General features: G+C 33.0%; 1 protein-coding gene across 2 annotated transcripts; it reads left to right on the top strand.

Moving 5' to 3' along the window:
* The first annotated feature begins 51,986 nt into the window (after positions 1–51,986).
* Positions 51,987–138,336, top strand: LOC118204657 (calsequestrin-2-like). Of its 2 annotated transcripts, XM_085814258.1 has the most exons (12): positions 52,005–52,372; positions 104,264–104,354; positions 107,630–107,730; positions 112,585–112,690; positions 115,646–115,719; positions 116,361–116,447; positions 117,693–117,785; positions 122,216–122,389; positions 129,120–129,194; positions 132,354–132,486; positions 135,179–135,484; positions 138,158–138,333. In XM_085814258.1, the coding sequence occupies exons 1-12, from the start codon at positions 52,139–52,141 to the stop codon at positions 138,202–138,204; spliced, it is 1,521 nt and encodes a 506-aa protein (XP_085670384.1). In that variant the 5' UTR covers positions 52,005–52,138; the 3' UTR covers positions 138,205–138,333. The 2 variants fall into 2 exon arrangements, with proteins under 2 accessions (XP_085670388.1, XP_085670384.1); XM_085814262.1 differs by lacking the exon at positions 135,179–135,484 and having other exon boundaries at positions 51,987–52,372; positions 138,158–138,336.
* Positions 138,337–144,179: the final 5,843 nt, after the last annotated feature.

Raw genomic sequence — 144,179 nt, 5'->3', positions numbered from 1 at the left:
TATCAAGCAAAAACATCGTTAAATTGCATTCGATAGCGGTCAAAATGGATATTTTCGTTGAAATATGATACCTGAAATTTTTCGCGATCGCAATACTTCCTTTTCACTTCGCACTAGGAAGTAAAAAGTCTATAAAAACGCAAGCAAATGAAGTTCTCATTAGTTTTTATTATTTATTATTTTTATTTTTCCATAATATGTAATGAGTGTATGTGCATACATATTTCATCAACATGTTAATTTCTATTTAAAAATAGTAAACTTAAATAGATACAGTAGCTCCGCATTTTGTAGTTACAGATATTTTCTTAAATTTTTTTAGAAAATTTCTTAAAGCTGAACTTCTGAATTTTATTTTCTGTTATATTCAAATACTTTTTGCTTTTACTTTCTCATTTAAATTGATACTGTTAAATTTTTACTTATATGCTTACATGTTTCGTACATTTCCAAAAGTTTAACGTTTTCTAAAACAATTTTTGGGGAAATAAACGAATTCACAATAAGGTCTTTATGTATGTAAAAAGTTAAAATAACTGGATTAAATGACATCATAAACCTAGAAAATACAAAAATTTTATTGTTTGTTCTTTATGTTACTGCAACGCAAGCCAGGGAATTTTTTTATATTTTTTTACTTCAACATACATTATACAGTTAAAGCAAGTCTAATGTAGACACCACATGACTTCCTTGTGCTGCGTGTTAAATTATGCATATTTTTTGCTGAACTTCATTTAAACTTATTTCATTTGAAAGTGAGACATGATTCTCCAGTTCTTTAATAAAGTGGAGAAATGCACACACAGTTGCTAAAATATTGGTTTTTATTAACATCAAGTATTTAAACAATTGTTAATTCAACCTGAAATATCCGAATAGAGTAAAAGTTCCTTTATTACTCTTTAAATAAATAAAAGTCTTCTATCTATCTAATACTGTGTTTTTTAAATATAAGTAAAAATAAAAGTACAGTATAGTAAAATAATAATAAAAATTGAGTACTTTACACTGTAAGGTCAAAATTAACAGGTGTAACCAATATACAGGAGTTCACTAAATTAGTATTAGTAATTTAAGAAAATATATAACACGTGTAATATGCAATCGAAATTTTATATATGGTATATACAATTGGTATTGTCAATTGCAATAAAAAAGGAGGTGCACAATTATGTTATAGCAAATCCCTTTTGAATTTATTTTAAATCTATTTTGCAATCCGTTTTGGAAAAGAGTCTTTCATTCTGTCCGTACGTCAGGCCAAAAAAATGTCTTCCAAATGAATTATGGATTAGTTGAAATGGATATTTGCGTTGAAATATGTTACCCGAAATCTTCCGCAGTTACAATACTTTCTTTACTTCGTACAAGCAAGTAAAAATATAATACTCTTCAATCAAGAGGAAGAAATATTGCTAACAGTTGATAATCTGTTACTGATAAACCTCCTTTAGGACTCTTTAGGTATTGCAACAAAAACATATACTGCTGTTCTGTTTCCATTAATTGAATCTTATATGAAGTTATAAAGTCTTAAATGAAGTCGAAACTGAGCAACGAGTTTCGATAGCTGTGACAAATCTTATTTTTTAAAAATAAATCCTTGTAAGGAAAGTAATGTTAAATTCGACAAATAAAATTAAAGAAGAAAAAATTAAAGTTAAATTCGACTAAATAAAGAAACTTCTCATGCTTCTGATACATTCGTTACTAAAGTAACCAATGTATGTAACGCATGTTTATTTTGTAAGTATAAGCATAACAATAACAAATGTTCCAAAGTGAAAAATATGTCACTGACGTAAAAGACGACAACTGTGTAGAATAAAATATGCTGCTTTTTTGTCTGAAATCTAGACATAATACAAAGAGCTGCGAGGTTTTAGTGTAATGTATGTTGTATTCAAAGAGATATTTTATGCTTATGTGTCCAGAGCAACATAGAACAAGTAATAATGATAAGTAATAATAAGAAGGAAAAATAATATAGTTTGCAACAAGAAGTTACCGAACCAACGTATAGATAGAAGGCTGTAAAATATATTAATACATTACATTCAATTCCATGAAGTTTGAACGGAATATTGTTAAAAAGTGTAAATGGAATATTATTAGGGAGCAAAAACGAAAACCTGATACATTGCATTCATATCCTACGCTTGAAGTTTTTCAGGAACTCTTTGTAAAGTTTAGACAATAAAAAGGCAAGGTAAATTTTAAAAGTCATGTGTCAAACACACTGTTTCAGACAAAACGTTAATAGTTCATGCGCATGCGCTAATTGATACTGGCTCGAAGAAGTCATATATTTTAAAGTCTTCGACTTTGACTATGCATTACGAGTTAATTAAAGAAGAGATTATACTGCACTCTTCATTTAGAAAGATAATAATTAATGAGTCAACATATAAATTTCATGAGACTTTAGGTAGTTTTGATTGTAAGTATTCGCAAAGCATTTCATCTCTTGAAACATTTCATCGAAAGACGATTTCTGGTGACATCTTTCCAATTAAATATGTGCCCTCGATTCGAGACTTGTAAGATTTTTACAAGTGACATACAAAAGGAGCCAGATCTTATTGAAATACTAATTAGATCAGTATGACAGGAAAACTTTTTTATAGATGAAATAAAAGGAGGTTTAGTTGCCACGAAACCTAAGTTAGGATGGACATTAAATGGAAAGATTTCTGGTAATCAGAACAGAAGAAATGTAAATATGACTACCGTATTTACGCGAATCTAATGCGCATCGTTTTTGGCCAAATGTAGTATTCAAAATTGGGGTGCGCATTAGATTCGAGTGCAAAGTTCGCCGATGACCGTGAATTAACCCCGACAGGAAAAATTAAGCGTGCTGCACCGCACATTGTTGCACTGAGTTTCTGCTGCCTGGAAAAGCATCGAAGCACCAAAGATTGTGAAATCTTTCAAGAAATGTTGCATGACGATGATGATGATGAGGAAAGAAGAAATGAATCTGCGGCTGACGAAAAGAGCTGCGAGGATTCCAGTGATGAAAACAGTGAATAAAGTGAACGTTTACTATTAATCACTAATTGTAGAAACTGTTAGCTAGATAGAAATGTTACGATTTATTTCATGTTCATATATACGGTAGTGGTAATTAACAATGATTGTTTCACATAACAATTGCCCACTAATAGGTTAATTCTATGTTCTACTACTTTATGTATAAATCCATTGTTGTATAAAATATGGTATCTAAATTTAAATAAAATTATCATACCATTAATTGATAGTTTATATACAAATCCATTGTTGTATAAAATAAGATTCAATAAATTCCTCATATCATTGATGCGCATTACATTCGCCGACAAACAATTTTTTTATTATTTAAAATTTTAAAATGGGGATGCGCATTAGATTCGCATAAATACGGTATATTGTCACTATTTGCTACGGATATCACCATTTCAAATTCATGGGACTTATAAATCAAATTCCTGATATTACATGTACAATAATTTCAAATCAATAAAACAATGTCTAATTATTAAATTTATGTGCAAAAATCCTATCGAATCTACATGAAATAGAAAAATGGCACAAATAAAAACAAGCTCAGTCTTCTTTGTTCAAAGCCTCAAACAGAACTTATCAATGGAAAACTGCTTGAAGCCCTCAACCAAGTTTGCTCCCAGGGGCCTGCCCTTAATTTGATGTTTATTTGACTTTCCGGTTTAAACATTGAATAATTCGTTTGTACATTAGCCTTACCAGGCCACTTTGTATAGGATGTTACATTCATGTTTAAAATTTTCTCTTTAAGAGTACAAGTACTTCTTTATAGTTTAAAATTTATTGCCTTGATGTTAATTTATTACTTTGATATTTTAAGACACGCAAACACGCAAAAATGATATTCGATTTGGCAAATCTATTGAGACATCCTTAACTTTAGATGAAAAAGAAAATAGATTACAATGAATACCGTTTACAATCTCAATATATTTGTTCGACGAAATGTGTTTGCATGTTTTTGGTTAAATCAGCTTGGTTGAGGGCTTCAAACACTTTTCCTTTTTCCTGTTTGAGGCTTTGAACAAAGAAGATTGACTTTGTTTTTATTTGTGGCACTCAGCCACAACAATGTCCAGAATTCTGATGTGACCAGATTGCCAAGCTTCACTCATGTTCCCGTTTGGCAAAATATTACATACAGGGTGATTATAATTAAAGTTTAAGTTTCAAAACGCTATAAAAAAAGAACCACTGATGAAAATGATGTGAAATTTGAAAGGAATGTTATTGAAGAAGGCGGAAAGCGTATGGCAGAAGAAAAAATTTAGTTTCAAAAGTTAGCAACAGATGGCGCTGTAAGCGGCAGTATCCCGACGAGAAAAGAGAAATGATTCGTAAAACAACGGCTAAGATGGAAGTTACACATAAAAACGCATTGACAAATTAGAATTGTTTAATAATTTTATTTGCATGACTGTACATATCACATCGAAAGGGACGAATCGGTTTCAAGAGTTTTGCGGCGACATACCGCATAAGAACCATTCATCAAAGAAGTTCGGAACTGTAGCGAGACTGGTGCAAAACATGTTCAATATGGTGTCCACCGTTGTGTGCAACAAGTTGAAAGCGACAAACAGCATGTTCCACAACGGATCGCAGTGTCTCCGGGGTGTTGTTAAGAAAGTGTTGCGAAATGCGTGCCTTTAATTCCGCTAAATTTGAATTGGAGCATGGAACACAACATCCTTCAGATATCCCTACAGCCAGAAATCACACGGAGTAAGATCAGGCGATCGGGACGGCCAGGCTGTAGGGAAATGACGGCTGATAATTCGAGCATTTCCGAAATGGCGCCTCAGCAGCTGCTTCACGGGATGTGCAATGTGCGGAGGAGCGCCATCTTGCATAAAAATGATTTCATCCACACATCCACGCTGTTGCACCGTGTATTATCATATGTTATATACCACCGTGTATTATCATATGAAACTTGTTGTTTTTGTATATGTTAGAAATGTATATTTTTTATGATAGGCTATGCCATCTTGTATAAGATAAGATTAGATTAAAGTATCATTATTTCCAAACGATATTCGATTTGGTAAATGTTTTAAAAGTTTTGAACCCTTAGAAAATGTTATTATTTCAGTTTTAGGACTGTTAAGTTTGTATTTACGTCTCTATTTTTGTACTCTAATGATTTTTTGCTTTTTGCTAAGTCTACTCGATTTCTACCACCAATAATGACGATGAAATGCCGCCCAGCCTTAGTATAGATTAATGGACTCTGTTTACAAAATTGTAACTGTTCACAATCCGTCATTGGAAAAAAAATAGTGAGGATGAAGTAATCGGCAAATGAAGATTGATATCACTTCCAAAGTCCAACTTTAATACAGTATTAACCATATTGGACTTTTGAGGAATGTCTTTGTACTAATTAATAATAACTGTTCTAAATATTGGCACCATCGTTTTACACAGATGACTTTTCTCTCATGAAGATAATTCTTCAAAAAATTTTAAAGATGTGCTAGACAATTAAGTATGTTGTGGCTTGTAGACCCAGCCAGCAAAGATTTATTAAAGGCGAACAGCACATCTAGAGATACATACGTGTATGCCAATTTCGAATAGAATTGTTTTTGGTGATGAGTATTAGATTTTCCAATGTATTTACTGTTCCTTTTTTTGCGCTTAAATCCTAATGGGTACTGAAGTAATATTTCATTATTCAAAAGAAAGTATACGAGTCTTTACGCTAATAGTATACCTAAGCCCTTTCCCTAGATGAAAAGAAATGAAATAGGTCGGCATGCAAAACTAGCATATGATTTAACTTTTCTAATTTTGTGAAATAGCACTCAACTAGAGACTATCCATGATTATGGGGAATAACTAAATTTAAGGCAAATTTTTTCCGAGTACTATGTAGTGATATTTTACTAAAATATATTAGTAAAATATCACTACATTTAATTGCTCACTATTCCTTAGGTTGAAAAAAGAACAAATGATCCGTATAAATATGAATTTCGGATAGCAAGAAAGTGAATAATTGTAATTTTATAGAATATCGGCAATAAATAAAAAAAAATCTAAAATCTTCATCAATTATGTTTTCAATTATATAAATTTATATAGTTTATCTGAAAAAAAAATTAAACGATTGCAGTTTAACAGCCTTTTTAAATGCAAAAAAAAAAAAAAAAAAAAAAAAAAAATACGCTTTAACGCATATCAAGTGTGCATCTTAATTATAATATCAATATTAAATTTCCCGAGTGGGTTTATCAACACATGAAGAATATTTTCCCTAAAATTTAGAAACAGAGTAGAAATGTTGTCAAAGCTTAGTGGTGTGTACTTTTAATTCTGTTTACCCGCTTATTTAGGCTACGCAACTAAAACAAATCAAGCGTTCAATTCATTTTTAAAACTATCATATTCGTGCAGTGATGACTCTGATTCAGTCACCTTATATATATAAATCTCTGCTCATTGACAATCATTTGAATTATTTCAATATCTATGTCCACTGAAAATCATTTGAACTCCAAGGAACTAAGTCTGAAACTTGTACTTAATTATTGAAGATAGCATACACTTTTCATCCCGGTTGGAAACCTTACTCAGATAATTAAACTAAAATCTCAACCCTAGCAACTCGATTTGATTAAATCAATTGAAGTAAATCCTAATGAAGGTCACTCAATAAGAATTGTTCCCCCAGAGCAATTTGATTTAACTCACTATTTTAATTAAAAATACATATGAATGGATACAGTGCTCCACCCATCCCCCTTTTTTAAATAAAATAAATAATTATTCATCTTTATTTGTCCATTATAGGTGTTTAATTAATTTTTATATCTACACGATGTAACCTTTCGTGATGAAAGATAAAAGAGGATGAAATAATCATGGATTCCATTCTGTTAATTTCATTTCGAATGAGCTTGATACTGCTGCATTTAATCACTTTTCTTGCAAAAAATAATAATAATAATAATAATAATTTTCTCCTCTTTAAAACACTAACTCAAAATATGTCATCTTTTCCTTATTTCGAAGAATTTATTTTCAATTTTTAAATACTTTCGTTTATATTTATACGACTTTACCGTTATTACCTAGAATATGTATTAAACCCTTATGTAAACATTTACATAAGGGTTTAATTTATGCTTAAAAAGAATGTAAAAAACAAAAACTAATTTGCATTTTCTAGTCTATGCCTAACAAAAGAGTTTACGATTAAAAATTTCAACGTTCGAAGAGGTTAAATAATACTAAAAATCAAACAATGATTTCATTTTTCTTCTTAAATAAAAACAGAAACTGTTATTTGTAGATCATGAAACTAAATATTTGTTAAGGAACTTTTATTTTATTTAAAAATGAAAACTCAAATTTTAAATTTAAAAAAAATCGGTTTTAAAAGCTCCCACGTTTATTTCTGCGTTTTTGAAGGTAAAATAATAAGCCAGGTATTTTGTCTAACTGTGAACTGTATGAGGCGATAATGTCGTTTCTTAGTTTTATTTAAAAACACAATATTGTGTGCGATACACTACTTAGAATCGAAGTTTTGACAATTGACATCAATGCGACTTGGTGCAGCACACAAACTTAATCTTTTTTCCCGGCTAGTTGGCAGCGTATTCGAAGTGCAAGATCGCCATGTTTGGCGCAATTACAATTGAAAGTAGAAACACCAGGGAACAATCAAAATATTACAATTAGAACAAAATTTAAAAAAAAAGAAATATTCTCTTATTATACAAAAGAATATTCTATTATTATATAAAAGCAATAGAATAAATATGATTTTAATCTGCAAATGTTTAAGATTTCTTTAATTTGAATAACCAGTTATTTTATATGTTTTGAATCATTACTATCACTTCTCTCCTTCCGTTTTCCCGCCAGAATGCAACTTATTTTGCGTGTATTTAAAGAAAAATTTTCAGATTGTTAAGTTAGAGTGTGTTTTGCTTTTTGACAAACGGGCTGGCAGCCTGTTGGTTTATCTGATTTTCTCCATGAATAAAAGCCAGTTTAAAGACAAAGACATTCCTCACCTTAGAGAACCCTCGTCTGCTTTCCATGTTCAAAATATCAACCGATGTGATAAAAGATTTTATCAAAACAGCTTTGAAATTGTTGAATTCTTGATCAAGAGCAAATTCGGATGAAACAATCGTAAGAGCTTGAGAAATCAAACATGAAAAGAAGCCAGATAAAATTCATAGCAGGATTTAATGAGGTGTTGAAAGAAGATTGTGAAAAATTTTTGAAACATTGAAACATTAAAAATTTAGTCAATTGAATGTAACTAAAATACCGAGTTAGGAAACAAAACAATTTATCTTGCACTCACGATTTCGAATTCAAAAAGGAAATGAATATCAGGATCTACTGAATTCATAACCTACAAGGACTTCATTGTCCTGTTTATTTTTCTAAATGAAATATATCAAATTCAGATAACTGTGTTGACAGTGAGGTCAGTATCACTGAACATTGCTTGTTTCATATATAACCCACTCGCCAAAACATTTTACAGCAGAATACCACTGGAAATTACAAAAAGCTTATATCAAATTAATATTAAAGAACAAGCATCTGTCTCCAAATTAAAGTAATTATTGTTATAAAATAGATATCTGTGCAAGGTATAGAACTCTACGCTCCATCAAATGTATTCCACTAAATAGTATGAAATAACTGTATCCAAACCGAATCATGAAGATGTGCTTTTATTTATAGTAAAATCTTTTCTAAATATTAAATAGTTTTAATTGAAACGAATGTTGAAAGTAATGGCATATGTGTTTTAAACTGGAAGTATCCAAATGTCGTTCCATTGCATAAAATCTTCTATCAGTGTAACGTTTAGTATCTTTCATAACAAGCAACCATCATTAAAGATTTATAAAATTTCTCTGTGTTCAGCATGCTTGAAAGCTGGCTACATTTTCACAATTCAGTTACCTACCTAAAAAGACAATTCTTGGCCTCCAAGATTTCAAATAATATTCCTTCGTGCTTGCAGTGCTGCTGTTACGAATATCGCGTGATAAGTATATCTGTCTTCTTTATGCCTTTTATATAAAACCTTCCATAACCACTTTGACGTCAGATCGATTCTTGATTTTTATTTCACGGTACCGTGATAAGACGAGGAACGACGACAAAACTGAAGGATATTGGAGAACTGATCAATAAAATTGGAATTCAGAATAAAAAGATCTTCTTCGGTTTTGTTTATTTTATTTTCATTTTGAACTTCGCAGTGGCGCACAGAAGGAATTCAGGTGCTCTTTCAGCTATTAGGCAGAACTTAATTATGTTGTAAAGAGAAGTTTCACCGATAAAACTGATATGATTGTTCTTTTATGAGCTCCACTGGAACAGAAAACTATGTGCTATCATCATTTTCATAGCTGGTAGAAGTATCGATAGTAGCTTGATCTGTCGATATTATGCAGCACAAAAAAATAATTTATGGTTTTAAATTAAACAGCCGCCTTGTTGTTTTTCTTGAGTTTCACGTATCTAAGAGATCTGTAGGAAGGCGAAGCTAATTCTCTTTCTTATTCGACAAAGTGTATCATTAAATAGAAAAACGTACAGTGTTTACATATTAACAAACTCAAGATGTCTAACAAAATAACAGTGTTAAAGTAACAGAAGATAAAAAATTTTAGAGTAATTACGTAAATTGGATCTCTTCAACAAAACCCTTTAAACGAGTAAATAGCTTTATATTTTTCTCGGATATTTATAGCAAGCATTTTGAATAAAACTCATAACATGCAATTCTTCAGAATGTAGAATTCATTTATCAATATTTAAAACTAAATCGTAACAACAAAACAATAAAGTTAAAAAAACTATGGTAATATACAAATTTGAATTACATTATGTTAAACTGGATCATTTCAAAACAAGAACTAAGCGCTTATTATAATGATAACTAGCAGCTTCGCTGGCAGCCTTCGTCTGGCTTTTAAATGTACCGGAAAAATGGCTGAAGGGAACACCAAACGTTAAATTTAAAAACTGCGTAGAATTTTACTCTGCAGAACAACTTCATAAAAAACGCTATTACGTATAATAAAATTACAATGAAATAAGCAATATCCCTTAATACAAATATTAATTATCCTAATAAATAAATTAACCAAATTCCCTTTGCAAAATCTTAAGAACTCAAATGGTATAAAGAAGGTTAAGAACTTTGTTTCTTAAAAAAAATCACTCAAAACTTTTCAATATCTTAAAAACAGTGAAATGAGCAATAAATGACATAAAAGAATACAAAAAATAAAAAATTCTGAAACGCAAAGTTTAATTAATGGTATTTTATCTTACGAGGCGTATTCGGAAACTAAATACCGTTTTGAAAAAAAAAATAGTAAAACAATTTTTTCGAATCCAATTTTATTTTTACATGAAAATACATCTCTAAAACTATTTTTCAACATAGTTTCCGCCAATGATCAAACACTTGTCATAGCGGGTGACCAGTTTTTGTATACCATCGTCAAAGAAACTTCCCGCCAGTTTCGATAACCACGATTCCACAGCATTTTTCGTGTCATCGTCAGATCCAAAGCGCTTGCCACCAAGCTCGCGCTTCATGTGCAAGAACAAGTGATAGTCGGACGGCGCCAAGTCCGGGCTGTACGGCGGGTGATCGAACTGCTCCCAATGAAACTGTCGAATTAACGATTGAGTGACACCAGCAGTATGGGGCCGAGCATTGTCATGGAGCAACACAATTCCTTTACTGAGCATTCCTCTTCGTTTGTTTTGCATGGCACACCTTAGTTTTGTTAAAGTCTCACAATATCATGCCGCATTAATGGTTTCACCTCTGGGAAGAAATTCAGTAAGCAAAACGCCTTTCCTCTCCCAGAAGACAGTTCACATGATTTGTTGTGATGACATTGTCACTTTGAACTTTAGTTTTTTCGGAGAATGAGTGTGTCTCCACTCCATCGATTGTTGTTTCGATTCTGGTGTGAAATAACACACCCAAGTTTCATCACCTGTCACAATTTGGTTTAAAAAGTTTTCTCCCTCATCACTGTACCGCGTGAGAAATGTCAGGGCACTGCCAAGTCACTTTGTTTTGTGAGCATTTTTGGAACGTGAAATTTGTGGAAATGCCTCTGAAAGAGTTGTCATTGTGAAGCGTCTGTTCTCATGAATTGCTTCATCAACTTTCCTTACCAAATCATCGGTGACCACAGAAGGCCGTGGACATTTGTTCGACCTGCATTAAACATACTTACCCACTTTCTCACCATTCCATCACTTATCGCGTATTCACCGTAAACTTCTGTCACTTGACGAAAATTTCGGCCGGTTTAACATTCCTCGCATTCAAAAATTTAATCACGGCACAAATCTCACAGTCAGCGGGAGAACTAATTGTCTTGAATTTTGAATGTGCACAGCAAACTGAAAACACAACATAGAGCAACCAAAATGGCGACAATTGAAAGCCAGTGAATAAGAAAGACTAGTGCGCATGCGCGGGACGCCTACCACAGCGCTGCGACGGCGCTAGAATGAAACGGTACTTAGTTTCCGAATACGCTACATATATTTTCAAGATAAATAAATTACAATGAAGTAAGCTATATCCCTTAAAACAAATATTAATTATCCTAATAAAAAAATTAACCAAACTTTCCGTTGAAGGAAAAAAATCATGCAAACCCTTTCAATATCTTACAAACAGCGAAATAAGCAAAAAATAACATGAAAGCAACTCAAAAAACATAAAATTCCGCGCAGAATTTTACTCTGCAGAACAAATTTACCAAAAAAAATCAATAAAAATGCATTATTGATTTTTTTATCAATATATATATATATATATATATATATATATATATATATAAATCACAATGAAATATGCCAATCTCTTAAAAAGAGTAACATAAGAAAATACGATGAAAAATTGTAGCCAAATCCATATTTCTAAAAGAATGAAACTATTCAAAATGATGCGATTTCATCAAAAATCTATCAACAACAATAAGACAGGAAAATTGTTGCCAAAATCACATTTTTATAGATGCGAGATGTGAGAAGTGTACTCGGAAGCTTCATTTAAATTTTTTTTAAATACAAAATATTATCATTTTTCCAAAATTCTTTTTGTAAAAGCAGTCACAAGGACGAAATTTTAACGTGTCCAAAAATCAAAGAAAAATAAACTGTACATTTTAAAAAATAAACGTTTTTAGAAAAAATCCCGTTGAAAAGGTGTTAAGCTCCCTTTGCTAAATAAATTCGTATTTAATCGATTTATTGAAACACGAAATTTATTTGAAGTTCGTAAAATAGCTAAGTGCCTACGTTTAATGACGATGTGAAAATGGAGTGTGTAGAGTAAAATCTCGCTTTCCTATAGCCCATTATGACTCAAAATGACGCGATTTCGTCACAAAACATAAAATTTAAAAAATTCGAATTCGAATTTCGAAAAAATCGCTTCGAGGTGCACTGGCTCTTGTTTAGATGCACCTATGTACCAAATTTCGTAGCCGTGGGTCTATTAGCTTACGCACAGCGCGAACGAAAGACACACAGACTCTTTCTTTTATTATATGTAGAGATAGCGCAATAATAATTTTCAACAAAAAATATTACACATGTAAGTTTATTAAGCCACTGAAATGGTATTGCTATACAAAATATAGCGAAAGTTTGTCATTTTTTTAAACTCTTAAAAAATGCCCCCCCCCAACTAAAAGCTGTAATCTTGAGTATCCTAGTGTTTTATTTTGACTCTAAATGGTAGCACTACATTGTGAATATCAACATTTTGCAGCTGTTAAATTAATGTATTTCGTTTGAAAATTTCATGTTTGAAGATTTATAAATTGTATTAGAAAGAGGGAAAATCAAAATGTGGGAATATATGACGCTCCATTGCTTCATTTCTAGATCAATCCATCTTACATAGATTAAGTAAAGCTGATGACGTAGCTAATACGCAACCTGAACTCAAAATTTCGAAAACCTTTCTAACCTAAACCGGAAGCTTCTGTTGGTGAGCTTCCATATGTCATAACTGCGCCACTAGCTTCAGCTCTTCAACATTCAAGATGACACTTCGCTTCCTTTGCTTTGTTGTGCGACTAACTACAAAGTTATCTAAACTGTGATTTTCCACATAAAATTGTGGAGTGCGTACTACGTCCATGATCACGTATGGTCGAGAATATGTTTCGATAATTAGTTTGTGGCCAACAATAAAAATTATATTCGATTCGGCCAAATCTGTCTACAAGTTTCTCCTTCGACTTTCTAACCCCGCAGTCAAGCCTCTTCAAGTTATAACGCAGAGAACCACCGCCAATCCGTTGCAACATTCTCAATTACATATATACACTGGTGTGCAAAAATTAAGGACGAGACGGTTTTTTCAATATAACTTTGTACAAAAGCTTTCCAAATCAACACATTTAATACCGTAAGATCCCCAATACGTAAGGACATGAGTAATGTAAGCAACACTTACTAAAAGAGAAATCAGAGGGATAAAAAGAAGCTTTATTGGAAAAGTAGTATGGAGCGCAATGCGACTGAAGGCCGAAACATCCCTGTGATGGGTGTTTAGCAAGAAACATCCGGTCTTTAATAGGGAATATGATCTTCCCTGACTGCTAGGCAGGTTTCACAGCGTCTGCCCATGCTGAGAATGAGGGTGTCAATGAGTTGTTGAGGCATTGCTGCCCATTCGTCTTGCAGCGCCAATCGAAGCTTCGGAATCGTTACTGGTGGTAAGGTACGAGCTGCCAAGCGTCTGCCTAGAAAATCCCATACATACTCGATGGGATTGAGATCCGGAGATCATGCCGGCCAATCCATACGTTCAATATCCTCACTCTCTAAGAGCTGTTCGGCAGCTACTGTGCGATGACATGGTGCATTGACGTCCATGAAAAGGAACTGCGGACCCATAGCGCTCTAAAAAGACGCACATATGGAAGAAGAATCTCGTTACAATAACGGTCCCGTTGACTGAACCTGCGTCGAAGATGTGAAGGTCTGTACGACTACCAAACATGACGCCTCCCCAAACGAGAACACCGCCACCTCCATACCTGTCCCTTTCAATGATGTTCGAGGGATGATTGCGGCTTCCCCGCTCTCTCCAGATGAGTATGCGATGAGAATCTCTACTCAGACTGAATCTGCTCTCATCTGTAAAGAGTACTCGTCCCCATTCATTGTCTCTCCAATTCTGGTGTTCCCGGCACCACAGAGAACGCCTTCTCCGATGGGCAGGCGTTAGAGGTACACACCGTACAGGGCGTCGTGCAAACAGACCACCACCGTGTAGTCTTCTGGCCACGGTAAAACGCGATATCGGTCGTCCAGTCGCCTGTGTCGTGTGTCTAGCGATTTCTCCCACTGTCTGCCGCCTGTTTCTTCTGGCTTGTAAGGCAATATACCGGTCATCTGCGGATGTGGTTCCTCGTTGACGACCACTACTAAACTCCCGGATAGCTGTTCCTGTAGTTTGAAATTGTCTCCAAAGTCGTGAAACGATGCTGTGAGCAATTCCGAACTCTGCAGCCACACTTGTCACACTGCGGCTTTCCTCCAACTTCCCAATGATTCGACCTCGGGTAAAAGCATCCAGATGTCGTCTAACAGATTGATTATTCGCCATTTCTCGCTGAGGCAGCAACTAGGTGTGATTTTAATTGCTATACGGCGTGCAATTTCTTTGCCAGAAATACTGATCTTACACCGACAACATGCTTTATACTACTCTTTATACTTTCGACTTCATCCTTAATTTTTGCACACCAGTGTATATATATATTTATTCAATCGAGTCACATCAGAGTATTTAAATTTTGTATTAATCATTCCTTTTATTTTAGTTTAAAGGATTCTTTGATTAATTTTGCAATTCATCTAGATACAATGATTATAGCAATTTATTCAGAAACGTGATTCTGTTGATAAGTTTTTCGGCTGCTTTTTGACAAAGGCCAAAGAGTTATCAACTATTATTTAATTTTTGAACTTTGCATGAATTCTTTTTTTATTAATTTTTATCTATGCATTGATTTACTTTTGCTTCAGTTTTGTTTTCCATGTTTTGGATACATTGCTTTAATTTATACCTTCCTGTTAGAGAAGTCACCATTTTGTGTTTACATTTATTCTACTTATGTTGCCTTTTTCGTTCTTAGTAATTTATGTATATGGTTTCTAACTAAATACGAAGTCAACATTTTATTCCTGCTTCTAATTTTATATTGTTTAAATATAACTGAAAAAATATCTAAAATTGTACGTATTTTAAATATTATATGAAAATTTGGAGGCCTCTTTGAAAGCGAAAGCAGTTCTTCTGCAAGGTCTGTCTAATGGCAGTTCTCTCCCTAAAATCATTTGCGAGACTGGAAATTGTTATTTATTTGCACTCTAATAGAACACGTTTATACTACGATTACACTTATTATTCATTTACAGCTTTGTTATTATTTCAAGAGCTTTCTTAATCTTCTCTATTTCCTTCTCATGTGTCAATAAGTCATTAAAATCCATTTGAGAGATTTGAAAGCGATATCAGATCTTCCAAGCTTTCTAAAAATGGCGTACGTTCTCGAGACTGAGGTATTCTAAATATAAAATTCATTATCGTAAGCTAGCTTTTTTAATATTTTTTATTATTATTATTACTTGCTTAGTTTCAATTAGCAATGAAAATTTGCTGCGATTCGAATTAAGTTGAAAACAGTCACGAAACTGTAACGCATGTTCTTCCTGTCATAAGTATATCCTTAATCTAAATTATTCATTTCAAATGAATTAAAAGTCTTTTCTTTAGATACAGTTCTTTCCGCTTTTAAAAGAAACGTTTTTAACTTAGACACCATATCTGAGATGAGGGAAACAAATCAGAAAAAATCACTCATATTTCTAGCAAAAGTCTAATATTACTATTCTTGAAACTTCCATTAAAAAATATGACTACTACAGTTTTTTAAATATTTCCCTAGTTTATCTTTTCCACATACTTTTCATTTTATTTCTCTGATCTATTATTTTCATATTTTTGTTCATGTATCTGTTTCTGCTTAAGCTATACACAGAATAACAATTCCAAATTATGTAAGTAATAAAGCACAATTTACATATGTAGTGTAAATGCTTTCTATAACAATTGTATGACATCGAAATTAAACTTACTGCTAAAGATACAATAATTTAATGTAAAATAATTATTTTATTATATGGTACATATATCCAAGGTCCATAACGAAGCCCGTACGCATGCAGTTTATTATATAATGAATGGTTCTATATCCTACATGCTAAATCGGTGCCCTAGGAGGCTATATTCAGTCGAATAAAAGTAATTACACAACCATCAAGAGTGAAATTAAGGACTTAAACAAATCTAACTTTGCAATAAGGTGACACAATATAAACAATAAGGTGACAATGCAATAAGGTAAATTGAATAACTGGAGAAGAAAATTGTTTATTACTGTTCTACAGCGCTTTCTAATTAAAATGGAAATAGAAATTTTCTAAATAAAAAATAATTACCAGTTATGGATCATTGAATACTTGAACACATCGAATAATTGATTGCGGAATTTTATTACATCTATATAGGCATTGTTATAAGTAGTTTTTATCATTTTATAGTTACTTTTGTCACATATTATGAACAGCATTATGTCTCCCTGATTAAAATATTCTACTCTGTTGATGTGTTAATCCATGTGCTTCGTTTATTGCATCTCTATTTAGTCTTGAAATGATCAGGTTGTAGCCAGAGGAAAGAACTTTCAGGTAACTCTAATAGGCCTATTAAATCGAGAACATCATTCGGTGTAATGAAGCTCAGCACTTACAGTATAGAACAAGCAAAATCATTTCAAAGCTTCTGACCGCATGCTACTTATCAATAAATTGATTTGGTTCACATAATTATGACAAAGAATTCAAGGGCTATCTGACTGAGAGATGCCTTCGTGGAGGCCTTTCTGAGGAAACACTGGCTCGTACACACTTTAAGTATGGGGAGAATCACAAAAATGCCCATGAAACCAGCCTGTTTGCTAGGATTCGAATCCTGGCTTAAACTACCGGTGTTTAGCGACTTTACTGCTCAGTCGTTGGTCAGATTTCTTAGGCTGTCTTTGCCGCTTCAAGCAAAAAGACATGAATAGCTCTGTGAATTAATAATCTAACGATATGATAAATTTTGAACAAGTACAACATTCATTACATATGCTAGAAATACCAATAAATATCACAGAAATTCTTATACGACTATCTTTATATCAAAGCAATGCATTTTGGAAATGTTTTATGCTTTATTAACAGTAACATTATGATTAAGTCTACTTTCTTCTAACTTCCTTTATTATAAATATAAATTTAGTGAAGCCTCAAATATAAATTTCGCTCTAATTTTCCCACACTTCAATCATTTTTAGTTGGTCAGTAAATATTTCTAGCTGCAAACGTAATACATTTGATTTACATTTATAAGGTATTTTCTCCCTCCTTTCGGCATGCCTTCGTGGTGTAACGGTAGCACACTCGACGCCTATTCAAAGGTCCAGGTTCGAGTCCCGGCTAGGGTATTGTTTATTTTTCCCGTTTCCTGCTTCAGAAAAAAACCTAATGATTGTATAGCTTCAGTACAGTATCGTTTATTCTGTACTAACTGAGCTTCATTCAGTCTTTCCTTTGGATCCTCATATTAAATTATTTTGCTTGTGGAAAATATTTGACGGGACATGGAAGTGGAGAGAGTAGACTTAAAATCATTTAATTAATTTTGTAAATATCAGTTTCCTTCAGCACCTTGTAGAAGCAACAGGTTGTATCGACGCAGCAGACGGAAAATAAATACAGTGCTTTCACAAGGATTCGAACTCTGAACTGATAACGAGTCGAACGTGCTTCCGGTTACACTACGAAAGCACGTGGAGAGAAAAGGAAGAATACATTATAAACGGAAAACAAATCGTAAGTAAACCTCTAATATCAAAAGCAATGATAAAATCGTGCTTAAATTCTAAGAAAATAGTTCTTGATATCGCTCATTAAAAACAGTAATTAGTTGGATTTATAATACCAGCTCAGAACTTTCGGCATTTTGAACAGTTCCACGATATATGAAATTTAATCAAAGTACGTTTGTGGTACAGATGATAGCTCTCCCAGTAAAAATTAGTCTTTATTGTAGCTTCCAGAATAATAAGTTAGACAGCTGATTAAAAATCTAATAAACAAGGCAGTCACAAAATAAGGAAAACTTTACATTTAAAAGCCAATTTGTCCCTGCTGATTACAGAGGAAAATTCAAAACTAACGGTCTTTTAATCTGTTCCATTCTTTTAATCTTGGTGAGAATGTTCCAGCGTGGCTTTCTCATGAATTAAACCGTGAAAAAGATAATTTATGTCACATTGTCTAGAAGCATCATTTATTTAGAATAAGCAAAGCAATTAAACTGATATACGTCTATGAAAAGAGTAATGTATTTGGAAAGCTCTGTTACAAAACAAATTGAATTCTGAAGAAGAATTTCTCATTTTATCACTGAAATCAACATTACAAATTAAATTAAATTCATTATTTTTTTCCATAACAAAATCAGTATTTATCAGTGCTGATACTGAACATTTCAATATCCAAATTTAGGTTTTCGAATGTTCACTGGTCTGTATTTCAAACATTTACACACAATTGTCAAATTCCTGAGCAATATTTAAAGATAAAAATATCATATATAAAAGTCTTAATTCATTATTTGAAAATTATCACTTACATAAACTACAAAATGTGCATAAATGTGTGTGTTGTGTTAATATAAGAATGTTAAGATGGATGTATAAATATGCTTTAAGTGCATACTTCTATTGACCAGTGATTTTAAAACTTTGTCGGTATGACAATCTATACAACTGTAATTTTTTTAAATTGGTTTTCTACCGTCCTCAAAAAAGTAAATATTTAAAAAGATTCAAATGTACCAATGTTGTGCATTCGATATGAAAACTGAAAAGTAGACCTATATTTCATTATAATAACTTTATTGAACAATTTGAACACAAATGGCTATACTTATTAGCCTTTAATTTCTTAGACACTACTATACTGTATTAACTAAATGACTGGAATATGCTAATATTTTTTGCGTCAACTGTCGAAGTCTGGCTATGCAGGTTGAAAATTGTTTTTCTTTTTAATCAATTGGGACGAAGGGCATGCAGGTCTCTACGACTTTGACAGAAATTTCGTAATATTCTGCTTGAATTTTAATCAAAATTCGAAGAATCGAATTGCCGAGAGTGTCATGCAATAAAAACTCACACAAAAAATAACATCATTAACCCCTTAACTTTATGCGTTTTGAATATTAGTAGATAGTATAATTTCTCAGTAAAATGAGGGCACTTGAAATACTATCAAGCCGGAAGTCTTTCCGAGAGGTTGTGGTAGGGAAGACGAGGTAGAAGACTATCGGATCTGTCCTCCGGAAGGTTTTCTGTCAGAATTGAGAAGCATTACACACAACAATGACATACAATAGCCATATGTTAAATCCCCAGCTGACCGGTTGCCCCGCCTTTGATGCAAAAGTTAGTGGACAATAAAAATGCATGGATTTCCACAAATTGAAAACTGATTCTTCGTTGTTGTCGTTTAAGTTGCTTCATTAACGCTTAAGTCAGGATAAAGTACTCATAAAATCAAATCTAGTTTGCATTATTTTGGATAACAACAGAAATAAAAAAATGTTATTTAATTAATTATTTCAGATGTTCAACACTCAGTTTGCATAATATTAAAAAAAAATATTCTTACAGTTTTTGATTTAAGGTTTCGAAACCCCTCGAGCAGTCGAATGGAACGATAGGACTCTGAAGAATAACTATTTGAAGACCACTGCTACAGACCTCTGTTTAGTTAAACTAAACACACTTCGTTAAATTTGAGAAAAGGAAGTTCTTTTTAAATAAGAGGTCCCAAAGGAAAATTGCTATTTTTAATCCACTATCTCTCCATTACATAGGCTCCCACTGCTTTATTTGCATATGAGAACGACGGTAATTGGCTTGTGACATTTAATTCTTTTGGGTGTGAGAACGAAGCGAACGGCAATAGAATAATAATGTAAGAAAAAAGAATCTTGATGGAAATGAGAACATACTGGGTTAATTGCCGAGATTGAGAATGACAAATTTTTGTTCTGTTTTCCCAGAACATTAATACCACTTCTGTAAAACAATCTGCACTCAGAATATGAAAAATGTCTTTACGACTTTCATTTTTACATGCTTTGTGAGATTTGACATAATTACAATGTATGTAATCTTTCATATTGAATAACGGCAAGCGGATGTTATGTTAACTACTATACAAGATAAAACCTGCAGAATTGAATTTAGAATTAGCTTAATATTCTATACTATTCCCTTGATTTCTTTAAAGCAAGCAGGCCTTTAACTAGATTACAAGTACATTCGTGTTGAAGGAAAACCTTTTATTCTGATTTATGATATCCTAATAGTATTTTAAGCTCCACAAATGTTACGCGCTCTCTAAAATATTGTGTTGTTAAGCCTTCCAAGTTTCTTTTAAATATTGTTGTGTATTTCAAGCAATTACATAACAATAAAGTGATATCACTTTATTAAGAGCCCAAGCGTAGTATTAGTTACTATTTAACTCCTTTCAATTATTTAAATTCTGGGTCCAACAGCTTATTTTGGGAAATACTACGAATATGAATTATATTTCAATGATGTTTTTGGGAATGTTTAACTTGACAGCAGAGCAAATATGTACTGCCTTCGATTAGAAATTCCCTCGCGGAAGCATTCTTCATCTTCGGCAGATTAGCTCCGGCTATCTCTGCCTTAAATAATTAATTCAATAGAATGAAATTTTATAAGGTATTTCTCCCGCATTCTTAGCATGCCTTCGTGGTGTAATGGTCAGCACACTCGGCGCGCATTCGAGAGCTCCGAGATTCGAGTCTAGGCAAGGACATTCCTCATTTTTCATGTCTCCTACTTCGAAATAACCTAATGTCTCTACAAATTTAATTTTTAAAATTAAAAAACATAGTAAGTATATATAGGTTTCAAAATTAGGGAAAACAGCAGCCTTGTTTTCGACGTAAATTTTAATGTCAAACACAAGTTTGTTGTTCTGCTTAATTTCATATTTTATCCTGGCGTGTTTCTCTTCTCTCTTGATATAATAGACTTCTGTCTTGATATAATAGACATAGGCTATCTTTTCCCAGATATTTTATTTTTCCTCACATCTGTCTTGTTTTCTGAGGACTTAAATTTTTGGTATGTAAAAATGCTCAGTGTTTTAATTACCGCTGTTTCATAAAAATATTAAATAATTTAAAATAAATTAAAGAAAATTTGAATTTTCCTGATGAAAATTACATTCGAAGCCTACAGTAAACGGATAAAAACGTTATGTGCTCTTTACATTAATTACCCGAATTTTGCAGAACGTGTAAGTACACCTGTTACGAATCCTCAGTTGATACAACTAAATATGATGCAGAAAAAATCTTTCTATTCCAAGGATGTTTGACTGAACTTACAAAAAAATATAAAGATTACCATATCAACACCAAATATAATTTTAGTCAGCAACGTAGATGTACTCAAAACTCATCTATATATTTTTAAAACAAATTGAGTTCCAAAGATAAACTGTTTCCAAATACGATAATACAATAGTATGCAAAGTAAACATTTATAATTATTAAAATATTTGTGAGTTACTTTTAAACTAATTATTTACATTTTATGCCGTTAAAACGTATGGAAAATCCTACACTATACTATCGTTTCTGCCATTTCGTGGTTTTCATTATTAAAAATATCACTACTTATTTTTAATTATTTTTGTATACGTAATTTATTTATTAATTAACTGATTTTTGTAATTGTTTTTCGACAAAACTAAAGAGAGACAAGGACTGATGAAATCAAGTATGTGATTAACCATCTGATTTTTGTAGTAACATTTCAGTAAAATTGAAGACAGACGAAAACTATTGAAAGCAAGTATGTAATAAACAATAGATATGTATAGTACAGGGTTGGCCAAACTTCATGTCAGTAAGAGCCGCACGTTTGAATTCAGAAATGTTCGAGAGCTACATCTAGACTTTCTAAAAGCCACAAGTTCATATTTACATCCTTATAGAAGTAGTGAAGGGGTTTAAAATAGAAAGAAATCCCTGATAACTTTGTAGAAAGAGTTAATTACTTCTTTTTGGACACTGAATAGTTTTAGTTTACCATATTTCATACATATATTTTATATGTACGAGCCGCGCAAATTGCCTGCGAGAGCCATATCAGGCTCGCGAGCCGCACTTTGGTCACCCCGGTATAGTAAATTCTCCCCTGTTTGATAGTCACGTATTTGTAGTTAAGAGTTAATTTTTACTATTATTTGATCTTTCCTGTTAAATAAGCTACCTCAAAAATGAAACTGTGAATTAGCTGATGAATTAACCACCAAATATATCAATGTTTTAAAAGTAAAAAAGATTGAACGAAAGCTAAATTTACTACAAAAAACTACGGTAAACTGTAACTTTGTTTCTGTGGCAAACAAAATTATTCCCAACTTAAAAAGCTCGCATAAAAACTGATTAACACCAAAAACACATTTCAAGGAGAGAGTACTTTACAAAAGTTTATAAATTATTTTGTAAGAATAGGCAATAAATCTTAAGAAGTTTTCATAACTGAAAATTATTGGGCTGCATACGTGATCCAAACGTCTATAATGTATGGCTTGCACCAAAAAGAAATAAGACCCTGAATACGCCTATAAAATCGTAAATGCCAGTTAAAATATAATGAACTACAAAAATCGGATCACATGTAAAGTGTTTTCAAGAAGAAAATATACTCTTTATGGTATATGGTAATTCTAATACAAGTATTATACTATTAATGGACAAAATATGGTAACTCTAACATTGTACTGTAGAGTTATTAAGTTATTTTGAAGCAGGAGACGTGAAAAATGAGCAATGCCCTCTCCCAGACTCGAACCCAGGACTTCTCGAATGCTTCCAATTACATCACGAAGACATGACGAACAAAGGAAGAAAATACCTTATAGTACTATTAAAAGTATCAGATTACTCTGATAGTTGTTAAATGCTTCATTTATAAAATTCTTTTCAAATAACTTATTTGAGAAACTTTATTAAATAACTTTCTTCGAATATTAAGTTGAAGTCGCAATCACATAATAACTTCTGGTTTTTGGCCTGCTGCAATCCACTTAGTAAACCGTGAAAAACAAAATTCAACAAAAGCAATAATACTCACTCTGTAAATAATTTTCTTTATTTATTTGATGTCAAACGCGATCTCATTAAAAGGGAAAATCTCTTTGCTACTAAATGAATGAAATTAAATGGACATTCGTGAATGGTAAAATTAGCAATTCGATAAAAAATAAAAATACGTTAATAACAATCATTAAATAAATGTTCTAATTCGCCATTAAGAAAAAGGTTTATCCAGCACTACAATATTAAAATGAATTCCTCTGTTAAAACAAATAAACATGAATACTTATTCTGTCACCAATAAAATAAGTAACAAACGGATTGACTAATTAATTAAAAAACTAAAATAACAAAAATGTACCAAAACCAACTGCGTGGCAAAAAAAAAGTTACTTTAAGCTTAGTCAGTTTCCAAATTTATTTTAAAAAAAGAATTTTTAAAAACGCTATCAAATACCTGATAAATAAACTGATTCTGATAAATAAGTACTCGCTTAATCTCTCTTTTTATTTACAGGATATAAATTCTAAACTCATATATTGATTAAACTAGTCAATTATTCAAATTCCAAACTTAGGTCTTTGACGGAATTTTTACATTCCTTTGTTTTACACCATTTTCAATTCAACAGAAAATTTACCATAATAGTATAGTATTTTATCCAGGACCTAACTAACTTAGTAATGAATCTTAAGCCTGTAATTCCAAGATCGGTGAATATTAGTTAAAAGAAAAATAGGTCCGGTTTTTACCATCAGCTCGGACGCATACTGGATGCACATAATTACATTGTAGAGTTCCCCGCTTGTAAATGCTACGTTACAGTTGAGCGTGAAGAATCTTAAGAACTGATAAGCGAATAATCGCTTGAGTTCGTGTGACAAGAACCAACAAGATGGAAGGGTAAGTAACCCTTTATTCAAATAAGATTTAACAGAACTCCGTCTTGGAGTGTACAATGAAAGCCGACACTTGGGCTTGAACTTGAGAGGCTAAGAAGTAACTAAAACTAATCTAAACTAAAGAGATACAGCCAAAGCTATCAAAGATTTAATGAAGTTGGCCTCTTAAACACGAGATGACTGCAAAGCTATCAAGGGCCTGAGTACGGCCGAGCATAATAACAGCTTTGAGAGGGAGTAGCCAAAATGGCGAACGCGCGCTAATCAGAAACTCTGATTCTCTCTAACTCAGCAAGTAGAACTTCGTGTTTAAATACCGCTCCTCCTCATTATGTATTCAGACGTGGTTCTAAAACTACGGTCTGGCCGGAAGTAATAAGTTGAAGTTAAGAATTTGACAGGAAAGAAGTTTAACTCAAAATTTGACTGTTAATAAAATTAACATAATTCTTACAACATAACTTAAACTTCAGGAAATAGTATCGTTTTAAAAGTAAAAGTAATATTGAGGTTTCAAATTTTCTGTTAAAAAGCGTAAAAAAGACCATTAAACCGTAAAATACACTTCGATCAGTAGGTGACGTACTAAGCTGAGCCCTGCGTATAAAGTGCATTCTTGCCATAAAAATATAGAAGATTTACTATTGTTTTTTAGCCTTCTGATCTTCTAATCGGTCAAGTTCACAAATTCATCATTGTCGAGAACTGAAAAGCGTTTGTCTTTGATCAAGATCTTGAGCACGTCATAGCTGTAAGTCTGACTTTACTCAGCTCTGTCCAATTTCGATGAAGAACACCTTCCGGAGACGATGCTTAAGGTCTTCTATCCTTCTAACTCTTCCACTATACTCACTATTTTTTTTTATCTCGAAGGTACATTAAGTGTTCTGAAAAGTCACTGTGCGTTGCAAAAACTTATGCTTCTTTGGATATCGAACACATCAAAATGGCACTGCAAGTCGGCGTACCTATATATTATCAGGAAGACAGGACCGATCGGGAAGACGTATTGAAGAGTTTTAATACTATATGATAATTTTATTACAAATTCTGAGTTAATTTTCTATTATCTTTACCACTAAGAATATAAATCGTTTCATAAAAAATAAAATAATTAAACATCGTTTTAATAGATAAAATTTTTATTGAATGAATGCAAGGAATTTTTTATTTTGAGAAAAAGAAAAACACTCTGGAAAATCATTTTGTTCAATTTGAAATTTATTCGTTTTGGAATCATTTTGATTATAATACTACAGTCAGGAAATAGAAACGTTTAGAAACTTTAACTTGCACTTAAAACAAAAGCAAAAGTATTAAAACATCAATATATTTTTACAGACAAAGTTGTTAATATAGGATGAGACCTTCAAATTTTTAAGAAAACTATCAAACAAGGGAAAGTCGTGTACAATTAGAATTCTTTCAAACAACGGATTTAGAAATCCGTTTATGTAGATTTCATGAAAGCTAAATGTTACAGCATGAAGTTTTTATCCTGTAGACAAACTGTATGAAATCTAACTCCTGTGGATTCATTCAATCTTTTTACTTCTTTGTACAAAGTAAAGGAAGTATTGTAATCGCGAAAAATTTCAAGTATCGTATTTCAAGAGAAATACCCATTTTGACTGTTCCCTGATCCATTTGGATGATTTCTTTGCTTGACGTCTGTACATTTGGCCAGAATAAAAGGCTGTTTTTCTCAAAACGGACTGTACAATAGGTCGAAAATGGATTCAAAAGGGATTTTTTGGTGACGTCTGTACGTACGTATGTATGAATGCATCTCGCATAACACAAAAACGATTGACCATAGAATGTAATCCTTACTCTACCTTTATTTTCGCAATCGTCGGTCGTATTTTTAGTTACAAAAGTGTTTTAAATGACGAAAATATTCATGTTTTGGCAATATCAATTTTTTTAATTAATTTTCGGCAGGTAATGAAATCTAATTTTTAATGCGGTCTCCCAGTTCCTGTACTGCATGGGAAAATTTTATATTCGTTACGAAAAAGTAAAATTAGAATATATTTGGCTTCTGTACGAAAACAAAATTGACCAGGAAGTTTAATTTCAAAATCTGCAATTTTTTATGTCATTTTAAATATATCTTGTCAGGTAGGTTAATTAAGTTACAGTAATTTGAGGAAATAAATTTAAATGAAGTGCCGCAAAAAATGTATAAAATTCAATAGACCGTACAACAAGGATGTCAAACTTGCGGCCCGGCCATAATTCATCATAATTCGCATATGAAATTATTTCCACGTTTGGTAGCACTTATCGGTGCGAGCAGTTATTTTCAGTCATGAAAGGTAATAAGTCTCCTATTAGAAACCGTATTAATGATGCTCACCTTGGGTCAGCGTTGAAAGTTATCACTGCAAACAAAATTTCTCCCGAAATAGTTCAGATAATAGCAGAGAAGAGATGTCAAGTATCAGGACGTAAACATTAAATTTTTCTTGTTCTTTTCTATATAAATATATATATATATGTTTATTATTGTATTATTCGAAATAAATCTACGGTTCTATGAATATTGATTTTTTTTTTTTTTTTTTTTTTTTTTTTTTCCGGCCCGCCTAAAGTTAAACCTTGTTTGTTTGGCCCAAGTGTACCTATGAGTTTGACATCCCTGCCGTACAAGGATGCTGGCAGCAAATTTTTTATTTTATTCGAAAAGTCGAAAAGGTATTTAAGGTCTAATTTTTGATAGAATAATAAGTTCTAAATGGTTAAATAAGTTTAAAAAATAAGTTAAAGATATATGAAGGAATGTATGAAATGTACACCATATTTCACGATTAAAATTATAATTTAATTGTGCGCAGTCCTAAATATGTAAGGCTCACCAGCGGCCGAGCGGTAAAGTCGCTGAACACTGGTAGTCCGGTCCGAGGTTCGAATCCCGCGAACGGGCTGGCTGCATGGGTGTTTTCGTGGTTTTCCCCATGTGTAATGTGTATACGAGCCAGTTTCCCTTAGAAAGTCCTCCACGAAGGCATCCCTCCCCTTAAGGAGATAGCCCTAGTGTGCTTTGCCTTAATTAAATACACCACACCACACCTAAATATGTAAGCATTGTTAAATCCGCCGTTAAAAATAAATTGCTTAAGTCATAAAAATAATATAAGTGTACAGCTACTAATCTTTCATTTCCAACTGACTCTTATCAAAATATAAGAGTAATATAAACAAAAGTTATTCCTCAGAAGTAATTAGTTATCTCAACCGTAAAAATTAATCATTCATTAATTTTGTTTCACAAGTAAAAGAGTCAAATCGAAATACAAGAGTAATGTAAATAAAAACATTATTCTTTCTGTTTTGAACATTTTTAATTTTGGAAACTGATTTAATTTACGTAATCAGATGAAATTATTTCCGTTATTTTCGAGCAGTTAACTGCTTGAAAATACAGCTTATTTTTAGTACACTTTTCAGTTAATTATAATATGAATTACTCCCATTCCTGTCTTCCTTATCTGTCTTCGGGCTAACCATATGACTTTAGGATCAACCATGTCTTTGAATTAACCATTACTTCAGGATTAACAATGATCGTCCTCGTCATTTGTTCGGTTAATAAGAAGTTGATTTTTTAAAATCTAGTTCTATCTAAGAATACTTATTTACTAATTCGTTTATATGTTCTACTGATTTGTTTTTAAAATCTACACACTCGTTCCGTTAAAGCTTAATTAATAAATATTATTTACCTTGCAAAATATCTTAAAATAATTGTGTCCATCTCATGAATTTTTGTTTTTATTTTTTAAACACAAAAATTTTGGAACCACATACAAATTAATCAGAAAAAAAGAGGCTTTAAATTCAACTACTTTTCTCAGCATATTTAAGGTATTAGAATCTTATTGATATTTAAAATATTAAATGAAAATCCTTTGAAAAAATGTTTTTCGCAAAATTTCTTCTGACAGCTACTGCTTTTACAAGAAACTTGCTAGCTTTTACAAGAAACCAATAATACTTTGTAACGCAACACTATTTTCGTCTTGAGACTGAAAAGCGATATTGAGCACATATTATTCTCAAAAGCCATTATTATGATATATAATAGGGCTATTAATTTTCATTAACTGCAAAAATATTCATATATTTGTAATTAAACGGAGAAATTCATACTTTAAGCTTTGAAACGAGGAGCAATAAATTTGCTTAATCGGGTCTTCACTTCTCTTGATTTATTTGATATGGAAATTTAATTATAATTTAGTAAAGAGTAATTCTTAATATTATTCGTATTAATAAAGATAAATAGTACAATCCAGTAGGGAATTTTATGCGTTAACTGAGAAAATTATAGGAGGAAGGTTACGTAGGAAAGCAAAATAAATTTAAAATTATTAATAAAATAGCAAAAAGGCATTGAAAACTGGGATCTTTGTTCTTTAATTTTGCATAATTGTTGTCTTCTACTATGATTTTAAAATTTCTTTTTGTAATTAAGTAATATAATTTACATCAGTAAAATTTGAATGAATGAAAAAAAGAATGCAATTTTTTTAATGCATTGTTCGTTTATTGAAACTAATGTAAATCTAATTTAGTAAATGAACGAATTGAACGTATAACGAAAGTGGATTGAATGATGAAATGTTCATTAATTTCTCATAATTATTTAATTGCAATTTTGATGATCGAACCTCATTTAAGGTAGCTAATTCTTATGTAGGAACCGTTCGATACTGCTTTATTTCCATAAACAAAAAGTGAATTTTGTTTAATAATGGCAAGCCCCCCCAGATGAGCAGGCTGAGGCCAATGCAAAATTTATAAGTTCCATATACTCCTGAAAAGAAAATGGCTAAAAGCATTTTAATATTAATTAAAATCATCTCGTTCTTTCCAAGCAACGAACAGTTCGTAAATAAATTTTTGTTGCCAAACCAAGAAACCAAAGCTTTTGAAACTTCAGGTTAATACGTATGTGTATGACGTCATGATTTAAATTCACCTTATTTAATAAAATGTAATAAAAAAACTGAAAGCTTTCAGATTTTATATTACGCCCAAAGGGGCGTTTTTTCAACGTTTTGTGTGTTACCTTTATTTATTAAATAGCATGTTCTTCGCACTTAAAGCATAAAATTTAATTCAACAGAAATATGACAAAAAATTTAAAAGAGCATATATTTAGAATTTCCGATATACGGTATCGCGCCCTGCGGGTTTTTTTTTTTTTTTTTTTTGGGGTGTGTGTGTGTGTGTGTGTGTGTGTACAGTGTTTCTACTACTCGCTTCGAAATCGTTGAGTTTCTTAATCCGAAAACTCATAATTGCTTTACAAAATATGAAATAGATAATAAAACAAATTCCAGATTCCAAATTTGCATTTCCAGATGACCATATTCGAGTGGAGACGTACGTTATTGAAAATTTGCTGGCTCTAGGTACCTTTTTTTATCGCAATGCGAGAAACATACGTACATTTATGCAGATTCTTCATTATTTAACTTCTTTAAATATAACACAGGGTGATAATATTTGATGGCAACAATTTGAAAAATGAAACAGGCATTTAAAGTTTTCGACACCAAATACCGAAATGAAATTAATAGCTCTTTGGGCTAAGAATATATTTAATGTTTGGCAATGCTATTTTTATTTCAAATTTTGTAAAACTTACAAATTTTTCACTAACAAACTCTACAATTTGAAAGCGAGCAGTGGCAACAGCAATTTGAAAGCGAGCAGTCGAAAAAAAACATTTTTATTTCTAGTGCGCAAGATTGTTGCCACTCGGAAAAATGAGTGCGAAAATTAGGGTTTTTGAGAGATTTTTAATTAACATTCTTGCTGATTAAAATGGTACTAAGATGAGAATGGTCGAAATTGTTTCTGGTGAAATTTTTAATCCGGGGTTACCTCTCTCAGAACTCAAATCCCCACCTTTCCGGAGGAGATGATGTGACAAACGAACAGATTTTAATAGTACAGATAAGCGAAATATTTTATGCATAGTATTATGCTTTTCAGCAATAAATTCATAGAATGGAGCGGTTTACTAATACAATTACCTAAATATCCTTAAATATTCCATAATAATAATATTTCACAAAGTTTGCCAAGTAGTACAAATAATAGCAAATGCGTTTCCAAATGTTAGAAAAGTGAAGAATATAATTATCTACTGAGTGAGACACTAAATATGTATTATGAAATATTATACATCTTTTACAGTCAAATGAAATTCTGCAGTACATTTTGATAAATTAATCAAATATCTTAATACATTAAGTGTTGGAAAAAAGTAAATATTTCATAATAAATAGAGCATTATCTCTGAAAATTAGCAATAACACTGAAATCTATACCATTTTTATTAACCCTTGTTAATTATTTTTATTAAGTAGTTTTTGTTCCAAAATTGTAAAGCTTTTCATTTTTCCATTACTAGGATTACGATGAAAGTTTCTAGATCTGGCGACACGAAATGAAGTCGAAGCCTGCAACTTCTGGCAATACAAAAGTACTGAACTATGAATTTTCATTTAGTCGGGGAATAAGTCTGATGTTAGCATATTGTGATAGAAGAAAAACAGTGGTAACAGGAGACGATGATTTTATATGATTTTCTATGATTTTATATTACAAAAACTGTAGATGATTTGCATTTCAAACAAAGGTTCTATGTCACCCCAACTTCTTAATTGGTGTCATGGATTCCATCACTGAAGACAAAAACTGAGCAATGTGAACGTTTTTCTCTGACTTAAACAGCAGATGGCAATGAGAATAGAATGTGTGTTTGAAGGCCGTCATAAGTGAACATTCGTGCAACTACGTATGGGAAGCTTCTATGGACGTACACATTATTTTTCAATAAATTCCATAGATTTCCTTGAATATGCAGCTGCGCATAAACCTCAAATCAGCAGTCTGTGTGGTGCTTGTTGATTGGCAATATACAAAAATGATCCCTCGCCATATTTCTAGAACAATGTAGTACAGGGTGATTATAATTAAAGTTTAAGATTCAAAACGCTATAAAAAAAGAACCACTGATGAAAATGATGTGAAATTTGAAAGGAATGTTATTGAAGAAGGCGGAAAGCGTATGGCAGAAGAAAAAATTTAGTTTCAAAAGTTAGCAACAGATGGCGCTGTAAGCGGCAGTATCCCGACGAGAAAAGAGAAATGATTCGTAAAACAACGGCTAAGATGGAAGTTACACATAAAAACGCATTGACAAATTAGAATTGTTGAATAATTTTATTTGCATGACTGTACATATCACATCGAAAGGGACGAATCGGTTTCAAGAGTTTTGCGGCGACATACCGCATAAGAACCATTCATCAAAGAAGTTCGGAACTGTAGCGAGACTGGCGCAAAACATGTCCAATATGGTGTCCACCGTTGTGTGCAACAAATTGAAAGCGACAAACAGCATGTTCCACAACGGATCGCAGTGTCTCCGGGGTGTTGTTAAGAAAGTGTTGCGAAATGCGTGCCTTTAATTCCGCTAAATTTGCAATTGGAGCATGGAACACAACATCCTTCAGATATCCCTACAGCCAGAAATCACACGGAGTAAGATCAGGCGATCGGGACGGCCAGGCTGTAGGGAAATGACGGCTGATAATTCGAGCATTTCCGAAATGGCGCCTCAGCAGCTGCTTCACGGGATGTGCAATGTGCGGAGGAGCGCCATCTTGCATAAAAATGATTTCATCCACACATCCACGCTGTTGCAGAGCTGGAATCGCGTGGTTGCGCAAAAGAGACGGATACCTCTGACCAGTGACGGTTGCGATAACAGGACCGGAAGCACTCGTCTGCTCGAAAAAATATGGTTGTAGGATGAATGATTCCGTAAAGCCACAACATACCGTGACCTCTTCAGGATGAAGTGGTACGGGGTGCGTTGCCAGTGGATTTTCTGTTGCCCATATTCGACAATTCTGGGTATTCACGTATTCTGCCAGATGGAAATGGGCTTCATCTGTCCACAAAATTTTCCACGGCCATTCATTATCCACTTCCATGCGAGCCAGGAATTCTAACGCAAACGTCTCCCTAGCTGTCAGGTCAGACGGAAGAAACTCCTGCACATGGCCAATTTTGTACGGATAGCATTGCAGGATGTTTCGTACAATTTTCAGCACCGTGCTCGTAGGCCTGTCCAATGTTCGGGCAATTCCTCGTGCACTACACTGTTGCACACTACCGGCCGACCCTTCCTGTAATGCTGTGGCCACTTCTTCAACTACCGTCGAATGCACTCGCTTTCTCCCTCTTCCAGACTGCACATCAAACGAACCTGTCGTTTCGAATTTTTGCATCATTTTCTTTAGACCTATGACACTCATCGGACCAACGCCTTCTTTTATACCCTTCAGTGTCCTGAATTTTTGCAGAGCTACTCTTGCACAATCATCATTCTTGTAATACAGCTTTACCAGCAGAGCGCGGTCCTGCAGTGAAACACCCATGGCGAACGTCTGAGACGCGAAATGAGGAACAGCCTGGTACCTGGCGGCTTTATAACACTGAAATTTAACTAACATTTTAATTTACGTCTTCTTCCGCTTGCAGCGCCATCTGTTGCTAACTTTTGAAACTAATTTTTTTCTTCTGCCATACGCTTTCCGCTTTCTTCAATAACATTCCTTTCAAATTTGGCATCATTTTCATGAGTGGTTCTTTTTTTATAGCGTTTTGAAACTTAAACTTTAATTATAATCACCCTGTATATGGATAATATGTGCAAAAGTGGCCATATTCCAGTGCGAGGTTGTTTTACATGGTACAGGCGCAGCCCACAACTGTTAACCAGATAGTGTACTTCACATCATAAGCCAGTTTACTCTCCATCTAGTCTGGCAATACTATGGCGATAAGAGGCGTTGTTGATGATACAAGGCGAAGCAGAAACACATAATGGTTTTGAAAACATAATAGCACTTCAGGCCAAAGCGTAAATTATCTCCTTTTTCCAACAGATACATTCTTTTTTATGGGGGAGAGAATTAATACGTAAAGCTATCTCTTGAAAACAGCATTTCGTAAGTGTGCAGCATGCTGATTAATATAACTCTCCGCAAAGTGCTTTTTAGAATCTTCCAAATGGACTCACGAAATTAATCTTTTAGCTTATTGATACTGGCTAAGGTTGCTCATAAATTTTATGTTTCAAATAGCCCCACATAAAGTAATCATGTGTTGTGTGGTCGGGCTAGTGATCAGGCTATTTAACGATCCCAAAGCGAGAAATGACTTTTCCTAGAAATATTTTCTTCTGAAATCCCATGGGAAGACTTACGGTCTAGACTATTGAATCATCTTACTGGAACCATAGGTCACGACGGAGATCTCATCATGCAGATATGTTTGCAACATGTCTGTCTTAACATTCCGCATTTACTATTACATTACGACCCTTCTGTTCACACAAAGCGGACTGATAATGCGCTCAAGGAAACTGCGCACCATAGTGTCACTTTTGAACTATACAGAAGATGATGTGTCAATTGCCATGGATTGTTTGAAGCCCAAGAAGTATGTAGTCCGGCAACCGAAAATGAACGTCATTTAACATCAATAATCTAGTCAGAACATCATGTTCAACTTACAAACGCTTCAAGAACTCTTTTCAGTACTGAAGTCGCTTCGTCTTGTCCCGTTCTATAAGCTCATGGATAACTTGACTCTTTTAAGGATAACAGTGAATATCTTTGTACAGAATTTGGCGAATGCTGTTATTACCTAGGGGCGAAATTGCCGCCGAGCCGACTGCTGAAAACTATGCAGCAGCATGTCGCGCGTACGATTAGAGTTTCCCGGTGTATTTACTGAATGAGAACGTTCTGCGGATTTGTTGGCCTTCGCAGTTCCCTTTGGATACACCCGTTCGGGATACACCTAGTAACAGATTGTTGCGATTAGGAGCATCACCTCGATCAAACTTGTATCGAAAGTTGTTTGTGTAGTCGTGATAGACTCTATCATTAAACTCTTCTACTGTCTCAACACTGTGTTCCACAGACCAGCGTTCCATCTCAACTAAACTTCATTTAAATTCACAGTGAACGTAGTGCTGCATATTATTACAAAGACACTTAGTGGGTGTCTTGAAAGTAAAAGAATTAAAACTATCAGGTGTTTCCTGTCTCACCCTGTATGAAAATGTGCCTGTTATCCGAAAGCAACATTATTTGCTTTATGATGAGACATGCAATGTTTCAACTGCTTGTTCAGCGCCCTACCATCATTTTCACGAATTGCATTAGTTGGGAGAAAATTAAAATATAATGTGTCTGAAACATATAGCGAAGTAAATGTTGTTACTTCAAACTAAATGGAAGAGTATTTCTAACACTTCTTACACATTTTATCAAAAGTAAGCCTCGGAAATTCATTGCGTATATTGCCAAAATTCGGCCGGTACCATACTGGTATATCATGGTTGTAGCTAAGATTTAATTTCGGAAAAGGTGAAATCTGTTCATCTCCCTCCCTAAATACGGCCATGCAATGTGCCTTAATAAATTATACACAGAACTCTAATCATTTCCGGATAGCATTTTTTTTTTTTTTTTTTTTTTTTTTTCTCAAAAACAGAATGTAAATATAAGCTTGTGGTTAAGTGTATTAATTTTTTTTCGTTGACCAGGATAAAACAGTATAGTGTTGGGTTTCTTCAGCAGTATTAATTCAATTTCGATCATTCATGATTCAACAAATATATAGCCTAAAAATATTAACAGGAAAGTAATTACATATCCTTCAAACATATGCCTACTTTTCCCTGTTTAATTTATAATAAAAGTCTTAGCTTTTTTATTAGAAATACTTATTTAAAAAAAAGATAAAACAAATAATGCCAGCAATTTTTTATTTAATTTTAAATTTTAATAATTTAATTTTAATTCCATAATAATATTTTATGCGTTTCGTTTTATGCAGATTAATAATTTTGTTTTGTTTATTTTTAATTCGGTTTTAGGGCCTAGATATAAATAAACATTTATTTTGTAATTCTATTTAATTTTAAATATAAACTGTTGAATTAGAAAGTGATTTACTTGAATACTTTATGTTATTTATTTAAAACTGAAAATAACTGTATGTCCTTCAGTCATATAAAAAGTCATCGCTTTGTTGAAATTAGCACAACAGTATCGTTGTGAAACCTAATGAAGCTCAACAGGCTTACTCTAGCCCTTGGACAAATACGCAGATACAAAGCGAAGTGACTGCGCAACCGCTTTTCCATCGCCGACAGAGAAAGAAATCTTATTGCCGGTCGAAGAGTTTCTTTCTACGTTCGAAGCGTACATACTGTATTTCATCTCCAATGATGATAAGCTCCGGATTGCCATTAGTCTCTTTACCAACTACTGGTGCGTTACCTGAGCAATCCATGGTGAAGTCTTTGGTGCCCCTTTCACTTCTACCACCTACCTACGAAATGAAGATAATCTTAGCATTTTAAACCCCGCTTCGGTTCCCAAGGAACCGGCGTAACAAGCATGGCACTGTATTTTATTTCAGATGTCAAATATAAAAATACCTATCTTGCACACTCTTTGCTTTCAGAAGAGTTAAGCAGGCTCCAATGCCAGCTTCAAACTCTGTACATTTCTGAAAGATGCATGGTGGATGTACCTCAACTCACAAAACTTAAGGGTAAAACAAATAAATGAACGGTCAAAGTCTAAGGAAAATCATGAAAACTAATCCATACACTGAGGTGACAAAAGTCATGGCATAGCAATATGCAAATGTACAGATGATAATAGTATAGCGTACAAAATGTGTAAATGGGCGGCGCTTTGGTAGTGCTTTCATATGTATTCAAGTTAATCATGTGAAAACATTTCTGGCGTGATTATGGCCGCACGACGAAATTAACAGAGTTTGAAAGCTGAATAGTAGTTGGAGCTGAACGCATGGGACATCCCTTTTCAGAAATCGTAAAGAATTCAACATTCCAAGATCCACAGTGTCAAGAGTATGCCGAGAATATCTACTTTCAGGCATAACCTCCCATCATGGACCGATGGGACTGTAGTTAGTACAGTGGCCGACCGCCTGTACTTAATGACCGAGACCGGCGACCTGTGCGTAGAATTCTCGGTGTTAACAGACCAGCAACGCTGCGTGAAATAGCAGCAAACATCAATGTGGGATGTATGAAGGACGTGTCTGTAAGGACAGGGAGGCGAAATTTGATTTTAATGGGTTGTGGCAACAGAAGATCGAGTAAGTCTTTCTGCTTGCAGGGCGAAAAATTAAACTTTAGTGCGACAGAAATGAAAATAGAAAGACAGTAGTTTTGATTAACAGAAAAAAATAATGTCGTACCATACAATATGAAATTTTTAGAGGCAGGTAAAAATGTGAGTTAAAAATGAGAAAAAAATAAAGCCCGAACTATAGAAAAAATATCTATGGTCTAAGTAAGATAGAAGAGATAAAAGAGAAGCGTGAAGCTAACCATGAATGTATCTTAATGTGCAATAAACAATGTGTCAAAAAAATGGAGAAGTCCATGTGACCTATCGCGTTATACTGAAGACCCTAATGTGCTTTCGTAAATGTATAGTATGTTGAGTAAGATGTTGAAAATACTAACCTAGTCTAAATGAAAAGGGCTTAAAAAGGGGAGGATGCCTCGTTCCAGTAACTGAGCACTCCTGAATATTTATTTCTTATCAGAGAAAAAAAGAAGCTATAAAAACTCTTATCGAGAATGTGGCGCTTTGTAAACTCTTTAAGTGTAATTATCCGACAGACAGACAAAGTAGACAGATGTCTTATTTTGCACCCTCTAAATCTTTCTGCACCGATGTGAGAAAAATCAAGCTTAGGTGCAAAGGAAAGGTATAAAGAAAGGGGGCAATTTCTTATTTCAGAGGAGAGTAAAAAGGAACTTCTTACATTTTATATGAGTTTCGAAAGGCCAAGAAGAAAAGATGGGACGAAATAAAATAAAAATAAATTGCTCAAAAGGTTATACAGAGGGCAAAAAAGAGGTACTGTAGAAAGAAAAGTTAGATATAGAAAATCTCCTTCCTAAAATACGATTGTGTCCATGAGTGTAGTCAAAAGAGTCTGTTTGGTAAAGTTAAATAGATGTGATGATGGGGAGGGAGAGAGATTAGGGGTCCAGTTACATAAAAATTTAAGTCTAGTTTTATTAAGTCTAGTTATTAAGTCTAGTTTTAATTTAAATCTAGTCTATTTATGCGAACGAACTGCGGTCCCGGTTAATCCAAATGATTAAAATTTCTGTACTTTTTACCACTCATTAAACGTTATGTGAATGAGTTTTTGAGAGGGTTGGAAGATTTTATTTTTTGGGTGTGGTATTCTGTTTCTTTTGTGTGTCAAAAGTTATTTAAAAAAGCTATTTAAATGATCATTTTTTTTTCAATTTTAATAATGATCATTATTAAAACTATTTAAAATGATCCGTATTATCTTTTGGTAAAAGGAGAAGAAAACAGCTCTTTCAAGTAAAAATTCTTTTAAACATTAAATATTTGGAATTGTATTTTATAAATGTACGTACATTAGTTAGAGCAAATTTCATTTTAGAAATAATAAAGAACGGCATCATGAATACTGAAATCTATCCAAGCCTTATTTTATTATTCAAGATAATTCTGTTACACTGTATTTTATTTGTAATGTTCTATTTTATGCTAATACTTGTAAGTTTCAATAACCCGTTATTTCTGATCAAACGAAATTCTATCATTTAAACTTTTCATACGCTAGGACGATTATCATGCGTATTAGGGAAAAGAATATTTATGCTGATAAATTTTAGCGTAAAAAAGTGTGCAAGTTTTAGTTAAAAAAGTTTTAATAACAAAGCTATCTTTTTTTTAGCTAAAAATTTATTTATTCTGATTTACCTTCTACCGAAAAATTGAGCAGTTTATAAGCAAAATCTGAATTTCAATGAACAATACAAAAACGTCTTACGTTTTTTATTACAAAAACACTCTTTCAGTAACTGCACTGGAAAACTAAAAAGTAATGGTACGCATATGCCTCGTGCATTAAGATAAAAAGAGAAAAAATAAGGAAGAACAATTTTCATGGTAATGTTCTCTTTTTTGGGGGAGGGAGATAAAAGACTTCAGATTAACTTTGTCATCATTAGTGTGGAGGTGTTGTAACTTTTTATTGTTCTAAACAATAAATATTAATATATGCACTAGATGGCGCCACAGTACAAAGAGTTCTCTACTAAGATTTACCCAAATGAATTTGTTGCATCGTAAATGTTTATAATGTTGGTCATAAATTGAAGTTATACAGCTGGAGTGCTAGCACCGGCTGCAAATAATATGCCAAGTATCCTAATTTATAGCTGCCATTTATATGAGCGGTTTTTAGTCTCGTGGTGCACTTTTGCAATATTTAAATCTTCGTATCGATTACATCAAGTTCGTTTCATGCTGTCATAAATTTCTTCCATTGCTTAAACAGTAAGCGCAATGAAGCACTTAGAAGCAATTTCTTATTTATTAAAAGATTTCCGTTTCAGTTATATTTAACTCGGAATATCCCCTTCCCCATACACACACTAGCTGATAAACTTTTTCTTTGAGGATTTTCAACCCTTAAATTATAATCGTAAAATGTAAAGAAACCGATATGTAACTTTTAAAATAGTTTGTTGTTGTTATGTAATCATTCGCATTCCTATGATTAAGCTCGCATTCATTTAAATGAATATTTCTACAAGATTTGCGAGGTAGGCTAACTGAATTGTTTTTGGCTTTATGCACCATCAAAATTAAAGGATAATGGCTTGGCAATTGATTATTCGTAAAATAGTGATATTAAAACCAAACTTATTGAAATTGGAAAATGATTGAAATATTAAGTCACTTCTTGTGGAAAAAATTTTCCTTTAATATGGTGTATGGTCACATCTTGATTTCATGGGCATAAGAAGTGTTAATCAAGTCTTGTGAACCTGTATGCTACTCTTCTAAAAGTGCCCTTTTCAGCTCCTGGAGAGACGGGCGAGGAATTTGGCATCCCACGCATGCTCAACCGGGTGGAAAACCAACATCATTATTTTGCAATATTTCTATTTCCCGAACAGAAATCTATGACGTCACTGGTTTCGTGTGATACCACTGGCACATTCCCATCTCCAAAGCTGTGAGGTCGTTTCTTCCACTTCAGTTAGTAAAGTCAGTGAACGTCGATTGAGTCGCCGTCTGAAGAGATGTCATTGAACGTTGGGAAGAAAGACCCTAGCCTTATCTGTTTACTGACCTCAGGTGAAGCCCGAAAATCAAATTTGCAAACAACTGTTCTTCGAACTCGAACCCAGGTCGAACTACCAGCATTCAGCCATCTTAATCACGCGGTCACTGGTGGGGCCGCAACTCGTTTCCCAAATCAAGGAAAAACTGTACCATTCAATTGAATTCTTATATTCCTTTCTTCATAATAGCAAAATGGAGCTTTACTTCTCATATTGCCATCTAATGAATCATTTTGTTTTTTCATTAAAATGGAAATGGGAAAAAATTCTTTACGTTCAGTCAATAAATGCACTTAAATTGTATTAGAAAATATGGAAGAAATTTAAATGACCGACATTTGGGTTAGAAAACATGACAGAAAATTTCCGTAAGTAATACTTGTTTTCACCTGTCAGTTTTTGTCCGGACTTTTGGTTTTCTTTGTATGTTTCACGATTATTATATTCACAATTTATAAATGCCAAATGTAAGCATGTATTTAAAAATTTAACTAAAGGTAATTTCACGTAAATCTGTATAACATGATATGAAAAATTGGTTTTTAAGCTGCATAGAAATTTTGGTAAAAAATTCTGACAGTGAGGAATAACAGGAATATGCTTGCACGTATACTTACGTAGAAAATTTCTGCACTAGTAATAAATAAATAAAGCCTCAACAACAAGTATTGCTAAGCAAACTTTCAGGCACCACTTTCATAAAATATTTCGCACGCGCAACCAAACACAGCAGTTTAAAATCTCCGGACCAATCGAAAGGGTTACTATTACAAAAAATAGTTAAAATCTCAACTTATCACAACACATTTGGCAATATTCGCAATTTTCCCCAAGACTAGTTTCCCCAATATTATCAGCATTAGGGTTACCAAAAAAAACTTACTTCAAGCAGAGGAATTCCAGATTTCACGAAAATTTAATACCACTTGGCGATTTTTTTCAGACAGAAAGCAAAACCAATATTTCCACTCCAAGCATGTTTTGCAAGGTAATTTTGAGATATTTTCGAATGCAAAATGAAATTTAAAGGCGTGTAATATACTGAAGAGTCACTTAAATAGAGATAACTTATTAGTAACGAGTTTCTGCTCGTTTAGTTTTGATAATAACTGCCACATGAAGAGGCGTGGATTGAAGAAGTCTACGAAAGTGTTGCAGACATATAATTTTTTCATGAATCAGCTAACGACGTTGGTGGTATATGAGGCACATCCTTTTCCAGAGTATTTCTAATATATTCAACCAGTATTTAATGCCATCCTTCCGGTGGTTATTTCACCAGGGTCTGTTCAGTGGAACCAGGTGTTTGCTTCCAACCGCCAATGATTTATAAAGTTTTGTGGCAAATGCAAGAAGCTGTGTGAATTGGCGTGCAGTACAAAGTGATAATATCATGGGTCTTCGGTTTTTGAAATCCTTATGATGAAGAGATCGCTGCACAGTCCATACTGATTGCCCAATTGGATCCATTCTTCAGTTGAATAATCACCTAAGGTTTTGGTGTTGCTAGCTATTTATAATACGGCTGAATCTTCGAAGATCACGATTATTCAACGGTGTTCGTCTCTTATAGTTTCCTGATTCCTTTTTTTTTTCGGCTCTCCATACCGTCGCCAAATTCTTAAAACTGTGGAACAAGAAATACCCAATTTTGGAACTATTTCTGAAACAGATTGATCCGATCGAAGGACTTGTGGAGAACTCTTAGATAGAAAAAGAGTTCCAAATGATGGCCCTGCCAGCTTTCTCCTCTTGTCAGGTAGGGGTGAATTTGTGACTCGAGAAGTCAGTCCCTCTCTAGCAGCCATCAGTGAAGCACTGAAGTAACCTCGCTCATGTCGCGTAATGCTGGCTGACTGACTACTAGCATATTTTGCTGCCACTGTAGAATTCCAACTATGATTCTTCTTTCATTGCTTGAATGACTTACATGTGATACTTTTCTTTGTTATTTGTGCACATGTGCTAAGTTAATATATTTTTCTAATCTAATTATAGTAATAAATGTAAAACCAGCATCATCTTTGCATTAACGCTATCATCTTCATCTTTGCATTAACACTATTCCTGCATGTCTCTGTGAAATGGAACTTTAAGCTCAACTAAGATAAATCGTGAGAAACTTTAAATAGCTAATTTTGAGTCTTTCGATTAATTCTTTTGTTACTTTTAACAGTTGCTCAAAAAGGGGCTACATTTTCAGCTATATATACCAGGCCAGCTTCCTCTCTCATGTGTAGAAATAAGGCAGCATAAAACTGTCTATTCCTAATTCAGTGAAACATCTATGTATTTTAAGTAATCATTGCGTGGTAAATAAATAAATTGCAATAAAATAACTAATCTGATTTCGATGAAGACGTTTCATTTTAAAAACTTAATCTTAATCTCACCATTTACCAAGACTGGTTTACAAAACACTTCCATGTTTACTGGGCTGAACAAGAACACATATGCAAAAAAAGATGCATAAGCGTTTCTAAACTTTTACGTGTGCATAACGCATATTCAAACCGGCACCGCAGAGAACGCATTTTGAAATGAATACATCTAAAGTAAGTCAGTTCTGTATATCGTAATAAGGTATTTTTCCTTCTCCTTTCCACATACCTTCGGTCTGTAAGTTTAAGCATGCTCGATACCTATTCGGAGGCATTGCAGATTTTTTCAGTTTTCTTCGAAAAATTCTAAAAGGACTGTGCAAAGTCATATAGTCAGAGCAGAAAAATCACTTGTATATTAAATTTTTTAAATTGCTATAATCCGATATTTTCTAAATGGGCGTAAATAAAGATAAATAAGAGATAGTTTTTAATAGGTGTGTGATAAATTGTATATTTCAGCCGATACTTGCACGCTTGTTAGAAAGGATAAAATTCAGATGTAAGCTTCAGTGTTTTGAATATTTTTAATGCAGTAAGGAGTAATATTATTGGGAAAATATTGATTCAGTATTATATTTCCTACTAATCTAATTACGACAACGTCAGATTTACTTCTGTTTTCATTACAATCAAGATACTAAATGATATTCAAAGTGTTTTCCGTATTTTTTTTTTAATAATGACAATGGTTAGCAATAGAACTTTTTTTATCCTAGGCTTTGAGAATGATATCGAAATTTCTGTACATACGTACAGATTTGAAGGGATTCAAAGATTCTTCTTTGTACAAAGTCCGATAAGACAGTCTGCAATCTAGGTACAGCCCTCTCCCTCCTACGGGACTCCAGTACACAGTTCCTTGATTTTTCTAAGTAAGAAAATAAAACAAGACTATACGTAATAAGATATAAGATGATCTGAGGCTTCTTAAAATCAGGAGTCCTATTTAAGGAGAACAATGGGCCCTGCTTTTGGCGAGATTGCAAAGGAAAACAGGAAGCTATGATGAAATTTAAAGTCGTGGATTCCTATCCAGTTATAATCTCATAGTAACAACCTTTCAGTATTGATGCGAGAAGAACTTTTCTATGAATGTTAAATGTCAGTTAATATCAAATTTGGTTTAGATGGGTGACCAAGCTGCCTAAATTGCTGCTGAGATTTTCCAGTATGGTACGGGGAGATACTTAACTGAAATGCATTTAAATCTTGATATCATCACAGTCGTCAGATTCCTTGAAAACGAGAAGCACAAATAGTTATTTAAATTTGCTTAAATTTTAAATCTGTATATGAACCTCATATGTGATATCCGCTATGATCTCAAAAGTCTAAGACACTATTTTATACTTTCGTCTTTTAGATCTTAACTCACTAAAATCTCAACTTGATGAAGTTTTTTTACATACGTTCTTTGTACTTAAGAACATAAGAAGCTTAAAGTAAGAGCATAATAACTGTGAGTTTCTATTTTGGGGAATCTAAAAAGAATTACCCTACGCAACTGAAATGTAAGACTGCACCATATAGAAGGCGACTGAATTTTTGAAGATGTTTTACAAGTGAAAAAAATGGCTTGTGTACCGGAAGGTCTCATATACGTAAATTTTATTTGGTGAAGATTTCTGCAAGAAAGAATATTAAATTGTCTAAATCCTACATCTTGAGGCAAAACTAAAACTATGTTTTTCTTTAAAGTTTTTTAGATAGCGATAATATCTGTCAACATATTTTTTTAAGCCTTAGCTTTCGATATGAGATGGGTACTTGAGGTTTCATAAGCGCAATTTAAAAAGATAAATGTTGCCATATGTTTGGAATACTACACTATGTATGGTGGTATCGTAAAAAAGTAATTTATTAAATTTTAAAAACAGAGCATTGTTATCTTAAAATTTAGTTATTGTCATTTTTTGTCAAAGACTGTTAACTAATTAAAACGTATTTAAGATATCTAAATTTGTTTGCATACTTCTAAAACTTTCTAAAATTTTTCGGGACTGTTAATATTTATCATAATGTAGTAACTGGGAAGGAGGTTGGAGCTGGTATGATTTTATTGCGTTTCATTTAACTCAGAATAATCTAATTAAAGCTTGAGAATAATTTTGTTATGACGGGAATATTGTAAAAATATTGTATAGCATTGCAAAACATTGACATTTTAAACGTCGTTTGATGTTACTTTCATGGATCTATACGTTGTATTTATTCTAATTCCTTATTGAAAAAAAGTAATAAGGAACTTCAAAGTATTCTTTAAACGTAAACACCTTTTTGTTTGACTTTCCTTGCGTAATCAAATAAACCAACAAAATCAAGGTAAATATAGGGTGATGAAAAAATTCTGCCTCAAAATGCCCTTTGTTTGGGAATTGTGAAAGCGAGAGTAATGCCATCTGTCGTGAGTTAAGAGAAATACAATCCAATGCGTGGAGATTCGCGAAGCTAAATTCGCGTGGGGTTTGTAGCAGTGAACAAGTACCCAACTGTAGTGTCTCTCTGGGGAAATCAGCAGCGTTATTCATCTCAACTGGAGTTACTGTAAAGAAAAAAATAAATTGATCTCAAATAGGGTGTCGCAAGGAAGAAAAACTGGCGAGTGCTGGACAAATAAAAGTTTTTTTTTACTCCTCCCAACTGGAACTGTATCCCAAGAATGTTTTAGACAGATTTAGTTTCGTTGTTTGTGTTACCATTTGTTCAAAAGATAATTTATTTTGCTCAGTTGTACTTTCCTCTTTCCAAAAATACACATTGTTTTTGGAATTCTAACTGTACTGAGCAAATTAATTTTTTTGAAATTTAGGTTAACTATGCAAACGATTATCGCAATCGTAGGTATTGTAAATAACAGAATTTTTGTCTAAAACATTATGAAAATTCCAAGTGTTATATTCTTGAAGACTGATTGATTGTATTGTTTGATTATTAGACTATGATTATGATTTTACTGTAGCCAAAGTTTTCAGAAGGTTTTCTCTGTGGCATTCCTAAGTTGACAACCATAAAGAGATTACAACCATGCTGAAAAACTAATAATTAATTAAAGAATCAAATTTGAAGAGAAACACGCCAATGTAAAATTTTGAATTAGGCAAATAAGCAGCGTTATTTTGAGGTAGATTTTGAATAAAACTGTAGGTTTTGCGGCCAATCAGATACCGATTTCTCTTTTTCAAGAATAGTTTTTCTACTAATCGTGAGGAAGAGATACTTGTGGATGTCGTCTTCCGAAATCGATATGGTTTTATTTAAAACCTACGCCAAACTATTCCACGTTTTCCCTAACTTTAAATTAGTCAAAGAATGCTGAAAATTACTGTCACGTAAATATAAAATGTATTGAAACAATATTATAATATTAAAATCAACTATTCTATGTTCAAAATAAATAATATATCTCGATCTCATCAGCTACTTTAGAAATATGAAAAGATTCCTTCCCCTAATGTATATGCCCACTTGAAAATTCATGTGGATAAGACTGCTAAACATTGGTAGTTTGTTCCAGGCTTCATTTCTGACGAATGGGCTAGGATCTCTGCATGCGTCGTGTAAATATAAGCCAATTTCCTTCATAGAATCCTACATGAAGCTATCCTCCTCTTATGAAGACAGCCGTCGTCTGTAGGAATGGATAATTAAATTAAATGCGTTCACGTGTTATTCACATAAGTGGGGCAACTTTCTGGAGAACTTTCGAAAATAATTATGCTGATATTCATGATAAAAGCAGAATAAACTATGAAACTCAAACTATTCAAGGAAAGCTAAACATTCAGGTTGTAGTCGAGTATGCTTCCAGTTATACTAGGAAGGCATGTGGAAAGAAAAGAGAAAATACATTATTTTCTCTTTTCGAGAATGCGCTCGGATCTCTGCATGCGTCGTGTAAATATAAGGCAATTTCCTTCATATAATCCACCATGAAGCTATCCTCCTCTTATGAAGACAGCCCTCGACTGTAGGAATGGATAATTAAATTCCCCCTTTTAAAAACTCCCCCTTTTAAAAGGCGATAGAGATGGTGGCACGCAGTCGCCAAATCCTGGTGGTGACAAATTATCTTCCACCCCCTTTTAGTTCGGCCGCCACTTGTAGACTTGTAGAGTCCTTTTTTTTTTTTAATTCTAAAGACGTGAAAAATGTGCAGTGCTCTCGCCGGGATTCGAACTCTGGACCTCCCGAATACGCGTCGAGTATGCTTCCAATTACACCGCGAAGGCATACGGAAAGGAGAGAGTCTTTATAACATTTTAACTTCCGTTGAGGACTTCCTCTCTGCATTCACAATCCTGAGTTAATCCGTGAATTTAATACAAAATGTTTCAATGCTTTTAAGCATTTTAGATATTAGATATGTCATTAATTCTAATATTCATTATTTCTAGCTTTTGGTTTTAATGAAAGACGTTATGATTATTAGTACAAAGGGGTTTTATCCCTGAAGGACTATTGTTTTCGTTTCGCGATTTTGCGTTGAATCACTATAAATGTCAGTTTCACTTTTCAAATTATTGCCACCAAATGTTAGAGTCCTGCATTATATTTGAAGAAATTAAATAATGAAAAATCTGCATAAATGTATGCATATTTCTCGCATTGTGATAACACAACGGTACCTAGAGCCATCGAATTTTGAATGACGTAATCCTTCTACGAATATGGGCATGTGGAAGACCAAATTTGAAATTTGTTTTATTATCGATTTCATATTTTGTAAAACGTTAACTAATTTTTGATTAATAAACTCAAGGATTTCAAAGCGAGCAATGGCAACACTCTACGGGGGGGGGGAATACCTTTTTTATCTCCAGCGCACGGAACTGTGTATCGGAAATTCTAAAAATAGGATCATTTTAAAACTATTTTGCGACACTGCTATTGAACTGAATTTTATGGTTTAAGTGCAAAGAACATGGCATTTAATAAATAAAGGTAACACACAAAACATTAAAAACAAACACCCCTTTAGACGTAATTTAAAATCTGAAACCTTTCAGAATTGTTTTTTCTTTTAAAGCAACTTTGCAATCATTAACACTCTAATTTCTGTATAAAACTAGTTGAAAAGGTCGAAAAATACGAGAATTTACAGTCTGAATATAAAAAATATCAGTTTTTTAGAAATGCTGTAATACTAAGAAAAAGGAAAAATCGTGAAATAAATCATTTCAAAGGTAAATATAATTAAGCAATAAAATCTTTAAATATTGCATTACATAAGCGATTAGCCCACCAGCGGCCGAGCGGTAAAGTCGCTGAACACTGGTAGTTCGGTCCGAGGTTCAAATCCCGCGAACGGGCTGGCTGCATGGGCGTTTTCGTGGTTTTCCCCATGTGTAACGTGTATACGAGCCAGTTGCCCTTAGAAAGTCCTCCACGAAGGCATCCCTCCTCTTAGGCAGATAGCCCTCGAGGCTTTGCCATAATCACACGCACACATAAGCGATTAACGACTGTTATCTACCAGTCATGTTTCCTAACTTTCTTATAATAATGATTAAAATATTAGGAAAAATGTGAGATTTTCCGGAGACGCAGAGGTTAGAAGCGAGCATCAAAGCTCAAAGCAAAATTACTGAAGACTTTCAATTAAAAAACAAATAGGCAATGCCTACAAAACTCCAAAATGTTAATAAATAATATTTTAAAAAGAGAAAATGAATAAAGTAGAATAAAATGCAATTTCAAATCATCAGAATAGAGACTAACATCTACAAAAAATGTATATCATAAAAAAAATTTTAAAACATAAGTAAAAATACTAAAAAGTTTTAAAATGTAGAATCCATACTAGATTTTCTTACAGTGCAATCTAATTCCGTATACAAATTCCAAGTAATACCTGAAATAATTTGAAATTAAAAAATGAGAAATGTCTACCAATTTAAGAATTAATCCATAAAAATGCAAATTATCGAACTTAAAATCATGTATTTAAAACAAAGAGCTCGAAATCGGAAAGAAGAAGTGGAATAGAAATGTTTTTTTCTTTTTTTTTTTTTTTTTTTTTTTTTTTCTTTGAACTTATTTCAGCATAAGTTCATACCACGAGGAGCGTTTATACTTATCTAATTAGGAAAAATTTTAATTATTCAAGATGTTACTGTGCACTTTGTTTTACTGGATCGCATTCACGCGAGGATTGTAATAATCTATTTTGCTTCAGCTCAAAATTCTCCTAGAGAAAACAATAACACTAATTTTACGGTGTGTAAAAAGCATTTTTGGGGGCATATGAGCATATGACTACCTAGAAAATTAAATTTCAAAATATTATTTTATTTAGAATTTTTTTAATTCTTTAAAATTAATTTGCAAATCTACGTTTTTTAACTATTTAAATTTAAGGCAATAGAAGGACTGTTCTTGGCCAAGGAAATATGTCCGTTGTATTGTATATTTAATGTTCGGAAACTATTCTGAAGTGAGCATCTTCCCTTACTTAAACTATCACAAAAGGAAGCAAAGAGAACGTAAATAAGAAAAGAACAGAAGTATAAATAAATAAACACTTCTTGAATCTGGTTCAAGATTTGCACTTCTAATTAGCAGTATACAAAATTAGATTGAATAAGACGAGGAAACAGAAAATTCCTACACTTTCAAACTTGAAGTCGGTTCAAAATCAAATTACTACACTGTTTCCTGAAAGCTATTTATCATTGCTTGTATTATTGTTCTAGAACTAAGGAATAACAACCCTTTTATCTTTCATTTCTCAGCATTTAAAAGTGTTACTAACTTTTACAAAGAACTATATAAATCGTATTTTATTATAGTGAATGTTACTTATACTGCAGTTTGCCATTCTGAATAAAATACATAGAACTGTAAAAAGAAAATTCAAGTTCTAATGCAAGTAAATGATCTCAGTTTTTTCTTCGAGTTTTATTTGCTGAGTAAATTGAAAATATTAATGAGTAGCCTTTTTGTAACCTCGTGAAACTTAATTATTCAAATAAAAAAATTCATAAATAAATGCTTAGATATTAAAAAACTGATCAAACTTGTACTCAAATTTTATTATTTTATAAAGATACAGGTGGAAACTAGGCCAGCACCTCTGTAGTACTGCTTGAGTATTACTAAAATTAGTTGACTATTAAGCTCCTGCTCATTTCTCAGGGAGAAACCCCCGGGGGGTCGGTCTGAGGCCTCCCATCCCTCTTTCCCTTCTAGCAACCTCTCGAGAGGACTTCCGGCTCATCGTATATTTTGAGTTTCGAGACATGTTCTTACAAGCATCCATGCCGTCACCGGGATTCGAGCATAGACACATCGTTACGGTTATAATGCCAGTTATTAATTCAAAACATTCGAAGAGCTACCTGACTTGGGAAGGAAGTTTTCATGGATGATTTAGCGAACAAGCAAAAAGTTGCTGAACACTGGTATTTCGACTAATCCGATTCCAAGCGAACGGGTTGACTGCATGGGTAATTTCGTGTTTTTCCCATGTGTAACACGGATATGAGCCATTTTCCGTTAGAAAGTCCTCTGCGAAGGCATTCCTGCCCTTAAGCATATAGCCCTATACTGCTTTGTATTAATCAAATAAGCTAACCTTCATGGATGAAGTTCTGAAGAAAACTAGTTCTTAGTCGAGTTTCACATAGGCATACGAGCCTGGGAAGATTGTGTTTAATAGCTAAATGAATTTAAATACGTTAGGCTTGGAAAGAGGTAAGCATGTTTCTAACTAAATACTTAACCAACCGCTCAACATTATCTTAACTGTGGTGGTGAATAATCGCTTTGACTTAACTTGACTGTGAAAGGAGCAAAAAACACATCAGTTGCAAAATAATAACTTAGCTTTATTTCGCCCGCTGCTTGTGGATTCTAATAAAATAATACAAACTAAATCTCCTCGTCTTTGTAAAACTGCCTGAAGCGTACCACAATTTAACTGGTTGCAATACCAGTGTTATTTTACACTGGCTACAATACCTGCAATACAAGCTAATGCCTAACAATATTTGTATTTGAAGAGCGACTTCTGAGGCAAAGCAAAATCAGAGGCCGAAGCAATACCCAAACTTTTTTATTACAAGTCATACGCTTACGATATTTCCTCTCAAGCTAAACTACACCATTTTTAAATGAAATTTGCATAAACCTCTGAACTGAGCAAGTACATGACGAAACGATGCATGAAGGAAACGTGTAAAATAAACTTTTAACTGTTGGTTAAATCCAAATGAAATGGCACAAGTTTAGGAGGAATTACCTCTTTGATGTCATTATCTTTTGCAATAAACTTGCTTTATCATCCAAATATAAACAATTTGTTTACTTTGTTTTAATATTTGTTGATTTTAAAAGTGAGATTAAAACAAAATGTTTATAGTTACAAGCTACACGGAAAAATATTACATGATCAATATTCACATATAAGCTTTAAATGCAAGTTACTTATCATTACAATAAATATAATTATTTATATCAGTTAATTTATTGTTAGTGATCCAAGCATCAACTTAGTTGATACACATCAACTAAGTTTTAACTCTTTCGCATCGGTAGAGGCCAAAATATGTTCCTCTCAAACATCTGAAATGTCTGTGTACATAAATTTTTATTGGAATGGATTTCCCATACCAAGCAGAATGCTACAACGTTAACAATAACTTACTTAAGATAAACGATAACATCTCACTTGCGGACCTTTTTGCAGTACTGTGTGCAGTTTTTCCAAAAGGCTGGATTGCAACTGCGAGCATCAATGCCTAAACTTTCACGCTAAACAAAGTAGAGGAAAGGTGCGTTTAAATAACAAAGCTAATTTTAGTCGCTTCAAAAGAATAATTGGCGTGACGTTTGACAACTCCCAAAACCAAAAAGGCTTGCATTTACGTGCTGGGGGAAAACACCAGGCGGAAAATGTGCGCATGCGTTTCGGCAACGTGCCGTCAGAAATACAATTTTCCATGAAATAAGTTTGACTTTTTATTAAAATTAATATTAATAAGACAAATATTTTTCATCTCCTGAATTATTCTTCAGTTTTTTTTTTTTTTTTTTTTTTTTTTTTTTTTTTTTATAGTTCAAAAATTAAATCTTTAGAATATTTTCTTCTCAATAAAATAATAAATTCATTTTCAAGCATTATAAAGTGAAAAGGCGACAGCAATAAAATAAGGTAAAAAAAAAATTTAATTCAGCTTAAATTGTGACGGATAACAAATAATTGCATAATATAAAAATTTAAATGAGATTTCATAATAGCACTCCCATTTAAAAGAGTTTAAAAGAATACGTTTAATTTTTTAAAGTTTGATTTTTTTAATAGTTCAAGGTTATTTAGTACAAAAAGCTACATTCCTTAAAATAGAAACTTTCGTGGTTGATTGTACAAAAGAAAATCACACTTTTTAAATACTCCTCAGCGCTGAAATCCAAATTTTAATAGGTACGATTTGTAATTTTAGTTATTCTTAAAATATTTTTCAAACAAAACAATTAAATTGTTTTATGAAAAGATGCTTTATAAAACATTTTAATTGTTTTTTGCGCAAGAAAACTTCCAAATAAACTGCGCTATTCTGAAATAGCATTTTTTTTTTAATATTTCTAACCAATGTGAAACAATAAACATAATTTCTAAATTAGAAAAACTTAAATCGGTGTATGGTAGTCAATTCAATATTATTTCAATATTATAAATTAAAATTTATGTGTACATTAACGCTCCTATTTTAATATTCAGTCTCTCCCTCTATCCTAGGTACATGATGTCGAGCTATTTAAATATTCGTTTTCGTTGCTCAGAGCAAAAATGTCAGAATTATGACAGATGAAAGTCAAAGCAATGAGAGAACAGCCCACGTGTCAAATGTCCCGCTATCTGCATTAACCACAATTTAAAGATGCGAAGAAAAGAAAGAGGAAATCGAAAGTATATCACGTGGCATCATCTTTGACGCACTTCCTGCTTAGCTTCCTTCGTTGAATCTTACACGAACAAAATCTCCCGTCGAGGAACAATAGAACTTTTATTTACAGTGCATTCTTCGAAAGAGTGCCAAAGGTTGTGTTGACTGGCTTGTGCAAAAGCTGGGCGATACTGAACAACACTTAGGAATTAAGATATCTCTGAAAAGCCTCTTATCACGTTTATCATCCTTTATCGACATATATGAGAATAGGTATTTGATATTAAAAGTCTTTACCTTTGCTGATCTCCAGACAGAACCACTAATGGGGAAAATGTCTCGAATTGTCTTGCTGCTTTTTGCAGTTTCTGCAGTCCAAGGTGCTATATTACCTTTCCTTCGGACTCCAAGGCATGATGGTGTAAAGAGGGTATTTCAACTCACTGCGGATAATTTTACAAATGTCGTGACAGCGGCTGATACTGCTGTTGTGATAGTTAAAGAGCCGCAGGCAGCATCGAAATCAGTTTGTCCAACGGAATTGGAAATATTTGAAGAGGTATGATCTCAAATTTCTCATAATTAACAATTAAAGAAGAGTGTTCCCCTATATATATGTCATTTCTAGGGCCATATCACAAATGACGGAACAACGAAGTTATTTTTAACTCATAATTATTAATCAGATGCGTAAAAGCCAACTAACACAGTATAATAACACTAACTGGACTAAGTTACTTAATTAAGTAATGTAAAATTATGATAATATATCATAAAACCATATATAATTTCTATCTGTCCTATGTAATCATTGTTATCCCATTCATTTCTACTTCCTTTCATATCTAACACTACCATCAAAACGCTTTTAAATGCATATTTTGCGTTTAATATTTATAATTTAATCTAGCATTTATACAATATAAAAAGAAAACATGAATAAATAAAGTTGGCAGATTTTTTGACGAAGCAAGCAACTACTTCACCTCAAGATGGATACTTTCGTAAAGGATTTCCAAAGGCAACCTGATACATATTTCACTTACAGTTAGCGCAAACAAGGAAAAAAAATTGCAGGCGATTTGTTCGCCAAGAAATAAATTTCAGATGAAATACCAGTACGCAACGGTTTTATCCACTCGGCAGGAAGATAGCTCAAGCGTACTTTGTGAGACCTAAATGTGTAATTTTATCCATAAGAAAACTAAATGATCGTTTAGATAAGGAATATTTGTGATAAGTAATATTTATTAAATTGGTTTTCGAAAACTAAAAATGAACTTACAGAAACAGGTCGAATACATAAAATGTAAATAGTTTTTCAATCGCCTTTCAATTGTATGGGAAAACTTTATGCATAGCTAATATCTTTAGGTCTTAAAAATCCCTAAATAAAATTACGTATTTATAGCATTTCAAAATGCAATCCGTTATTTCTAGAAATGATAAAATGATTTCTGTTAAAGTCGAAATATGCTGTCAGTTTTGCTAAAAAAAAAGATAGGTTTCAAGCAAGTGAACAAACAAAAAGTCATTAAATAAAAGATACCAAATATCAAGACTTCCCTTATCTGTCATAAGAAATGTCAATGGCGGAATGATTAAAAATCATGATTACTTCCCGTTTCAGTTTCTGTGATTACAGAGTTAGTTAGAAGCGACTCTCAATCTTGCAATTTTTAGCAATTTTTAGGGCCCACCAGCGGCCGACTGGTGAAGTCGCTGAACACTGGTATTTCGGTCCGAGGTTCGTATCCCGTGAACAGGCTGGCTGCATGGGCGCTTTCGTGGTTTTCTTCATGTGCAAAGTGTATACGAGCTAGTTTGCCTTCGAAAATCCTCCACGAAGGCATCCCTCGGCTTAGGCATATAGACCTCGAGGCTATGCCCTAATTAAATATACCAAACCGAAGCCATTTTCACTAAAAATTATCCCGATGTCATCTCTTCGAAAAAAAGATAATTCTTTCTCGGCTGATAAAGTATCTCCTTTAAAACAAACTAAATCATGAAAATATAGAGCTACGAATCTTTTAAAAAAAAATTATTGTTCTATGTTATCAAAATGACACATCCCACCAGCTGCCGAGCTGTAAAATCGCTGAATACGGGTGGTTCGACCTAGATTTGCTTCTATGCGAACTGGCTGGCTGCATGAACGTTTTCGTGGTTTTACCTATGTATAACTCAATGCCAAGGCATTTTGCATTAGAAAGTCCTCCAGGAATGCAATCTTCCTGAGGCAAATAGCCCTCTTTCACATTGCCATAATCGAATAAATCAAACCAACTGAAATGACACCTCATCAGGAATTGTATTATTTTGACAATGAACTTAATTTTAGCTAATTTCTTTAAATATATGTTGAAATTTAATTCATATGAATCACAACTAATTAATTGTATTTCTTTTTTTATATCAAATCTTATGGTTAAACATAACAATCGAAATATTTAGAGGCTATTGTTTTATTTAAATAAAATCAGTTTCCTTATTTCGAAACCTTATCCACCGCAGGTATGATTTATTGCTTTATACGTGTAAAATAGTAAAATACACTGTAAAAGGAACTGCTATTGCACTATCAAATTATTTTATGCGTAAGCTGCAAGATGAAGTAGATTTCCATTTAGAGGATATTAGGTGAATGCTCTTATAAAATATATTTAGTAGAAGCCATATTTAACCGGTTCCTATCAAATCTTGATTAACCGGCGGCGGATTTTAATCGGTCGGGTTGCGGATTAATCACGCCTTGCCTAAAGATTTGGTTGAGCTCGTATATTAAATAACGAAGGGAAAACTGTTGTTACAAACTATTACAATAAAGCAAAATTTCTATGAGGACACGAAAAAAGGAGAACAAAATGCGGGAGATAACAGCAGTGACGTCACAGTATTTAGGAACTTTTATCCACAGCAGTTCATAATCGAATCATAATTCTATTTAATCTGTAAAGTGTAAATATTATTATGTTATACGTTAAACCCATTAACCTGGACTCTAATGTATTTTTTAAATCTTTGAAATATTGCATATGCTAAACCTAAACATGTTTGATGTCATGAAATTTTTATATTACTGTTTAGCTACGTATTTGAATTCATACCTTCAACGTATAATTAAAATACTCAGGAAAAGTACCAATTTTAATTACGATAAACACATAAAGTTAATTACTTTGTTTTATATAAGCTGGTCTTCTCGATATTTGAGAGCCCACCAGAGGCCGAGTGGTAAAGTCGCAGATCGCTGGTAGTTCGGTCCAAGGTTCGAATCCCGCGAACGGGCTAGCTGCATAAGCGTTTTCGTGGTTTTACCCATGTGTAACATGTATACGACCCAGTTTCTCTTAGAAAGTTCTCCACGAAGGCATCCCTTTTAGACACACAGCCCTCGAAGCTTTGCTGTTAGACTCATAAACCAACTCCGATATACGAAGAATTAGTGGCCTATCAGCTCAAACAATCAAAATGAAATTTCAGATATTACTATTTGCATGCGCTCTAGATTGTGATGATCAAAAACTATAGAATTCTCACTGTTCCGATTACAGTGAAAACATTTTGAAATTTTCGAATGACAACACTCACATTTTTCCTGCATAAACAGCGCGTTGAAAAACCATACATAGCGTTTGAATGACACATGTTTGACAAAAATTGCCGATGTAAAACATTTGCAAAGAACAGCATTGTAAAGGAAAATGACAACACATACTGGAAGTGCATTGACGCACTTTGTATAATTCACAGGCATAGAATAGTGGAAGCGCCAATCACAGAACACCATGTGTGAAGCACTGCTTGTGGAAAACCTTTAATAAGCAATGTAAAAAAAATTTTTTCTTCAGTTAGGTATTCGAATGGGCTAATGAGATGACACTTACAGGGAAATAACAAGGTGAATTGATAAAGCTGCTTTATCAGAACGGGGAAAATGTTGCTGAAGCAATGCGAATTTATCGCCGAAATCCGTAAAAACTGTACTTGCTTGACTGAATAAATGGTAAAACAATTTGAAGAAACAGGATGCACATGTGATGGACGACAATCCGGCCGACCGGTGTTTCAGAAAATTTTATGCTCCGAATTTTATAAATTACTAAAATAAATATTCCACTTTAATGTTAATAAGTTAATGATGATATAATCAAATAAATGATTTTTCCTGTTAAAGTCGGTTGGAATGTCCAAATGGTGTTCCTGTTAAAGTCGGTTGGAATGTCCAAATGGTGTTCCTGTTAAAGTTGTTGCGAAATGGTATAATACGATTACCGCAGGTCCATTGCATGTTGAACGAAAATCAAACATCTGCGCTCTGTTCTGCGAATGTTTTCTTATCGACTCTACCGGTCCATATGTTGAAACCTGAAGACGAGCAACACAGCGTATCGACTTTCTGAATAGTTTTATCTGATGACCGCTGCGGATGTTATGGACGGATGAAGCTCATTTCTCCCTAACTAAGAACGTTAACTTTTAAGAACTGCATTCATTGAGTTGACGAAAATGCTCAAGATGCGGCATCATCATCTTTACAGGAAGGTAAAGTGACTGTGTGGTGTGCCATCGCAAGCATATTTGTTCCCTACTCTTTCGAAGAAGTCTCTTCCATAGATGTGAAAATATGCTCCATTACATTGCTCGGTATACAACAATGTTGCAGAATTGCGTAATTCCAGAACCGCAGCAGCGAAACGTCGTTAATGACACTGCATGGATGCAAGATTGTGCTCTTCCACACGTCGCCACATATTTTCGGCAAAGGTTGAAACAGCACTTTGAAATCATTTCCCGCAATTTTGCAGTTTCGTAATCCCCGCGATTCACTTCGACCTCACTTCGATGGATTTCAAATTCTGAGCTTACCTAAAGTGTGCGCATCAAATCCGAGATTTTTCTCAACATTGAAAGATGCCATTAAACGTGAAGTTGTACAGATTCTTTCTGAGATGTTACTTTCGACATTGTTGTCAGTATTCTCCAGGACGCAATGCATAATCGTCTATTAAAGTGTGCAGGTTGAAAACTTCTAATTCGAATAAAATGTTTTCTCTCGTCTCTCTTAAGTTGTTATTGGTCCTTTATAATGCTCTTCGGTACTATTCGGTTTCGAGGGCCGTAAAAAACTGCAGCGAAAATGTATGCGCAAAAGCGCCAAATCTAGCAAACGCGCCAAATCTAGCAAACGCGCCCATTTAACAGCGCGCCAAATCTAGCGTACGCGCTGATTTCAGATTGCGTACGTTTATATAGTTCTATATTTCTTAAAACGCCATTAAAATACTAGTTTAATTTTTAAATCCTTTTTTTTATTTTTAATCCTTTTTTGATATCCTATGGATTTAATAATTTGGGAATTGCCCATGACGAAAAGTCGGCAGTAAAGTTTTGGGTAAAGTGCAGAATCACCCACTGCTTGACGCGTTTTTAAGAATTGCACATACTCGGTATCCATGTGCACATCGACCTATTTTCACTTTAAAAAAAATTCTAGAATTGCACAAAAATGGCACTGTGCACCCCTTTGACTTTATCTATGTACATATCGACCTATTTTCACTTAAAATGTAAAAAAAAAAAAATTGACAAAAATCCAATTGTTTTTACCCTTGTACAAAGCGGCAAACAAATAAGTGAGCGATTCTGCACTTGACCGAGAATATTTTCAAAGAAAAGGCATCATTCATTATAGAAAATTACGTTTGAACAACCAACGAGATGAAATTATGCTTTAGCGATAAGTCGGTAGCGAAATAGCGATGCATGCATCTATTCAGTTATGTTTAGCAATTTTTATATAAATTATAATAATGATCTGAAATAGTTATTTACTCTTATGCTTCCATTCAGTCATGTTTAGCCTTTTTCATATAAATTATAATAATAAAAAAGTATTATATGAAATTAACCTTTCATCTAAATTAAACATCAATCTTAAATAGTTATTTACTGTTATACTTCCTTTCTTGCCGCAATTATTAGGGTTGCCGCTATTATTTTTGGCAGCATTGGCATCAATAGTTTAGCGATTTTTTACGGCCCTCGAAACCGAATAGTACCTGCTCTTCTTTGTAAATGTTTTACTCCGGCAGTTTTCATCATAAATGTCTCATTCTAACGCCTTTTATGGTTTTTCAGTCCCCTGATCAATTTGAGCAGGAAAACAGTGGATGTTGCCATTCGAAAATTTCGATTTCACTGTAAACATAACCGTGAGAACTCTATTGTTTTAGATAATCACAATCTCGAGCGCATATCTTCAAATAACAATACCTGAAATTTCATTTAGATTGTTGAGCAAATAGGCCGCTAGGGGTTCATACATCAAGGAAGTTTTTTGATAACCATCCTTGCACATGTATGTATGTAAGATGCACTTTCATATGAAAATAAATAACTGGAAACGTTAATCATAATTTTTCTCCGATTTCAATTTAATAAATTCTGAACAATACACAAATCTGGTTTCTATTCTATTTTTTAAAATATACTTCGTGAAAATCCATTGCCAAATTAGGATCGACTTTTGCCAGTAATCATATAGGTCTTACCTCATATTGAACATTTGAAACTAGATTACAACATCTGAAACTATGAATTTCTATGACGCATCGACCTTATACTTAACTCCTTAATATCTGTATGCTTTTCTATTTTTCCTATGGTGGAAATGAAAATTAGTTAATACAGTAAACCTCGGTTTAACAAGAATAGTTAGTGAAGTAAACTTAGACCGAGCTGGTAAAGCCGAACACCAGTTATTTTTAAGGTTTTCCAAATGAGCCATTTTTTTTTTCATTTGTTCAAAAGTAAGTATATCTTTTATAATGTAAACAATAAGTTAATCAAGCAGTCAGCAATCGTAAGTAATCACAGTATATTTGTGTGCAAAAATATCAGCTGTGTTATTGCTCGTCTTGGAGTAAGTGCATACCTTCATTGATGAACGATTTCAACCGAAATTTGCTTTGAAATAAAAAATAAATTCTCTTCCTCGGTTGAAGTTCTCTTCCTCGGTGCCCTACTAAAAATCAATTATTAAAATGGAATAATTAGCGATTTTATTCAATTATAAAAAGTTCTTGTTACATCCTTAAAGAATTTTTACCATTCTAAAAGAAATGGCATTTTTTAGCCATCTGAGATGACAAAACAAAAGTCGAGAAAAGTTTCTCATCCATATCTTATCATAAATATTTTTATCTGAATAATGACACATGTTTAATTTTTCAAATTATAATGCGTATAATATTATATACAGAAACTTCGATATAGACCACTCTCATAGAACAGACGGGAAAAAAAGACTATAGAGAAATGATTAAGAATATAGGGAAATGATTAAGATGAGGAACTATTACACTTTATAAATAAATAACATTTATTCTGTTCAGCAAGTGTATTCTACATTTTACTACTTTTTAAAAGTAAAAAAGAAATCATATATTATTATTTGCTTTTTGACTGAATGTTGCCTCAACTGAAATTACGACTCAAAACGCTTTTAGCGTCCGCGTCCTTCTAATACGCGTAAAGAAACGCTATTTTTTTTCCTTTTGTTAAGTTTCGTTAAGCGTTATGCCATTTTGTTATTTTTTTACAAACGATTCAAGCGGGAAACCTTACATAGTGCCCATGATTTATAAATCTCAATGAACTTAGGTAGCTTCGTTTGTTCATTTTTATAATTTTAAACCATATTAACTGTAGACCCCAAGTGAAAACTAAAGGCTAAAATCTAAGGGGAATAAACTGCGAGTAATAGAAACTATCAGAAATAAATTTATTTCAGCGATAACATTTGGAAATTATTCTAATAATGCGAAACTGAGGGCAAGATACAAAGCTTTATTTCATTGCAGCATATCTCGCATTTGCATGGGCGATCTAGTGGTTTCCCTATGTGTAACGCATTTAAGGAGCCAGTTTCCATAGAAAGTCCTCCATGAAAGCATACCAACCTTAGGCAAGGAACCCTCGAGTGCTTTGTCAAAATTAAATGAACCAAACCTGTATTTTATTCTAATGTTATTTTCTTTATGATTTGAAAACATTTTTTAAACGAAAATTTTGAACATTTCCAATTGTAAATTATGTAGATAGCAATATTGTTCAGAATGTGTACAAAAATAAATTCTAATTTTTACGAAAGTAATGATTGGGGATTTTCGGAACTTGCTCCTCCCGCGTAATTCGGGTGGTGCAATGCAAAAATCAGAATAATCATTTTTAGGCGACTTCCTTTTATTCGGGTATCTTTTTTTGCAGAAATAGAATGCAATAGAAAACAAAGGGGGGAAGAAGCTAGATGTGAAATTTGACCATTTTTTAAATGAATTATTGAACGGCAAAAACGTAATAATCATAATCATTAAGAAATTTTACTAGTTATTCAACAAAATTCTCAATGATTCGTTAATACAAATTTCAGGTGAAACAACAAACTGTAAAAAAGCTGTAATGCCAAATCAATTCAATCATAATGTTATGTAACTAACGCTTCTGTAATAAATGTAATAAATTATTCATTTAATTGTGAATTCTGTACTGTAAAAGTAAATGTACAGAAATTTACTCTCTATTTATAGCTTCATTTTTACTTGACGAAGTGAGGTTTTGAGTTGGTGAAATTTTCAAGAAGAATATTTTTAGTCCAAAAGGATTTGAGTCCCGAAGGACTATTAATTTCGTTTCGGCATTTTGCGTTGGACTCCTATAAATGTCGGTTCACTTTTCAAACTGTTGCCACAAACTGTTAGAGTCCTGCATTATATTTGAAGAGATTAAATAATGGAAAATCTGCATAAATAATGTATATTTCTCGAACTGTGATAAAACAACGGTATCTAGAGCCATCCAATTTTGAATAACGTAATCCTACTGCGAATATGGGCATCTGAAATCCCAAATTTGAAATTTGGAATTTGTTTTATTATCGATTTCATATTTTGTAAAACTTTAACTAATTTTTAAGTAACAAACTCAACGACATACAAGCGAGCAATGGCAACACTCTACATAGGGTAAAAACCTTTTTATCTCCAGCGCGTCGAACTGTGTATCGGAAATTCTAAAAATATGCTCATTTTAAAATTATTTTGCGACATTGCTATTGAACTAAATTTTATGGTTTAAGTCCAAAGAACATGATATTTAATAAATAAAGGTAACACACAAAGCGTTAAAAAAAAGCCCCTTTGGACGTAATTTAAAATCTGAAACATTTCAGATTTTTTTAATAATTTATTAAAATTATTTTATAATAAATTTTATTAATTATTTTATGATATTTCATATTTTTTTTTATGAAGATTATTTTATAATTTTAGTATAACACCATGTACATAAAAGTTCTGACGCGGCCTTTGTCTTCGAAAAAGTTGTCTGTAGACATGAAAAGGCTTCAAGTGAAAAAAATATGATGAATGCGATTCTCTTTGAAATTGGTAGAGCTTAAAAATCATTTTTATAAAAATTATTAAACCTAACATTTTATGCAGCATCCAATCTCTTAGTTATATTTAATAGGAGTTTATTCATTCAAAGAAATAAAACGCCGCGTGTGTTAGCGTCGCTGGCTGTCATGCCGAAATTCCCGGGTTCGAATCCCGACGAAGTCATGGATGTTTGTAAATGTATAGTGTCGGTGCGGCATGGCGGCACTCCAAATATACGGCGAGCCGAAAGTCCGCCCGTGTGGTTTGATGGAACGGCAGAGGGGTGGCAGATCCTCGGACCCGTACTCTTCTCCCGGGGTGCTCTCCAACAAAATTTGGAGCGGAACTGAGCCAAATCGCACTGCCACCTATAAGGTGCTCAAGGCTGTTGCCACGAGGAGTTTCGAGGGCTTGGGCTGACTATGTCAGACAAGTGAGCATAACCAATAACAACAACAAGAAATAAAACTCGGAAGCTTAATCAGCGGTGTATTGAATACTGTAATTCTTAAAATGTTAAAAAAGTATTGTTCGATATCAGTGCTTGGAAAATAGGTGAAACTTCATCATTTCTTTTCGATATCTTATCTTTCAAGTTGCTTTGTAATTTATAGCTTCAAAAGCTGTTCTATTGATGTCAGTTAATCTCTTATCGTATGGCTCGTGTTTCAGAAATCACTGCTCAAGTTATTGATAGAGGTAGAAATTTTAGAGCTTTTGAGAAACAAAGGGGTATTGTTTCAAGCAAATATTTGCATTGTTCCTCAGGGGCATTTCTTGCTGCTGATTTTAAGAATGTGTCATAAATTAAAAGCAATTTTAACATATCTGTTTAATTTATAAAGATTTTAATATATGTGCAGGCATCAAATTTTGGCTTTTAAATGGAAGAAGCATAAACAGTAAAATATAAATCAAAATTTATTCAAACTACATTTAAAAAAAAAAAGACCAACATACGGTTAGATTATTTGTATATGGCAAAGCACATAATGCTAGCTGCTTAAAGGGAAATTATTCCTTCTTCGAGGACTTTATGCAGAAATTTGGCTCGTATTCATGCTACATATAGTGAAAAACCACCAAAACTAGCCATGTAGCCAGACCGTTTACGTGGGCAGGTCACCTGCAGGTTGCATTACTAGTATTCAGTGGTTCTCGAACAACTCTCTCTTTATTTTTAATTTGCCGTTATATGAATCTATGGATCTCTTTTTATTGCAGTCGTTTAAGTGCACCTGAGATTCGTCTACTGTGTCAACATTTTCCATTCTTGTCCGGATAAATGTTTCTCATAAAGAATTCTGCAACGCGATATATTGTAGAGAGTCCGTTCTGCTACTGTTTGCTCCGATTGGTTAAAAAAGAACAGGGTTACAGAATCTTGTGCTTGGCGACTTTTTCTTCATCGCCTTTGCTATTTGTATATGAGCATTGTGTACCAAAAAGTGTGCAGAACTGTCGGAGAAATCGCAGCTCAGCCGTAACGAGCACAGAAGGAATTCTCGGATTTCTAAATCGCTGGTTCTATCCTCGCTGGTGACTTTTATTAATTCTGTCCTGCACGAATTTATTTTTATTTTAACTTTACCGAATGACTTCGTCATTATTTGTCTTTTCGTCCTCGGGTGCAGTGTTAAAAATTTAACGCCTTTATATTCTCTATTTATATAATGCTAAGTTTTCTTATTTTTATTTACCGGTTTGTATTCTTTGTGTGTGTGTGTGTGTGTGTGATTATGGCAAAGCCTCGAGGGCTATCTGCCTAAGGGAAGGGATGCCTTCGTGGAGGACTTTCTAAGGGAAACTGGCTCGTATACACGTTACGCATGGGGAAAACCACGAAAACGCCCATGCAGCCAGCCCGTTCGCGGGATTCGAACCTCGGGCCAAACTACCAGTGTTCAGCGACTTTACCGCTCGGCCGCTGGTGGGCTTGTATTCTTTGTAGTAGGTACCAGTAGTAAGATTACAATCCAAGATCCTGAAAAGCGTTTCAGTAGAAATAGCGCATAATGGAATAAAATATAATTTTAGTTATAATTTGGGTAAAAGGAATAGGTAACTGACGCCCTTAAATGTTTACTGAATGTTTTCATTTGGTTAATTTTTTAATATTCCTTTATTTATATAAATTAATGCTCTATGGAAAATTTACACAACAGACTCTTTCCAACAGAAATGACGAAAAAGTACATTTGCCATTTCCATGTAAACACTTTTTCTTGCAAAACAATTATCGTACTTTTAATTGTTTAAATTCAAATACAAATAAACTATTAATAAGATCAGTAGGTTATTTAAAATATATTCCACACAATTCCCCTTAGCTTTCATTCATAAAACAAAAAATTATCGAATGAAATAAACGATTTTCTCCTCGCTGTACTGAAAGCCCACAATTACCTACGCCCTACGCCTACAGGGCGATAACTCGCCATTGCAAATATGACTGCCAAGCAGATATTTCATTCAATGAGAGCAGACCGTAGTGGAAATGGTCTGTAGGCTTTGTGAATATGCTATAGCCACTTGCGTATTGCATATTTGAGCGTAGTATTTTTACAGATGACTTGTTTGTTTGTTCCGTACTCTCCTACTGTTCATATGCATTTTTTTTTAACCTTTCAAACTGTGTATCATTGCAAATTATGTATTCATTTCAATTATGTATCATTGCAAATTTTGTATTCATTTCAAATTATGTATCTGTTTGCTAATATCAATAAACGACTGGGATCACGTAGTGGGGAGACGGCGCTAAACCAATTAACCAAATGGTAAAGGCGTGGTGTCCGTCTTCCCCGTTCCTAAATCCTAAATCCTATAGCCACTTGCGAATATTGCGAACTTGCCACAGTTAAATATACTATAGAATGTCGCACAGAGCAGTAATATTTGGCACAAAATAAATACAAAATTGAAATATTACAGTCTTTGTGAACATAGTTTAAAATTAACACGTGCAGTTCCCTTACCAGTAGCGAGTCCGCTTCATTTTGAAAAACTCAAATATTTCATGTTTGATTTTTTTAGCGTAAATAATGTACAATCGTATTCCAGTATCCGGCGACTCAGTATCCGCCGCTTTACTTATCCGCAGTTCAGAACAGAAGAAATGGTGGGGGGAATTGCCACGAGTTTCGTAAACTAAAAATTTCGAAAAGTAATAATAGTGATAAAATTTCGCAATAAAATCGAAACATAGTCATTCAAACATGGCTATTGCCAACACGAAGCACGTAAATTCTCTTGAAGCCAGCCGGGAGATATGCCAGAGAGCGTACACTCTACTGCAGTGGTCTCGAACAACCGCTCTGCAGGTCCGTGTACAGCCCCCGAAGCAAATGTACTCGAAAATAAATTTCAATTACGAATTTGTTATAAATATGATGCTTATACTTTTAGAGGCACTGAGATATGCGTGCCGTAATAAATTGTTCAGATTCAATTGGAAATGCAGTGGTTTTCCTGAAGAGGGTGATTCAATTTAATTGAAAATGATCTGCCTCCTCTTGATGACGTAGAATCAGAATTTGATTGCATTCCTTTTCCTATGTATTTTTTGTATTTTACATATCTATAGTGTACGACAATTCTTCTGCTTTGGTGACAATAGGTTATTTTTTTACATATTTATGGGAATTTCGGCCTTTACTAGTACTGCCTTTGTGAATTTAATTCTAGGTTTCTTACTTTCCATATATACTGGCACTATTCGGTTTTGAGCCTCGTAAAAAATTGTTGATGCCAGAGCTGCCAAAAATAATTGCGGCAACCCTAACGCAAGAAAGGAAGTATAACAGTAAATAACTATCTAAGATTGATGTTTTAATTTAGATGAAAAGTTAATTTCATTTAATACTTTATTATTATAATTTACATAAAAAAGGCTAAAAATGACTGACTGGAAGCATAAGAGTAAATAACTATTTTAGTTATTTACTCTTATGCTTCCAGTCAGTCATTATATATTATAACCATTATTACAATTTGTATAAAAAATGCTAAACATTGCTTAATGGATTCCTGCATCGCTATTTCGCTACTGAGTTATCGCTAAAGCATAATTTCCTCTCTTTGGTTGTTCAAACATAATTTTCTATAATGAATGATGCCTTTTCTATGAAAAAATTCTCGGTAGTGCAGAATTGGTTTGCCGCTTTTTAAAGGGTAAAAACAATTGGATTTTTGTCAATTTTCTTTTACTTTTTAAGTGAAAATAGGTCGATGTGTACACAGATAAAGTCAAGGGTGTGCGCAGTGCCATTTTTGTGCAATTCTGGGATTTTATTCAAGTGAGAATAGGTCGATGTGTACATGGATACCGAGTATGTGCAATTCTTAAAATCGCCTCATTATATTGCAGACTTTTCTTCATGGGCAATTCCCAAATTGTTAAATCCATAGGATATCAAAAAATAATTTAAAAATTAACCTAGTATTTCAATGGCGTCTTAAGAAATATAGAACTATATAAACTTACGCAATCTGAAATCAGCGCGTAGGCTAGATTTGGCGCGCTGTTAAATGGGCGCGTTTGCACACATTTTATTACTGGATAAGGCAATTATCGAGACGCATTTCCGATTCCCATATCATCATTGCCGCAGTCTGCGCAACCATAATTTTATAAGCGTAGCACATCGTAAGACAATGAATGATAGACAGAAGCTAGCGACGACGTGTTACATTGATACAGGCCAAGCTGTGAAATGTGTAGCTGTCCAGTCTGGAGGCAAATTTCGAGTTTCAGTTCCGAATTAGCATTGAGTTGCTAGTAGTAATGCCACATTTCATATCACTAGACGTTAAACTTTCAAAATTGCAGATTAGATTTGAGATTTCGCGCGAAAATAAATTCTTAATGCAAAAAAAAAAAATAAAATAGGCATGGCACAAAAAAAATAGGCAAAAAAATAAAATAGGCATTGAAATTTTCGGTGAAAGGGGAATTTAAAAAAATTGCGCGTTTCGGCCCGCATGTCCAGTGAATCCCAGACTTCTGCTGTAATGTATAATTTATTATTTTACATTAATTTATTAAACAGTATATTATGCATTATTGTTTTGCATTGAATACTTTATTATTAAATTACTGAATTTTTGTAATATCTTACTTGCATAATTTATTAATTGAATATGATCATAATTATGTTTGTTATACTAATATTGCAAGACATGTTGTAAGAATAATTTGTTTTGCATGGCGTTCGTTGTTATCTGATGTTAGTTTTGCAACAAATTACCGTAGCTACGGGCTACTACTGTATTATATTCTTAAAAACAGAAAAGAAAAAAGCACAAAAATTTTATCAGACATAAAATGAAGGAAATTTAGGAAATGAAAAGTTTGATGTCCAAAGTCCAGAGGCTGTTCATTGTAATTACAGAAATATTTTGCCTAAACTTTTTATGTTTTTAATGTTCTATTTGATAACCGTTAATTTTCACTAACTTTATACACCGTAATTTCTAAGACAATAAAGCCCTTTGTAGTATCGCAAAAGGAATTTTTACTACAAAGGGGCTTTGTCGCTGAGGAACTATTGTTTTCGTTTTGCGATTTTGCGTTGAATCACTCTGAATGTCCGTTTCACTTTTCAAACAGTTGCCACCAAATATTATATCTCTGTATTATATTTGAAGAAATTAAATAATGAAGAACATGCGTAAATATATGTATGTTTCTCGCATTGTGATAAAACCGGTACATACAGCCTTCCAATTTTGAATGACGTAATCCTACTGCGAATACGGGCATCTGGAAGCCCAAATTTGAAATTTGGAATTTGTTTTATTATGGATTTCATATTTTGTAAAACTTTAACGAATTTTTTATTAATAAACTCAAGGATTTGAAAGCGAGCAATGGAAACGTTGTACAGAAAAATCATTCTTATATACAGCGCGCGAGACTGTGTATCGGAAATTCTAAAGATATGCTCAATTTAAAATTATTTTGCGATATTGCTCTTGAACTGAAAGTTATGGTTTAAGTGCGAAGAACGTGATATTTAATAAATAAAGGTAACTCACAAAATGTTAAAAAAGCGCCGCTTTGGAAATAATTTAAAATCTGAAACTTTTCAGATTTTTCAGATGCTCTCGAAGAGTCTTCCAGAGTCTAAGACTGAAGATCAAAGTTTAGACAACCCGCTTTCTAAAGTCCAAAAGCGCAAAAATACATTAGTGGTAGTGTGTGTGTATTTAATTATGGCAAAGCACACTAGGGCTATCTGCCTAAGGGGGGGATGCCTTCGTGGAGGACTTTCTAAGGGAAACTGGCTCGTATACACGTTACACATGGGGAAAACCACGAAAACGCCCATGCAGCCAGCCCGTTCGCGGGATTCGAACCTTCGACCGAACTACCAGTGTTCAGCTACTTTACCGGTCGGCCGCTGGTGGGCCCCCATTAGTGATAGATCAGGAGGTTTAGTAGGTATATGAGTGAAGGGTATGGCTTTTGATACCCGTTTCCGGTTCCATTTTTTCCAGAAAATTACAGTAGATTTTGAAGTGTTGCTTGCTTTGTCTTATGCAGTTCTACTGATTGATCACACTGTTTCCAAAGAGAAGGTATTTCATATTTGAAAATGGAATATGAGGAAACGCTCTTAACTTTTTTCCTTCTCTCTTTATTTTTAATTTTCTGTTATATGAAAAACCAGCAACAATCATAAATCCCATAGAAAAATTTTCTTTAGATTCCTTGAACCAATTTTTTCTTTTCTTTGATGAAACTGTACTTGGAGGATTTTCGTTTAACAATAAAGACTTTAGTTTTGCAACATTCGAAACATTTCGTTTTTTCCTTAGGTGGTTATTTGGAACAATTTTTCCACTTGAAGCTAAATTTTGACGTATTTTTCGATTGTTGTTGTTAGCATTACCTATTGTAGCTTTAAATATAGAAAGGTCATGGCTTTCACGAGGTTTTTTAACAATTAGATATAAATAATTTTCTTCGAAAAGAATACAAATACAGTCTTCCATCCATTGCTTTTTTAAAAGCTACATTTTGCACGAAAACAAAACTGTCAAGTAGCAGACGATAATTTGTACTTTTCAAAAATATAGTTGCAGTTAAAAAAAATTCCACGCAGATTTTTTGAAAGTAAAAAAAAAAATCGTCTACAACATGTGTGAACAGTCTCTGTATTTTGAAAAGTTGTTTAATCCAATTTTCAATTTTTACAGTGTGTCTAAAATGTGCAAGTTACGCATTTCGATCTCTGCTAGGAAATAGTTCTAAATGGGCCTAGTCTTTCGTAATATAGAATTTAATTGTAAAAAACATTTTGCTTGTCTTTCAGAAGAAAAACATTAGTGGTCTGAAACAAGAAAAGTGCAAACGAAAATTTTCGACGTACAATTAGTCAATAAAGTCTGCGTACATCAAGAAAAGTAATATCAAATCCAAATTTTAAGGTACGAAAAGGGTAGTTTCTTAAAGTTTTATTTTTTAAATATGTAGTTTCAATAAGGGACTTTGAAATTATTTAACTGTAATATTTTCATATTTAATAATTTATGCACACTAATTTTTAAAAGATAAGTGGCCAGAAATCAAAGCCAATAAAGTTTGCGTACAACGCGAAGGAGGCGGGGGATTTCTTATCTAACTTCTAAACTTCAAATTTGAGAATACAAAGAAGGTTACACTTTCAAGGTCACTGACCTCCGAAGCAAATTTCACGTTGATTGGAAGTTGCTATTTCTATTTTCTTTGACGAAAATGACAACCAATAAAGAAATTCCTTTAGTTACGAGACAACTAATTATCAAATTGAGAGATGAAGGTAAAACTCTTCGTTATATTGGTAAAACCATTGGAAAACCATTTTCTAGTGTGCAAAGAGTTATTCAAAACTATCTTGACACTGGTAGTCTTGCTGTAAAACCAAGATGTGGGAGACCGAAGAAGCTAACGTAGAGAGAAGAAAGAAAAATTCTTTTACGAATTAAACAAAATCCTAAACTTTCTGCTGCAAGCATTGCAAAAGACATATTTTTAACTAGCAACAAGGAAATTTCTCCTGAAACTGTACGAAAAGTGCTGCGAAAGTCCGATTATCATGGACGCAAACCTAGGTCTATGCCATACATTTCCGAGACAAATAGAAAGAAAAGAATTGCTTTTGCCAAAACATATTTAAACTCTTCGCAGGACTTCTGGAACAATGTAATTTGGTCAGATGAAAGTAAATTTACAATATTTAAAGTTAATGGCCACCGAACAGAATTGAATCTGAGAAATTTAAATCCAACTGTCAAACATGGAGTTGGCGGTGTGATGGTATGGGGCTCTATGTCGTCGAAAGGAGTTGAAAATTTTCATATTATTGATAAAGTCATGGATAAGTATATTTATCTGGATATTCTGAAGAAAAATCTACGAGACAGTGCTCGAAATTTGAACCTTTATAATACCTTTATTTTCCAACAAGACAACGACCCGAAACATACAGCTAAAATTGTGAAGGGATATCTCCTCTATCACACTCCAAGACAGTTGCGTACTCCTCCACAGTCACCAGACCTGAATCCAATCGAACATTAGTGGGCAAAATTGGAGAAACGAATTCGAAAATACAATATTTCGTCGCGAAATAAGCTAATTAGTTAATTGCAGGAAGAATGGGCGAAATTTACGTCGGATGACACTGAAAAACTAGTTCAGTCAATGCCCAGACGTCTGCAAGCTGTTTTGAAGAATAAAGGATATCCTACAAAGTATTGAAGTAATGTAAAAAACAAAAAACTTATATTTTGCTTTTTTTTTTTTTTTTTTAAAGTGTACGCAGACTTATTGGAGGGAGTTTTTTTGACAAAATATATTTTTGAAAAAATGTAAAAAGTATTACACTGATATTATTTACTTTTTATTTTAGCTAATAGAAGAAAAAAAATGCAATGATTAAAATACATTTTTCTATGCTTAAAGTGTTTTTTAAATTTAAAATTTAGTCTGTACGCAGACTTTTGTGACTAACTGTATATAGAAATTTAAAGCACAATCTGTGTTGAGATTCAGAAATTCAACTCTCATTTTAAAAGTTATTTACTCCAACAATGAAAAATACTTTTCGAGTTTTGCTATTTGGGATGAATGTGTTTGACCTTTCGGTGAAGCGGTTATTGCATCACAGAACGTGATATATAACGTTCTGTGATAGCACTATGGTACTATTTAACATATTGACCAGGAGTTGGTGAGCGAATAGCACACTAAGAGCGAGTCAATGCACCATGCGTCTGAAGCAAATATAGGAGTTCGCTTTGTTAGAAGCATGTTAAACTTTGAAAGATCTGCGGTATAATATCATAAACAGCCATGCATTGTATTGCAATCAGCGTTTTGAGCAAAGTAGCGAGAAACATATATCGTGTCGAAGAATAGGATGCTTATTTCTAGAATCGTTTCGTATAATAATACCTTTTTGTTCGCACTTATTTTAATGTAATAGTCCTATGATTTAGTAGATCGGAAAACAAAGTACATTAACAGTAAAATAAAAATGTACCTTTTTAAACTGAAATTCAGTAACTTCTGAATCGTGGTGTATAGCAAAATGGGAAGTAAAGAATGGTTCTGCCGAATTCATATAAACTGTACACCTGAAAAATTCATCTTAAACTATGTAGTCAAGGCAAAACTTAACAGCGGCAGCTAGAAAGAATCCCCCCGACTCATGCCCAATCAGCAAATCTATTAAAATACCCCAGCTATGACTACATTAGTTTAATTCATTGAGATCTTGACCTTTAAATAATTTTCTAACGTCGGCTGTAAGAAAAGCATACAGTTGAAAGGGCGACCAATTACAAATGATTTTATGAGACATCTAAAGATGAAGGGGAATAAGAAATAAGAATGCTACATCAGAAAAAGCATAATTTAATCTAACACACTAGTAAGGAAAAAAAAAAAGCTTCTTTTAATAAAAAAAAAATTCTAATGAGTTCACCATTAAAGTTTCAAAATTTAAAAAAAAAAAATTATATTAAAATATTTTTAAAATATAGAAATAAAAGTTAATTTTATGTAAAATTTTGACATTTGTAAGAAGACTTCAGTTCAACACATGAAACAATTTTAAACTAAGCAGCTACTAAAGGCTAACTAGGGCAGGAATTAGTTCTCCATATATTAGACATGGAGCTTAAAATCTGGATATTTAAAAAATAGTTTCTCAAAATGGCGAAGCCAAATCATACGGCAAAAAAATTGCCTTTATATTATTTCTTCATAGATTAATGCAACGTGTAAAATTGTGCACTTATTTAATAAATTTTAAAAAAAAACTCAATTATCAAAGCGTTTATTTATTTCATTGAATTGCGTGCGTACGATATTTGATTTCTCTTAAAGAGGCAGCAATCTGTATTAAGTCACAAAATCGCGAACTGAAACTAATAAATATCTCGATGATGATTCCAACGACGGCGTGTTAAAAAATAAGTTAAATTAACGATGATGAAGGTCAGTTGCAAACACTGGAAGGAATTATGACGTCATTTTGATTTTGCTTGCAATGTGTAAATTCCTCGTAACTTTTATTTTTATTATATAGTAATAGTGTAAAACTTTCTTTCTTCCTTTAATTACCGAAAATATATTAACCATATTTATTCAAAATTGCTCATCGCAGTAATTCCAATAAGGCTCTGCTGCGTATCTTTGAGATGACAGAATCGTCATTTTGAACTCCTAGAAAAATATTAATGGAAAATACCAATCTTCCGAATTCTAAACATAACTAATTCTCTTTCAAAAATTAATCATTGAGCGCTGTCGGTTATAAAATCTGAACTTAATCCCTCTAATTGGAGAAAGAAATTTCTGCAACTGCTTTACTGTTGAAAACTTTGATTTTAAAAAACAAATAAGTATATACTTTTTTACTAAAGATTCACTAATTATGCGAAATATTGGATTCCCACAGTTATTTGTCATGCACATCTAATATCTTTCTCATTTGTGTTCACATGTTACGTTTCTTTTGGATAATACCAACCAGCGGCCGAGCGGTAAAGTCGCTGAACACTGGTAGTTCGGTCTGAGGTTCGCAATTCCGCGAACGGGCTGGCTGCATGGGCGTTTTCGTGGTTTTCCCCATTTGTAAGTCAGTTTCCCTTAGAAAGTTCTCTACGAAGGCAACCCTCCCTTCAGGCAGATAGCCCTCGAGGCTTTGCCGTAATCATATACACACACTTTTGGATAGTTATTTATCAGAATTTTTCTAATTTTTTTGAAAAGTAATTAGTTGAATTTCAGTCTGAATGATTATTTAAAATGCTTTCATCTTATAACGTTGCGCGCCTCTAACTTGCACGCAACCAAGAGGTGACTGTGAAAGCTTGTATAAACCACAGAGTCTTATAAAGGGTTTAAGTCCCTTTTTATTCAACTTAATAAATTACAATGGCGTCCTCTTGACGCTTACAGACTGTGCCCACTAGGCAGTCAAAATAAAAATAATAACCTGAAAAAGAAAGTAAAGACAAGATTCTAACTACGAGGCTCTCTAAAATAACTAACTCACCGCGTGTTACAAAACCGCAGCTAATTCAGCAGACTTGAAGCTCACTGGAACAATTGCAACTACTTCCCGCCAAGCACATAGGCCGCAACGCGGGGTTCTTCAATTCTCGATTTCTACCTCCGCGCTCGCTAAGTAAGAAAAATTCTCTCACCGAACTCGTTTCCTTCTATTTAAATCATACTACTTCCGCTGATAATTTGAATGCTTGCGCGTTCTACTCAAATTTACATATTCTGGCATTGGCAGTTCCAGGGGAAAATAAGGCTTGACAGGAAAGATAGTTTAAACTTAAAATAAATGTTAGTTAAAATAAATATAAACCCTACATTTGCCGCTGCCAGAATTTGGAAAACTTGGAAGCAGGTCCTACAAACGACCTGTTGTAAGTTTATCTAATTCTGAACTAACTGGCGAAAGCCTCGTTTACACAAAAAAATCTTATGTAACAATTATATATTAAAATTCTGTTAGTCGTTACAAAGCTTTCTTCTTACAGCAACTTTTCCTGGACTTCATCAATCAATCTTGGTCTTTCCTTCCAGCATCTGGAAGGAATAAGTATCAGTATCTTTCTACAAACATTATAATTTACACTTTCTTGACACAATAAATTTTTGTTTTTAACGATTCGTTTTTCTTAGTTATTGCTTACTTCACATTCATTCAATTTTTCAAGCATTAATTTAACTTTACCCTGGCTCTCCACCATGTGTGGTGTCAAACGGGAATATTCGTGTTTTAGTCTTACAACACTTCCCCTAACCACTATGATTTGTTAGAATTCAACAACCAAATAGACACACCTTACTCGACATTCTACAACTCAATGAGCTACTTTAATAGTCTTAAAAATTCAAATGTAGGTGGAGAACCCTACAAAACACATTCATTCTAACTTCCCCCTCATTCATCTTTAAACATGCAGGCTTTCGCTCTAAAGCATGACTTTATCTACAATTTACTACTTAAATTTTGACTTCATTGCTTTTAAGCATTCACTTTTAGCATCTACAATTTTATGCTTCTAGACTAAATTCTACTTTTACATATCCTTCAAGTATTTACATACATTTACAAATTTTTAATACATATGCTTTTTACAATTTACCATAAAATGAATAAGAGAAAATAAATTTTTACTTTACTCATTCTTCGCCAAGCTGGCGGCACTGAAACTAAAATTCTTATTAGTACAAGAATACGAAGTTATTTTTATCTCCGGCCAAATTTTGGCTTTAACATAACAGAATTAGTCTTTCGACCAACAGAAAATGCTTGTTTTTAGCTTTTACACTTAAAGAAAATAATACTTTTGCCTTAGCTAAACAAAGTAAAACAAAACTAAGTCTCAACCGAGACATATTGACTTTCGTCAAAACATAGAACTTCGTACTTATGCATAACATTTCGGAACAAAAGAGAAAAAAAAATTATAGAAGGTTTTAACTTATCTTTGAGTTTTCGATGCTTGAAACTCCGTCATCCGTTTTTGACAAAATTGATCCCAAGTTAGAGGTGTCATGGATGTCAATCTTCTCCTTATTGATCTCCGAGTGTCGTCCCCGTTGCTCTTTCTTTTGCGTTCTCTACATGCTGGCCTCTTGACGGAGTAATCGTCTGGTTGTTGGCCTTTGCGTTTCTGCCTGGAACGGCTGGTCGTGACGTCCTCCGGTCTGGAGTCCTTCTTGAATTTCTTCTGTTCGTCGTATTTTTGTGCCTCCTGTTGGCGTTTCAGTTTCCGGAACGGCGGCCTTGCTGGCACCTGACTCTGTGGCCGTTCTCCTTGATGTGTAATTTCTCCTGCCATCTTTTGTAGGTGGTGTTTTCGTCTTTACCACGGTTTCTTTACCCGGTTCATCTGTATTTTTGTTTTTCTTAAACGCCGGAGTTTGAAAATCCTTTTTTCTTTTTGATACCGACGTCCGGGTTGTAGAAGTGCTAGGTCTCTCTTCAGTTCTCCGTTTCTTGGGTGGTGGAATAGTTGTTGCAGTCTCTGGCCCTTCTATTTCGTTTAGACTTGAGTCCTGCAAGAAACGTTTAAGGATTTCAAAATCATTTGGATTATAGTATTTTTTCACCTGGTCGGGACTTGCTTTACAGATTTCCCCTCTCTCGTTTTTAAGATATAAGACTACTCCTTTGATTTCCTGAATTACATAGGGGCCTTCAAACTTTGGAGCTAGCTTTGCCATAAAATTGTCTGGGGCACTTGATAAAGAAAATTTCCGTTTCAATACTTTATCCCCAACTTTAAAATCTGCTTCACGGCGTTTTATATCATAATATAACTTCTGCCTATTTCTTGCCGTATCCGAGGTTTTAAGCGCCTGATCAATTAGCTTTTGCACGTCCTTTTGTCTAAATTCCTGCTCTCTTTGTTGCACAAAGAATAATTTATCTAAAGGCGTAATTAACTTTCTGCCTAAAAATAATTCTGCTGGAGTTTTTCCCGTAGTATCATGATTTGCCGTTCTTAAAGCATAAGCTAATTCATTTATGTAGCCATCCCAGCGCTTGTGATGTGTGCTCACGTAACTGCGAATTATTTTTACAATGTTTTTATTAACTCTTTCTGCTATGTTAGCCTGTGGTCTATACGGAACCATTTTGATATGGCGTATATCAAGTCCATTGCATATGTTTTCAAATATTTGACTAATGAATTGTTTTCCGTTATCGCTAATGACTTTTATCGGTGCACCGTATTTTAAAATGTATCTGTGTAAGAATGCATCTGCGACTGTTTTGGCTCACGCGCGTTTAAGTGGAACAATTTCTATCCATTTTGAAAAATGATCTACTATTACTAAAAGAAAACGATTTTTATTTAACTCGCTCTGGGGGAAGGGACCAAGGAGATCTATGCCTAAAATTTCATTCGGAAATGTAGCGCGAATGCTATTTAAGTACCCGGCCGGGCTGTAATTAATATCATTTATTAACTGACATTGATTGCAGGACCTGACATACGCCGTTACTATTTTGTATAATTGCGGGAAATATACCGCCTCGCGTACCCTTTTTATAGTCTTTCTGACCCCGAGGTGGCCCGCTGTTTTTTTTTTCGTGCAACTCCCTCAAAATGCTTAATCGAAGCGAGGCTGGGATGACTGGCTTATACTCAAGATTTTCGTTTGTTGTTTTCGTATAGAATAATAAATTATCTATTATTTCATAGTTTTTTGCTCTATTTCTTATCGCATCGATATCTGTGTGCTCAAAGCTTTCGGGGTCTTTCAAATAAGCATAGATATTTCCAAATTCAGGATCAGCTTTCAGTTCAGTAATAACCGTATCTCTAGAATCTAAAATTTTTGAAGTCAACACAGCGCATTTAAGTTCATTTCCTTCATCGTCCAGTTTTATACGAGAAAGTGCGTCAGCTACATTGTTTTCCTTACCTGGTTTATATTTTATTGTGATATTATATTCTTGGAGTTTTAAAGCCCATCTTATTAACCTGGGCGTTAGGTTTTTTCCCGAGTAAAGTCTACCAACAGCCGCATGATCCGAAAAGACTGTTACTGGCGATTTGCCGAAATAAACTCGAAATTTGTGTACAGCCATTAATACGGCTAATGTTTCTCTTTCTGTAGCTGTATAATTCCTTTGTGTTTGATTCAATGTTTTACTAAAAAATGCCAGCGGATGGTTATTTTGCATAAGAACCTCACCCATCGCATAGTCTGATGCATCTGCCGCAATTTCCAGGTTTTCATCCCCCTCACGGAATTTTAAAACAGGGGCATTAATAAGCGCTTCTTTTAATCTTTCAAAAGCTGTGTTAGCTTCAGCTGTCCACGTAAATTTACTCTTTTTTCTTTTGATTACTAAGAGTGGTTCAACAATATTAGCGAAATCTTTTATGAAAGATCGATAGTAAGAACATAGTCCAAGGAAAGACGAAAGTTTCTTGGCGGTGTTGGGCGGTGGGAAATTCTTAATAGCTTTTATTTTTGAATCTTGCATTTCTATACCCTTTTGCGAAATTTTATAACCGAGATATTTAAGTTCTTTAGTTGCGAACTTGCATTTTGAGGCGTTAATTGTAAGACCGGCCTCTTTTAATAATTTAAAAACTTGTTCGAGATCACTAATGTGTTGTTCCAACGTACTACTCGTTATAATTATATCATCTAGATAAATTAAAGTTGATTTTCCTAGGACAGGCTTTAGAACAATGTCCATAGCTCTCTGGAATGTTGATGGGGCCCCACACAACCCAAAAGGCATGCGTAAAAATGCATAAGTGCCCGATTTTGTTATAAACGCGGTTTTATGTATATCTTCGGGTCTCATAGCTATTTGATAGTAGCCAGACGTTAAGTCCAAAGTAGACATATATCTCGTCGATTTGATCTGTCTAATGATCTCGTCTATAACCGGCAAAGGGTAAACTGGAAATTTAGTTATGCTATTTAGTTTTCTATAATGGATAGCAAACCTCCAAGCCCTTTTATCCGAAGGAGGAAACTCGTTCTTTTTCCTACATAGTACGACTGGACTCGCGTACTCACTATTTATGGGCGTTATTATTTTATTCTTTAACATCTCCTGAATATGTTCTTCGATGATTAAGTCTTTTTGTTTATCATAGCGATACGGTTTAGTCCTACAAGGTTTTTCGGCATTTAATTGAATCTTGTGAGTCACGATCTGACAGTTTCCCGGTTTTTCTGAAAACAAATGAGAAAAATTACTCACCACTTGCTGTATTGCTTTACTTTCCTGGTCATTCAAATGGTTAAGGTCCAATTCAGGTGTCTCCACCGGTTCCACCACCCTCTGGTCCATCTCCAACACCACGGAACTATCTTGAAAATTTAATTTGGCCCTCGCGGCCCTTAAAAAGTCCATACCTAAAATAAGAGAGTGTTGCAGGTGTTTCACCACAAAAATTAATACTTTGAGATTTTCCTCTTTTACCTGTACGTTTAATGATATTTTCCCGATGCAGTGACATGTTTTTCCTTGCGCCGCTATAATTTCCGTATTTCTGGTTTTAAAGAGTCTTATCCTAAAAAAATTCTTTTTGAAGAACTTTTCACTCATGAAATTTCCTTCTGTCCCTGTATCGATGAGGGCTTCTACTGGTACATCGCCAACCAGAACTTGTATAATTGGTAGCTGTGAGTTTTTTACGATGACTGTATTTAGATGTCTATTTGAGGGTTTTTCTAAAACTTCCGGGGTCTGGACCCTCCCTTTCACAGGCCCCTCTAGTCGTTTAAAGCTTTCCTTTCAATCTGTGTCTTCTGGGTACGCGGATGCTTATTTTCAAATTTTCTTTTTGGGCCTTGACCTTCGAGTTTCGATGCGTTAGCTTGATAGTTCTTTCCCCCATATGAGCGATTTCCATTTCTTGTTTCCTCCTTCCTTCTGGTACTTTGAGAATATGTTTCCCCTCTCGCTCTTTCCGCTATTCTGCGATTTTGAAATTTCACCGCCAATTCGAAAAGTTCCTGCAATGTGGTTGGGTTTCTAATTTCAAAGTAGTCTTGGACAGCGGGTAACAATCTTGGTAATATTATTTCAATTATCTCCGCATCGGGTTTTTTCCCATACAGCATGTCCGTTAGCTTGATTTTTCGTAAAATAAAGTCCGTCAATTGTGCTGTATCCCGTTGATAGAAACTATATAGCTCGGCTTCCAGCCGTGCGCGATCTTTCACTATGGGGAAGGCCTTTACTAACGATTTTTTGAAATTTTCAAATGTATACGTCGGGCTTCCAAATTCACCTAGTAGAAATTTTCCTATGTTCTTCCACCATAGCGCGGCCTGTCCTCTTAGTGCTGATGTGGCGATAGCAACTTTTTGTCTTTCAGGCACAGGATAGAGCTGAAAGTGGTTTTCTATACCCTCTAAAAATACGGACACCGAATGTTTTCCGTCGAAATAGACGTTTGGCTTGATTGATGCTCTCAAAGTCTGGACCAGGTATCCAAATCCTTCTAACTGCGTTGTCATTTCTTGGTGTTGTCCAGCGGCTTCCATCCAGTTTTCGGCCATTTCAGTTCGATAAGTGTTCGGGCGCCAATATTCGGTTGCGCGCCTCTAACTTGCACGCAACCAAGAGGTGACTGTGAAAGCTTGTATAAACCACAGAGTCTTATAAAGGGTTTAAGTCCCTTTTTATTCAACTTAATAAATTACAATGGCGTCCTCTTGACGCTTACAGACTGTGCCCACTAGGCAGTCAAAATAAAAATAATAACCTGAAAAAGAAAGTAAAGACAAGATTCTAACTACGAGGCTCTCTAAAATAACTAACTCACCGCGTGTTACAAATACCGCAGCTAATTCAGCAGACTTGAAGCTCACTGGAACAATTGCAACTACTTCCCGCCAAGCACATAGGCCGCAACGCGGGGTTCTTCAATTCTCGATTTCTACCTCCGCGCTCGCTAAGTAAGAAAAATTCTCTCACCGAACTCGTTTCCTTCTATTTAAATCATACTACTTCCGCTGATAATTTGAATGCTTGCGCGTTCTACTCAAATTTACATATTCTGGCATTGGCAGTTCCAGGGGAAAATAAGGCTTGACAGGAAAGATAGTTTAAACTTAAAATAAATGTTAGTTAAAATAAATATAAACCCTACAATCTCCTCTTAGTAAATTCCGCTGGCAGTCTAAAATCTATCACATTTTGCGAGGGATTTCTATAAAATTTGAATTATTAAGCATAAGAAGAAAGTATTTGTTTCAGAATTAGTTTCTTTAAAGGAAGTCCATTTTATTCCTGTACAAAAAGTGCCCTGATATAATAAGTTTGCTTTAAAACTGTTATTTAATTTACTGTATGAATTAATTTTTGCTTCATATGTGCAAAAAAATAGAGGAAGTATCATAAAAGATTAAGAAATTCGGAACCAATTTTTCAACTAATTTACGTATTCCGGGTATCTTAAAATAATTCTTCATTTTTTGAATGATTATAAGAAGTATGTTCTCTGCTAATTGGAAAAAAAATGAAATTTAATTTGTCATTGGTTTTAGATAAAAAGTCTCGACTCCTTAATCATACTTCCAGAAATAAGCAAATATTTCTTCTTTAATCGGAAAAACGTTATTCTAATTTATTCTTTTCCTCAGCAAAAGATATCGGATTGTTACTGCCCGAAATGCAACAAGACTCAACTGAAATCAGCAACAAATTAAAGTTAAATTTTCCTCTGACTGAGGATATTCATATCGATGTACTGCTTCAAAAAGAATATGCAATGATATTTTAGAAATTAATTTTAACATTACAAATGAGTATACTGATTTCCATTTACAATTACTTGAAACACCTTTTTTTAACTTTCATCCCCATTTAAGATCTACAGAAATTTTGCAAATATTTCAAAAGGGATAAAGTATTCAATTATAAATTCAAAGCGGTGATTACGTTAGGACCGGAAATTTTGAAGATGTAATAACGTGCTTCAACTGCTAAAGACATCTTAAATTGCTGGCTGGCAGGTTAATACTTAGCGGTAATCGAATCAGATTATCTATACCTCTGACAGGCATTTTCTGGTACGTCTTTACGAGGTCAATTTCTTTGCATTATAACACGGGAAATCATTCATCCAAAACAACCAATACTACAAGAAACTAGCTACTTTTAATGTTACCAAATTTCAGAAATTTCTTTGAATTATTTTCTATAATAAAATGTTTCGTATAAATATTTAGTCATCCTAAAATGGTTCATACCATTTTAGGATAAATAAATATTTATACGAAACTCAGTGCTACCTAAAATGAATTTTTACTTGTTTAATCTTGTACTCAACTGACTAATTAACTAAATCCCCACAAATAAATTTCACTTTGCATCTTTACTTGTGCTCAACTGACTAATTAACTAAATCCACCAAATAAATTTTTCTTATCTTAATCTCTTACTCAACATTTTCAAAAATATTGTTTTAATTCATGCCATGTAGCATTGCATTGAAATTGCAATGCTACATGGCTTTTAATCTTCCCAGCATGTAGCATTGAAATTGCTACACAATGATGGAAAGCAATTAATAGAACCATATATTACATTTTACTACATTGTAATAAAGGATTATTATGGAAGAGGATTAAAATTTCAGAATACTTTTGAGATATAGACCACGCATAATTCACTACTCTAAACATTTAATCTCTGGCAATGAGCGCATACGGCTGGGTGCTGAGACGAACAGACTCTGGAGACCAGTTGTCCATGCGGCGACTACGATTCGGCACCAGAGTTTATCGCCATGTAGGCTGACGTGTGTTATCCAGTCTCTTCGCAACCTTTCACCAGATATTTGCAATTAATAACAAATCTGGAGAATGCACCTACTAAAGCAGGAATCTAACATCCTATTTAGTAAGGAAATGTAAGACAGCGTGCGATCTGGTACTGTCTTACTGAAAGGTGGGGCGATGGAGGGCCCAAAAATAATGCATAACCGTTGTTTCAAATCTCAGTTGTGACAAAATTACAGTGGCTTGTCAAAGTATCGGGCATGTGTATTGGATGTCAGTATTACTTGTACCCAATCGCTCTCCATATCAGTCAGGTGCTGAGCCGGTATGACGATGAAGAATGCAAGATTCCAACATCGTTTCCGTTCGGTACCTACACAGGCGAATAAGGGCCATTATAATGCTACAAGGAAAAGTCAAGTTCGTCAGAAAAAATTATGTAAAACCACTGAAACATCCATCTGTGTCGTTGAACGCATCATTGTACGCGCTGATTCCTGTACCATAGCTTCAAGGGAAGCAGATGCACTGGTCACCTCGCTGACAATTGAGTTGCAGATATCGTCGCACCATACCTGTGGATACATTGGTGTTATATAACAAGCAAGAATTTGGCCCAGGTCCGGTGTAGCTGTACAATCTCTAACAGTAATGCGGATCAGATATCTACCATATCGTACTCTGATGACATTAGAATCCTACATATCTTTCTGTGTTGCCTTCTTGAGCTATCGACTGAAATTTCTCATAATAATCATTGGATCTCGATTATTACGAACAGGAGTTGCCTTGTATATAATTCGCAGTCTCGTTTGGCTATGATTCCTCACTATTGCACTCCAAGACGCGATGATATATGTTCTTTTTTATTACGCGAGGCATACGTCAGCCTCCAACCGCAAAGAAATAATGTTTTCGACAGCAAAATTGACATTTCAATCTTCCTTAGATACTCCTTCAAAATGAATTTTTTCCTTGCCAGCAATTTAATGTATGCCGTGAAATGCTACATTCTTGTATATCCAGCATGTTCTAGCTTTCATGTAAACATGAGGTTTAATGGGAAAATGTGAGCTTACAGCAATTTTAATAGCCAGAAATGTGTTATGTAGCGAATTTCAATTATTAATACGTGTTTTAAGTTATTATTATTCTAATATTTTTATTTGTATTCATGTGTATTTTAATCTGGAAAAAAGTATTCTTAAGCTCTTAAGGTGTTATTTAACTTGTTATTCTTGAGTAGGAATTGTAACGAATGCGTGAAACGGTTGCAAGAGCCATCTGGTTTATGGCCTTTTTACTAACAATAGAGGCAGTAGGTTGGGGTGTCGCCCTTTTAACTAATGCGTGTAAAACGGAAATCACCTTCCTGTCGCTTTGTTAAAGTTGCAGTTAGTTTACTTCAAGGCAATGGGAGTTAGGTAATTGGATGCTCGTAAAGTTTAGTTTCGCTTGTTAGTTGGGAGGTCTATTTTTTTTCTCACGTTGTGAGTACAGATGTTTTTCGGATTGCATTGTCAGATTTTCTGGTGTTTGATTCGTCATGGGTGTGTCATTTTCTCAATTTAGATAACATAAAATTCCGGGATTGGTAAGATTTAATTTTATGATTTTTTTGAAAGCCTATGAACTCACAGAGGCGGAGAAACCGAGATTTCCTGGGTGCTTGCACCAGGCTAGAGATTATTCTGATTCAGATTTTTGAGCGAAAAGGAGAAGCAGAAAGTTTTGCGGGGCGAGCGACTTGTACAAGCGGGCTGCGGTGATGGTTGTAGCGGAGTCGGATTTTGAGTGAATTTTGGGCAACCGCGATGTGAAAGAGAAAGAAAGATCGTGGGGCGCTTTGCTCTGCTGCGGGCTTCCTGAGCCAGAGGGACTGGGTATCGATTTTCTTTCTAGTGGATTCTTCTTTTCTGTGAGATGTTAAGTTTTGGGTGAGAGATGCAAGGAACATTTTCCTGCGAGATGTCTAAAGAAATGTGCGCGAGCTGCAAAGAGCATTTTTACTGAGAGCTGATTGAGATGTATAGAGAAAAATCTACCAAGAAAATTTAGCACAGATTTTCTCTCTTCACCTGAATCGCCGGTTAATCTCCAAGAGCCTTTTTCCGAAACATTCAGCATAAATGTTGTCTCGCCGCTTCGATGATGCACGTGATTGTGCTAAAAACTGGTGTATATTCAGCTACCTGTTATTGAATTGAAATAAAGAGCCTTCTGAATCGGACTATTGGTTCCCACCTAATGAACAGATAAAGCGATTCCTGGCTGTTTGAAGAATTATTAGACTGTAATTTCCACTCGTGATTCCTAATGATTTTTAGACGCTTCAGAAAGGGTTGTCACAGAAAGAAAAATGGGCTTGGCTCATTTCCATGTGGATTGGACACTAAGGATCCTGATAATCAGGAAAAACTGTTTTCCATTTGTGAAATTTTTAAGTACATTTTCTCTCTCTCTCTTTCTTAGTTTTCCCGAATGCAGAACAGCTAATAATGATTTATCAACCTGTATATTGTTATTACTTATATGAAGTAAATATTACAGTTAGAAAAATTGAGAAATTATTTATAATTTCAAGTGAATGCCAGTTTTAGGAGGATTAAATTTTGTTACACCTACTTAATTTGAAAAAAAATAATGTTAATCTTAATTAATGTAAGCTGTATTATGTGTTATTTTGGCTTAGAAAAAATATGTGGTAGGATTACTGATCAGTTATCCATTATTTAATTATATAAAATAGTCAAGAATTTAATAAATGTGTGTTTAAAATTTAATTGTATTTGTGTATTAAATGTTGTGTATATTTTACTGTGGTCTGTCATGTCCCTCCATTTGTTTGAGCCGGAAGGCTTTTAAGAAACATGGAGTTTAATTGAATTTGGGGTTAATGATTTTTCCTTTTGCATAGGTTACTCACAACGCAAACCTAAAAGTTAAATAGTACTACCACTATACGAATGCTTATAGGAATGTCGAAATGATATCTGAATATTATGAATTAGATTTTGAATGTGAATTATTTAATTTATGTTTTTTTTTTTTTTTTTTTTTTTTTTTGTTAATTTTGTCCGGCACCATGAATCAAAGTTTAAAGTTTAAAGTATTAAAAGGATAAAATTTTCAGACATAACAAATGTATTTTTAAAATAAAAATTATAATAAAAGGAAATTAAAAAATAATTAAATGTCCAAATTTCTCTGACCGAAAGTGAATCATTCTACCAGCAAGCTGAATTATCTGAACATAAAAGAAGGCTAGAAATTCTACTTGTAACTGATACAATAACCTTAATCGTTGCATTTTGTAATGTGAAATTTTAGATTTTTTTTTTTCTATTACGGAACATTTAGATATCGATATTCGATAACTTAAACTGGAATGAGAGTAAAACATTACGTGGTGTCGGTAGGGCGGGTAACAGAAATTTGATTAGTGAATCATTTCAGAAAAGTACTTGACGATCTACGAGAAATGCACTTGCAAAGAAATTGCGAAATAATCCTTAAGATTAAGTGCTCCAAAACTGATTCCAACTAAAATATATTTAAGAGGGGAATCGCGTCTAATGAGGTAATTGGAGAGCATTTCGACTGCATAGAAAGTAAGGTCGAATTGCTAGACAGAGCGTCTACATCAGTGGAATCAACGAAAAAAATGCCTGGAATCTTCTCGGAAATTCATTTTAAAAAAATGACCCCGATAAAGATGAATTTAACACATTTGAGTCTCAAGAAAGATAAATAGTTTGCAGAATACTGTGATAGCGAAACATAATTTAGATTTAACAACGGAAAACCTACTTATGTACAGCTGCAGGGCAACGAACGGTATTAGCAATTTTTAAACTATTTGAGACTCAAAGGAATTTATTTAAATATTAATTATAAATTTATTAACTAATTTAATAATAAATTTATTTATATTTAAAATATTAATAAATTTATTTGAATAAAAAAGGAGTTATTTAAATATAAACACAAATATACTGGGAACAGCAGACAATGACAAATTTCAACACAGTAGTAATCTGAAGTACACAGTAGAAATTGAGCGAATGTGGATTTTTATATAATGTAGCTCAAAAATTAATGTACTGTCACATTCGGCACTTTTGAAATCATTCGAGCAGGTTGAAACTTAGTAAGCATTCATCCTGAAAAACGCTACAGTATTTTTATGTGCTCCATGGAAAACCCGGCCTATACCGAAACGATACTAGTGATAGATCTGGAGTTAATAACGTAACGCAGACCAGAACTAATTAATGAGCTGGGTCTGAGTTACACTAACTCTGTGTCTACAATAATGTAACTTCCATGTGCTTTTCCTGTCCAAAAAAACAAAATTTCAGAGGAAGTAAAGCATTTCCGTTCTCATGCGATTTTCAGTGCGCTTAGCTGGAAAGGTGTGGTCAGATATCTGAGGATGTCTAAGCTTGTCTACTCTTAAAGCTATGGAAAGCACCCAAAGAATTTTCACATGCGACGGAAGAAGCTCTTTATTCTGGCAATATTAATAGTTTTCTATCATAATGCCACAATATTCCACACTTTGAAATTTTACCTCCAGTTTGCTCATATTTTCAAATTTTCTAACGCAAACTCGTAAATTTTGAAAGTCACTATCTTGAGCAGGAAGAACGCAGCCAATCAAGTGTAAATTCAGGTTGAAATTTGCCATTAAAAGTTTAAGAAACAGTTTCAAACTTACTCTGTATTTATCAGTGCAAAAATTCTCAGCTCGAGATCTAGAGATTTCAGTGAGTGTTGTAATCCCTTGGCACGAACGCTCGACGCTCGTTATTCATACAGAGCTTGCTCCATTTATGAAGATTTTTGGGGATCAGATCCGAACTCGATTTTCAAAAGAGTTTGTTTTGCAAGCGGCTGAAGACCATTCTTAAGTCCTAATCTCGTCATTTTCATTTTCTCAACACAGCATAAAAATGCTTCAGAGAAATTTTCAAATTGCAGTGTCTTGTTTTTCTTCTTAAATAGTAGTCTATTTTTTCACACATTTCTCTTTCTATCTCTTCATTGCTAAGCAGATGGTTGTAGCTCTAATGAATTACCATCATGTCAGTGAATTATTTCGCCACTGTTATTGTGACGTCCAACAAATATTTACATATTAACTCTATGCCCTCACGACTCTATTCCCTATGCTTCGTTTCATGTGCTTTACATCTCGGTGCTCCATGAGACTCGCAACTGCACTTCATTCCATGCGTTCTTCGACTCTATGCTACATGAGTCTTCCCTTCTACGTAAATCTATGCCCTTCAATAAAATTCACCAGTCGTAGTGTTTAGTAAGTGGTAGTGTGCCAGACTCTCAGCAGTTCATGACCAGATATTGTCATTGCGTATGATATTTGGAGAATTTAATTTCTGTAACAACTGTCGAATACTCTCTGTATCGAGAAAGGTCAAGGATAGCACAGGAAACATGCAGTCGCTCATTATCTTCTTAACAGATAACTTAACGTAGATCTCGAAGCTAAGCCGCATTGAGACTCCTTTGCTTCAAATATGTAGTGATAGCTGTCCATACTACCGACTATGCGAACAAGAGATGACAGAGACGTGTACAAAATGACCCTCCATACCAGCACATCAGGTGCTAGTCCGTATGACGATGACAAATGCAACCTGGCAACTTTCGTTCTCCTAGGTGCATCCACACACGGATACACCCATGGCGATGCTGTATGCAGAACAGGAATTCGACTGAAAAAATAGCTTGGTGCCACTTTTGTGTCTAGTGTCGTCGTTCGTTGCACTACTGTGGACACGCAGCCTGTGTCTGTCTCTACTGCTGCGTGCAGGACAATGGTCTCCGTATTGACATTTCATGGTGCTGTAACAATGGTCTCTGTGTTGATAGTTCATGGTGCTGTAGACGATGTAACAATGTTCATGCAGAGACTCATCTGCACACGAACAAAGTTCCTGAGAAAGGATGTGTAATGTGGCTATACGATATCACAAAGCCGAAGGGAAATGACATATCTGTCCTCCGTCTCTCAGTGGTCCTAACACGACCTTATCACAAACAACCAACGTTAAAATGCGATGTTCAAATGAGAAACCTTTTGTGAAATTTTCCGGTGCTACTTTGGTAGACGGTTGCACGGGTATTGGCGAATTTTTTTTTTTTTTTTTTTTTTTTTTTTTTCGGTGAGGGATACGATTTATGGTCAACCCATTGCTGGAGAAGTTGTTTATGGTAACCGATACTTTGTTGTCATTTTATTTAAAAACTAATGTGTTTTATTATGCATAAATTCCGTGTCTTAAATATTATTTATGGCTTCAAAATATTAAAAATCAATTTAATTTTTTTTAAATAAAAATTTTATTGTTTATGATATTTTGTGTAATTTATGTTGTGGATGATGTAATCAATAACGTCACCTTGCTTTAAAAGTAATTGGTTTTAATATCTATAAATTTAATCTAATGTTTTAAACATTATTTATGCCGCTGTTAAATATTAAAATACAATTTAATTTTGCATTTTTAAGTGATTTTATTATGTATGATTATTTAAATAATTTTAATTCTAGGCGTGATGTAATCAGCTCCTTGATTGGTTACTGAATATTTGTGCATTACCGCGCCGTTTTAAAATTTTATTATTGATCTCTTCGAATTTCTTAGATTTCATAGGAAACGGATATGTCCCTTTCAAAGATCAATGTTGCTTTTGGCAAGTACCAAGAATTATTGGTATCGGAATAAAAAAAAAATGTCCTTTGAGACCTTATTTTAGCCAGCCTGGCTTTCCTAATCAAAGATTTATTTATAAATTGCTACAAGGGTCAGAGGAAATTTATTTTAAATTTTTGGAGGAAACCTCGCTAATTGGTTCTTCAATTAAGTGCGAGAAATGTGTATCACAGATGAAGATCGTTAGAAGAGCCAATTCTGAGAATGGCCGTATATGGTATTGTGGTCACAGTGGAAGAAATAACAGTTGTAACGGTAAGAAAAGTATTAGACATTCCTCCCTTTTTACCGGCAATAAACTAATTGCTGTCATTTTAGCTCTACTGTACGAAGTGTTCTTATTTAAAGTATTTGAATTTAAATAATATTTTAATTCTTTTAAACGTTGGTTGATTTGGTTTAGTTTGTTTTATTTAATTACAGCAAAGCACACTAGGGCTATCTGCCTAACGGGAGGGATACCTTCGTGGAGGACTTTCTAAGGGAAACTGGCTCGTATACACGTTACACATGGGGAAAAACACGAAAACATCCATGTAGCCAGCCCGTTCGCGGTATTCGAACCTCGGACCGAACTACCAGTGTTCAGCGACTTTATCGCTCGGCCGCTGGTTGGCCTTTTAAATGTTGGTATGATGGTTTTTAATTCGATACTCAATTTACGTAATATTCTAATCCAATTAAACGTTGGCGTAATGTTTTTATAGCGGTGTTTTTATTCTATTTCTGTGCTTTATAAAAGTAATAATTTAATCTTACTTTAGTATTTTACTCGTAGTATATGTATTTATTTACATTTGCCTGCCATCTTAAAAAACAATGTTTTCAACAAAAAATTAATCCTTTATTTTTAACGATATTAATTTTTTTAAAGTTTCGAATACGTTACCATGCATAAAATAACTTAAAAATAGCTTTTTCAAGATGGCTGACGATTATAAAAACTGCGCCAACAATTGCGCCAAAATAAATCGCCAAAAATCCGTGCAATCGTCTACCAAAGTAGCATCAATTTTCCAATTTATGCATTATGTAGATGGTCTTATTTACAGCTGCTTTGTGCCTAAGCGTTTGATTGCTAATCATTTGCATTTGCTCTTGAATGCTAATCATCCAGGATGTAAAACCTTTCATGCAAATTTTACTTTTGTTGCATGCAGTCTTTGTAGTGCAATAATTGTAATGACCAGCAGTGCACTTTCAAACCAAATCAAAATAGAGCATGTCCTCAAAGTATCGATCAATTAGCTCCCAAAGCTCTGTGTTTTAGAACTGTCGAAAACGTCTTTCTCCGCTACATTTAGATCATTATTCCATCTTCATCCTTTGTACCAGGTGAACAGTTTGGGTTTAACGTAAAACAGAACTCTTCAGAACACATTCTCTGTATAGAAAGTATTATTACCTAATGATGTAATATTAAGTGGCTTACAGACGTGGCCTTTACACTACAAAAGCATTTGTTACAAAGGACAATGTTGCAAAAGCATTTGCCCGCGTCTGCCACTGTAGCCTTAAAAACTATAAAAGTTAATCAAACTTAATTTTCGAAATAATCTGATTCCTATTATATTTTTGTTTTCTTCGGCGATCATTCAATCCCGAGTGGGGAATAAATACTCGTTACTAAGCTCCGTTAAAGGAGTGCCGCAAGATTCATTTCTAATTGTATAGCATATATATTCATTTATAGCATCCCACAAAACCGTAAAATTCAAGAAGGTCTTCGCTCAAAGCACAACTATTCAGGTACACTAGAAAAAGGGATATACCAAGCCAAAAGACTAGCAAATGTTTATAATTAACTTTATTTGTTGGAGACATGGTATACTGATTGAATAATTTCAATTGGCAGAGTAAAGAACTTTTATCTATAGCAACAGATAAAAGTCAATTCTATTTCGAAAAAGTTAGTCATTCAATCTACCACACATATCTGCGTTATCGGAAGGAGAAACACACTAGAAACAAAAAGTCGCAAATCTAGACATCACATTTGATAACAAACTTACTTTTAGGCCTCATTTTGAAATATAAAGAAATAATTGTAATTTAAGGCATCTTGTCTGAAAATACAGCAATTGTTTCTCTTTAGGACATTATATGAAATAATTATCTTCCTCTTAATGACATGACATTACATATAGAATAATCCGTCCAGTATTACTTACACAACGCTCATGTGAAAACATGCTGCAAAAAACAAATTCTCGTGAAATGAAAATTCTACAAATAAAGCCTTTAAGGCCCGTCTACACGTACCGATTTTATCGGCTGACCTTTCTCGCAGAGGAACAATTTTCAGGATGTGCGCATGCGCTAAAAATCTGTCATGTTCTCTGCGACGAATGACCAATGTTCCTTAGTATAAGGAACAGTACGTTACATAATCGTAACCGCCAGAAAATTTATTCACAAAACTAATATTTTTACTGTTATCATAATTTCATTTCAAAATTATGAACCGCAGTCACAAGAAAAGCACGCATACAATGAATAATACTCTTCTGTTGTAGCATTTATTATCTCCTGAAAGTTTCACTTTCACGTCTTTCCCACAAAAACTTAAATGTTCTTCACAGGCATCCAACTGCTCATTAGTATTAAACCAGGCAGCCTGAAACTTCATAATTATTTAAAAATCACCATATATAAATTTTAAACCGAAATGCTTCGTAAAGAAACACGAGAGGAGTATACGGAAAGCTGTATTTTGCTCTTTCGCTTTATATAAAAATAATTGCAGTGAAATAGAAATCAGAAATAATGTACAAATTCAAACGAGACATTGAGAAATTGATGAGGTGAAACAACAGAAGAATATCAAATTTAAATAACTCTGCAGATATTACGAAGTGAGTCGCTGCTTTTAAGACTATGTCAGAAAATATTATTTTGCCAGTTATCAGGGTCAATGTTCCTTCTTACCTTCTTCGGGAACATACAAGGACCTGACTCGGAACAGAGAGCTTACTAAAGCTATGTTCACTAATTGTGGTAAGTAGACAGGATACACATGAAGGGTATACAAAACCCTTTATTTTTCTTTATATACAATAACTTCCGTACTTCGGAATACACTGACCCGCTACTTGGGGTCTAACGTAAAAGTATAAAAATAAAACTAAACTCTAATTTAACTTTAAACTAATAAACGTGGAAGATTGGCCTTATATTAACAGGAAGCGTATGTAGTACAGAGACTGTGAACACTACAATACGTTTAAATTTATCAAGAGGATTAAAACCTCTGGCCTGGAAGGCAAACAGCAACTGCGTAACTTCTAAGGTAAGCGGCCTGCTTTGACTCAACTGCTTCCTCTCTCTCGCTTGCCAAAAAGCCACAACTTAAATACTTGGCGTTCGCCAGACAATCTTTGCATAAAAACCTTAACGCTTATAATTCTGGCCGGAAGTAGAAAATAAGAAGTGATAGTAAAGATTTAACATAAAATAAACGTTAGTAAAACTTAAGATCCTTACACAGTGAGTGAAAATATAGAAGCTGGAAAATTATTCCGTTTTAAAATCACCATTTCTCTTCATCTGCAAAATCATTTCATGCGACTTTTGCATGGGCAGAAAGACTTTGCATCAGCAAAAGCTTTCTTGCGACCTTTTGTTGATTTCTTTCAATTGAACTACCGGTGAATATACACTGAGGTGACAAAAGTCATGGCATAGCAATATGCAAATATACAGATGATAGTAGTACAGCGTACAAAATATGCAAATGGGCGGCGCACTGGCAAGGCTTTCATATGTATTCAAGTTAATCATGTGAAAAAGTTTCTGACGTGATTATGGCCGCATGAAGAAATTAACAGACTTTGAAAGCGGAATGGTAGTTGGAGCTGAACGCATGGGACATCCCATTTCAGAAATCATAAGGGAATTCAACATTCCGAGATCCACAATGTCAAGAGTATGCCGAGAATAGCTACTTTCAGGCATATCTTCCCATCATGGACAACGCAGTGGCCGGATGTTGGATTTCAAAACAATGTAGTTAGATGTTACTGAATGTTACTGAAGATTAATTGTATGTTATATACCTGAGTGATGTTTTTTTTAAATAAATGAATACTTTACAATATAGTAGTCTCTTTAGAGTCCTTGATACGCTGGTAGCGTAATAATTTGACGCGTAAGCGAACATTTTATTGGTACCCTCGGCGGGACATAAGAGACGTTAGTTTGGAATTCTAAAGTATAAAAATGGAAGCTATTAAACTTGAAAAGAAGATTCACAAAGCTGCTTTTACAAAAGCCTTCAATGTTTTAGAAGAAATTTTAAAGAAAAGGTGCTACTTTGGTAGACGGTTGCACGGATTTTGGCGATTCACTTTGCCGCAATTGTTGCCGCGATTTTTACAAACGTCAGCCATCTTGAAAAACGCTGTTTTCACGCATAGTAAAGTATTCGAAACTTTAAAAAAAAAATAAATATGGTTAGAAGTAATGGATTAATTTTTTGTTGAAAATGCCGTTTTTTAAGATGGCAGGCAAGTCTAAATAAATACATTTACTATGAGTATAAAATACTAAAGTAAGGTTATTATTACTTTCGGTTTTGGTTTGGTTATTACTTTCATATAGCAAAGAAGAGAATAAAAACACCGCTATAAAAACATTGTGCGAACGTTTAATTAGATTAAAATATGACTGAAATTGAATATCGAATTAAAAACCATCATCCAACATTTAAAAGAATTAGAATATTATTAAATTCAAATACTTTAAAATACGTTATGTAGAATATAATTAACATTAAAACATATGTGACAATAATTATCTCAGCAATTTTTAAAAATATTGTATTATTTTTTTTAACAAAAATTGAAATATACAATTATAAAATAAAAGAAAAATATGTACTTAAATTTTTTTGAATCATTTAATCTGTTGTTTATTGATAAGTACCACAAAAAAATCGGAATTATAATTTAGATATCAATGAAAAAAATTTGAAAATTGTAATATCAAGGGTAGGAATAAAATTTTTTTAAAAAACAAACAAATTTATAAATAGATAAAGCAATTTAGAGCCAAATTAATGGATCATGAAAATTAAAAATAACAAAAAAAATTGAAAAAATAATCCAATAATAGGTATTGTTTTTAAGATTTCAAAGATCCTTTAACCGCCCCTCCCTGAAGTACATGCCAATCATCCCAGTCTATGTCTCTAATAATTTCGAGAAATTTAACATATGGATGCTCATTCATTGCAGAGCAAATTTTCCTAAACAAATACCAGGCTATGTATCCTTCAAAATCTCCTCGACGATTGTAAACCGGCAAAGAATTTTTGAAGTCACGCCATTGTCTTTCAACTGTGTTAGTATGAGCTCCGGTTTCAGGATCTACGAAATGGAGCGAATGGTTAACTTCCAAGTGATTAAAACCTTCATCGCTCAAACGGTCATAAGCTTTCCAGCAGTCCGAAATAATCTGGGTTCCCGGTTCGATCCAATCCTTAATTAAAGCGAGAAGAGTATCCGCTGTTCTGTTTGGCACAGCAACTAAAAACAGCGACCTCAATCGCGCTCTATTCCCCAAAAACCGACTGCCCTTCAACGAATCGACCCTTGTTAAACTTTCGTTTCCCGATTTCGGACTCATCAATCTCCACGATTTTCCCTGGACCTCCGATCTTCTCCGTTTTAGTTTCTACAAAGTTAATTAAAACGTCTGTTACATAACTGCGCCAGTCGGCTACAGCTTCTGAAAAAATACCGAGCTCACATTGAATTCTATCGTACGAAGAACCCATGAATATTTCGTACACTAGAGCTAAAATGACAGCAATTGGAAGTTTACTGCCGGTAAAAAAGGAGGAATGTCTAATACTTTTTTTACCGTTACAGCGATTATTTCTTCCACCGTGACCACAATACCATATACGGCCATCCTCGGAATCGGCTCTTTTAACCATCTTCATCTGTGATCCACATTTCTCGCACTTCATTGAAGAAGCAATTAGCGAGGTTTCCTCCAAAAATTTTAAATAAATTTCCTCTGACCCTTGTAACAATTTGTAAACAAATCTTTGAGTAGGAAAGCCAGGCTAGCCAAAATAAGGTCTCAAAGGACAATTTTTTTATTCCGATACCAATAATTCTTGGTACTTACCAATAACAACATTAATCTTTGAAAGGGACATATCCGTTTCCTATGAAATCTAAGAAATTCGAAGAGATCAATAATAAAATTTTAAAACGGCGCGGTAATGCACAAATATTCAGTAACCAATCAGGGAGCTGATTACATCACGCCTAGAATTAAAATTATTTAAATAATCATACATAATAAAATCACTTAAAAATGCAAAATTAAATTGTATTTTAATATTTAACAGCGGCATAAATAATGTTTAAAACATTAGATTAAATTTATAGATATTAAAACCAATTACTTTTAAAGCAAGGTGACGTCATTGATTACATCATCCACAACATAAAATTTCATAGAATATGATAAACAAAAAAAAATTATTTCAAATAAAAATGCAAAACTAAATTGATTTTTAATATTTGGAAGCCATAAATAATATTTAAAACACGGAATTTATGCACAATAAAACACATTATTTTTTAAATAAAATGACAACAAAGTGTAGGTTACCATAAATAACTTATCTAGCAGTGGGTTTACCATAAGTTGTATTACTCGCCAAAAAATTATCGCCAAAAAATCGCCAAAATCCGTGCAACCGTCTACCTTTAGAATATAGTAGTCTCTTTAGAGTCCTTGATACTCTGGTAGCTTAATAATTTGACGCGTAAGCGAACATTTTAGTGGTACCCTCTGTGGGACATAAGAGACGTTAATTTAGAATTCTAAAGTATAAAAATGGAAGCTAAAGAAGCTATTAAACTTGAAAAGAAGATTCACAGAGCTGCTTTTACAAAAGCCTTCAATGTTTTAGAAGAAATTTTAAAGAAAAGTGATATAAATTCTTCTGAATTACAGTCGGAGCTTAATGTTTTTGTTTCGAAAGCTCAACGTTTGGAAGATACGCACGTACGTTATCTTAGCACACTGTCCGAAAACGAAATTGAAGCAGAATTCGATATTATTAAAGATTATCGTGACAAGGCCATTAGAATCGAAACTAAAGTGAAAGATATTCTTCAGAATCTACAAAATGTAACTACTTCAAATTTAATTTTGAATGAATCTGTTAATGAGAATGTATGTAAGCGTACATTTAAACTTCCGAAGCTTGAATTACGAAAATTTGATGGGGAAATTGAGGAATGGTTATTTTTTTGGAGTCAAGTTGAAAAAATTGACAAAGATACTACGATTTCTGTTAATGATAAATTTCAATATTTATTGCAAGCGACTGTTGAGGGTTCGCGTGCAAGGGAGGTTATAGAAAGTTTTCCCCCTACATCTGTTAATTATCCCAAGGCCATAGAATGTTTGACGGCTCGTTTTGGTCGAAATGACTTACAAGTGGAAGTTTATGTGAGAGAATTGTTGAAATTGAAACTGAAAAATGCAAATTGTAGTAATTCCTGTAATAACTTATGTGCATTATATGATTATTTGGAACAACAAATTCGGGCTCTGGAAGCCCTTGGCGTCACTACAGCTAAAAGTGCTGCATTACTTTATCCTTTAGTTGAATCTTACTTGCCTGAGGATTTTTTAAGAGCCTATCAAAGAAGTGCAAATGCTGACCATGGTCCAGACTCTAAATGTAGACTGGACAGTTTATTAAAATTTTTGAAATCAGAAGTAGAATCAGAAGAACGCATAAGTTTAGCTATTACTGGTTTTGGTTTGAAGAACGAAGTGACCTGGGGTATTAAATCTATTAAAACTGTTCACGATCGACCATCAACGGCAGCAAGTTTAATGAGTACTGATTCTTCCGCTAAGAAGTGCGTGTTTTGCAGCGGAAAACATGATTCATTTAATTGTTTTAAGGCTCAAAAAATGACATTTTCAGAGAGGTAAAAACTCTTAAAAGATAAAGGTCACTGCTTTCGCTGTTTAAAGGCTGGTCATTGTGCAAATAAATGCAGGAGTTCTATTAAATGTGCAATTTGCCATAAAAATCCCAGCGTAATTATGTGTTTAGAATTGCTTAAAAATAAAACAAATGTTAAGAAGCCTATGTTAAACAGCAATGAAAAAGAAACTAGCAAGGAAGAATGTTCTGTAAATCTTTCTAGCGTTAGCAACACACCACAAGTACTTTTGCAAAACCTGAAAGTAAAAATAATTGGAAATAATTGTACACTTTGTGTTCGAGCTTTATATGACACAGAATCTCAAAAATCGTATTTAAGGAAGGATTTAATTTCTTCTCTAGGCCTGATACCTTCTAGACAACAGATTTTAAGCCACGCCCTTTTTGGAGGAGAACGAACACCTGAAAATGTGCATAATGTCTACAAAATTAAGCTAAAGAGTTTAGACGATAATTTTACTTGTACTTTTGATATTTATGAGCAAGATACAATTTGTGATGCTGTACCTTCTGCCTTAAATGGGCCATGTATTAAAGAGCTCAGGTCCCTGAATATACCATTTTATGACACTGAAGATTCATCAAAGCCTATTGATCTTTTAATTGGTGCAGATGTGGCTGGTCGACCTTTCACCGACAGAAAAGACATTGATTGGTAAAACATCAGTGAATGCTGAAAGGGAAGATACGGCGATGACGATTGCAACAATGTTTGTGAAAGATGCCAATATTTCTGACCTTTTTTCCTTAGACATCTTAGGAATATCTGATCCAGTCGAAGTAAAATCACGAAAGGAAAAGGAATTTCTTACGAAGAAATATTTTCAAGAGTCTCTACGAATCAATGATGATGGGCGGTACGAAGTTGCCTTACCGTGGAAAGACGATCATTTGCCTCTCCCAACCAACAAAGATATAGCGATAAGAAGACTTCAAGTCTCAACAAAAAAGCTGAATTCAAAAAAATTTTTTGATACCTATGATGATGTCTTTAAGCAATGGACTGAATTGAGAATAATAGAGGATGTCACAGATGTGCATGATCCACACCAGCACTTTCTTCCTCACCGACCTGTAGTCAAGGAATGTGGTACTACCAAAGTACGTCCAGTGTTCAATGCGTCTGCTAGGCAAATTGGATCTTCATCTTTGAACCAGTATCTAGAATCCGGTCCTAAATTATTAGAACTAATTCTAAGTCTCCTTCTGAGATTTAGAGAATTTAAATATACTGTTATTGCAGATATTGAAAAGGCCTTTTTGCAAGTGAGCGTTCGGCGGGGAGAACGAAACTATTTGAGATTCTTCTGGTGAAATGATATCGACTGTAAAGAAATTAAGGTAATGCAACACAACAGATTGGTCTTTGGTGTAAAGAGCAGCCCTTTTCTTTTGGGAGCAGTTTTAGATTATCATTTGGGAAAATTTTTGAATGATGCCAGATATAATCATGTTAAGATTCTTACTTCGAGTTTCTATGTTGATAATTTAGTAACGAGCTTAAATGATACATGTGATATATTACCGTTCATTGAAACGTCTCAAGCCATACTGAGTGAGGGAAAATTCAATTTGAGAGGCTGGCAGTACACTAATGATAATGGTCCTGAACCATCTACTTCTGTAATAGGACTTTTATAGGATAGAAACAAGGATACGCTGATGATAAATCTGGACTGGTTAGACAGCTATAAATTCGAAACTTTGACCAAAAGAATAATTCTTTCTGACACTCATAAGGTATTCGATCCAGTTGGTTTATTATGTCTTGTTTTGCTGATACCCAAATTGTTATTGCAAAAGATGTGGAAAGAAAACATACCTTGGGACTCTGAAGTCAACGCTAATATAAAATAAGAATTTATGAGCTGGTTTTCAGAACTTCATTTGCTGAAGGAAGTGACCATATCACGGTGTTTTTCAATTGATCCAAGTAGACAAAACATTTCTCTGCATACGTTTTGTGATGTTAGTCATTCGGCCTTCGCAGCAGCTGTTTACATTCGTGTGGAGACATCGGAGAATTTCTAAGTTCATCTCTTAGTAGCCAAAGCTCGAGTGGCTTCTGTAAAACCCATGACTATCCCTCGATTGGAGCTGATGGCTGCTATGGTGGGAGCTCGTTTGTGTGCATCTGTTGTGGAAGGGCTTCAATGGAAACCTGCTGAACAGCATTATTGGACTGACTCAACGGTTGTTTTAGGGTTGATTCAACGTAAGGAATCATGGACGGTATTTGTGAAGAACAGAGTGGATGAGATAAATAGTTTAACGGATCCTCTTGCATGGAAACATCTTCCTGGGATCCAGAATCCAGCTGATTTGCCTTCTCGAGGATGTTCGGCTAGACAACTGTTATCAAGCAAATGGTGGGAGGGTCCTACTTGGTTATTAGAACCTTCTTCTAACAGGCCCATCACAGAACAAAATTTCGATGAACATTCTATAGCTAAGGAAAAGAGAAAAACAAAATCTGATGGGCATTCTTCTATCTGTTCCCTAAGTTACTCAAATACTTGTAGCTGCAAAACTTATGAAAAGAAAAATGGATGCAGATATTATGGATCAAGTTGGTACTATTATTATTTTTCAAGCTATGACAAAGTGATATGGTTGATTGCTTGGATAAAAAGATTTATCTTTAATTGTCTAAATGCAAAGTCTTCGCGAATTATTGGAGAGTTATCCTACGAAGAAGTCAAAAATGCAGAAAAGAAAGTCATATTATTAATACAAAACGAATACTTTTCTGATCATTTAAACAAAAGAAAATTAGAATCTTTGGCAACATATAAGGACGAAGAAGGAATTATTAGACTGCGAACAAAAATAACAAAAATTATATTTTGGAAGGATACAGAAAACTTTAAACATCCTTTTATTTTACCGGGAGAACATCAGGCTGTCAAAAGGTTAATTACAACAGAACACCAAAAGAACTCTCAGGATAAGATTCAGAGAACAGCCTTGGTTGCGCCAACTTGGCTCCTTTAAAGATATGGGCGACATTTTATTATGCCAACGGAAGTAAATATCATGTGGGGAGTAGGTGCTAAGGAGAAAAGGAAAATACATGGGGAAAAACGGGGTTAAGATGTGTTTATATTTGTTTGGCATCTGATTCCTAATTTTCTTCTGTTATGTTGCTAAATTAGCATTAAAAGTCGAGTAATGTGCGTTTATTGCGAAAACGCAGGGCAATTACTTTTCGATCCGATTTTATACATGTATTAATATATCACATTCCTGCTCATAGGATCTACATATGTATCAGATAACTAGCTACTTTTGACACTTATTTCTGGATGTGTATTATTTTATAACTTTTTCTGCTTTGAAAACCCAAGTATTGAAACATTATGTGTATGCTTGTGAAAATATTATTTCAGATATTCTCGTATTATAACTAACTATACTATAATCTCATATTATTCAGTTCTCATATAACTACCATAGAAATATGCTTCTATTATTTACTTTAAAAATGCAGTATTTGATAGCCTTCCACATAGTAGCCATTCTAGAATTAGTTCTGTAATGTTCTATAATGTTAATTGTCTTATGCATTATTTTGTCTAAATATTCATTTTCATAAAGAATATATAATCAATGTAGAGAATGCGAGTTCAATATATTTTAAAGACTGTTCTCCCAACCTTATCCGAACTCTCATGCTGGTTCTCAAATATAGTTAAATATTCTAAGGAAACATTATTGGATTTTAAATCCAAAAAAATAATCATTACATCTCTTTTATCCAAATGTGTTACTTGTTTAAGATACGCAAAGAGAAATTTAACAGCACCGATATCTGCATTTCCAGAAAATCGCGTAAGAGATGCATCTATTTTTGAAATTATTGGAATTGATATGGCTGGACCTGTGTATTTAAAAGGAGAAGGAATAGGCTTGGATTTGCGTATATACACTGATGTACAAAAATTAAGGACGAAGTCGAAAAATTAGCATATCAGCTGAACGAAGAGGCGAACAAAAAGACCAATCAGGAGATTAAGTAAGTTGATGTACGGTAGCACATGCGTAGATATGCAGGTAGACGCAATGGGGGAGTGTCTGAGTAGTATAAAGCATGTTGTCGGTGTAAGATCATTATTTCTGGCAAAGACATTGCACGCCGTATAGCAGTTAAAATCACACCGAGTTGCTGCCTCAGCGAGAAATGGTGAATAATCAATCTGTTAGACGACACCTGGATGCTTTTAACCGAGGTCGAATCATTGGGAAGTTGGAGGAAGGCTGCAGTGTGACAAGTGTGGCTGCAGAGTTCGGAATTGCTCACAGCATCGTTTCACGACTTTGGAGACAATTTCAAACTACAGGAACAGCTATCCGGGAGTTTAGTAGTGGTCGTCCACGAGGAACCACACCCGCAGATGACCGGTATATTGCCTTACAGGCCAGAAGAAACAGGCGGCAGACAGCGAGAGAAATCGCTAGACACACGACACAGGTGACTGGACGACCGATATCGCGTTTTACCGTGGCCAGAAGACTGCACGGTGGTGGTCTGTTTGCACGACGCCCTGTACGGTGTGTACATCTAACGCCTGCCCATCGGAGAAGGCATTCTCTGTGGTGCCGGGAACAGCGGAATTGGAGAGACAATGAATGGAGACGAGTACTCTTTACAGATGAGAGCAGATTCAGTCTGAGTAGCGATTCTCATCGCATACTCATCTGGAGAGAGCGGGGAAGCCGCAATCATCCCTCGAACATCATTGAAAGGGACAGGTATGGAGGTGGCGGTGTTCTCGTTTGGGGAGGCATCATGCTTGGTAGTCGTAAAGACCTTCACATCTTCAACGCAGGTTCAGTCAACGAGACCCGTTATTGTAACGAGATTCTTCTTCCATATGTGCGTCTTTTTAGAGGCGCTATGAGTCCGCAGTTCCTTTTCATTTAAGACAATGCACCATGTCATCACACAGTAGCTGCCGAACAGCTCTTAGAGAGTGAGGATATTGAACGTATGGATTGACCGGCACGATCTCCGGATCTCAATCCCATCGAGCATGTATGGGATTTTCTAGGCAGACGCTTGGCAGCTCGTACCTTACCACCAGTAACGATTCCAGAGCTTCGATTGCCGCTGCAAAACGAATGGGCAGCAATGCCTCAACAACTCATTGACACCCTCATTCGCAGCATGGACAGACGCTGTGAAACCTGCCTAGCAGTCAGGGAAGATCATATCCCCTATTAAAGACCGGATGTTTCTTGCTGGACACCCATGACAGGGATGTTTCGGCCTTCAGTCGCATTGCGCTCCATGCTACTTTTTCAATAAAGCTTCTTTTTATCCCTCTGATTTCTCTTTTAGTAAGTGTTGCTTACATTACTCATGTCCTTACGTATTGGGGATCTTACGGTATTAAATGTGTTGATTTGGAAAGCTTTTGTACAAACTTATATTGAAAAAACCGTCTCGTCCTTAATTTTTGCACACCAGTGTGCGTGTGCTGTGTATAGAGCTGTGCATTTTGAACTCAGTTCCTCGCTGTCTACAGAGGCTTTTCTCCAGTTTCCGTCGGTTTATAGCCAGCATGAGGCCGTCCTTCTGTAGTTTATTGTGACAACGGAAACAACTTCGTTGGAGCATCAAATTGTTTGAAATTCGTTGATTGGAATGTCGTTGCTCAATACACCACCACTAAGAAAATTAAATGGTTTTTCAAAATCTCAACCTCCTCTTGTTAAGGCGGTTTTTGAGAGCGATTAGTTGGCTTGATGAAATAAATTCTTAGAAGAATTTTGGGGAAATCTCTGCTGTCTTTTGAATAAATGACAACGGTATTGTGTGATGCTGAATTTGTTATTAACTCTCGTCCACTTACCTATGTTTCAGAAAAGGTGTCTGAACTTGTTCCTTTATCTCCTAAGTCATTTTTGCAAGATTTCCGAAAGTCAGGCGTTCCTGATTTGGATGAGATTGATCAGCATTCCCTCAACAAGATATTAAAATATCGTCAACAACTAATCACGGATATACGAAAAAGGTTCAGATCTGAAAACCTAGGACTTTTGATTCAAAGACATGATCCGAAGAAGCATGAGCAAAATATCAAACTTGGAGACGTAGTTCTTGTTGGAAGTGATAATGTTAAATGTACTGAGTGGCCATTAGCCGTTGTTACAGAATTGTTACCTGAAAGAGACAATGTCATTAGATTGGTACGATTGAAAACCACAAATGGCAACTTTTACGTCCCGTACAATGAATTTTTCCTTTAGAACTTTCATATAATTGGTTCGAAGATCTAAAAAAATGAAAGATTTGAACAAGCTAGGGTTGAAGGGTATTCAGTGGAAAACAGCCAAAAAGATATTAAATCTATAAAAACCAGGAGTGGAAGAGAAGTGAAGCCTATCCAAAGACTAGACTTATAAACTTTATAAATGTTTGGACTTTAATTCAGTTCTTTTATGTTTTTTCATTAAGTTTTTCTTTAATATTTCTAATAGGGTGGGAGGATGTTGGATTTCAAAACAATGTCGTTTGTATTTTGTATTTACTTTACTTTAATTTTATACTTATAATTTTACAATACTTATTACTTTTACCTTTTGGCCACTAATAATTGTTGTTAGTTTGGCTTCATGAGAGTGGCAACAGGGCAATTCTTAGAATTAGGTAAACATGTTTCTCTAGTTAGGCTAACTGAAGATTAATTGTATGTTACATACCTGAGTGATGTTTTTTTTTTAAATAAATGAATACTTTAGAATATAATAGTCTCGTCTCTTTTAGAGTCCTTGATACGCTGGTAGCGTAATAATTTGACGCGTAAGCGAACCCCGACCGCCTGTACTTAATGACCGAAAACAGCGACCTGTGCGTAGAATTGTCAAAGCTGCGTGAAATAGCAGCAAAAATTGTTGGGGGATGTATGATGGACGTGTCTGAAACGACAGTGAGACGAAATTTGACTTTAATGGGCTATGGCAGCAGAAGATCGAGTCGAGTGCCTTTACTGACCGAACGACCTCGCCTGTAGCATCTCTCGTGGACATATCGGTTGGATCCCAGACGATTGAAAAATCGTGGCTTCGTGAGATGAGTCATTATTTTAGCTGGATAAAATCCTAGTATACGGTGCAGCCTTGGCGCAATTTTGAAAATTATCACCAACACCAAAATGATCCGTTTAACTACTCATCGTGTATGTCCCGTTTACTACTTATCATAAATTCGCCAAAAGTAGCCAAATCCCGTGTGCACCGGTTACTAGGATTAAACCTTCAGCTGCTAACAGCTGATGGCAGACTTCAAGTGTGGCACGAAGCCATGTACGCAAGTTGTCAACAAGGCACCGTGGAAGTTCCATAATGGTGTCGGTTGGCTTTTGATGACATATCCTGGGTCCTCAGGTCCAAATGAACGGATCATTGACTAGACAAATGAAGACCTCTTGCAGCCATTTATTGATTTCATGCACCCAAAAAACGAAGGAATCAGCTGGCTTTTAATGACATATCCTGGGTCCTCTGGCACCAAATTAACTGATCAGTGACTGGAAATGATTATATTCAGCTACTTGAAAATAACTTGCAGCCATTTATGGACTTTATGTACCCAAACAAAGAGGGAATTTTTATGGATGACAATGTGCCATGTCACTAAACTACAACTGTTCGCAATTGGTTTGAAGAACATTACAGACAATTCCAGCGAATGATCTGGTCACCCAAGTTGCCCGACATGAATCCCATCGAACATTTATAAGACATAATTGAGAAGTCAGTTAGTGCACAAAATCATGCACTGGCAACACTTTCGTAATTATGGACGTCTATAGAGGTAACTTGGCTCAATATTTCTGCAGGAGACTTCCAACGACTTATTGAGTTCACGCCACGTCGAGTTGCTCCGCTTCGCTGGGCAAAAGGATGTTCGACAAGATATTAAAAGGTATCCCGTGACTTTTGTCACCTCACCGTACAAGTTTAGATTTTTTTTTTTTTTGGTTAATTAGAAAACTAATTTTTTCCTATTATTTTTAAACTCAAAAATTCCAATCAGGATAATTAGTTGCCTAGAATATTCATGTGTTATATTTTCGTTTAAAGAGGCACCTTTTGTTGTTGTTGTTATCAATCTTATAAAATAATGTTGGATATTTACTTGCCTTCTTGTACCAAATATAAATTAGATAAACGCATATTTAAATAATTAAAATACAAATTATGGTTCTGTAAAATGCTTCCACTGAAAGACATCCTTACTATGTTAATAGAAAGAATTTCAAGTACTGTTTTTTTTTATATATATATATATATGTATAACATTTACTTCATATTTTAGTAGCAAAAATTGAATTCAACAGTCTGTTTGCATTTGTAATATAATACATATAAGGTGTAATTTACATTTATCCTAGGATGGAATCTTGCAATATATAATTTAATATGTAAATAAAAAATAGTTCTGCAGCAAGAAATTATTATTAAAAGTCTATTTTGATATACTTAGGTAACTGCTCAAGTACTTCGAAAAAGGAATAGTATAGTTTGTGAAACAACATCCGATGTTCTTCTATCAGCAAAAACAAGTGATGCATCTGGTGAGTCTGTAATTTGAAATACTATTATTTGTATATTTTTTTACCTTTTTTCCCCCCAATTCTGAAGTAAAGTGCTGTGTTTTTTCATCATATGTATTACATGCTATTAACTCACTTTTGATGTAAATGTATATTTTTGTCACTACTTGCCTCCGGCAAAAAATAGTTTTTGTCCAGTAGTGATAAAAACTAGTTAAAACCAGTAGCAAATAATAAATTTGATAGGAATTGATAAAAGCATTTAAAATGGTTTATTGATTAATAATATTACAAATTTATTAAATTAATTTTAATACATGAAAATACTATATTTTAATAAATATAAATTAGTAAGAAAAGTAATTATTGCTTTAAATAGCATGTAATTCTAGTAATATCAGGAAAGTAAACCTTTCAGTTTGTATTAATTTATATCATTGTATTTTTGAAAAGTTTTGTGCTTAAAACTGATCTTTAACCAACTAATAATAATAATAAATAAATAAGTAAATGCACTGTTCCCTTTAGGCATATAATCCTAGAATACTATGCTAAGTAAACAAATAAATAACTAAATAAACTACAAAGAATAAAAGTCAATTTGAGACTCAGCATTCATATTTTGTCCTGATTACTGTTGAAGTAGTTTCATGTATAGTGAGTATGTAAGTATGTTTGACAAAAAGAAAATTTGAATGTAATTTGATAATACCATTATACCACTGTTAAAGCTCAACAGATTAAATGTTGGGAATTTTATGTGAAATAACTGCAAAAATTAAGTTGGTACCAAACCGCAAAGAATGAAAGAACACCATTAAAATTGCAATAATAACATCAATTTGAAAAATAAGCATTAAGCAAACTTATTTCTGACATGGAAATTATGGATGAACTGTTATCTAATAGATAGTTTATATCCACAGAAGCTAGAGCAGCTTGGAAAAAAAAGATATGAAAAAGACAGACCTTCAATGCAAAACACTAACTTTGTTACTAAAAAAATTTCATATTACAGGGAGAACTTTTATATGACAATAAAAGAGTTCTTTTATAAATATAATATTTCATTCTGTGGGAAGAATCATTCATTCATTAACTATGTGATCAGTATTCTAAGAAGGTATTCCCAAAGAAGAGGCAGAATAATGCTTAAAACTCGTATGTATCAGATAGCTAATATTGTATTGAATGGTTATAGAGCATGGTGAATTGAAATTGGAGACTGAAAAGAAAGTCTGTGGTAAAATGATTAGAATAATTTGCAGTTGATTTAAGCAGCATCATAATGGCACTCTTCATGATGGTACTGTATTATATTGAAAATGCTGGTACTGGAAAATACTGTTCATTTTCTATAATTCCATAAATACAGGTTCTAAGCGAATGTATCGTACCGGCTCTCAAACAGGCATTTGTGGCATTGGAACAAAGTGCTAAAAGAGTTAATTTATATGTAAACGAATATAAAAACTTTTTCCCATGTGCATAGCAATTTGAGCTTAAAAAAGCATCAAAGAATTGCGAAAACTTGGTATCGCAGAACAGTTTGCCACTGCGCACGTTGTCATTCTCTCAATGTACAGTCGTCTGTTTTCACTTAAAAAAAATCAGAAAATTACACGTGTGACACTGCACACACTGTTATTTTCTGATGTACATAACAATATGTTCTTACTTAAAAAGAATTAGAAGTGCAGGGATTTGATATTGGGGAACAGTTTTTTTTTTTTTTTTTTTTTTTTTTTTTTTTTTGTATGCAGAAAATTTTATCATGGAATGTGAATTTGTGCATTATTGAATGAAATGTTGTTTTTCTAAAGAAATGCATTGCCTTATTTTTCATCAGCTGGCAAACTCCACAGTCACTATTATGATTCCTTCCAACAACAATAAAAGTGCATTTCGTGCAATAAAAAACAAGCACCAATCAATCATCGATGGAACAAATTAATCAATGGAACAAAACAAATGCTAATGACTGCGGTTTACTTGCTACACTTACCTGCATAAATGGGCTGCCACATATATTTTGGCAAAATCATGGGTTGCCTATTTCAGTGACATAGGGTGTTGCTGCCTGGTGAATTCTTTTCAGCATTGGGCAGGTAATCTGAAAGTTCTGATCTAAATTATTAGCTGTTTGGAAAGAAGGGTTCTAGAATGTTACATCATGACATAAACGTACATCTCGTGCTTTATTTTATATCGCAGCTTTTTACATAAAATCAGCTTTTTGTAACATATATTTCTCCAAAGAAGTCTTACAAAGTATTTCAGCTTTTACATTGTGGTATAATTTAAAGCTAATACACATATTAATGACATTAGTAATTCTTATTTGCACTTTGATGGCATTGCATGTAAATGCTACAGAGTTTCAAAGAATATTCACAGGCTTTCCATTCAGTAACAGTAAGTTAACCAATTCCTTAGGTTTTTGAATCAGAGCAAAATTTGTCTTTTGTTATTAATTCGTTAACTTAAAAGGTCTGGAAGAACTTATGTGGTGGATCTGTTGTTAAATGATCTTTGAATAAATATTGTTAACATGGTTGAAATTTATAATCAAAATAATCCATTCCAGCCCTTATACAGTGACTGGTTTAACATGAAAGTGCACATTTTTTCTTTTAAACAGCGAGTGAATAAACCAAAATGTTTTATCTAATTTTAAGAATTTTCAACTAAATGTACAAAAATTTAAAAGAAAAATAAAGGAAGTGTCAGTACCTTTTAGTAGTCTTTCGTTATTAATTATTTAATTTGTGCAGTATTCCAGTATTTTTTTTTTTTTTTGTTTTGTTTTGTTTTCAGCTGTTTCAATTAGTATGCTTATTATTATTATTTCATATTGTCTGTGTTTGAGAGCACAGAATTCTAGTTATGTTTTTTAAGAAGTTTAGTGATTATTATTTATCTAAAGATCAAATGGTATTCTTCTGTTATTGGGATTGGGTTCAGAAATGTATTATGTGTGCATGGATGGATGGATGTGTGTGTTCATGTATGCATATACATATATATGTACATGCACAAAGCCATCCATACGTGCATACACAAGTTATACGTACGCACATTTCTGAATCCAGTCCTGGAAATAAGAGTATCAATGAAAGATGTTTTAAATTTAACTGTTTTTCATAGACAGTTCTAACTTCATTCTAAAGTAATATGTTTAATGTCCTTTTGAAAATGTTTAAGCTATATATTAACTATTAATTAAAAAGATTTTTTTCTTTATATAAAATACTTTGGTTATATTTGCCAATTATACAGAACTTTTGAAATTTTAGTTCAAATCCAGCCAGGAGATGTATATATTTACAAGAAAGGACAAGGCATACCTTATTATGGCAAAAGAACTACTAGAGCTCTTCTCAACCATTTGTTCAAGGTTTGTGAGGATGCTTTTTTTCCTGCTCATTTCAATTCTATAAATATGTATAACTTGATAATAAAAATAAAAAAATAAATTTAAAAAAAAAATTAAAGGTTATATTTTTTATTCCGTTTTAGTTATGAAATAATTCATGACTTAATAATCTAATTTTCATGGTGTAAAAAAATGCAAAATGATGCACGTTTCTCTTAGAATGATTGCTTATTAATTAAATAACTATTTATTTTAAGACTGATGGCATCAGACCTTCAGTATGTTATGTTCCATGAAAAAGAAATAAGTTATTAACCTTTATTTTTTAATAAATTTAAAATGTGAATATTTTTGAAAAATGAATAATTAAATGATTTGTATGGAGAGGTAAAAAAAGGACCTCTTCATATTAATTTTGATATCTGTTTAGTGATGTAGGTTGTTAATTTGTTGTGACAAAACAGATAATGACCATTTGTCTAAAAAGAAATGATTGTAGTAGCACATAAGGAAATGGGCTGATTCATATTGGCAATGGAATAAAACCCTGTGTTGCTAATCCATTCACTGAGAACCAGATATGGCCTAAAAATAAGAGATATTTTTAGGCTTTCATAGAGTAGGGAAAAAAGGGTACTTACGTATTAACGCAACCAGGCCAAAATTCGCATAAATCGCCAAATTTGGTGACCCTGCTTACGGCAACCCTACGTGTTATACATCGTAAAGTGGAATCTGCCTGCGAGGGGAAAAGATGCTGTTGAATTGTTGCAGGAATATAGAATTATACCGAACGAACGTACTTGTAAAAATGCTCATAAAATGAAACTGTATTTTGGAAAGCAAATCTTCTGGAAATGTAACGTCGAAGAGTGCAATCAACATTTGGGTCTGAGAACCGGAAATTGGTTTGAAGGTAGCCGAATTTCATTTGTGACAGCAGTGCACTTCATTTATTGGTGCAAAGAGTTTACCTTATCGAATTTATATGGCGCCAAGCTCAAGCTGTTAATGGCGAAGACGGTTTTCAATCAGTGCTAAAAGCAATAGCCAAAAGATTTCCGCCGAAAAAATAATTCTGGAACTTATTCAAATTCGAAACCAGAAGGGTTTAAATGCTATTTTATATTTTAAAACAAAATAATATAAAAAACTTTATTAAAAATTATCTGTAATTAATAAATGTACATTTTGTTTCTATTCATACTTTTTTACTCAAACTTACAAATCGCGCCAACCTGGTTGCGATAATACGCAAGTACCGAAAAAAGTTTTAAGTATGTTCTGTGAGAACATCTCCCTCTTCCTAGATTCTGCAATAACTGCTACTCTGTTAGATTTCTAATTGCTCATGATTAAGTCAGGCTTATCCCTACTGTGTAAGATTGGCTAATTCACGGGTACTTTTCTGTTATCTGGACCAAATTCAGTATATGTATGTAACATATGAGTGTGCTGAAGCCATCCTGGCCGATAATAATTGCCTTCATAGTTAACACAGCATACACAAATATATGTATGTATGTGTGTACATACGTACACGTATGTACACACATACATAGATGCATGCATATATACATACATTTCTGAATCTGGTTCCCCCCCCATGATGACAGAAGAGCACTAATTCAACTTATTAATTGTAATTTGCATTTTTCATAAATACTGGGTACATGGATTTAATGGTGTTAATGCCAAGTTGTTTGCATTTTATGTTAATAAAAACAACGGTACTTTTCCGTTTCAGCAGTGCAAATCTTGCCAAGCTGACTTTATTGGCGACAACATACACATAAAAAATTTTAGCAAATGTTAGTTCTAAGAATTTTCTATTTTGAAGGCATAAACATTTTAATATCGTTTAAAATTTTCTAAAAAGCCAATAAATAAAGACAATAAATTTGCAAAAAGACATTAATTAAAGAATGTACTATGGTCTCATGGTTCAACATCCTGATTCGCCAGTTCATATTGCGTGACCCCAAGTGATCTCATCTCACGCAAACTACGCTACAAAATATAATTCTTTTGGTAATTATCTACATTACTGTCAAGTTAACTGTTAATTTGGAACACAAGTTTAAATGCAAGAATTACTTCAATTCGTACGAACAGCTTATTCAGAAATTATCTAAAACCGCAGTGCTTTACTTCACTACTGCATTCTCAATTAGAATTGATGAATTGACTTGACTTTGCCTTTTTTGTATTTTTGCCTTCAGGTGAGCAATGTGATTGCATTCTAATTGACTTAATTACCGCAAATGGCCTTAGGGCATAAAATTGTACTATCTGATAAAAATTCTATGTAATTGTATGCCAGTATTGAAAGAAACAATCAGTCTGATAAGAAATGGCTGTGACTTGTTTTGAAAATGAGGTGTAAAAGGTTACCAGTGAGGATATTCTGTTTGGCATCAGTTGTACCATTATTGGTGACTTTATTGGTTGTGCCGGCAAAACGGAAAAGTACCAAAACAACTTTCATTAAGTTTAACTTCATATAAGTTAAGTACAGTACAAAGTCCGAAATCCGGACCCGTCGGGACTTCGGTGATTCCAGATTTGAAATTTTTCCGGATATTATATCATCAATTTAAATCTGGTAAGATGGCATGCAGAAATTATACAATTAAAAATATGAAATCGTAATTTATGAAATAAAGAACAATTATGATCTAAAGGGTATCAAAATTTGCAAAAAAAAAAAGCTTAATATTTATTTGTTTACTTTATTAAACATTTCTTTCAAAGTAAGTTGTTTAAGTTGCTTCCACAAAAAATTCAAAAAGTTCCTTTTTGTTTTTTCTTATGTCATATACAGTTGACTTTCCAATGCCATACTCTTCGCATAATTTTGAGATGGATTGTAGATCGTTTGGCAGCTCCAGAATTGGAAACTCTTTTCGACATAATCAAAAGTTCAAACTTAGTTTTTATAAAATTGGCGTAATAATAACAGTCTGCAAAAAATAATAAGCTGGATCAAATTAGAAGATTAGGGAGCATTACAGTCTGCTACATTAACTGAAATACCTTAGAATTGGTAAAGATAATTTTAGCCTAGCTTAATAGCATTATACTCTATTGGCTGTATATCACAAGATCGATGAAAGCCAAGTTGTTTCGCTAAATTTTGTCTTGCCCCTATTGCATACTGAATTAAGCCTGAATTACATTAGTTTAGTTAATTACTATAGCTATGTTTATATCTTATACATTCTTAAAAATAATCTGAGTCCTGAATAAATAATCTCCCACATATACTAGGGTATATCTAGGGCTTTATCTAGGGCTGGCGCTTGATACCACCTGGTGCAGTCTCTACGGGTCCTAAATTCTGCTACAAAGCACCTTCCTAAGTTCTAAATTTTCACTGTGCCTAATTTTTGGATTCCAGTGCTTTCCCTAAATCATAAAAAACATCTCATTCCTTAATTTTTGCCGCTGAGTGCTTCCCTAAATTCTGCCGTCCTGTGCCGACATATTCTGCCACCGCTTCTGGGTTTATGGTGAATAATATATCAATTATTCTTAATTAAAATAGCACTAAATGTAATCTTTTGGCCTATGACTTTCATTACAAAAATCTGTTTTTAGAATTCGAAAAGAAATTTTTGTTGAATTTTTCTTCGTCAACATTTCTTATAGCATTTAAAAATCTATAATCATCGCCTAGCGTAATGTTAGCATAAAAGGTTGCCATACTCTTGTTATTCAATTCCTGATATAAAAAAAGTTTAGACATCGCTGCATGAGTTATTACTGAAGCTGACATGTATTGATAAACATGCGGTGATGAGAGCAAAATATAATAAATAATGACTCGCCAGGTCGGTATCAGGGATATAAAATAGGTGAATGTTTGGGTTTGAGATTTTATGTCAAGCAGATACTCAGCTATGGAGCCAAATTATTAATCTCATAAATTTATGCTTACATGATTGTCTTTTCATAACAAAGTATTTTATTTAGTGCGTAAGTGAAATTAAGAATCAGAATCTTTAAGTGAAAATCTCTACATGTTTTAGGAAAAATCAAATGTGCATGCGTAAAGCATACAAACAAAAAAAAAAATCTTTGTGGCTTTGAGATCTGGATTTTAGATCATTCCAGATAATAGACGTCCGGATTTCGAACTTTGTACTGAATTTATATCGGTGTGCAGAATTAAAGTATGATTTAGGAAACAGAATTTAATTCAAAGCTCATGTTTGTAAATGCAGAGGTATGTTTCAACATTAATTTTACGAGAAGAAAATTTAATTAATTTCATAGTAGGTGCTTTGAAGTTCTGAGCGGTTGAAAATTAGTGTTTCCAGAACCATATGCTTTTCCAAAGTGTTCTAAATGCCAAGTTTAATGATTTTATGATGCACTTCGAATTGTTAATAAATATGTAAATTTTATTTAACTGTCATTTTGAACTATTCATAAGTGTTCTGTACCTAATTTTAAATGCATCAGGGTCGTCTCAAATGCAGTATTAGTTTCATTTTAATTCTAAGTTTTTCATTTTAAAAGAAAATGGAAAATAATTCAGAATTTTAATAAATTTAGGAAAATTTGCTCATTTTATTTAGACATAATCAAATTCTAAAATTTTAATTGGAGAATTTGCATAAATTTATTTTGCTTATTTAAAATAAGTATGTTCATTCTGCTTTAATTTCAAGAATGACTAATTTTAAAGGCAATGTTTTAATTTAATTAATATTTGTAATTCATAATATATGCCCATAAGAAATATATTTTGTATTCTGTTGAAGAATTGATGGATTACAGGCATTGTTTTTCTATTTATTATATTTTAAGACATTATTGAAAATATGAGATTGTTCATAAATTTTATAAAAAAAGTATTTTAATTTTTAGGTGAATGGAACTCAAATGAATGTGATAACAGGAAAAATTGATAAAATTGCTTTTGATACAGTTGAAGAATTGAAAGTTGTAGGATTTTTCATGCAAGGAACTCCTGGTAAGAAACAGATGCATGCAAGACATTTTTAACTGTCTTATGAAGTAATTATTGCAAAAGTACTGTTTAAATAATGAAATATATTTACCTTTGTGTAGCTATAATAAGGCTTTATATTTCTTCTTGAATACAATCTTACATTTTTGAGTTTTTTCAGAATTGTCCTAAAAATAATTTCAAAATTTGTAGTTAAAAAAGCAGGTTACTTCTAGATACTAATTTAGAATTTCTTGTATAGCCACATTTCATGTAATTTGATATTAGGCTGTACTAAAATAATAGATAAATAGCTAAATTTTTTAATTTTTATTATGAGACATTGATCAGTCTCTATGATCATTACAATTCAGTATGAGGTGGAACATTCATCTAAAGGAACATTTTTGCCAGTCTGTGATCAACAGTTTAATGAGGATCATTTAAAGAGAAAAGAGAAAAATCTAGATTTTCACATATCTTTTTTTAGGGGGGTGGACTGGTACAAGTTTCGTTTCTATGTGACTATTTGTAACTAACAGCTAATAATGTGCATAGAATAATTTATAGTGGAATTATGACTGATATTTTGTTCCACAGGAATTGATAGCGCACTTGGCAGCCATGATTCTTAAATTTTACTTTTGCACAGACTTTACATCAGAGAACACTAGTAATTATTTTGGTCACATAAACTTTGTTTTAGTGTGTCATCACATCATGCATTAATGGATTGCCTGTCTATAAAATTATACTGTTTCATGGGGAGAAACACTTTTCCACTTCTGTTTTATGACTTTTTCTCAGTTTCATGCATGGTATTACATTCAGCCAAGTGTGCTTTACCAGGTTGACCTTCCAAACTTCTGAAATTTAAAATTTGAAAGTATAGATGAACTTGAACTTGTGGTATTAAGTTTCTGATCATAGACTGGTCATTTGTATATACTGTGATATATGCTCTGTTTTTATTATTTTTGTCTTGACTTCATATAAAAGTATACCTCAATGCCTAATTAATCCCTATTAAATGCAATTTTAAAGGAAATGATATTAATCAAATATACAAATATAAAAATGACAATATATAAAATAATGCAATTTAACTATAAATTTATCACTAATTGCTTTTCTTTTTTTCAGTAACTACTTGTAAAAAATCAAGAGGAAGTAAAATAAAACGTACATATGCAAAATAAACATTTCATTTACCAAGCAAAATTTTATCTTTTTTTTTTTTTTTTTTTTTTTTTTTTTTTTTTTGGAGGGGGGGACAAAGACTTATTTATTTGTTCTATATTTTCCGTACTTTGCTAAAATATGTGTGCTATGATAACAGAATATGCAGGTATCTCCTTTAGAGGAAAAGTTAAGAAAAACATCTGAATACTTAAAGAGTTTATAAATAACTAAAGTATTTTGCACTTGTCTTCTATCTCCAGCAGCAGATAAAAAATTTGGTTGTCGCCCACCAAAATGCTAATAACTTAATAATAAGTACCTGTCTTCCTGCAGCAGCCATGATTCTCCAGCAAATAATTTTTTTTAACTTCAACACTGTGTTTCATTTTTTTTTTTTTTTTTTAATTATTATTTGTGTAGTGAAGTTTTGAGTGTTTTTCAGGGAATACTGTAGAAAAAAAAATTAAGAACATTTTAATTCCCGTACAGTGAAATTATAAATCTCTGAAGAAAATGTGTGGTGAATGTGAATAATGAAAAGTGTAGAGTAACTGTAACAAAGGGAGCTGGAAATTTATTTAATAGAAATAAGATAATATTTATAACAATTGTACATATTATTTTTGTTATAGATAGGTACCGAGATCAGCCAGATTTTGTGAAGATGAACAGTACATGGTTGATAAACTATAATTAAGTTCAACATTTGTTTTTAAAAGAAGGCAAATCAGTGCTTAAAAATAACTAACAATGTCTGTAGTATTCAGATGTTTTCATATTTAATCTATTACTAACCAAACTTTCTTTTAGTAAGGTCATTTTTTCAAATGTTTAACTTTTTTTTAAGCCTGTATTTTAGGAGACACAAGAAATTTGAAACTGCACCCTTAGAAAATTGTACATGTGATGTTAAAAATATCATCCTTGAACTGAGATGATTTCCATAAAAAATATTTTCGGTACTTTTAATTTTGCCAGCGCGGGTGATAAAGTTGCCAATAGTGGTACAACCGAAGCCAAACGGAATATCCTCTCTGGTAAACTTTTATGCCTCATTTTCAAAACTAGTTGCAGCCATTTCTTATCAGATTAATTGTTTCTTTCAATACAGGCATAAAATTACATATAATTTTTACCAAATAATTCAATTTTATGCCCTAAGGCCATTTGCGGTAATTAATTAGGATGCAATCACACAGCTCACCCGAAAGCGAAAATATAGAAAAGGCAAAGTCAATGGTTAAGTTCATGAATTCTAATAAGAATGCACTAGCGAAGTAAAGCACTGCAGTTTTACATAATTTCTGAGTAAGCTATTCATACGAATTGAAATAATTCTTGCATTTAAACTTGTATTCCAAATTAAGAATTAACTTGATATTAATGTAGATAATTAGATTTTATGCGATATGAGATAATTTGGGTCATGTGATATGAACCATGAAAGCATAGTAAATTCTTAAATTAATGTCTTTTTACAAATTTATTGTCTTTATTTATTGGCTTTTTAGAAAATTTTAAACAATATTAAAATGTTTATGCCTTCGAAATAAAAAATTCTTAGAACTAACATTTGTTAACATTTTTTATGTGTATACTGCATGTTGTAGCCAGTAAAGTCTGCTTGGCAAGATTTGCGCTGGTGAAACAGAAAAGTATTTTCTTATATTGAGATAATGTTTTTTTTATTAATTTATTTGATTGTGTCATTTAATTTCAACAGATGATTTCAGTAGTTCCAAAGTGAATTTGAGTTTTCCTTCTCACAGCATTATTTAGTAAATATTTTGTTTGTAGATTATCAAGCTTTTGAAGATGTAGCTGCTCGACTTAGTCCATCTGTTCGTTTTTATGTGACTTTTGACCGACTGGTAAGATTTTTCACTACATTAATGGCTATTCATTTATTTCATTATATATTACTACAGATAAGGTTCTTAAGCCATTTATATTTTATCACCAAAAAGAATATTTGATATTGATAAATTGCAAAACATGTATATTCATGCAACATTTTATTATATTTTACTACTGTGCACATCAAGAAATTTTATTCATAGCTAATAAATCGTTCATTTGAAGAGAAATTAATTTATACATTCAATATTAATGTCAAGTTCATTTGAATTAAATATTTATAAGCTTCAAAAAAATTTCAAGAGGTTGTGCAATGATGTATTATGTTTTATGCCTCAAAAATAGAAACCTCAAGTTATATGAAATAATTTTGTAAAATTTTGGACTGTGATTGAACAAGAGCTTACCGCATTGCATTGTGAATAAGAAGACACATAATGCAGATTAATTTTCCAGATGATGCACTTTAAATTCCTTGAAAGGAATGTAGCGAAATTAAAATAATTAATTAAAAGAATTGTTCTTAAATTAAAATTATCAGTTTTCTTTCATATCTCACATATATATAATTCTTATATTATTTTTTTTATACACAAACATTCTCATCTAAAGATTTTTATTGTTTTAATTTTTTTCCTCAATTTTTCTGTTTTAGGTAGCTAAGCATTTAAAACTGAGCACAGTTGGACAAATTCATTTGGTGAAGCCTTTCAATAAAATACCTGTTCCTTGTCCTCAGAATGTAAGTGATAAGTTCGTTTTAATCTTTTATTTATATATTTGTATTATTTATTTATTTATTTTCATTATTTATATATTGCTTTTAATATAACCTATTATATTGTATATCATGTATTGATTTTCTGTGATTTTAATGAATTCGTTTGCCTGTATAATTGCCAATAAGCAAAAAAGTATTTTAAGTTATAAATTTTACATGTTATATTAATTAACTTGTTATCTTACAAAATAATCACAAGTGTATTTTTTACACATATCTGAAGTTTATCGTTCCTATTACATTTGTGATGAGCATCTGTATAGACAGTTGAAAGACCTTGAAACTTTCAAAATTAAAATAATTATTTATTAAAGTATTGTTTTAAAATATATTGGCATCATAAGTTTTATTGAAACTGAATTTGTCTAATCTTGTATTTAATTTATGTGGTTTATATGTAAAGTTTAGTAACTATTGCTTAAATGAAAAAAATATTTAAACTTTTATTGGTACTACTTGCATATTAACGTAACCACCTCGATGCAATTTTTCAATTTTTTACCCAGATAAAAAGGTAACATTTACTTATTGTGTGCAAGTTGTTGGTGTTTGCAGCTTTTTTCAAAATGTATCTCAAAGTATCAATATTTATTATAAGTCGACAAACGTTATCAACATATGAAAAGAAAACAAACTTTAGCAATTTAAAATACATATTTTAATTATTACATAAGGATTACATGATACATTAAAAATTAGAATAAAATACTTATAATCTTCTCCAAAACTTTCTGTAATATTCTTTTGCTGTTATCCTCAAGTACACAATGATCTGTTTTTGCTAAAATAAACATCAGAATTGTCTAAATTTACCATCGTACATACCTCAGTGACACTGGCTACCTACCATGCATATTTAAAGCAAAAAATATCATAATTTAATTATAAAAACTGTTGGAACTTTGAATACAACCAAATGAATGCATACAAAAATAGCGACATTGATTGAATGAAAGATTGTTATGAACAAGGTTATTTAAAGAATGGTTGGCAGTTTCGCACATTCTTGAAAATTTGCCAACTTCTACTAAGCTAGCTGCAATAGCACATAAGTACCCTTTCTCTTTTATTTAATTTTAGGTTAAAATAGAACTTTAATTGATTTTATTTTTCAATTAATGTTTGGTTAATATGTCTTTACTTATGATGATATAAGTATTTAACTGTATTTTTTGTTTTATATGCATTTAATAATTTGTTTTATAGCCAGCAACAGTAGCAGATATAGAAGCATTTATCAGAGTAAACAGAGGATCCCTTCTTTCTAAGATTAATGAGCAAAACCTCTATGACCCATCGGTAATGTATTCTGTTTATATTATTTTTTCAAAAAAATTTTTATGATTTTGGAAATGTCATTTGGATTATGGGTATGTAATTCTACTCATTTGGAGAAAACATCAGACAATGTTAACTGTTTTTAGGAAATTTACATTTATAAATATTTTTAAGTTAAATGTCATATCATATGAAAAATTTCAGTACTTATATTTGACTATCAAAAAAAATTAGCATCTACTCTATAGTAAAAATACATGAGGTGGCATCATATAAGACAGCATAACTTATGTCCCAGTGTAAATAGAATTGAAACATTTAACAACCATTACCAGTGTTGCATTTTGAGCCTCTCCCCTCTTAAAAAAAAAACCAAGCTTACCAATGATCTAGAGATGAAACCATAGTCTTTCAACATAGCATGCACCACTATTTCTGGGGCAAAAAAGAGCATAAGCCCAACAATAGAAACTCAGAATCATGTTTATTGTTTTTATCAATAAGTTGTCTGTTATGAGTTTGTGCTAATGGAGTTTATTGTGAGTACTGTGCACTACAATAGACTTCATTAATTCTCCATTGCATTTAAATTCAAAATCAGAAGAAAATGTCCACAGAAATATAGAACAATTTCTCTGGTCATTACAACAATGTTTGAAATGTCACAGTCATATCACTTGAGGAGCTCTTAGCCTAGAAACATATATCTCTCAAGCATTAATACTTTTAACTGTTAGATTTTTCACCTTATGATTTCTGATTGTTCTCTCTTATCAAGATGGATCTATGGGACCAGCTTTCCAAACTACCAAAATGAATAGTTTAGTATAACAACAGTGAATCTAAAGAGAAAAGAAGCAGTTTACAAGGTAGGAAGTAAGTACAAAAGTACTAACGGTGCAAATTTCTGCTAAATTTAAATAAAGTTAAAAGGTAATGTGTGATCCAACTCATCAGCAAAAAGACATGAATTCTACCAATTAATGTAATACATGAAAAACAGCTTAATGAAAATTTAAGATACTAAGACATTGATCTGAATGTATAAATGAAATTAAGAAAGCAAACTTGCAAAGATTAATCTCTCTTGTTTGAAGCTTTGGAGAGTTTGAGCAGTAAATCTAAGGTAGAGATACCAGTGTTTCCAGTAATTGTCAGGGTAGTGGAGTAACTGTATATATTCCAAATGATGCTATTTTGTAGGTAACTAGGTAATAGTATTTTACATTTGAAATAAAACTACCCTGCAAGAATATTCTATGAATTCTTTCAACTTAAGGTCATTTTCCCACAGATATAAAATTGTACTTTTATATCACCATATTCACTCAGTGTTCAAGAAATATAGTTTACAAAGATTGAAATTTGTGTTGAACTTGTTATGGAATACATGAAACTGCTGGAACACATCATTTCTTAGACAGATATTGCAGAATTACAATTACATTATATGACCTAGGTACAAGAAAGCATCTGAACATCATATTGAGGTACTGAACCCTTTATCTGTTGTTTATATATATTTTTTGTTTTGTTTACAATTTATGGCATAATATAAGATGAAAATTTTTCTCTGTTGTGAAAGCAGTTAGAGTAGTTAAATAAATGCATTAAACTATGTAAATCTTTTATGATGAAATAAGTGCTTAGTAAAGATAACAAACCATTTATTTTTCAAAGAATATAGCTCATACTCATTTTCCAAATCTGGAGCTTTTGCCAATAAGCTGCATAAAAGTTCAAATCTGTTATTTACACTTACTATTTCATTCGGTTCTCAGTTTGGTTAAAATCTACACTGTGGGAATAAGTTGTGCACTTGGAAATTCAGTTAAGTATTTACTGAAACAGTTCTATTTCATTCACATATTTTGGATGTCATATTATCTTGTTGATACAGATTAACACTGCATAAGAACATGGCATACAAGAAATAATGCATATAGCCTACAGTGAGATTTGTGTATGTTAGTCTTTTCAAGGACGGCTCAAATTTCCTCGTGATTCTTGTACATTCCAAAAGGAAACATCATATACCTCGACAAAACTGCTCTTAGCTTGTGCATCATTACATGCAGAAATGATGGATTTACATTCTCATTCGGTCTCCTTTATGCATGAATACACTCATCGCTTTGAAACAGTTGAAAACATGATTTTTCTCACCAGTTCACAAGCTATTCATACATACTTCAGTAATGAATTTTTCTGATCCAGGTCATATGCATTACTTGAAGCTGTTTTACCAGTACTGATGTTGGTTGATTATTTTCAAATCCCTGAAATGAACTGTAAGTTGTATAATCTATTGAATGATATGCATCCATAATTCAGCTGTAAATATTTTCACAATGAAAAGAATAAGTAGGAAATTTTAAGTAAAGCTACACTGTATACTCAGTTATTTCAGCTTTATTGAATGTGTGAGTTGATATTTCTAGTGTTGAAATGTATTTTTTAAAGTTCAATATTTTTCTTTGTTTTTTAATTTGTTTCTAATTAAAAAAGAGGGCTCATGATTTCTGATTTAAAATAGCAGGCCATTTTTCTGCAGAATAAAAAATTTATTTTAGTAATGTCACAGCGTGCAATGAACTGGAAGTTGATCTGTCAGCACTATCCTTATCTTCAGCGCAGATGTTTTTATTTTATTCGGCGTATAATTCCTTACTAAATGTAGTATTTCATCTCGATGTACTCCGTCTTTGATATGATTTATATCAAATTCCTCGTCATTATAAATATCACAAATACACATCAAATAGTTTTCTGGTTGCAATTTTCTGATTTCGACTATGCGTAATGTATGCTTTACGCATGCACACGTTGAAAGAAATGTTTAATAAAGTAAACAAATAAATATTAAGCTCTTTTTCCGTAAATTTTGATACGCTTTTAGATCATAATTGCTCTTTATTTAATAAATTACGGTTTCATATTTTTAATTTTATGATTTCTGCATGCCATCTTACCAGATTTAAATTGATGATCTGTAATCCAGAAAAAACGATAATCCGGAATCGCCAAAGTCCCGACGAGTCCGGATTAAAGACTTTTGACTGTATATACATATATATGTGTGTGTATGTAATTTTGCAATAAAAAAATTAAGATTTTTCTCCAAAATGGGAGTCTAGATAAAATGTATCTGCAGTATATTCTGATTTGATTGCTTTGTTTATAAAATATATTTTTCCCCTTTTGTTTATGTTACCTTGTATTTTTCAACACTATTCTATTCTTTCATAACAATAACTGTGAGTGAGTATAGATAAGATATAGTAGATTCAGTCACCACTGCATGGCAATTGCACATTTAAACAATTTTTAAAAATATGATATGATAATAGTCTCTTTCCTGAAGGCTGTGGAGAATTTTTTTAAATATGATCATGTAAAGTAATTCTGTAACCTATGATAATCCATTAGAGGCAAAGGTTCCAACACAAATACATTTTCCATTGCTTCAAATGTTAAAAAATACTGCAACAAACTTTTGTTGTTATTGAAATAATTGTGTATAATCCTAATTTTACATTACATGTAAAATACAAAATTAATTTACAGAATCAGACTTGTGTTGCTGTGTTAATTTTTTTTAATTAAAATAATCTTGGTAATAAAGGCATTATTAAATAAAGGAGGGATATATTTGCCAAAATCAGATGGTTAAAGGAGATAAATTCTTACTTCACTTTGTAGAGACATTAGGATTTTTTTTGGAAGCCAGAGAAATGAAAAATTAGCAAAGCCTTCACCGGGAATCGAACTACAGACCTTTGAAATACCAGCTCAGTGTGCTGACCACTACACCACGAAGGCAGAAGAAATACCTTATATGCTCCCCCTTTTAAAGAGCGACTGGGGTTTTTAGGGGACCCAATCGCCAAATCCTGGGTGTGGAGAGTCCTCACCCAACACCCTTTTAGTTCGGGCACCACTGTAGACACATTAGGATTTTTTTGAAGCCAGAGAGATGAAAAATTAGCAACGCCTTCGCCGAGAATCGAACCACGGAACTCTAAAATACCGGCTCAGTGTACTGACCATGAAAGCATGCTAGGAAGGTGGGAGAAGTACCTTATAACTTAACTTTTAAAAATTATATATACTTTTATATTGCAGTGTTTGGATCTGAAAATATTTTAAAGGCATATTTACTTTTATCTTGTTAAGGATGTTTTTTTTCCCAGCAATACAGAAAGGATACAATCTTTTACAGCAGTGCTCAGCTGCTTATTCTATTTATAATAAATTATGGTCTAATATAATTATATTGTACGAAATTTAGAAAATTTTTGCTTTATTAAGATGTATAAATTACGATTTATAATGCTGTTTAGCAGCAGAATTGTGTTTTAATGTAATATTTCTTATTTTCATTATAAAAAAAAATTAAAGCAACTGATCATAATTCTTTCATTTAATCTTTTTTCCTTTCTTAACCAAAGCTGATTGATCCAAGTAAGATATTAGTTTTGGCAGTTGGTGAAGAAACTTCATCATTAGGTGGATATTTCTATCGCTTAGTCACGAAGTTGGTGAGAAATAATACAGACAATGCAGAGTTTGAAAAACTCAATATAATTTGGATTGAACCTCAGATATTTCCAACTATTCATTTGGTAAGCATTTTTAAGTTTTCCTATCCTTACTGCAAGATTTTATTTGAAATCTTTCAGGAACACATAGAAGCAAATGCCTATTTTGTGTGTGGATTTTTTAAAAATTTTATACAATTATTTTTAATATTATTATTTACTCATTTAAATATAATATATTGTTTAATATAATATATTGTAAGTATTTATTGTTTACATGTAGGGAAAAAGTGTTTTTTCTTCACATTTTGATAAAGTGATAAACTTCAGACATACCGATATATTTTTATATGTTGTAGTCTTCCCTTTTTGTAAACTTAGAAACTGCAGTTTAATTCACATATGGTGATATATTATGAAAATATTATTCCTTAAAATGTTCAAATCAAAATTTGGTGTCTAATTGCTGTAGATTTTTGTAGTCAGATTCAGCATTAGAAATGCTAGTATTTATATAATTTATCTCAGACTGCTTAAATTTCAGGGTTAGTAGTAAACAGTTGGTCAGTGCTTTAATTGACAATAAATCTGCATATTATTACAATTTTTTTATTAAATAATTTTAATGAAATCATAGGTAAATTATACTATCTCTTGTACAATAAAACTTGAAGCATTATCAGAAAATTAGGGTTACAAGTGTGAGTCCATTCAACACTGAGGTAAATTTGGCAAGATAGTGCCAAGCTGGTTATGATTTTGGTAAGTAACTTTTTTCACCAAACTGGGCAAGATATCGGTAAAAGTTGCTAAGCTTGGTGACATTTTGTCAACAGCTTTGTTTTTGCTATTTAAATTTTTTTGTTTTTGTTTCGGATTTTTAGCTTAAAATGTGCATTTTTGGAAACATTTTAGGCTTAAAGTTTGAAATGTAGACAAAAAATTTAGATAGTAATATGGCACTGTGAATTATTTGTAATTTATTTTAGTTATTTATTTTGTTGATTTGTGTGCAATGCCTAGATCGTGCAATTCGTAGATTTGTTTAAGTTTAAACAGAATGGTACATGGTATTCTTTGAAATTTATTGTTGTTATGTTAATTTATTAAAGCGAGGTGTGCGTAAATCATAGATTCCTTCGCTGCCTATATTGCTGCAATTCGTAGATTTTTTTAAAGTTAAAACATATCGCTGTGTACATGGATTCTTGTCAAATATTTTTGGTTAGAAACTTTACATTTTTGCTATCTAAATTTTTTGTTTTTGTTTCGGATTTTTAGCTTAAAATGTGCGTTTTTGGAGACATTTTAGGCTTAAAGTTTAAGTTAAAGTAGACAAAAAATTTAGATAGTAATATGGCACCGTGGAGTTTCTCGCCAAAGAAATTTGGCAACCTGAAGGCGCATATAAGAGTAGTTTCTATAATTGTAACTGGGCTAATCCCTTTGTAACTGTAACTGTATCTGGCTGTATGTAACTATAACTTCCAGCAATTTGGAGGAATTGCTTGTATTGAAAGTATTGGAAATTTCTCAGAGACAAGAAAAAATATATAAAACTAAAGAAAGCATCAGTTTTGAGTTTAACTCAGAGTATTGAAAGTTCAGAATATTGCCAGATCACTGTGCAAACTTTTGCTTTTTGGCGTGTTCTGCATTGTCTTGTGTTGAACATTTTTAGTAGTTTGAAGTGGTGAGTACTGATTGTGCTCTGTAATATTGATACTTTTGCTTGAAAAATTCCAGAACTGTGAAATGTTCTTTAAAAATAAACTTCAGCAAGCTTTTGTCTGTTATTCAATCAGTTACTATTCCGTACACAAGTAACAATATGTTTTGCACTTAAAGAGGTGTAGAATTCATAACAACAATTAATAACAACATTCTTAACAATTGAGCCAAAGGGTGTGACAGTTTAGCTCAAAATAAGATTTTTTATTTTTTCGTGTTGATTCATAGCTATTTAAAAAAATTCAAAAATCCTGTTTATAAGAAATGTAAAGATCCTATTTATAAGTGAATTTTATGAGAAATTTAAAAATCTACTAGCATGCGAGACACTTTGTAATATGACAGTGTTAAATCATTAGCATCTAAAATTCTGTTAATGAGTACTTATTTTTTATATGTTGATATGCCAAATAAAGACTTCCTAAAGCATTTGTTGAAAAGATGAAATGTATCAGCATGAAAAAATCATTAGACATTTAATCTTTAATTTTTTTTCTTCATTTTTTGTAACCCATGATTTTTGAATTACGAATTTTAATTAAAATAGGTTTTGCCACTGATAATAATATTTCTCTTCAGTATAGAAAAATTTGAAGAATAAGGATAACTTAAATGTAAAGTGCTTTTTTAAATTCCTACTATTAGCTCACACTCTCCTTATATCTTGTTCAAATTTTCAATCATTAATAAAATACTTTTTATTCATCCACTCAAGTTCAAATACTTTTTTTTAAAACTTGCAGTGAATGACACTTCATATTATTACAGTTTTTTTGCATATTAAAGTCAATTCCTACTTATTTATTCCTGTTTATCGGAACTAAAGATATGCTTTCTTTTTTTTTTTTTTTTTTAAATACATTATAAGACTTACAAATAATGACCATTTATTAGGAATTCTTGCATGCTGTAAAAATTATTTTTAATACAACTTATAAATAATAGTACATGACTGCTGTATTTATTATTCCATATTTGATTTTAGATTTTTCTTAAGTTTGTTGATTAATCCATTAATTGTTTTTAAAATAAACTCTATGTCTAATATGAACCAGTATTCTAACATAAGAGAACATGCATGTTTTTTCAAATTTCTCAAAAAATACTGAACCTATACTGAAAATTATATGGTTAAATAATAAGGCAACAGCATTATTGTCGAATACATAAGCATATTTGATACTTAATATTATCCCATCGACTGTGAAAGTGTCATCAAGCAGCATGATTTTGTGCCAGTTGTGGATAAGTGTGATGTTACAACACACTAGTTATATTTTATTTATTTGATGCATCGGAGAAATAATGGCGATGCAACATGAAAAATTGTTACAAAAGAATATCCATTCAGAAAGGAACAATGTTTCAGGGGTTGTAGAATCATATTTGTGACTGCACTCTAATTCCTTTCCAGCTGGTTGATAGAATCAACATCTGTCGAATGGAAAAAGAACAGCTGAATATGACCAAAAAATAGTAATAGATTGGAAAAGTTATTTGCAGAAAGTTTGTCTCATGGCATTGTGAATACAGCTTCTGGTAAAATCAAAGAGTCTGACAAAATAGTTGAAACTAACAAAAGACTTTTTTTTAATGAAGCACAAAAATGGAGTGAGTCAAATACTTCTGCAGCAGTGACTATTTGGTGGATTATGCAGAGAGACTGATGAATGTTTGCAAGAGTTGCAGATAAAAGGGCAACTCAGAATTCCGTAAGAATGCAGTTTTAGTGAGATCTCAGCCAACTGTTGTGGTTCAGTTGTAGCCAACTTTCATGATCAACAACATGATACACAAGTACCACATAGTCATAAATGGGAGGCACTATGAGAGCTGTAGATATGAGAAGCAATTGTTTGTTGTCCTGATTTTACTTCTTTAATATACATTGGTAATATCATAGTGTTTGTTATAAATTTTTGTTACATTTCATGAGTACTGCAGTAGAGGGAGTAACCATTAAAATTTAACTGATGGAATGAAATGGAGAATCATTGGCAGCACAGTCCCAAGTCCTAGTTGCAGGAGAGGTCTGTCTAATGACTAGTGTCATCTGCAATTTGTGGAAACTATTGCAAAAGGCCAATTTGTATCGATATATTTGCTCACTTAGGACAGGCTAATTGAGACTACCATAGCACTGATTCAACCTACCCTAGGAGCTTTTGGTTACTGTTGGATGTTTTTTTAAAGGTCTATACTTCTAAATGTCAGATTTATATAATAAGCATAAAGCAGCATGCAAAGAAATGCATAAAGCAGCTACTGAAAACCAAAAACATTCTCAACTGATGCCAGATTCGTGAAATTCAATCATTTACAAATAAAAAACATCAGTATTGCCAAATATAGAAAACAAAATAAGCCTTTTATAAGCATATACCATCAGTTACTAATGTATAAAAATTTCTTTTAGTATTAACTTCGAAAATTTAATACATTTACTGCCATCTACATGAATACTTGTAGTTGGCAAACTGAGTTTACTTGTTAGCTATGAGCTAGTAACTTGTTATTGATTCCCTTACATAAATCACGGATTATAAGTATTGCAATAGTAAATGTATACAATGTGTAGGTGTCTGGCATAAAGGAAGTGTCTATAATATGCTTGGTGTACTGAAATGAATAATTTTTTTATCAAATAATTTTAAATGCAAATAAGTCATGGCAGACGTGAACGGACGCACCATATCAGCTTTGGCAGCGAATGGGTCAATGCTTGTTAGATTCTTGCTGTCATCTTTTATTGATAGACTAACATTCAGTTTCTTTTTTAAACAAGAGAAACGAAAAAGGATGGTTAAAAAAATGTAGGCACTGTTATATCGTATCAGTTAATCATTTGAGCAAAATAATGTCATCATATAATAAATAATATGTAATCAGAGGCTATTAATAATGAATATTTTATTAAATTATAGAAATTTCATGTATGTATAGTTATTTTGTAGACTGTTTAGTTATGATGTAATATGTCTTTTTTAAACTAATATCTCTATTAGATTGCTCATTTGCAAAGAGGAATCTGCACTTTGAATAATGGCACAAGTAATTTACTAATTTAATAAAATGCAAATGCTGATGTATATTAATAGAAATTATTCACCAAGTGCATGCAAGTTACCTAGTTGTAGGTACACTGCATATTCCCCCTCTTTAACATAGCAATATTACATCACAAATGTGCAACTTTATGTTCTGTTTCATTTGTTAAAAAACTCTATACTAGATTTGAAACAAACATTCCAACAGCAAGAAATATTTAAGTGTTTTTTAAACTTCAGTTTATACATATACGTAATTTTTTTTTTCCTAGGTGCAATTGTTTGCTAAATAAATATCACAGTAAGAATCAAGAAAATTTTATATGGAACAATGTGATACAATGTTAAGCTACTTTTTGATGTAATCGCCGTTCTGATTCATACATTTGTCATAGTGTGCTACCAAGTTTCCAATACCTTCGTCATAGAAAGCAGCCACCTGTGTTTTCAGCCAATTCTGTACGCTGGTTTGCAGCTCGTTGTCTGCGGCAAAATGCTGTCTTCCTACCCAGCATTTCATGTGGGCAAAGAGATGAAAAGCTGAGAGAGCCAAGTCAGGACTGTATGGTGGGTGATCAAAAATTTCCCATCCAAAACGGTGCAGGAGGATCCTTGTTTCACATGCAGTGTGCGGCCACACATTATCATGAATAAGGACAATACCTGATGAGAACATTCCTCTTCTCTTGTTCTGAATTGCCCTTCGAAGACGTTCAAGAGTCCTGCAGTACAAAACTGCAGTGATGGTTGTGCCACAAGGCATGAATTCCACCTTTTCGGCCCCAAAACACTGTAACCATACACGTTTTGGTAGAGAATGTGCACTTGAACTTCACTGGCTTAGTACTTAGGGAGTGTAAATGCATCCACTGTTTTTATCGCTTGTTTGTTTCTTCATTTGCATAATGCACCCATGTCTCATCTCCTGTAACAATTTTGTTCAAAAACTCATCTCTGTCCTGATAGTAGTGCTGGAGGAAGGTTAATGTGGCACCCATTCACTGAGTTTTGTGATGGTCAGAGAGCATGTTGGGAACCCATCTCATGCAGAGTTTGCGGTACTCGAGTCTTTCACTTACAATGCTATAGAGAGCTTACCATGAAATTTCAGGAAACAAATCACTCAACCCAGAAATTGTGAACCGACGATTTCCGTAAATTGTGTGATCCACGTGCTGAACAAGATCATCGTTGACACTGGCTTCGGCTTCCTTCCCTGGCCACCTGCATCACGAACATCTGTGCGTTCAGCAGTTCCTGCACCATTTCTGCACTTTGCTGTCACTCATGAATGTTTCTCTGTACACTTTACTTATTCGTCTATGAATTTCAGCTGCATTGCTTCCTTCAGCATGCAGAAATATAATGACTGAATGCAATTCACATTTGGCAGGAGACTATTTTTTGAAGCATGTTTATGTACTCCATACATACTCAGAAATGATAATTGCCCCGAGCCAACTAGAGACACTGCACAAGACGTCTGTACACAGACCTAGCGGATTTTCCCCGAAGCTTCCCTTTAGCGACCAATCGGACCTTAAAAAAAAAAAAAAAAAAAAATAGGTCTTGGATATAATTTTATATTAAAGACAAGGGCTTATGAGCTTTATTGAAATTCAAAATTTGGGATACATTGCTAATAGGATTATTTTTATGTTGTTTGAAATTAATAAAAGAAATCAAACTTTATTACCTTCATACTTGCTTAAGGGAATAACATATTTTAAAACTTGATTTCATATATGGTTTTTAATAGCTTAACCTAATGTAAATTTATGAGAGTATACATTTGGGTTCAGTTGCTGAAACACAAATTTATATACATATATGTCTCAAAAATTAAAGTAATTATATATGCTGCAAAGCATTGTGTTGCGTATTTAAATTTTTCTTTGAAATATTAAGAATTTAAAATTAATTTGAAAATGATGTTATTTTGATTCTTATGCTGCATAAAATATTCCTTATAAATCTGGTTCACACAGAATAATCAAAAGTAATGCTTTGTTAATATTAATTAACATTTTTATTAGGTTATGGATGAATTAGAAACTACTCTTGGCATTCCAAATAAACTGCCTGCATTTGGAGCTTTGAATGTGACAACAGTAAGTTTTAAAAAATTTAATTTAAAAAAAATATTGTGAAATTGTGGATCTGAAATTACATCAGAGTTCGTCGAGAGCTCAGTGCCAATGACCAATTTCTCGATAAACTCGAATAGATGATGGAAAAATATTCTTTTCTTTATATTGGTAGGGAAAATGAATAAATTAAAAAAAAATTGTTTTTGTGTGATGTGACTGGGAATTTGTGAGTATTGCCCTTGGACTTCATAGCAAAGCAATAAAGAAACGGATTGTTTCTATGGCCTATTTTTGCAAAAGTTGATCTTCATAATTTGGGTTTTGTCTCCTATGGCACACTAGGAGGTAGTAGAAAACTGAGATTTCTCTCTCAGGTGATCATGTAATATTCATAGTTGTATCACCATTTACATTCTCCCTTGAGATTTTTTGTGATTGATTCCAAGAATGCAAGTCGAGATATTTCTTTACCAAAGTAAGATAGTAGGAGACATAGTTGCATTATGTGCCAATTTTAGTTGATAATTAATAAATGAAAAATAGTGAAAATTCATTTGAAAAATGAAGTGGATAAAGGGAAAATGGTAGAGTTTGGACTGATGGCCTGAATTTATTGTAAGATGACAAAGGAATTTATTTTGAGAGATAAGGGGGGCAGTCCGAAGAGCAACTCTTGAAAAATTACGCCATGTAAAATGTCTGCGTTTAGCTATTAAATCCAAGCTCATTACTTATTTTAAGTGGAGTTAACATACAAAGGAAGACTTTTGTCATTAAACAGAGATGAAAAGAATTTTTTGCTTATTTTATTCATTTTCTCCACTCTTTATCTTATTCTTTCATTTCCAGATCCACTAGCTAATTTCACTGCACCCAATAAATCTTCACAAAAGAGTAATTTTCTAAAGCATTATCTGTTTTAGTACAAGTTTGTTGAGTTATGAAATCATTTTAACTAATTTAATTGTTAATTTTATTTTCAGCAAAGTCCTGACTATTTTGTTTCTTTGAAGTTCTTTTATCCTGAATCTTACATATAAATCTTCTTTTTGGCATCCAAGAACCTGTAATCTATTTCATGACAGATTTTCTCATTATTCATTTCAAACTTCTCAAAAACAGAACACAGGAATCATTAGATTTTTTCCTGAAATCAGATTGCTTCATAAGACGCTAGTTTTGCCCAAGTGCTACATAAAAGGCTTTAAAATAAATATATGTTTTAAAAAATAGTCTGAACCCCCTCTAAAATTAGAAAATTAAGTCTAAAGTAACATTTATATTATTTAAATTCGTCTTTTATCAGCAAGCACTATTATTGTGAACACTTATGGAGCAAAAATCGAGAAGGCCTGCATTTCTGATCGAGCTGGTTTGAATAGTTTTATGCATACTATAAGTTGTTTTATTTTGCAAAGAAGTTTATTTGTGAAAAATATTTTGAGAATAATGCAAAAAATAAGCACTTTTAAAAAGTCTGACAAAAATAAATTTTTTATTTACTTTGTTCTAACTCATTGAATTTTCCCACAAATTAATATATGATTGATTAATGTATTTATAATAAAATCACAATATAAAATGTTGTCATTGGACATTTCGAATGCATGATAGTTTATTACAATTTAATTTTAAAATACTTTTTCTTAAAAATTTCAACAAAGAAACACATAATTAACATTCATAAAAAATTTCTCACATGTATTGTGTGGAATATAATACATTATGTTTCTATTTCATGAGCACATATTCTGTATAAAAATTTAAATTTTCCCATATATTTATTACATTAAGTGAAGTCATATTTTCTGCCATTCATTTTTATTTTTTGCTAACATACGTTATTAATATAAATTATGGAATATAAAAATATACTTTTTTTATTTTATAAACATGTAATTACCAATAGTGGTTTCATAAATATTATTTAAACTCATTTGAACAACAGATATATTTGTTGAAATATATGATCATTTAAAAAAATGAATGAAAGCTTGCTTTTTTTGTATAAAATTTTTATAGTGCAGTTCATGAATTTCATTTGTTCCGGATGGCAGTTCGTCACCATAAACCCAAACTATTTTTGTCACAGGAATTAATATAAGACTAATTTGTTCTTGGACCACAGATGGATATTTAAATTTTGCAATAGTACATTATGTATAATTCTTAACAGAAAGCCAAAGGGAAATAATTAAATCTAAGACAGAAAAGATAAATACATAACCAGATAAATAGGCAAACACTTAATTTTACTATACCTACATGATGAGGAATGAAAAACCATAAGTTGAAGATGATGATGAAGAGGAAGGGAAAACATGTTGTGTGGATGAAGAGTCCACATTCTTTTACCTTTTCTCTATCTGTTAGTGCCATTGAGCCTCCATTTCACTGAAAATGTATTTTACATGATTTGTTGTTGTTTGTACTTTAAAGTGTTTTTATTTTGAAGTATGGTGTTCATTTGATTTGCATAGCATGAGCAGTGGATTTGAGATATATGGTATCCATTTATCTATAATGTCTGTCAGTGTGATCCTTTAAATGTTTAGCTGCAAATTTGTATAACTTTTTTTCAGTTTGAAGTATATTGCTCCTTTGATTTACTAGAAGTTACAAATGTTAAGTAAAGCTACAAAATCATACATTATACTTGAAGCAGCTTCTTATATTAATGTTGTCTTTACTTGCTCTTAAATTCTAATCTGTCTAGCTCGATATCTCATAAAGCATGCAAGTAAACATGCCTATTATTTGTACTTCTTGATATAGTGATAATTCCAACAGACACAGAAGGGAAGTGGATAATTTTAGTAATTACACATATTTACAAAAATTATAAAAGTACATTATTTAATTTATTAAAGTTCCTTTTCTTGTTTAAAGTTCCAAGCTGCTAAAAGCACCATGCCTCTTTGTTGCATTTCACTCATCTGCTGTATTTCACACCATCAGTTTCTTTTTACTATTGTCAGATTAATTCTGAGCTTTGTGTTGCCAGATTAATTTTTAAGCTACAACAGTACTTACGTATCAGTAAATTAAATGATTACATATCTGAAGAATTTTTTTTCTGTACATTTAAAATTTGTTTTCATATGTTACTTTACAATATTTATGTATATTAAAAAATCTAATATTAAAATTGCATGTGTGATAATTGTAAATCTATTTCAGCTTCAGAGCTCTTGGTTAAACACTTCAACTTTAAACTGCTCTGGTGATAAACTTTCTGATGCTGTTAATCTTGAAATCTTACAAGAATTCCTCAATGGAGTTATTGCAAACACTTTAATTCCAGTAAGAATAGGTAAGTTACTAAGCCTATGCAATTCAAGATACTGAGTTGCTCAATTTAAAAAATTAGCCCCTATAAATGTTATGTAATTGTTATAGTGTTCCACTAATGCATGCACATTTTTGGTGCTCCAAAATCATGAGTTGTGGCGGTTTACCTTGTCCGGACAAATGAAAGGTGGATTAGTCACTAAAAGTCATTTTCTGCAGCAGTGAATCATCGGCTTATATATGGATGCAAAAGTTCATACAAGAAATGCAATGCCTGGAATTCAGTGCATGCATCATTTCTAATGGGTATAGCTTCACGTGCAAAGTTTTGCATGCCTTTTCCCACACTGTTGATTGCAAAATCCCCAAATAATAGCTTGCACGAATCATTGATTTCGTTGTGCTCCTCAAAAATGTTTCCCATACATCACTTACAGTTTCTGCAGATGGATCCGGCCATCCACTTCATTGCTTATCACAAAAGCATCTAGTTTCTTTGAACTTGTTGTCCACACATGAATTATTTTATCTGTTGATCTCTTTGTTCAGTATTTCATATGAAATGTCCATTGCACTAACACCACTGATTCTGATGTAGCAAATTTTAACATGCAAAAAGCTTTTTGTTCACCTGTGAACACCATTTTAATTCACTTACTGCTTTTAATTCGGATGTACGCTGCCATCTACTGCCAACTGCTATTATTAAAAAATTGAATTGTTTTTCAGTGCAGGATTTAAGTATAAGCTACACAAAAGCTGTAGTTTAGGACCCCCTTTCTTAGGGGACCCCCTTCAAAAAAACTCTCTAGGTATTTGAAAATCATATTTGGCACTGGCATATAATATCTGGGCTTATAAAGGGCCCCATATCTAAAATAGCTTAGGACCTTATCAAGTCTAAATCCAGTTCTGGCAAGGTTCATTTTAGTTTCTTAACTATACTATTTTGAAGATCCTGAGGGAATTAAAGGATAACCCAGTATTAGAATACTCATGCCCACAGACAAGAATGTTTATGTCCATGGGCAAGCATAAAAAAAGGGGGAAAGACATTCATATATTGACTACATAGCACCCTCTGTTATCCTTCTTTATAAATATTTTCTGTTAGAACCAGTAAAGATAACTTTATTGTGAAACGAAAATGTCTACGTACATTTAAAAAAGAAAAGAAAAGAAGAAAGAAAAAGAAAGTGTTTTTATTTATTTAGGAAGATTATCAATAAGTATTGCTTTATGGGGAAATTTTCAAAGGAAGATTGTAAGTCTTGTTATACTTGTCTGTGTCTGCATACATACAAACATCATGAAAATCTCTTTTGAACCCATTTTACAATCTGTTTTGGAAAAAAGAGTCCTGTATTGTGTCCATACGTAGAAAAGTTATACAAAAAAAAAAATTCAAATGCATTCGGGAAAATGGAAGTAGTGAAACTGGTCATGCTGCTGTATATGATTTTATACAGTGAGCAGAATTGTAAAACTGAATTATTATATCTTCTTAAAACTGTTAAAGAGTAAATAAACCAGCAAGTAAGAAATGCCACAGAAAAAGGTTCGCACTGCTAAAACAGACATAACTATTGGGGGGAGGGCTGCTTCAGTTCACTTTGCATGTTGATTGGAGTGCTTGCCTTGGCATTAGTAAACGTATTAGCATGTGTATTTGTAACATATTTTAATGACCTATTTATAGCCTCTTACTTTAAAATACATACTTCAAAGTCATAATGATCCTCCCTTCATTTACGATCATAAAGTGTGTCTTTGTCACACACACACAAAAAAAAAAAAAAAAAAAAAAAAAAAATTAGGAGATTTTATCAAATTTTAGGATTTTGCCATATTTTACAGAAGTCATTACTTTGGCTACGAGTATAACCAGAAAAGAAGGGAAAAAAAAAAATACCTCAAATTGTCTATTTTGAAATAACATACTTTTCTAAGCCTAAAAAAACAACATGTTTATCTTGGTAGAATTTAAATATGTTCTAAAGTTGAAATTAAATTTTTTGCTTGCTTGTTCTGGTATATCATTAATATTTTTTCCCTTTTAAATAATTAATGACTTCCCTCTTTTTTTAAACTTTAAACCTGGTCCTTTTTATCTTTATGATATCCCTAATTTTAAACATATGTTGAGGAATGTAGTCATTTTTAAATAAAATTTTTCATTCTTGAGTAAAGTAATTCACTATATTATCTGTTATTATATTATTATTCATTTTTAAAATCACTGAAATTTTAACATAATTTAGATAGCATTTACTGAAAAGTGTGTATGTTTTTTAGTACATATTCATTCATTCTTATGAATTACTAATTGCTCCTTTTATATGATTTTTTTAAAAATTAGCCTGTACAAAGCATTAGATAAAAAGTATATTTCTTCCCTTGGGAAATATTTTATTTTATATGAATTATTGTTATTGTACAAACATTATTAAAACTTGTTACTTAGTTTATTTTTAATTATAAAAATACATAAAAAGATATTTCATCAATCCTTCTTGCCTGAAATATATAGATATATTTTCTATTTATATGAAGATATTCATTTTTCAGTTTCAGTTCTCCACCTTTCTCTGTCACTGTTTGCTATAAACTATTAATTCAGATTTTAAATTATTATTGAATTAATATTTTTATTCACCTGAATCTACTAATTATCCTCCCTTGGTATTTTAACTTGCATGCCAATCATATTACAGGAGCCCAAACATTTGTTCAAACTCCAACATCTCAAACAGTAGTTGAAAATTCAGATGTTGTTCTTGAATGTGTAATTGAAAATCCCATTGGTGATTGTTTGTGGCTGAAGGATGGTCGCAATATTGGATACAATCTTGATCGATACCCACATTACAACTGGAGAGGAGACCGTTTAACTGGAGACTGCAGTCTTGTTATTTCATCTGTTACATTAGGAAGAGACAATGGAGAGTGGATTTGTGAGATTACTGGAGATCAAGACAATCCGACTTTGACTTCCCCTCCAGCAAAACTTTTAATAACAGGTAGAATAACAGAATTAATATTTTTGTCAGGATTAGAAACATGCAAAACCTGTCAAAGTTAATAAATGCAGCAGATTTATGCAAAACTAAAAATATTTCTTACTTTAAATAAATGTAACTGTATGAAGCAAGAATATGATATTACAAAATATGTGTAGATTTGAATTAAAAATACCGGTCACGTAATTGCAAAATTATTCTGATCTTGAATATTAATCATGAGCACTTAGTTGAAATGCTTGCTGCTTTAAATGAAATTTCTGCCTAAAGCAAGCTAACTTTTCAGTTTGCAAAGGTTAAGCCGTTCATAACTTAATAATTTTATTATTTTGTTTATAAAAAAAAATTGATTCTATTGAATTTTGCACCTTATTTTTTCTAAAATCATCTATATCTCTTTTAGCCCCAAACTCTTAATATTTTATGTTTACAAAATAAATTTTATAATGCTGATAAAACTCTTTATTTTTATTTATTTATTAGTTAAATGTGTATAAGTGTATGAGGGGATACATATTATTGATGCTGATAGTTTTCCATCCAATGCATGAATGTTGTTAGTATTTATGATTTTTTTAATGCTACTGCTAATACATGTGTCTTTTGCATGTAATGCCTTTTATTAAAAAAAAAAAAAAAAAAAAAGCATACTTAACTGTCAAATTTAGAGAACCTTCCTGTTTTTAAATACTCTGATTATTTAAGTTTCTATGTTTAATTTATTTTATAATTTTTACATGTTTTTTATTTAAGAAATCATTTTTTGCATTTTGTTTGTTAATACAATATTCCCTATAGAGAACATTCCATAGTGACCATTATTATGACTAAAACTGTACAATATGTTCACAAATAATAAGACTATATTAAATATATTTTCATTTTAGCAACCACTCCTTACAAGATCCTTTTTCTCCATACGTTCTCCGAGATCCATTTTTCTAAGATCCTTTCTCTCCTAGAGCAGATTCATTATAACGGACATCAAATGTATATACTATTGTTGATGGCTGTGGGTTTTAAAAATCTCTCTAAATAAGTAAGCTAGATGAAGAGAAAGCCTTGAAACTTAATTGAGAAAATTAGCAGCTGTTATAGCTAATATAAGCAGTTATAAATATCTAAAGGAGAAAGGCAACATTATTTTTAGCATGGAAGAAAATATTGCAGATTTCTAAAAATGCTGACCGAGTAAAGTCTACAAAGCTAACAGCATAAAAGCAAACGAAAAGTCTCAGTGCAGCTCAATTAGGGCCACTATCAGCTTTATATTTATATATTATTCAAAGGGAAGATCAGACATTTCCAGGCGCTTGAAGAATTGTTCCTAGAGCTTCAAAAATACATTTTCTAAAAAGTTTTAAAAATGTCAGCTTAGCAACAGTTGCCAAAACTCTGTGGAGGGATTTTGGCCAGTATCTTCAGTTTGACTTGACTTTTTCCAACAGTTTCAATGTCAGCTGCCTCATAATTAAATTGTCCGCAGTTTGTTACATGAAGCATGCAGCATTACATGGCATCCTACATGAATGTGCAACATTTGCCTCTAAAAAATTTAAAAACTCTAAAAACTTTTTTTTGGGGGGGGGCCTTTGAGGCTGGCTAATCTTTATTTTTGAAGCTTTCAAAGTTCCATATAACAGTGTATTCTATCAGATGGAACCAAAACCTTTTCCTAGAAATTCGAAGCATGGCTGAAAATGAAACTAAGATGTTTTTAAAGGCACATACATCAAATAGGAATTTAGCTTTTTAATTTTTCTGAAAATGCGTTACAAGTATAGTAGTACAGTTAAGTAGTAAAAGTCATTTGTTCTGCTTTAACAGGCATCTGCAGTTATTATAAAAACAGAAGCGGAAAACATTTTCAGACCATGTAATGCAAAAATGGTGGACCATTTAATAGCTTTGGTTTTTGCTTTTTTTTTTTTTTTTTTTTTTTTTTTTTTTCCCAATTATTTGATAGTGACAAAACATGAATTTAACAACTTTACTGTAATATTTTTAAGACATGAAAAATCTCACTGCTGGGAAGAAATTAAAAATACCTGTACCAAAAAGTCGCTGCATTTATATTTCTTACGAAGTTTCTTACATAATCTGTATTTAATACTCCATATAAGAAAAAGTTACATGCCAGTATGAGTTTTAATACTTCACATATGAAAAAGCTTCATGGCAGTGTGAATTTTAAATAATCCATACAATCCAACCAAACACAGGCATTAGCTATTCAAAAAATGCATTTAAGTCTTATATAGCTATCAGGACTGGAACAATATCTCATAACTATGATTAAAGGAGAAGGGGGAACTTGTTAAGGAAAAAAGAATAAAATATGTTCGTGTGAATTTTGAGAACAAATTCACAGCCTGTAAACTAATTTTGTGTGTGTGTGATATGTATATGGCTGCACATTGTAGAAACAGAACAGCTAGCTATTCAGAAGAGTTAACAAAGATTGGTTCCCAAGTACATCTCTATGGGGCTGCATAAAAGAAGTGAGCTGCCTCAAAAGGAGCAACAGAAAAGTATCCTTGAGTACATTTGCCCAAGGGATTTTTTTTTCCCTTAACGAAACATATTTCTATAATAAAAATTAATACATGTATTTCTATATAGCTTCCCTAGGTGCTTTCTATATTTATTAAATATAATTTATTTCCTTTTTAGCGGCTCCAGAGCCATCTCAGACAGAAAATGTGAAAACCGAACTCTGAAAATGATCTGCCATCTGTCAATTTACTTCTTGTACGGTTGTATAAATAGTTAAAATTTAGTTTGTTACATTATATGAACAAATTTTAAACACAAAAGACTAATAAATATATATAAAAAAAAGGTTTTTGTTTACAATATAATGATAATACAACTTACTCATTGTACAACATTTCCCCAAAAGTATATTTGATAGAAATATGATGTCGCAAAGTAACCACTTGGGGCAGGGAAGATAGTGGTTGTAATTACTATATGTTAACAACCAGCTAACCACACTGCCAGAACCAGTTACAATCATTAACATTTTCCTGATGATTTCAAACCTAAATAAAAATGCAAATGCTTACTTATAGTTAATAATCAGTTAAAGGCACAACCTAAATCAATTACATTCTCAAAAACTTTCAGATTCTGGTTAAAACTCTTAATTGGAAAAAAATTGATGATGAAGTTCCCAAGTATTTAGTTCTAAATTGAATGTAAAAATATAGCTGAAAATTTCAATAATCAGGATTTTTTGATAATTCTGTTTCAAATATGAAAGAGACTGAAGTCTGCCAAAAAATAAAATTTTAAATGCTACAAACATTATAAATTATGATAGGGAAATGACTGAGAATACTTCTAGCTCCTAAGTAACTAGTAATTGACAATTTGACACATTTAACTGTGATACATCTTAATTAAATATCAATACAGTAAAATTTTACTTTAAGTTAGCTTCCTGTAGATCTCGTATTTTGTTTTTAATTATATGTTATTTCGTATTATAAAAATACTCTGTGAGTGAAATATTCCTTACCTATCCCATTAGGAAATAAGTGGATAAATAAATGAATGCTGAGAATTTGCCTCAGGTTCCAATTCTCATTCCACAGGATTTTTATATTCACTAGTGTTCAAGTGAGTAACACTCCAAATATTGCTGGACCATTTCTAAGTTTATTTCCCTGCAAACGGGCTATCCATTTAGGTGAAAATAAGCCAGCTTCCTTTAGAGAAGTTCTGCATGAAAGTACCTTGAGAAAAATCACCATCATACTCTGCTGTAACCAAATTTAACCATTGATTACAAGAAGTCCACTCACAAGATCTATTTTCATATATAGAGAATAAATGGAGAGAGTAAATATATATTTCTGAAAGCAACAAACTTTTGGATTCGAAATAAAGTTATTCAATAAATGTCGAAATAATACTTTAGAAAAAGGAAACATTCTAAATAACGTCAATGCTGTAGAAAAGCAAAATTTTTTATTATTCATATGAACGAATGTCTGCTATATAAATTTCATGAATTATTTGCAATAGATGAGTCAGTCTTAAACCACTGTCTTTGTTAATATACTTTATTGTTACTTCTTATTAAAATAATGATAAATAAATACAAAATTATACCAAAAGAAGGAATGTCTTAACTCACTGCCATAGTTCAGGATACTGGATTAGAATGTCAGAATGTACAAGGTGCATGGGCAAAAATGCAGAATGGAAGATTCTATTTAAATTATTGAGCCTATTGCTAATTACTGTAGCTTGCAAGGCATGTAAGTCAGTTTTAATTACTTATTTTTTGGAGGAAGCTCTTTGTATAACATAATTAAAGAATTTCATATTATTAATCTAAAGACTTTATGCAATTGGAGGTAAGGACAGTAAAAATATTTATAAGCTTCACTAAATGTCACCATTTAATCAAAACTCACTAAAAAAAATTACACCATAAACTGTATTCATACATCTGTAAATACATTTCTAAGAGTGATTTTAATAATAATATATATACAGGATAACATTAAAAAATTATCTCTATCATCAGTATCCCCTCCCCATAAAAAGAAAAGATTCATGCAAATGATCTTATAAACTGGTTTGAGAAATATTCATTTCCTTCCTCTTGTGGCCCGTTTTCTTTATATAATTCTTCTGCTAGTGTATCCTTAATCCTCTAATTATGGTAATCTGATTTCACTCATAATTGCTTTTGCTGATTTATATTGCAGTGTAAAGGAATATTTCATTCAATACGAGAACAATGCTACTGTCAATCAAACTTCTATTTAAATCATGCATAGAACTTGTGCATAAAATATTTTAAAAAGTTACCTTTAAGTACTATGATAGCAAAATATGATAAATTCTTTTCTTTTTTTTTTAATTACAGCTCAGCTTTCCTCCAGATTTATTCATTTCTTCTAGTCTTGGCACTACATTCAAAATTCAGTATTAATATTTATTTGATTAAAACTGCATTGGAAAAAGACTTTTCAAATATAAGTTTAATTACATTGAATAAATTTTTTTCTTGTGTCATATTTTATTTCCATACTTCATACTTTATGTATTGGTCAAATTCCTGTTACATAATATTTAAAACCACCAATAAGAAAAATCTTTGAAATCAAAAATGATAATATTTAAAATATTTTCCCGTTGATTCTTATATTCTCCTCTTAGATGTTTGTGTGACGGATATTTTCACAACATAAACCAATGAAGAGCGAAGTTTCACAGTATAAACACACACATTGAAAACAGCTATGAAACATAATATGCTAGAGAATTTATATAAATTTTATTCTGCAAGAAAAAAAATTCACATTTTTTAATACTGCTTGTGGATTGCTAATGTAAATTGATATCTGCAAAATCAGAAGATATCATTTCAAAATTTATCAAGGGCGGGCTCCAATTAAACTGTTATCGCACATATGCTAATTTTTCTACCACTTAAAAGATATTGTAATAAACATTTTTGACAATATCTTGGTTTGAAAAACTTCAGAAAAAGGCAATTATGGACATCAAAAATCCCATTAGGCTTACAGGCTTAAGGACTGATAAAATTAGATAAGCAGATCAACAACAGTCTGATGTTGCAAGATGGCTAAATGGTAAGCCAGTTTTCAAACCAATTTAACTACTGGCTCTACCTCTCGAAAACTTCCTGAAGGTAATTCAAGACTTACTACTACTGCAAATGACTGGTATTTGCGACTGGACTGCAACTCCATCTCATCTGTACTTATTTCTGCTATAGGAAGTACATTATCAGCCACAACAGTATGCATAAGGCTGCATGAAAGAGATGTGTATGCTAGGCGACCGACAATGTGCTTCTTGTTTGTCTCCCACCACTGCAGCAAGTACTTTTGAATTGGACATGTAGTCACGAACTGAACTGAAAATTAGTGAGTGGAGGTCTATTCTGTTTACTAATGAGTCCCATTTTGCTTTACAGAGTGATTTTTGGCATGTTTACATACGAAAAGAAACAATCAACATCTTCTGTCTAATGTATGGGAAAGGGATACCTATGAAGGAGATAATGTTCTTATATGAAAAGCAGTATGTTTAGGTGGGTGCACAGGCTTGTACTTGATGCAAACTAGAACTCTCAATGCTTAGAGGTACAGAGATGATACACTGGATCTTGTTCATCTGTGTGTTGCTCCGTAAGGCCCACTTTCACACTGCTCACCTCATGCACCAATTTTTTTGAAGCAGAAATTATAATCCAAATGGAATGGCCAGCATATATTTCCAACCGTGCGTGAAACGATTTCGCGAGACTTGTTGCTGGCCTCCAACCCCCATCCCCCCAAGTACTAGATGGATTTAAAATTGCTTTATGTGATCAAAAGGCATTGCTACCCATGCAAAGTTTTAAAAAATAATAATGAAATTTAATCTAAAATAATTGGAGTTTAGTGCTATAAAAGAAATAAAAAGCTAATTATATCATTTAAGAACATTAAATAAATGATTCTTGATTCTTAACTAGCAAGCCTAATTGTCATTGGTGAAAAATATGCATATGCTTATCTAAAATTAGATTATTTTTAATGTCTTTCATTAATTAAGCAAGAAAAAGTATATAAAATTTTGATAGGTAAGAAAACTTGAATAAAAGTAGTTTTTTATATTCATGAAACAAGAGTGATTACTTAGCAGATAAATAAAAGGCTGACCACATTCCTCCCTTGAAACTATGAAATTCCCTCCCTGACATAGTACAGTGTGGTCTTCATAGAAATGCGGAGAAAGAAATGACTTTTTTTTTAAATAATGACATAAATAGTTACATTTTTCACCGATATGTGTGGTTTCAGATGTTTGCACAACACAGGATCGGATCAAATGTGTAAGGCACCAACACAGTATCACAGAAAAATGCGGTACAGCCTGGCATACTAAATATTCCTTCAGGGGCTCGTGTCTAAATCGAGAGTGAACTGAATTTCAGAAGTTATATAAATAAATGCATAATTCTCAAGATATGCTGCAGGAATTTTAAAAATGATTTATAATTTGACAGGTGTGATGTAGAGACACATTGAAGGCACTTTTTTTTCTGGGAAGGAGGCTACAGCTAACAAATTTCAAGGCATTGTTGGTGAAGGGAATCAATATATGACGGGTTTCAGATGTTGATGTATTCCTTTAAAGGTGCACTAACTAAGTGTTGGAATACTAGTCCATGACTGGTGGTATGTTTAATGTGTTGATCGAGATTGTCCCTTTCACCACAAACACACAGATCAGAGATTTGACCTATTCCTTTGCATGGGAACAGAAGGGGGAAAAGTCGTGACTGAGATTAATTGTGACAGGAAGTAGCTGGTTTCCACTTCTGGAACGAGATGGAAAGTTCTATGATCTCGGGGGTTTTTTCTCTCATAGTTTATTAGCAATTTATCATGTGCTGAAGCTTTAAAATGGTATTTGAGGCCATGGAGTCCCAATCTTTTCTCCAATTTGTTCTGATGCTGCCTGCTTTGCAAGCGTGTCTACTATGTTCGTTTACCTTCGAAATCGTTATGTGCTTTGGTCCATGTAATGATGAATTTCTTACTGCTATCGTTGGTAATGATGTTCTGGATCTGGTCTGCTATTGGAACATTGGTGCACTGGTTCTGAATTCTAAAAATAGAGGACTGTGTGTCTGTAATGACATGGAGCGTACAGTTGCAATGCATCTAGGATTACAAATTTTTAATGTGACGGCTGTTATTCAAAAGAACAGCTGTCAAACATGACACAACACTCCTCTCGAAAGCGGAGAGGGTTCAGCTGTAATACCTGTCACGTGATCGCGAATAATTTCTTTCAGTATGGGCAATAACATCGATTATTCTCTGTACACCTGTCACTTCAAGTAATCCAATAACCAGAAGTCACAAAGAGTAAGGTCTGGAGACCTTCATGATCATTCCTGCGGGATATCACAACTAAGGAACAGTCATCATCAAATGTCAATTGCAGCAAATGTTGGGGGCAGGAGCTATGCGATGGCGCTATCTTCGACATTAATATTACATTATGAAACTTTCTTAAAAGCACTGCGTAACGCTCAGCTGTGATAGAAACAGATCGAAACATACGGCTGTGGACTTCCTCAAACAAAATGGATACTATAATGAACGTAGTTACCCCGCACTAAGCTGTCAGCTTTGGTTGAAACTAAGGAAAGGATTTCCACAATTCGTGTGAATTCTCTCTCAGCCAGATAAGATATTTGTGTGCACTTAACATTTCCATTAAATGGAAAGTGCAGCTTGTCAATCCACAGAATCCATCTGTTGAAAAGTCCAATTTTCAAATTCATCACATCTCTCCAAATCGATTGGTTTCAATTCCCGTATGTATTAGATTTTGTAAGGACACATCCTTAGGATGATTTTGGCTGAGCATCATACAGTCCACTAAGAAATCTCAAAATCCTTTTCTCCCATTTTTAAGGGTAGCACATCATGCTACTGGTGAAAGATTTAACTATTTTGGGAACAATATTCTTTATTATTAAAAAAAATCCTTTTCTTCCATTTTTAAGGGTAACACATCATGCTGCTAGCTATACTTTTCGAATGATTGAATTTTCACCTTTTCTGGTTCTTAAGGATCAGCCGATATATGACTCTGAAAATTCGCATTTTTCAATCGCCCCCTGTTCAAAAATGTCAAAAATAGCGCC

This window comes from Stegodyphus dumicola, chromosome 1, assembly GCF_044657685.1.
Source record: "Stegodyphus dumicola isolate Sdum_Otavi_A_Nest chromosome 1, ASM4465768v1".
Classification (NCBI taxonomy): domain Eukaryota; kingdom Metazoa; phylum Arthropoda; class Arachnida; order Araneae; family Eresidae; genus Stegodyphus; species Stegodyphus dumicola.
This window is presented reverse-complemented; position numbering and strand designations above follow the sequence as displayed.

Excerpts from the sequence above, each read along its gene's own strand:
- LOC118204657 (XM_085814258.1), top strand. The coding sequence starts at position 52,139 with ATGGGGAAAATGTCTCGAATTGTCTTGCTGCTTTTTGCAGTTTCTGCA. Across the intron at positions 116,448-117,692 it reads CTGTTCCTTGTCCTCAGAAT|CCAGCAACAGTAGCAGATAT; the intron begins GTAAGTGATAAG and ends TTTGTTTTATAG. Across the intron at positions 135,485-138,157 it reads AGCAAAACTTTTAATAACAG|CGGCTCCAGAGCCATCTCAG; the intron begins GTAGAATAACAG and ends TTTCCTTTTTAG.